General features: G+C 41.0%; 1 protein-coding gene across 1 annotated transcript; it reads left to right on the top strand.

Annotated features, from left to right (window-relative positions):
• Positions 1–65,441: 65,441 nt before the first annotated feature.
• Positions 65,442–141,712, top strand: LOC136874688 (uncharacterized). Its single transcript, XM_067148327.2, has 3 exons — positions 65,442–65,512; positions 124,386–124,599; positions 141,127–141,712. Exons 1-3 carry the CDS (start codon positions 65,448–65,450, stop codon positions 141,613–141,615), a joined length of 768 nt encoding a protein of 255 aa, XP_067004428.2. The 5' UTR covers positions 65,442–65,447; the 3' UTR covers positions 141,616–141,712.
• The last annotated feature ends 2,467 nt before the right edge of the window (positions 141,713–144,179 follow it).

The raw sequence follows: 144,179 nt of genomic DNA, 5'->3' as shown, positions 1-144,179 counted from the left end.
TTTCATGTTATCTCCCTTATTAATCCTCCCGTTGAACAATGCACATGAGAAAAAGAAATTAGAATTGGATTTCCAAACAGTTTGATCGATTTCCAGTCAGGTTGGTCTTGTACTTTATATATTGTGGGAGAGTAAAAAACACCATTTCGGTCCCCTATAAAATCCCAGTCCATTCCGGGAATTTGAAATGGTATAAACCTTAAAACCTACCCTTGGAGGGGTGGATGCTAAATATAAAGTTTGGTTCAAATATCTCAGTAGTTTTCAAGTTGTAAGAAATACGCTCTTTACGCGCACCCGCTCTTGCGTTAAGTCCGGTGGGACTTGTACCGAAAAACGGTCCGTTAATGATATCTCCGTTATTAATCCTGGTATCGAAATGATGCACATGAGAAAAAAAAAGGTTTAGAAATTAATTTCCATTAAGGCAGGTAGATTTCCATTAAGTTAAGTTGTGTATATTTTGAGGGAGTGCAAAATCACGGTTTCGGTTTTTTATAAACCCCGAATTAGTTCAGGGATTTAAAAAAATATTTGACCTAAAACCTACCCAAGGACAGGTGGATTCTAAATATGAAGTTTGGTGGAAATATATCGAGTAGTTTTCAAGTTATAGAAAGACAAACAGACCAACAGACAAACAAACAAAGAAACAAACAAACTAACTAACTGACACCAAGGAAATCTACCCTTGGACAGATGGATGCTATATATAAAGTTTAGTTCAAATATCTTCAGTAGTTTTCAAGTTGTAAGAAATACGCTTTACACGCACCCGCTCTTGCGTTAAGTCAGCTGGGATTTGTACCGAAAAACGGTCCGTTAATGATATCTTCCTTATTACATCCTGTTATCGAAATGATGCACATGAGAAAAAAAGGTTTAGACATTTCCATTAAGGCAGGCAGATTTCCATTAAGTTCGGTTGTGTATACTTTGAAGCAGTGCAAAATCACGGTTTCGGTTTCGTAAAAATCCCCACTCAGTTCAGGGATTTAGAAACGATATTTGCGCTAAAACCTACCCAAGGACAGGTGGATTCTAAATATGAAGTTTGGTGGAAATATATCCAGTAGTTTTCAAGTTATAGAAGGACAGACAAACAGACAAACAGACACCAAAGCTAAAAATGTTGCAGATGGTCATTATTACACCGAAACGGATAACTGTACGGAAATTTCGCCGAAATAATCAATGTACAGACACACGGTCGTTACGATTTTATTTATGTAGATAGATACATAGATAATAATCGCAAAATAATAATAATAATTATTCGAGCTCGATAATTGTGTTAGTTACCCATAGGTGAGAGAATATTGTTTTCTGTCATCGCACTTGCGTCAATGTTTAAAAGCGCTGTCGTTCTATCAGGTAATTATTTTCTTTATTTTCTTTAATTATTAACAAAATTATTAGGGGAAATACGCACAAAATGTTGTTCACCGCGGCTAACCGATTTGTATAGCGCCACAGCAAGTAGTGGGGACTTTGCATGTGCTGTGAGGAAAAGTAGCAGGGCTAATTTTTTTTGCCAACGTCATGGGCACTGAGGTATGATTCATCCACTTGCCCCGCGCATTCGTCAGTCTAGCAGTGTCTTCAGTGTCTGTTACTTTCTTAGTGTGTAGTCAAATACTTATATTTAATTGTAATAGATGTGTAATATTGTTCCTTTGGTGAATGTTTTATTAAATAGTATTGAATCAAAATCTCAAAAACAGTTATTACCGCACTTAAGTTGATAAAATCTTTACCTCTCTGTCGAAATTCCCTTAGAGAGCATGTGAAACTTACTATTTTGTAGATTTTGCTTTCAGTTTCCATGTATATACCCCGCCTGCCCTACCCCACCAATATCCTACAGACCCTCTTGGGCAAGGTATTGGTTATCCTCCCCATTTGTATCATTTGATCCAATGTCTCACGCTCCAGAACACTGCCCTTGAGGTGGTAGGGGTGCGATCCCTCGCTGAGTCCGAGGGAAAAATCAACCCTGGAGGGTAAAAGGCTTAAGAAGGAAAAAAAAGGAAGAAAGAGAGAAAGAAAGAAAGAAAGAAAGAAAGAAAGAAAGAAAGAAAGAAAAGTTGGTACAGACTATATATTTTTTTATGCTCGCTAGTGACGAAGTATAAATATTGAATTTGCATGTGATAGGGTGGATCACTGCCTGCTGTCATTTCTTGATGGAGACAGTACTTTTGCATCCATCTCTTGGCACAGGCCAGAGTAAAGTGTAGCTTCCACCGAAGTCCCAGTCAACATCCATGGCTGTGACAATATGGAAGTTGCTGGGGTATGGGTTAGGCTGAGTAATGACATTCAGAGCATGACTAGTGCATCTGAGTGTTATAAAAGGTGCTGCTCATAGGGTCAGTCGTGCTGTAATAGTACTTTCTGACCCAGTGAGGAAAGCAATGCCAAACTACCTCACTCCTCATCTTGCCTAGTACGCCTCATTTTGGTGCTGCCATTGGATTTTGGGGTTTCCTTCTAACCGCATAACCTTTGGTGGTGCTATTTGAGGATCCAACCAGCCTCTGGGCTGATGACCTAACAGACAGACAGGGTGGATCATGGGAGCCTACTAATTGGACTAGACAAAGGAGTGACTGAAATGGGTTGCTATATTTCTAGAAAATAGATATCATATTATTATTTATTATACAATCTTCCTGCAACAGCTGCAGGTTGCCCAAAGCAAAGAGTACCTTCACAACAATAATGGATGTGGATACAATAGATAATGTGATCGTATATAGGCAGTCGAGTGAGGCATATCAAACATTTATTTGTGGTCCGCAAGCATGGTTCTTGAAGATCATGATGGACTTCTTGAGTGTGGTAATGGCGATGTTATAGATAAAATCTCTATTTAGCCCAAAGGTATTGCAGAAGTTGACAAAAAATGTAGGTATTGTTCCTCGAGCACCTAACATCAAACCGATTACAGAAATGGATGAGAGCTTATACTTTCGCTTGTAGAAGTCCACCGTTTCTTCATAAATTCTTCTTTTTTCTGCATCGACCTCTTCCGGCTGGTTTTCGTTGCTTTCAAATCTAATTGTTGGATCAATGATGAAACCTTCTGAACGGGATGGCTTAAAAGCAATAATGTAATGCGTCGGTTGCTTCCTCTGTTGGAGAGACCGTGTACTTCTTCATAGACATTAACCTTGTCCTCTCAGAGCATTAGCTATCATTGATCTGGCTGCATTATGACGTGAGGTGCGTAGTAATTCTCCATGTGGACAGGCTCCCAGGACGTAAGAGTTTCGAACACTCTGTGGCAATGCCGACAGAGGCTGTTGCCCTGGGATCGGCCAGGTACAGTACGCACAGCAGAGACATCGGCACCGGGCGAGTTGGCCGTGCGCGTAGAGGCGCGTGGCTGTGAGCTTTCATCCGGGAGGTAGTAGGTTCGAATCCCACTATTGGCAGCCCTGAAGATGGTTTTCCGTGGTTTCCTATTTTCACACCAGGCAAATGCTGGGGCTGTACCTTAATTAAGGCCACGGCCGCTTCCTTCCAACTCCTAGGCCTTTCCTATCCCATCGTCGCCATAAGACCTATCTGTGTCGGTGCGACGTAAAGCCCCTAGCAAAAAAAAAAAAAGAAAAAAAAAAGAGAGACATTGGCGTTCATTTTTATTGCATCACGCCATTCACTGCAAGACAATCCTTCATGATCACGAATCCGTGTATTCGCTGGAGTAATTAAGAGGGGAATTCCTCAAGGCAGTATTATTGAACCTTTATGTTTTCTTATATATATAAATGATATGAGTAAGGGGAGGAATCTGAGGTAAGGCTTTTTGCGGATGATGTTATTCTGTATAGAGTAATAAATACGTTACAAGATTGTGAGCAACTGCAACGTGACCTCGATAATGTTGTGAGATGGACAGTAGGCAATGGTATGATGATAAACGGGGTTAAAAGTCAGGTTGTGATTTCACAAATAGGAAAAGTCCTCTGAGTTTTAATTACTACGTTGATGGGGTGAAAGTTCCTTTTGGGGATGATTGTATCTGGGTGTTAATACACTGACTGACAGAGCAAATGCAACACCAAGAAGGAGTGGTTCGAAAGGGATGAAAGTTGGGGAAAAAACAGAGACGGCACGGACGAATAATTGATGTTTATTTCAAACCGATATGCAGGTTACACAATGCGCACGGCATCGACTCAGTAGGATGTAGGACCACCGCGAGCGGCGATGCACGCAGAAACACGTCGAGTTACAGAGTCAATAAGAGTGCGGATGGTGTCCTGAGGGATGGTTCTCCATTCTCTGTCAACCATTTGCCACAGTTGGTCGTCCGTACGAGGCTGGGGCAGAGTTTGCAAACGGCGTCCAATGAGATCCCACACGTGTTCGATTGGTGAGAGATCCGGAGAGTACGCTGGCCACGGAAGCATCTGTACACCTCGTAGAGCCTGTTGGGAGATGCGAGCAGTGTGTGGGCGGGCATTATCCTGCTGAAACAGAGCATTGGGCAGCCCCTGAAGGTACGGGAGTGGCACCGGCCGCAGCACATGCTGCACGTAGCGGTGGGCATTTAACGTGCCTTGAATACGCACTAGAGGTGACGTGGAATCATACGCAATAGCGCCCCAAACCATGATGCCGCGTTGTCTAGCGGTAGGGCGCTCCACAGTTACTGCCGGATTTGACCTTTCTCCACGCCGACGCCACACTCGTCTGCGGTGACTATCATTGACAGAACAGAAGCGTGACTCATCGGAGAACACGACGTTCCGCCATTCCCTCATCCAAGTCGCTCTAGCCCGGCACCATGCCAGGCGTGCACGTCTATGCTGTGGAGTCAATGGTAGTCTTCTGAGCGGACGCCACGCCGGGAGTGCAGGCCTCCTTCAACCAATCGACGGGAAATTGTTCTGGTCGATATTGGAACAGCCAGGGTGTCTTGCACATGCTGAAGAATGGCGGTTGACGTGGCGTGCGGGGCTGCCACCGCTTGGCGGCGGATGCGCCGATCCTCGCGTGCTGACGTCACTCGGGCTGCGCCTGGACCCCTCGCACGTGCCACATGTCCCTGCGCCAACCATCTTCGCCACAGGCGCCGCACCGTGGACACATCCCTATGGGTATCGGCTGCGATTTGACGAAGCGACCAACCTGCCCTTCTCAGCCCGATCACCATACCCCTCGTAAAGTCGTCTGTCTGCTGGAAATGCCTCCGTTGACGGCGGCCTGGCATTCTTAGCTATACACGTGTCCTGTGGCACACGACAACACGTTCTACAATGACTGTCGGCTGAGAAATCACGGTACAAAGTGGGCCATTCGCCAACGCCGTGTCCCATTTATCGTTCGCTACGTGCGCAGCACAGCGGCGCATTTCACATCATGAGCATACCTCAGTGACGTCAGTCTACCCTGCAATTGGCATAAAGTTCTCTGACCACTCCTTCTTGGTGTTGCATTTGCTCTGTCAGTCAGTGTATACGGAAAGACCTTCATTGGGGTTATCACATAAATGGGATTGTAAATAAAGGGTACAGATCTCTACACATGGTTATGAGGGTGTTTTGGGGTTGTAGTAAGGATGTAAAGGAGAGGGCTTATAAGTCTCTGGTAAGACCCCAACTAGAGCATGGTTCTAGTGTATGGGATCCTCACCAGGATTACCTGATTCAAGAACTGGAGAAAATCCAAAGAAAAGTAGCTCGATTTGTTCTGGGTGATTTCCGACAAAAGAGTAGCGTTACAAGAATGTTACGAAGTTTGGGCTGGGAAGAACTGGGAGAAAGGAGACGAACTGCTCGACTGACTGGTATGTTCCGAGCTGTCATTGAAGAGATGGCGTGGAATGACATTAGTAGACGAATAAGTTTGAGTGGGGTCTTTAAAAGTGGAAAAGATCACAATATGAAGATAAAGTTGGAATACAAGAGGACAAATAGGGGCCGATATTCATTTATAGGAAGGGGAGTTAGGGATTGGAATAACTTACCAAGGGAGATGTTCAATAAATTTCCAATGTCATTGAAATCCTTTAAGAAAAGGCTAGGAAAACAACGGATAGAGAATCTGCCACCTGGGCGACTGCGGTAAATGCAGATCAGTAGTGATTGAATGATTGATATTATATGCCAGAAAACTGAATCTTAATCAGACTCATTATAGTTCTAGTTACATTATCAGAGTTCAAGATTTTCATTATCATACAACTGTTTGACCAATTATGTAAGGATAGTGTCGCATCTGCGCTCAACGCACTAACTTCACACTTGTTTCCAAAATCAAACATGTCTGACACATATTAATATCAATGCACCTTCCACAACCACTCGGCACATTCCCGCAAATTCACTTCACCAACTGTACAATAAACAATTTGTATTTTAAATAAAGCTAGGTTATGGTAACCTTCTATCAAAGCTTTGAAAACATATGACATTGTAAAGGTCTCTAATCCACTCACGGAAAATCGATAACCCAGCGCATGCGTTCTGCGCTCTGTTCAGTAAACTCAACTGTCAAACGACATCTCGACAGAAATTTATGAATATTTAAAAAAAAGAGTTATAATTATCGTCGAGCATAAACAGTCGTATGCGACTCGCCTACTTTCCGTTGTCTGTAAATGTTTTGACCCCGCCCACTTCTATTTCCCAATCGCCGCTACTCTGCTGTGTTGCCTCGGATACTAACTAGAGACCTGGGACTATAGGCAACATTACTGAAGAGGGTGCACGTCCCCAGCTGTGGACTATTCTATTGAATTCTAATTGAACTCGACATGACCTAATAGCTGAGTAAAATAATTAGTTCAATACAATGTTCGCTGCAGGTGAATGACGACGTTGTAAATTACACAGCTTATGCTGTCTCATCAGAAGGGAGCTGCAGAGAATGAAATATAGTCTCTGTGGAAGAGGGCTGTTTGTCGAGAGAAGTCATGGCCATTTAGAAGTTATTTGAAGCAATAAAGCTCGGAGGGGGCCGTGGCTGAGGTAATCCGCCACAAGCCGCCTGGCGGAGGGCTCTTATCCGCTTGTCGCTGCGGGACGCATTACCGCCACGCGGAGTCATGGACTCGGGTACATTTCCTTAACATATTGCCGTGCTGATTTATTCTGCGTCAACGATGCATTCAGCGACCTGAAACGGTTACGTGAACGGAAAGTATCCACGAAATTTCAATATAATTTTTGTCCTAAATGGAAGATAATAATTTATTTTGAGCAAATCGCGTGTAAAATTAGCGGTAAATGAATACATACCATTCCTACTACTATAATAATAATAATAATAATAATAATAATAATAATAATAATAATAATAATAATAATAATAATAATAATAATAATAATAATAATAATAATAATAATAATAATTGTACCGGGAGGTACACCCCAATCCCGCGCATTCAAATTCAGCGCCTAAATGAACTCCTCTATTGGTAAAACAGTGAAAATGGAACTACACCAACTTAGAACTTTACTCAGAATATGTCACCACAGAAATAGGATGTAATTTTGTTATTGTGCAGTTGCCTGAACTGACTTAATTTCTACTATTTTTCTTTTACATTCATCAAGAAGTTTGGACTTTCTTCCACAGATGACACTACTAAAATACTATGATTATGCACCCTGGTGCGAGTTGTAAGAACTTATAATTTAAAGAAGTTTTGTATTTCTAGGTTTTTGTAACTGAATAATGTTCATTTATTTTTGGGTTGGCAATATTTCCTTTTTCTTTCCGCCAGTTTTGAATCTAGCCAATCCCTAATTTCTGTAATTATTTTTCTACCTATCACAGGCTTCTTGTTCGATCCTGAAGTGTAACTTTGAATTTGATCAATTAAATTGAGAGGGTGTGGCTGGTTTAGACGTGAAAGATCTCGAACCTTCCCTGAGGGTTTATAAACTACGGCTTTTCACGGTTCTTGGACAATTGATCGTCATCTTACTGAGTGTGCGTGTCAAAGCAGGAGGCGGGCGGCCTCTTTCTCCGGTCAGCAGAACATCTACAAGGTAATGGCCACATAACTTATTTCTTTCTTGCTACCTCCGCAGTTTAACTCGAGGGAAAGGTCCGAATCTTTAACTATGTAATCAACTTTTCTAAAATGTAAATCATCTTTCGGCTAATTTAAAAACTTTAACTGTTAATCGGGGATAGAGAGTGAATTACCCTCTCGAGCTCCCCTTCATCTTGATTTGAGGTGACTACGTCTTTATAACGGTTTTTCATTCTATAATGTGGTAATTGTAATTTCTATACGAGACACCTCAGTAGTTTGGGAATAGTCTCTGTTTCATCGGCCTAGAGCCCTTTAGGTTTTTAGTGTTTATTATCTTGGAGTGCAGGATACGCCTCCATTCATTTTGTGTTTGGGCCAGTTATTTAACCTGTTCCTTTTCTATGAAGGCCCCCGTAGTTTGGGTATTAAATACCCCTGTTCAATCAGTTTTCATAGCGCAATTTGTGCCTTGAGAGGCCAGTGTTTGTAAGTTGAGATTGCCTTGAGTAGGCAGTAAGAAACTGAGAGCCTGTTAGCTCTTTTCCCAGTTTTTTTAACTGTAAGGTGTGCCTCTGGGAGGCTAGATATTGTGATTTAGGGAGCAAGTGCTCTTGAATTAGGGGATGTCTGCCCCTCATTAAATAATACCTCTTCCTTTCGTAAAATTGTAAAATTAGGGGCTTAAAGCCCAAAGTGTTAAGGTTCTGAATCTTGGATTTCCCCAATCTTGTTTAATGATTGCTACTTGTACCTGTATTATTGTGATAAAATATTAAGTTTGAAGTTCTGAAAATATAACCTTCAGTTTATGTTTTAAATTTAATTCTTGACATTGTAGTTAGACCCATTCACCCCGGCACCTTCTTTAACCTCTGCGTTCCACGGATACCCAGGAATAATAATAATAATAATAATAATAATAATAATAATAATAATAATAATAATAATAATAATAATCGTATGGCCTCAGCCACCGTGTGCAGACATTTCAAAATGACGCCATCTGGCTGTCTGCTCGTCAATTTCGACTTTCTATTTTACTCTAAGTCCACTAGATGACAGACCGATTAAACCTAAACTCTCTTCAGCGTCTATGGCTGATTAATTCCTTTTTGTCGGGTAAACACCAAATGTGCCACCAGCGATCTTTTACATGCCGACATAGTACGACATGGAATGTCGAATGGACTTTTTTCTGCCCTTCAGAAATCCGACCACCTCGGGTTTGAACCCGCTATCTTGGTTTCCGGAGGCCGATACTCTACCACTGATCCACACAGGTAGCTGTTACTGCTAGAGAAATATATACATACATACATACATACTTTGCTACATGACGAGTATGAATTCCACTGCGTCACAGCGCTTCAGTATGTCTTTTGTTCATCTAACACTTTTGTGTGTGAAGTATTTTCTCACTTAACATCTTTGAACTTCTTTGCTTTGCTTCGCTTTATATTACTTGGTGGGGTGATTTGTTGACTTGTGCCCATAACTTATTAACATAATTATTGCGCAGGGATCATGCTGTTTTCCTTTCAACAAAAATCATGTTTGTGTTACAGTATACATTTCACCTCCATTTTCCTATTTGAACTGCCCGCGGTAGTCATGATGCACAAATATATTGAGAATTCACCACACAGTGCTTCGTGACATAAAGGATCTTGGCAGTCGCTGAAACGCGAGATTTAGAGCCCCATAACCACATTAACATGAATACCTTCCTCAGTTCTAATTTTGAATAGCACTCCTATTCGCCAGTGCTAGCTAGCACTGGGTCTTAGGAAGGAAACGAAATATGGTACGATGAAGCGGAATGCCGAAGAAAGTAGTCGTGTTTACAGCGGAATAGTCGCTGTACAAATGTACATTTCTCTAGTAATAAAGGTATTTATTAATTTAGCGATAATTTTACTGTTGATTTGCGTGACAGCAATTATTATCCTCCATTTAGGACAAAATTACAATGCCATTTCATGGACACGGTTCGTTCACGTAAGCCTACCTACTATATTTCAGCCAGGTTATGTGAACGAATCTGATCCACGAAATGTCACGGTACTATTTGTCCCAAATGGAAGATAATAATTGCTTTTACTCAAATGAAGTCTAAAATCCGAGTTAAATTAAGAAATAATACGAAATATTTTATTTTTACAAAATAGATACTTTACTGCCTTACAACTACTATTTCTGCTAGGTCGCAGCGCTGTCTTTGCTCACTGAAGTTGTTTGAATTAATTAGGTGTTGTTTTCTTCATGTTGCTCATTCGTTTTGTGCCCTAAATCATTCATTATTATTGGTCCAGGGATCATGCTTCTTTCCTTTCAACATAACAGTAATATATTTATTAGTTCAGTGATCGTGCTTTTTTCCTTTCAACATAACAGTCATATATTTATTGGTCCAGGGATCGTGCTTTTTTCCTTTCAACATAACAGTCATATATTTATTGCTCCAGGGATCGTGCTTTTTTCCTTTCAACATAACAGTGATATATTTATTGGTCCAGGGATCGTGCTTTTTTCCTTTCAACATAACAGTAATATATTTATTAGTTCAGTGATCGTGCTTTTTTCCTTTCAACATAACAGTGATATATTTATCGGTCCAGGGATCGTGCTTTTTTCCTTTCAACATAACAGTAATATATTTATAGCTCCAGGGATCGTACTTTTTTCCTTTCAACATAACAGTAATCTTGGTCCAGTGATCATGCTATTTTGCTGTTTGAACTGCCCGCGCTAGTCATATGGATAAAGATATTGAGAATTCACAGATATAGCACTCCCATACGTTGATGCTAGCCCTGGACCTCAAGAAAGAAACAAAAGACGGCGCCAGCAGCGGAATGCAACATAATGGAATCCTTTCTACAGCCCGTAGGTACGTAGACATATTTCTCTAGTAACGATGGTATTTGTTAATTTACCTCAGATTTTAGATTTTATTTGAGTAAAAGCAATTATTATCTTCCATTTGGGACAAATATTATAGTGAGGATTCTTGAATCTTGTCTCTTGGCACAGGGTAGAGAGTAACCATGTAGCTTCCACTCAAGTCTCAGTTTGGCAGTGTGGGGTATGACATTCTGAGCACGACTGTTACATCTGGATATTGTGAAAGGTGCTACTCATAGAGTCTGTTGTATCTCGCTGGATGAGGAAAGCAATAGCAAGTTACCTCAATCTTCACTTTGCCTATCTTTTTAAGGATCCAACCATCCTCCAAGCTGATTCTTTTTCTGTGCCATTCCAGAACTTTTACTCGAATATAATTTCACAATCCCCCTCATATAATGTAATTAATTATATGCCTTACTGAGCGAATTGGCAGTACGTTTAGGGTCGCGTAGTTGCGAGCTTGCATTCGGGAGATGGTGGGTTCGAATCCACCGTCGGCAGCCCTTAAGATGGTTTTCCGTGGTTTTCCAGTTTCACACCAGACAAATGGTCGTTACGTCGCCGAAAACGTTCAATGTGTTCGAGCGACCTTAAACCACAAGCAAAATAAAAATTAAAATGAAGAAAAGTGTGGGAGAAAATCAGTTTGGCTTCAGAAGAAATGTAGGAACACGTGAAGCAATCTTGACTTTACGTCTCATCTTAGAGGATCGAATTAAGAAGGACAAACTCACGTGCATGGCATTCGCAGATTTAGAAAAGGCATTGGATAATGTTGATTGGACCAAGCTGCTTGACATCCTGAAGGTCATCGGGATTAGATACGGAGAAAGAAGAATCTAGCAGGGAGTGAGGCAAGGCTGTTGTTTATATACATCACATAGGCTTTTGGGCTTGTGCCGTATCAAGAAAATAAGGTGAAAATCTTTACGTTTCGCAGATAACTTTGCTCTGCTTCTTTAGAAGAAAATTTCGACTGTTCACGAGAAAGGCTCCTCAAACAATGAGGTTTGAATTTAGACGTCACCAGATGGCTCATCGGACTCCGTACAGCGCTAGCGTTCGAAGCGGAAGCTGACAAAACCATCGGAATCAGTCTGAGAGGGATCCACGTAACATAACAAGTGTACGCACATATGCGAGTCCCTCTCAGACTGATTCTGATGGTTTCATCAGCTTCCGCTTCGAACGCTAGCACTGTACCGCGTCCGTCGAGCCATCTGGTGACTTCTACTTATAATGTCTAAATTCAAACTTCATTGTTTGATTTCTCTTTACATGTTGCTTTCCGTCGCACCGACACAGACAAGTCTTATGGCGACGATGGGACAAGAAAGGGCTAAGATTGGGAAGGAAGCGGCCGTGGCCTAAATTAAGGTACAGCCCCAGCATTTGCCTGGTGTGAAAACGGGAAACCACGGAAAAATCTTCAGGGATACGGACAGTGGAGTTCGAACACACTATCTCCCGAATACTAGATACTGACCGCACTTAAGCGACTGCAGCTATCTAGCTCGGTTCCTCTGAGAAGCGCTTCTCTGAGCAGTCAAGATTTTCTCTTCCGAAGACGCAGAGCAATGTTCTATGCGAAACGTAAAGAATATGATCGTATTTTCTTGACACGGCAAAAGCCTATATCGTGTCTGTAACCAGTGAAAGCATCAGCGGCAAGGCTTTTGTTTGTTCCCTTTTGTTTTCATTGTTTATACAGAACAGGCGGAAATCAAAGAGGAATGTGAAAAGGAATCACAATTCAAGAACGGAAATAAAAAATCTGACATTTGCGGACGATAGTGTTATTTTATCTGAGTCCGCAGAAGATCTGGATAAATTGATGAACGGTATGAACACAGTAGAAGGTGAAAATAAACAAATCCAAAACAAAAGCAATGGAGTGTAGTCGAACGAAGTCAGAGGATGCAGGGAATATTATATAGGAAAGTAGCCTTAAAGGCGGTAATAATGTTAGGGGTGGTTCGGCTGCATGGCTAAGTGGTTGGCGTGATGACCTTTGGTCACAGAGGTCCCGGGTTTGAATGTTGTTACTTAGATAGTGGAATAACTAATGGTGACAGAAGTAAGGAGGACATAAAATGCAGACTAGCACAAACAAGGTAGGCATTTATTCTTCTTCTTAATCTGTATACCCTCCAGGGCTGGCTTTTCCCTCTGACTCAGCGAGGGATCCCACCTCTACCGCCTCAAGGGCAGTGTCCTGGAGCTTCAGACTCTGGGTCGGGGAATACAACGGGGGAGGATGACCAGTACCTCGCCCAGGCTGCCTCACCTGCTATGCTGAACAGGAGCCTTGCGGGAGGATGGGAAGATGAGAAGGGATAGACAAGGAAGAGGGAAGGAAGCGGCCGTGGCCTTAAGTTAGGTACCATCACGGCATTTGCCTGGGGGAGAAGTGGGAAACCACGGAAAACCACTTCCAGCATGGCTGAGGTGGGAATCGAACCCACCTCTACTCAGTTGATCTTCGGACGCTGAGTGGACCCCGTTCCAGCCCTCGTACCACTTTTTTCAAATTTCGTGGCAGAGTCGGGAATCGAACCCGGGCCTCCGGGGACGGCAGGTAATCACATTAACCACTACACCACAGAGGCGGATAAGGCATTTCTTAACAAAAGAAATTTGCTTTCTTCGAACATTTAATTTCGTGTGGCTATTTCTAGTCGAGTGCAGCCCTTGTAATGCAGACCCTCCGACGAGGGTGGGCGGCATCTGCCATGTGTAGGAACTGCATGTTATTGTGGTGGAGGTTAGTGTTATGTGTGGTGTGTGAGTTGCAGGGATGTTGGGGACTGTACAAACACCCAGCCCCCGGGCCAATGGAATTAACCAATGAAGGTTAAAATCCCCGACCCGGCCGGGAATCGAACCCGGGACTCTCTGTACCGAAGGCCAGTACGCTGCCCATTCAGCCAACGAGTTCTTCGAACATTGATACAGGAATTAGAAAGATCTGTTCGAAGTCTTTCGTCTGGAGCGTGGCATTGTATGGAAGTGGAATATTTACGATAACAAGCTCAGAGAGAAAGAGAATAGAAGCTTGTGGTGTTACAGAAGAATGCTGAAAGTGAGATGGGTGGATCGACTCATGAATAAAATGATACTAAATAGAATTGGTGAGAGGACAAAGAGTCCGCCTCTATGGTGTAGTCGTTAGAGTGATTAGCTGCCACCCCCCAGAGGCCCGGGTTCGATTCGCGGTTCTGCCACGAAATTTGAAAAGTGGTACGAGGGCTGGAACGGTGTGTCCACTTAGCATCGGATGTGAACTGAGTAGAGGCGGGTTCGATTCCCATCTCAGCCATCCTGGAAGTGGTTGTCCGTACTTTCCCACTTCTCCAGTTTCCCACTTCTCCAGGCAAATGCCGGGATGGTACCTAACTTAAGGCCACGGCCGCTTTCTTCCCACTTCCTTGTCTATCCCTTCCAATCTTCCCATCCCCCCGCAAGGCCCCTGTTCAGTATAGCAGGTGAGGCCCCCTGGGCGAGATACTGGTCATGCTTCTCAGTTGTATCCCCGACTCAGAGTCTGAAGGTCCAGGACACTGCCCATGAGGCGGTAGAGGTGCTATTCTCGCTGAGTCCGAGGAAAAAACCGACCCTGCAGCGTAAACACATGAAGAAGAAGAAGAGAGGAGAAAGATTTGGCGAAAATGGACCAAAGGAAGATATAGAATGATAAGAGGCATCTTAAGACACCCAGGCCTTGTCAGTTGGCTTTTGAGGGAAGTGTAGGCGGTAATAATGATAGGGGTGGTTCGGCTGTATGTCTAAATGGTGAGCGTGCTGGCCTTTGGTCACAGGGCTCCCGGGTTTGAGTCCCGACAGGTCGGGTATTTTAACCATCATTGGTTAATTTCTCTGGCAGGGGGGCTGGGCGTATGTGTCGTATTCATCATCATTTCATCCTCATTACGTCTGGCAGGTCCCCTCGGACACTCCCGGCACTAAAAGCCATACGCCATTTCATTTTTCATGCTAGGGATGGACCAAACTAAGGGTATGACAAACAGATTAGAGTGGATGTAGGTTGTAGTAGTTAAGTAGAAATGAAAAGGTTAGCACAGGATAGAGCTGCATCAAAGCAGCCAAACAACAACAGTTATAAAGTTCAACCGACAATGTTAATTTGCAACTCCATCGATGGAAACTCGTCGGTGCGTCGTGATGTGTTGTGTTACAGGTGCCGTTTTGCGGTGTCAAAGAATGGGCACTAAAGAATTTGTCAATGAATCAACTGGAGGCGTTTGAAAAAATTAAAATGAAAATGAAAATCCACAACCCGTTTTCCAGTCTTTGACCGGGTCAGGGATGTAATGACTGAACCATATATAGGCTATTAGTACAATGGTGTCGCCACTCCCAAGGTGATGTATTAACGAATGATAATCTATCTATCTTAATCTGTTTATCCACCAGGGTTGGTTTTCCCCTCGGATTCAGCGAGGGATCCAACCTCTACCACCTCAAGTTCAGTGTCCTGGAGCTTCAGACTTTGGGTCGGGGAATACAACTGGGGAGGATGACCAGTGCCTCGCCCAAACGGCCTCACCTGCTATAGTGAACAGGGGCCTTGTGGGGGATGGGAAGATTGGAAGGGATAGACAAAGAAGAGGGAAGGAAGCGGCCGTGGCCTTATGTTAGTTACCATCCCGGCATTCGCCTGGAGGAGAAGTGGGAAAGCACGGAAAACCACTTCGAGGATCGCTGGGGTGGGAAAGGAACCCCCTCTACTCAGTTGACCTCCCGAGGCTGAGTGGACCCCGTTCCAGCCCTCGTACCACTTTTTAAATTTCGTGGCAGAGCCGGGAATCGAACCCGGGCCTCCGGGGATGGCAGCTAATCACGTTAACCACTACACCATAGAGGCGGACAATGATTGATAAACGCTGGGAAATGAGAATGGAGAGTGTTGCTGGAATGACAGATGACAGCGAAAACCGGAGTACCCGGAGCAAAACCTGTCCTGCCTCCGCTTTGTCCAATACAACTCATGGAGTGACCGGGATTTGAACTACGGTATCCAGCGGTGACACGCCGGCGGGCTGCCGCCTGACCCACGGAGGCTAGGCTTTTGAAGAATGGATGAAACGCAGAATGTTCAATATTCCTAACCAACGAGGAGGTACTCCGGCGAGCTTGGAAATCATCCTCGCAAAACACGGAAAGCAGTCTATTTGGGCAACATCTTTCGAAATGGCAAATACGGTCTGATAAAACTGATTATAAAACAGCATAGAAAGGAAATGAGGACGTGATTGAAGATCCACGATGAGGCAACTGATACGAGAAAACAAATTGGGAAGACTTTCTCCAAGATGATCGCTTACCTTGTCTGCGAGTACACCACCAGAAGAAGAATCGATGGAAGGTGTTCCTTGGAGAATCGATTTAAATATGTTTGGACACAGATGTAAAGAACCGAGTAAGTTCGCTACGCGGTTTGTGTCAGGTAGCTCTGAGGTTGTACTCGGGAGTCCTGAAGGTGGTTTTCCGTGGTATCCCACTTTCCCACTTTAAGTTCACGCTGGACTCCTTTCCACTCCTAGTCCTGGGCTATCCCACCGTCATCATACAGTCTATCTGTGTGAAAGCGATGTAAAAGCAACGGCAGAACAATCGAATGTATAAATAATAATAATAATAATAGTAATAATAATAATAATAATAATAATAATAATAATAATAATAATAATAGTAATAATAATCATAATAAACACTATATGCATCTGAAACACTGACCATTGGAGATAGATAATTGATAAAATATGTAGAAAAGCAAGAAAGAAAAATCGTAAGGATTTTTTTCACCAGTCTGTACAAGAGGAATTTGGATGATAAGGAAATCTCATGACCTGTACCAACACTAAGAGAAAATCTCAGACACATTTAGGAAGAGACGTTTGAAATATTATGTACATAATGGATAATCAGAGATTGACCAAAATAATTCTGACCCTTGTCCTATCAATGAAAGTAAAAAACAATTGGCTACTCGAAGTTGGAAAAGATCTTCAGGAAATGGGCATCACAGATAACATCGTGTTAGACAGATCTAAGTTCAGAAACTTAGTCGACAATCATCGCTTCAAACATCATCCAAGCACTACCACCAACAAAACCTGGTCAGGAGATCGCAAGAAAAGACAGAGCAACAAGCAACGGCATCACCTAAATAAGTTTAATCGCGCTCCTTAATTGGGCATAGCGAAAATAATAATAATAATAATAATAATAATAATAATAATAATAATAATAATAATAATAATAATAATAATAATAATAATAATAATAATAATTGTACCGGGCGGTACATCTCCACGTCGCTAATTCAAACTTTGCGCCAGTCGAAACTCCCCTACTGGAGGAAGTCTGAACTTTATCTAAGGTGTTAATTTTCAATTTTCTCAGAAGATGTCACTACTTGGAAATTTTGAAGTTTCTGAACTGGGTCGTTTTCGATGTATTTTTGTTTTACCTGTAGTAAGAAGTGTGAACTTTCTCTTCTAGAGGACACTACTGAAGAACTACAATGGTGCACTCCAGTGCGAAGTGAAAGAACGGTTTTTTTGGAGAAATTTTTATTTCAAAAGTTTGTTCCTTGTTAAATTTCTTTCTGTTATTGTTTAAGTTGGCTGTATAACCCTTTCTTTCCCCTTGTTTTGAATTTAGCCAATCCCGAATTTCTTTAATTAATTTATGACCAATCAGGTGTATCTTCTCCAAAGGGGATATATTGCTTGACCCTAGCCAATAAAGTTCTTGTGGGAGGGTGTTTTCATTCCTGAAACGCCTCGAACTTTCCGCAAGAGTATATAAACTGCTGATTTCGGGTCTCCGGGCCACTTCAGTAACATCTTTCTGTGTGTAAAGTACGTTGCAGGGGGCGGGTAGCACCTCTTTCTTCGGGCAGCAGTTCATCCACAAGGTAATGGCCGTTTAATAACTTCTTTTCTTGCTAGCTCAGCAGTTTAACTCTCGGGGCGGGTCCGAAGCTTTTCCACTATGTAACTTTTCCCTAAAATGTAAAGACTCTTAGTATCTATTATCTTTTAAGCTACATATCGGGATAGAGAGTGCTTAACCCTCTCGAGCTCCCACTCATATTGTTTTGAGGTGAACTTATTTTTCACAACCGATTCTTCCTTAACGTAATGTAAATTGTTTCTTTCTAAAGTCACCTCTTTAGTACGGGATTAGCCCTTGCATTAGCGGCCTAGAGCCAGATTAGGTTTTAAACAAAATGTATTAGGAGTGCAGACCGCCTCCTCTCAAATTGGTATTTTAGAGGCCATGTAATTAACCTTTTCTCACTTAATAGGCCTCAGTAGGTTGGGTATTTTACCCCTGTGTTTATGTCCTTAGAGGACAACTTGAAGGTGGAGTTTGGTGTGGCCTTTTATAGGCTTGAACGTTGAGAGCGGTTTGCTCTTTTTGAAATTTGGTTCTGCGTGCCTCGAGGAGGCTTTACTGTGTAATTTGGAGCAAGTGCTCCTGGGCATGAATGGGGTTTTCTGCCCCTCTGTTGAAACTTGTTTTGGGGTAAAGCTGGGCTAATTGCTCAAGAATTGTGAGTTCGGGGCTCGAAGGCCAAATCCTGTAAATACTGTAATTGTACTTTTGTTGCCTTGCTACTCTGTACCTGCCATGCTTGTTATTTCTTGATTTTGCAAAGAAAATATAACCTTGTTAAATTTTAAATTAACTTTAATTTCGTAGCCTGAGACCTGTTCACCCCCGCACCTTCTTTCACCTCTGCTAATCCACCAAACCACGGTAACAAGTGGTAGCAGAGCATTCTCCCAGTTGATGGAATTTTTGATTTCTCCTTTTTCAAAACTGTTCTGTCATCATGCCCGGCCCTCGCGACGTTCTCCATCTTAACTATTTGCGCAAGGAGGAGTTGATCTATGAATTAACTATCAGAAATGTGCAATCTGGAGGCACGGTTGCGGTAGACACAAACAAGCTTAGAGAGTCCCTTGATTTGCCCATTTCCATCCCCACTTTGGGAGAGAAAGAAATTGACGACTCTCTGTCCACGATCACCGACAATACTACTGAGCTAGCATCTGTAGTTAGTTTTTTTGAAGAAAATGATCCTTCTCCTAATCAAATTAAGCGTGTGCAAGCCAGACTATTTCATTTTTCAAATAGAGTTAACGATCTGTTGTCTCTGAAGTTGAATGACGTTCAGAGGAAGGAAGCTGGTATGGTTCTTGAAAATCTTTCTGAATTGTCCAGTAAAGTTACCCAATTGTTAACTGGGGAAGTTCCTCCCAAAACTGATCCACCCACCACGGTGAATGTAGGTAGCGAGGAAGAGCCTCCTAAGGGAGACGTCAATAGGAAAACCGTTGGAGCTCAGACAACCTCTGCCCCATTGGACAACGAGTCTGAACGCCGTACCTCGTTGAATAATGTACGTTCTGAATTAACATCCTTGCCACTTAAACCTTTACCTATTATGTCACCGGGGTTCAGCAGCTTGCCTCATCCATTAGCAATGTTGCTCAGAGGTATCTCTAAATTTTCTGTTAACACTACCAGTGAAGTTATTTCATTCTTAAGGTTTTTAGTTGAGTTCCAGGATCATGCCCTTGTTTTTTCTCTTTCTCCGTGTCAGATTTTGCAAATCATCTATCCCTATGCAATTGGTATTCTCTCAGACAAAATAGTAAGAGCCATTGCCGAGCAATCATCTATTGAAGACTTCCACGCCCACTTGCTAGCTAACTTCATCCCGGCTAGGGCAAGGTCCTCCCTTATTCAGAAGTACTATTATCGTGTACAGCGCTTGGACGAAAACTTGGCAGACTTCATCCAAGATATTAAGTTCTATACTAGGGTGTTTGCTCTTCACTTTCCTGAGGATCAGACTGTACAAGCTATTGTGGAAGGTATCTCACCATCCTATAGGTCATATTTGTGTTTCGCGGCGTGCCCGCAAACTTTCTCTGAACTTGAAGCATTGGCAGTCTCAGCGGAAGGAGTTAGATACGCCGATTCCATGCGTGTCGCGAAGGAACCTCCTCCTTCTTTTGGTAATCCTCGGCCTCGACCTCGCCGACCAATCACACCCCGTAAATGTTATGCTTGCGGGTCGCCTGACCATCTTCGCAATAAATGTCCATTGGTCAAATCTAGTAGGGCAAATAATGGAGCTGGTTCATCACAAGGTTGTTTTAAATGTGGGGCTTTCTCACATATTGCCAAGAATTGCCCAAATTCAAATAGCACCCCCTCCTGCTCAACTTCTGGTGCAAATTCCACCAATGCCAATAATAAAAAATGACTAGTGGCTTCGGCTGAGTGGATTAGTCCCTCTTCCCGAGGCTCAGCCCCTGGTAAACAGGTCGTAAATTCAGGGAAAAATCAGTCCTCAAATTCATCTGTTGAATGCCCCAAAGAATGTCTTAGGATTGCGGCGGACACCCCCGCACCCGTACCTTTTCTCAAAATTGTGTTAAATAATGAGCCTATAACAGCTCTATTAGATTCAGGCAGTGTTTGTTCTATTATTTCGGCCGAATGGTATTCAAAATTGAAATCTGTTTGTAAGCTTCCTGACTACTGTTCGTCTTCTGTCCAATATGTTTCGGCTAATTCATCTCCATTAGAAATGCTAGGTTCTTTACAGGTCAAAAATCGTATTTTATAAATTTTCATGGAAAATCAAATTGTTTGTGGCTAAGCACTTGTCTTGCCCCATCATATTGGGAGCTGACTTCATTTCTCACACTGGTCTTGTGCTCGATCTTCAGAGTAAGTTGTGCGCATTCAAATTTGCTTCCAGTTGTAAAATCCCCTTGTTAAAATGTAATTCTGCATCATGTTCATCTATTTCGCCTACCCAGGATGAGATGTTGTTAGACCTTAGACATCTACCTGAGGAGCAGGCTGATAGTATTCGTAAGTTGTGTCAGTCGTTTCCAGAGGTGTTCTCTGATACTCTTGGTGTTACTGACCTTACTGAATACGAAATTGAGGTCACGGATTCGATTCCGGTCCGTTTTCCACCATATAGGCTGTCTCCACCTAAAATGAAGGCTCTGAAAGAAATCATCGATCAGATGTTGAAGGATGGTATTATTAGGCCCTCTAAGTCGGCGTATTCGCCTATTTTTCTAGTCCCGAAACCCCAAGGTGGCTTCAGGCCTGTCATTGATTATAGGGCTCTCAATCGGAAGGTGGTGGTACAATCTGTGCCCCTTCCTGACCTTCATTCTTGCTTTTCGTGGTTTCGTAAAGACAAATTCTTCACCATCTTGGACCTGAATCAGGCCTACAATCAAATTCCCCTTGCCGAAGAGTCTAAACATCTTACAGCGTTTGCCACGGATTGGAATTTGTATGAATACAACCGCGTGCCTTTCGGGCTCCCCACGGGAGCAGCTGTACTCACTAGACTGCTAGATAGGGTCTTCTCCGACATCAAATTTGAGTACTTGTATCACTACCTGGATGATGTCGTCGTATTTTCGGAGACCTTTGAAGAACATCTAGATCATCTGCGAGAAGTTCTCAATCGCCTTCGTAAGGCTGGGTTAACTGTGAAGTTGTTCAAGGTTGCCTTTGCTAAGCCCTCCATGTCATTCCGAGGGCATATTGTGTCACCTGATGGTGTTGCAGTCGATCATTCTAGAACGCAGGCCATCCGTGATTTTAAACCCTCCAAGGACATCAAAGGTATCGCCAGGTTCATTGGTATGGTGAATTTCTTCAGGACGTTTATTCCTAACTTCGCTAATAGAGCGGCGCCCTTAAACCTTCTTCGTAGGAAAGGCATCAAATTTGAGTGGGGTCCTTCTCAACAAGCCGCTTTTGAAGATCTTAAATTAGCTCTCTGTAATGCCCCTGTCCTTGCTATGCCTGATTTCTCCAAGAAATTCATCGCCCAAACCGACGCGTCGTCGTCGGCGGTAGATGCAGTCCTTCTTCAAGAGACTGAACTAGGGAGGCGACCCATCGTCTATGCATCTAGGACTTTGTCGGCTCAAGAAGCCAAGTATTCCATCTATGAGCTCAGAGGTTTGGCAGTCTTATTTGCCTTAGAAAAGTTCCGTCTCTATCTGGAACATGTCAAATTCGACCTGGAGACAGATAATCAAGCCTTAAGCTGGGTCTTAGGTAGGCCGCGTCGTACTGGTCGTATAGCCCGTTGGGCCATTCGTATTTCTGCCTTCCAATTCGATGTCAGGCATATCAGAGGTACCGAAAATGTTGTTGCTGATGGACTCAGCCGTATGTTTTCCAACGACGTTGAGACCCATGAACCGGTCGACAGTTCATCACCTCCCGAGTCCATACTATCTGATGTTAATGCCATCTTAACAGATGCTCCCATGCTCTTTAGGGATATCGAGAAATACCAACGTGAAGATCCGACGCTGGCTCCGATAATGGAAACCCTTTCTTCTGGGGAACATGTCGTCCCTTATGTACTGAGGAATGGTGTTTTATGTTGCCCTTCGAGGCATGATAAGATGACGAAAGTCGTCGTTCCAGCTGTTCTTGTACCTATGATCTTCAAGTACTATCATGAGACCCCATTAGGGGGGCATCTAGGCATCTTTAAAACTCGTGAGAAGATTCGTGAAATGTTCATCTGGAAGGGTATGGACGGTGAAATCCGTGAAGTAGTAAAGGCTTGTAAATCCTGCTTGCTTAGTAAACCCACCATTTCCACCAAGGTAGGCCTATTGTCTTCTCATCAAGCGTCGCGCCCTATGGAACGCCTGTATATTGATTATGTAGGACCCTTCCCCCAGTCAAAGGGAAATGCCAACAAGTTCATCTTTGTATGTGTAGATGGTTTTACAAGATTTTCCTGGTTATTTCCGACTAAGCTGGCTACCGCTCAGTCCACCATTACTTGTCTGAATTCTATCTTTGCTTCTTTTGGTCCGTGTCAATATATTGTATCTGATAATGCTAAGGCTTTTACATCTAATCTATTTCGTAAATTCTGCTTCGACCTGTCCATCTCTCATGTGACAACTTCTGCTTATTACCCTCAACCATCTCTGGCTGAACTGGTTAATCGTAATCTCAGGTCCGCGCTTATTGCCTATCATCATGAAGATCATTCTAGGTGGGACACGTCCCTGCATTGGTTAGCTTTTGCTTTGAATTCGGCGGTTCATGAATCTCATAAGTTTACGCCAGCTTCTTTGATGTTCAAGTTTGTTTCCAACACGCCGCTCTCTAACCTCTGGTCTCTGAGTGACATTCTACCTGAGACAATAGACCCAGATAACATTAAAGATCTTTGGAAGAAGGCTAAAGCCAACCTTAAAGTGTCTCATGAAAAGGTTAGGGAAAGATATGATCGTGGACGGAGTCCCACCCATTTGAAGCTAGGTGACCAGGTGATGGTCAAGAATTTTGTTCCCGCGGCAAACTTGCCCCCAGATTTCATGGGCCGTGTATCATTCTCGATTTCCTTACTCCCGTTACCTTATTGTTAAGCAATCCAGCCACCGAGAGGATATTTAGGGTTCACCTGTCACAGGTGAAACCGGTGTAATTTCTGTGTTAACTTGCTTCATATAATTTTGAAAGAAATAGGAAGGTTATATTTTTTTCTGAGGGGTTTCACTTTTAAGGCCTTCTGCTCTTGGAATCTGTTTCCTTTGTGTGTAATTATTTATTGTAAACCTTCCCCGCACAGTTAAACTGCCATCCTGTCCTTGCCACGGCCATTACCACGCTCCCGTCTCCTGCTCCACAACACACAGTGGCTTATAAATGCCATGAATATCTGCACGCCGCTGGCCCCTCAACCTCTCCACAAAGCCTGTGCCCTCAAAAAACGATGATGGTCCATCAAAATTCTGCCGCCTAGCTTCAATGTTTCAGTGCCCCCGCAGCAGCGCGGCGCCGTACCGCTCCTGAGGCAGGGTACGGGCCCGCCCTTCCCCAGTGAGGCCAACCTGTGTACGGCGAGCCGGAGTCCTCCTCCCGGCCAAGGCTGATGTGCGGCGCACAACCTGTAACTGGCCCGCGACCTGCATGTTCGCCGCGGGCGCGGCGTGCTTCAACTCCACTACTCCTCTCATAGTGCGGGCGAGCGGTATCTCAGGGTATTTGAGAGGTCCGAGCGGCCTCCCCTGAACTCAAGCAGCGGCGGCTGGTCTGGCCGTCAAACTTACCAACGTTTAAAGTACATATCCAGTTATATGGACATTCCAGTTCAACATTACTACCTTTCTTTTGGATTTTACTGCAATATCGGTTGGACTTAGAAAATTTTCCCCAACTTTAAAAACTAAAAGTTTCCTTCTGAATTCAACTTCTACAAACACAAAGACATTACGTCAAAAGTTACTACAAGAATTTTGAAACTGGATGCAATCATTTTAAGAAAATTTGTTGGTAAATACTTCCGCAATTAATCTCCATATCAACATCATAACTTGGACCTTGTTATCAAACAAATTTCATGTGTCACCCCTGGAGGGACTTTTGGGGGGGGGGGGAGGTCTGTACCGGGCGGTACACCTCCACGTCGCTAATTCAAACTTTGCGCCAGTCGAAACTCCCCTACTGGAGGAAGTCTGAACTTTATCTAAGGTGTTAATTTTCAATTTTCTCAGAAGATGTCACTACTTGGAAATTTTGAAGTTTCTGAACTAGGTCGTTTTCGATGTATTTTTGTTTTACCTGTAGTAAGAAGTGTGAACTTTCTCTTCTAGAGGACACTACTGAAGAACTACAATGGTGCACCCTAGTGCGAAGTGAAAGAACTGTTTTTTTGGAGAAATTTTTATTTCAAAAGTTTGTTCCTTGTTAAATTTCTTTCTGTTATTGTTTAAGTTGGCTGTATAACCCTTTCTTTCCCCTTGTTTGAATTTAGCCAATCCCGAATTTCTTTAATTAATTTATGACCAGTCAGGTGTATCTTCTCCAAAGGGGATATATTGCTTGACCCTAGCCAATAAAGTTCTTGTGGGAGGGTGTTTTCATTCCTGAAACGCCTCGAACTTTCCGCGAGAGTATATAAACTGCTGATTTTCGGGTCTCCGGGCCACTTCAGTAACATCTTTCTGTGTGTAAAGTACGTTGCAGGGGGCGGGTAGCGCCTCTTTCTTCGGGCAGCAGTTCATCCACAAGGTAATGGCCGTCTGGGTAATTTACTGGCACATAAACGAACTCCTGCGGGGAAAATATTCCGGCACCTTGGCATCTCAGAAAACCGTAAAAGTGGTTAGTGGGACGTAGAAACCAATAACAATATTATTATTATTATTATTATTATTATTATTATTATTATTATTATTATTATTATTATTATTATTATTATTATTATTATTATTATTATTATTATTATTATTATTATTATTATTATTATTATTATTAATAGAGGAAGTACAAGTAGGCAACCATCCCCTATTAACATTAATGAGATAGGAAATGTTGAAGGGATCCAGCACTTCAGAAATGAAGGTATAGGCCAAAGAAAGACCAGAGCCACGAAGGGCGTGAAAATGAAAGACTTCCTAGGCCTGGCGAATTTAATGCCGTTCGGGTCGGAAAAGAGCAAGAGTTGACCATGGGAGTTCGGATAGAATACGTGAAACTGAGGAGCCTGGAACCAGAAGGTACAAGCAATACCAGAACTCACTCTCCTAAATTAAGAGCCCTTTTTAGTCGCCTGTTACAACAGACCGTGGATGTCATTCTACCGATCCTACCCATAGGGGATCGAGCACGATCTTACCGCCTCGGCTAGGTTAAATGACAATTGCTACGTATAACATGGCAGTATACATTGATATCAATAGTCAATACCAGGGCTGGAGTTTTGATGACGTGTCATCTTCCAATTGGTTCACGACAGACATTGCTAACTTTTTATTTTAGGTCATTTTCTAAAATTATACGTCATTATTTGGTCATTTTATGGAATTTATTAGACTATTTTGTACTTTTTGAGTCATTTTCTTACATGTTTAAGGATATTGAAGCATTTAGGCGTGAGATATTGGACAGTATCGCAACTTTAAGTGATGATGAATACAGAGACTTGAGAATCTTCACAACGCTTTGTCAATCTTGGGACTAAAGGAACATTGCTCACCATTTACTTCTTGGAAATTTCCACATTCCAGGAGATACACCGCCAGTTGTAGAAAACGTCCTCGTGAAGAGTTGAGCTTTTCTTCTGAAGACGCAGAGCACAGTTCTCTGCGAAACGTAAAGAATTTCACCTTATTTTGTTGACACGGCATAAGCCCAGAAGATTATCATAATGTCTAAAACAGAAATATAGTCTATACCAACTATTCTTTCTTTCTTTCTTTCTTTCTTTCTTTCTTTCTTTCTTTCTTTCGTTCTTAATCCGTTTACACTCCAGGGTTGGTTTTTCCCTCGGACTCAGCAAGGGATCCCACCTCTACCGCCTCAAGGGCAGCGTCTTGGAGCTTCAGACTCTTGGTCGGGAGATACAACTGGGGTGGAGGACCAGTACCTCGCAGAGGTGGCTTTTATCTGCTGTGCCTTGTGGGGAGAGGGGTGGGAAAATCGCAATGGATAGACAGGAAAGAGGGAAGGAAGCGGCCATGGCCTTAAGTTAGTTACCATCCCAGCATTTGTCTGGAGTAGATGTGGGAAACCAAAGAAAACCACTTCGAGGATGGTTGAGGTGGGAATCGAACCCCCCTTTACTCAGTTGACCTCCCGAGGCTAAGTGGACCCCTTTCCAGCTCTCGCACCACTTTTAAAATTTTGTGGCAGAGCCAGGAATCGAATCCGGGCCTCCGGGGGTGGCAGCTAATCACACTAACCACTACACCAGACAGGCGGACCTATAAAACTCAATTAGTAAACTGGAATTGGATAATTTTATAGGATTTCTTTCGTCATTTTGGAGATCAATTTTTTTAAAACAATTTTTGGTCATCACAATCCCGGCCCTGATCTCATGATCGTAGCACCAGGGCCTCCAGTTTTAGGTGCAATTAGAACTTAAATCCACATAATGTATTGATCAGGAATTGAGTCGCACTTGTCTGTTAGATGTCCAAGCGTTGAGCATCTGGCTCTCTTGCTTTAGATAACTGTTATTCTCCCATATGTCAAGTTAATTGCTATTGTTTGTTGGATTGAGGATAGCACTTGACACGCCGCCAACCGAGCTACAAGCTAAATCTCTGTTCAACATACCATATTCATTTACGAGACAAGCGGAGAGTTGGCATATCTATTACGGTCAGTGTGCTAAACTAATGTGATATTAGAGAATCCTGGGATCTAATTATTTAGTTGTAGGGTTGTCCCAGCTTCCAACTTCTAGCACTATCTCGGAGTTAACAAGAAGTAAGCATAGTTGCCGAAAATTACACGTGGTGGTGATTATTGTTTTAAGAGGAAGTACAACTACGGAACCATCTTTACTGTAAATTGCTCAGAATAAAAACAGGCATTTATTTATTGGTCATGTCCACAGTAACACAGAAATGCACTTTTTAATTTTCCTTAATTTCTGTCTGTATGGGCATCACGAGAAGATGGCTGAAGAGAATTTCAGGAAAATCGGTATATAACGTCGGGGAATGAGGCACTACAATGTAGGCTATAAATACTTTTGTTCACGACTAGCTGGTACCCGCGGCTTAGCTCGCGTGGATTTCATAATTTGATTTTAAAAGTAATCGTTCCTCGGTACTGCACTAAGGCATTATCTAAAGAATAAAAAACTCACCGAAAAATCCAGTTTCTTTTCCCCCAGAACCTCTTTGTAAATCACGTTCGTGATGTTGCCTTTTAGAGTTAAGATGACCAAGTTAATGGCAGAGTTAACGCTGGAACATGCGACATAGACCTGTACATGGGAGAAACAGTCCTCTCTCATGTCGGGGAAGCATTTAAATGAGATTCCAAATATCTATTTCCTTGTCTGTAACATCTTCAGTTTTCAGCATAAGTATCCCCATAAAAGGAATTCAACCTCTTTATCTGTTTTAATCCGTGATTACCCCCCCCCCCCGTCCACCTAAGTGGATTTTCTGAAAACAAAAAATACGTATTTCTTTACTTTTAAAGATTCCAAATACCAATTTTCACGTATGTAATATTTTCAGTTTTTGAGATACAAGTATCCTAATACAAATATTCACTTCCTTTTTGACTTCTTTTTAACCCCATAAGTAGTTTTTCCGAAATGAAGAAATGCATGTTCTTTTATTTTTAAAGGAGATTCCAAATACCAATCTTCACGCTTGTAACATCTTCTGTCTTGAGATGTAAGTATCCTCATAAACGGATTTCAACTCCTTCGCTTATTTTCAACCCTCTCCCCCCAAGTCGATTTTCCGTAAACAAAAAAAATGTGTGTTTCATTACTTTTGAAGAATTTTCCAAATGGCAGTTTTCACGTCTGTAACATAGTAAGTTTATTAGATATAACTTTCGTTATATAGTATAGTAGTTTTAGACTGCAGAAACACCCATTTTTTGCATGTCATCCCCTCCCCAGAGAGTAAATCGTATGTGTACCAAGTTTAGCTGAGAGCTATGCTGGAACGTACATACTTTCATCCGTAATCTCGATCAATTTGGACATATTCTTTTCCTCCCCTTCTCACAGCCGTGCCAATGGGGCTGATCTTGGACTTAAATTATATCTGGACTATTCATCTCAGCGGCCTCAAAAGCTATGGCTTCTACATTAATACAGGTCGTTTTCTATTATTTGTATACTTTACCCCCTTTCCACCCCCGCCCAAAGGGGTCCTATGAGTGTCTTACACACAAGTATATTTTTTCCAGATAGTAACTCATATGTGTACCAAGTTTGGTTGGCAGCTATTCCCAAATGTACATGCATAATCTCGCTGCTGTAGTCCTGGAGCTGACGTTGTCATGATTACGGCACTTCCCTTCCATATCCGATTCCTAGAGCAGGGATATCTCCATAACGGTTGGTTTTAAGACCTGTTGGACTTACCGAGTTTTGTTCTTTGCGTCGAGGGGCTTAAAATGAGCTATGTATCGTCCTTGTATGTCAAATTAGACATTTCACCTACTATTTTTATATTCAGCCCCCTCCCCCGTTGCCCCTCCCCTAGAATTGTTTTGAAAATAAAATACAGCCCATGTCCCTCAGAGGTAATATATATTTACATTAGAAAAATAATTTTTATAATCGGACCAGTAGTTTCTGATATTAGCCATTACATACAAAATTTACCTCTTTATATACTATATACTATTGCAACCGTTAGGGCTTTAATCGACGCACCAAATTAAGTATGAACCAGCTCTGAACACAACAGGCGACAACATGAAACTGGCCCCGTTAGTTGGGCAACAAATGAGGCTTACTCTGGGTATAATTAGGGCAATATTATTTAACTTGGTTTCACAAACAGATGTACAGATGGAACATTTGTATGAGAACCGCCAGAAGTCACTTACCAGGCTTGAAGTCTCATCCTCCCTACTTTCATAAGATCACCGGCTGAATTCGTAGAGCAATATGGGTAATGGAATGTTCGATAAAGAAATAAAATAGGCACTATCTAAAATAATGAAAGTAGGATTCTATAATATGAGAGGAGTATGCTAATATTTGTTAAATGAGAAGAATCTCCGTTCAAGTATATATTCTAAACATTTTTATTTATACTGATGTGAACCACACAAATAATGTTCTAGCTCAACATATGAGCAAAGAAACAATTAAACTGACACAATTATATACATTGTATGCCTTCTTTTCTTGAAATTGTCCATGCATAATAATTCTTGGCGTACATCAATCAACTCGATCAGCATACACTGATAAATGAGTTTATTTATTTTTATAAAAATGGATATTGAATGGTATCCTTTATTTATTAAACTCTCGTCACAAATGGATATTAAATATGGTTCCGGTACCGGGGATCGAACTCGAGCCTCCTGGGTAAGAAACAAGTATCCTCTATTTGTTAGTCATGATTTGGATAGAGAGAAAAAAATTATAACACAATATAAGCACATCTGTTATACACACGAGTATCGAACATGTGATCCATTTGACCACGACAAATGTATATTTACATTGAACACTTACGATGAACATACACGCTGAACATATATGTGCGTATCCTGGGTTTATCTAACAAATGTCCGACTCGTTGGCTGAATGGTCAGCGTACTGGCCTTCGGTTCAGAGGGTCCCGGGTTCGACTCCCGGCCGGGTCGGGGATTTTAACCTTCATTGGTTAATTCCAATGGCCCGGGGGCTGGGTGTTTGTGCAGTCTCCAACATCCCTGCAACTCACACACCACACATAACACTATCCTCCACCACAATAACACGCAGTTACCTACATATGGCAGATGCCGCCCACCCTCATCGGAGGGTCTGCCTTACAAGGGCTGCACTCGGCTAGAAATAGCCACACGAAATTATTATTATTATCTAACAAATTATATATTTAAAGAAAATCAGTCAAAGCTGGAATCAAACCCATCACCATATCACTTTGAGAAATAATAAAACATACAGAAACATATATATAAAAATATCAAATATATTTACACAACACATCTTGAAGATACGGCTTAACCAAGCCATAATATCTGGTTAAATCTTCGCTCCAGCATCATTCGAACCAACAGGCTTCGGCTTCCAAGGTAAACATTTTTGAACTCCAATCAGAGGCTAAATTAATGCTTAGCATGAGAAGGGATCTATCCTTCACAAAATCCGGAAATTATCCGTGTTACTCGCAACGTATAATTAGAATAGGATTGAGACTACTTTGGTGAATGAAAAGAGCTTGGCCCACTAACATCGTTTTGCTGGAGACTGCAAAGTTTGCTCGGCCTACGGTCGACCAGCATATACCTGTCAATCACAATAACAGCTGTGACTAGTCCTGGGTTGTGGATACCATAAATCGTCCGTCACCCCTTCCTTTCATTTTCCTTACATATCATCTCGGCTTATTGTCAAATATGCACTCACTTGAAAGCCATTATTTCTTATTACTCCTTATCTGGCTATATATTCAGCCCAATTTAATATCTCACAACAGCTATAATTATTTATTCTTCCTTATCACTCCAACAACAAAACATGTTACAGCTTCGCCCTCTCATGTCTTGGCATGGTATCTCAATCCGTTCATTTAATTCACAGAGAAAACCCCATTATTTCAGGTTATTTTATTCTCACAATTTCATATATAATTATAAATTAATTACACCTCGGTTTGGATCAACTCCAATGATTATCTAATATTATCCGGGATTACAAATACCCGAATCTCAAACGTATCATTTATATTCAATCTACTCTGAAGATCTTTACCAGACGAAGAAATATAAATCTAGCTAACTTGCCGTTCTTTCCAAAGATAGTTCATATAAGCTAAGAACTTTGAAGTCTATATAATAATTCATGCGAATGAATTTTTGTTAAATATCAATGATTATCTTAAAAATCACTTGTTGATCCTAACTAATAGTAATAAATCTTTCCCAGTCATACGCGCATAATGTTCCCTACATATTTAATATTTAATTATGACATTATAATATTTACAAATATTATTATTACTGGCATGCATATCTCGTGTTTAGGGTATATAAAAGTATGTACTTAACACTTGGTGAGTAAGGCTTGCTGTCATCTAGGGTACATCTTAGATCTTTACACGAACATGATGAATATTCTTGTTCCTAGTAGTCCTTGGTTCTTCTTCATATGACGATCCATGACTCGAACTGCTGTTTTCTCAGTTGAATTTCGGGACGATCCTTGTAAAGCTGATTGCAGGCACTCAGGCGCGACTCTTGTAGGCTCCGAGTCTTAGGTTCGACGACCACTCACGAACATACAGAAAAATGGAGAATGAGTTATCAAATACTGTTTTATGCACTTTCAAAGGGGGGCCTACTTGTAACAAGATCCACTCTTAAGTTCAAACAGATTAACGCAAGTAGTGATAAGTTGTAAAATCACTGTTCATTCCCTGATCGTCACACAGACTATCACAACGAATGTCCCTGGTAGGATGCGAATATTAATTTTGTCAAGAACAGTTATTTAATTTTTGCTAAATGTCACTCGTTCTTAAATGCTCAGGAGCGGTGATAATTAGCCCCTGCATATATTAATTAACTGTCTCACCACGCTAAATAACCTGAAGCGTTTGCCCTCCGTTGGTGATTGCACCATAAGTCATAATTAACTATCTTCGACGATTGTGATGTTAAAATGCCAAATTAAGGCTTCTATTCGGCAATTATGTACATTAACTCGTACCACACGACTTATTCCGTAAATATATTTGCATCACATTGATGTGTTTCTTCAATGGCACAACACTTTGTACACTGATATCCAAATCACTGATATCCAAGTTCCACTTCTAATATGTTGGGTTGCCACTACACAGACGATAATGAGGTAACGTGTTACCACTGCCGGTACACGGATGAGAATGAGATACAGTGTCTGGGTCTTGGATATATTTATAGCCTACGGGCAAAATGGTCAGGGGGGAGGTGAATTATGTCCCTGTTGGAAATGACAGTCCGGTAGTCGGAGTCTTTGAACGACGTGATAACAATCGAATTAAAGCTTATAACCTCTACTTTCTACTGAACATATATGAAACCAAAGCGATCAGTAGGTTATTCATAATTTCCAAAGCGTCCTTTTGGAAGATTACGCGTCATGTTTCATCATGCAATATCTCCCACCTTTTTCCACATGTTGTCAGATTTCAGTAGTCGCCTTTGATCTGCATACTACATGATAGGCGTCATTATTGATCCATTAATAAAGTATTGTATTTATATGCATTGACAGTCAGCATAAAATACATTGGTTCGAATGGGACCCGTTTCATAAATTTAGTAAAATTATCTCATATAGAAGTATTCTTCTTCTTCCTCTTTTTCGTAAATTATGGTGAAGTGGTACTAATGAATGCGGTGTTGAATTTATAGTGGGCATTTATTTTTCAAAAGTTAACACACCTTAATTCGGCCCGGTCTCCAAAAACCTCCATCTCCGTGCGTAGCGTTATCTTCTCTTCTCGTTCGCTCGGAAAGAGAGCGCGGTTTCAAGGTTAGCAATACCGCGTTGCCCTCTTCTCATAACAGCGTAGGAAAAATGCTCCTTCCGGACTGGCGCGTCGCGGATCATACCCCGGTTTGACATACAGAATGCTAACTACTGCGTTATATGTCACAGGATGTTGTAGAAAACGGCATATATAATTAGCCAGACCTCCTAACATGTCCATAGCATGATGATGAACGGTCACACTATATACTGTATACTGTATACTATATACTAACTGACTGATTCATCATCGCCGAGCCAAAACTGCTGGACATAACGAAATGAAATTTTGAGGATACATTTATATTACAATGTAGGTGCTATTTAAGGGAGGACTTTGGATATTCCCTCGCTAAGAGGGTGAACAGGGGGTTGACGTTTTAAAATGAGTGTGTCTATATCTCAAAACTTTAAAAGTTTACACATGTAAAAATTGGTATTTAGAATCCCCTTTAAGAATAAAGAAACACACATTTTTTGTTTTCCAAAAATCCCAACAGGAAGGGTGAAAAAGGGTGAAGAAGGGGTTGAATGCCTTTAATGAGGATACTTATATCTCAGAAACTGGAGATATTACAGACCTGAAAATTGGTATTTGGAATCTTCTTTAAAAATAAATAAACACGTATTTTTGTTTTTGGAAAATCCAATTAATGGGGGGTTAAAGATTGACAAACTGGGGTGAATTTTTGTAAAGACTATATCTATAGTATATCTCACAAACTTAAAATGTTACAGACGTAAAAATTGGTATGTGGAATCTTCTGTAAAACTAAAGAAACTTAGGTGATTTATTTTTGGAAACTCCACTTAAGGGGAACTAAAAAGGGGGTGGTATTTTGAAATAGGCATTTCTACAGTATATCACAAAAACTTAACATGTTACAGAAGTGAAAATGGTAATTTTTATCTCTATTACAAATAAAGAAAGATGCATTTTTTCGGGTGGTTAATGCGACTGAAAATGTGGTTGAATTCTTTTAATTAGGACATTGATATCTCAAAAACTGAAGATGTTCCAGACGTGAAATTTGGTATTTGGAATCACCTTTAAAAATAAAGAAATATGTATTTTTTGTTTTCGGAAATCCACGTAAGTGGGGGGGGGGGGGGGGAATTGAACAATTAGTTTAATTGTTTGTATGATGACACTATTATCTCAAAAAAACGAAAGATTTTGCAGACGTGAAAATTGGTATTTGGAATCTGCTTGAAAAGTGAAGAATCATGTATTCTCGGAAAATCCAATGAAGAGGGGGGGGGGAGGTGTATGATTTGAAAAATTAATTGAATTTATTGTATACGGATATTTACATCTAATAAAAACTAAAGTTGTTACAGACGTGAAAATTGGTACTTGGATGTCCTTAAAAAACAAAAAACAAAAACGCGTTTTGGGGGGAAATCATCTTGGGGGGGTGGGGATGAATAGGAGTTGGATTCCTTTTATGAGGACACATATCTCAAAAACTGAAGATGTTAGAGTGGTGATATATTTAGAAGCTCTTTTACTATTAAAGACAAGTATTTTTTTTCGGAAAATTCATTTAAGGATGGGGCGGAAGTGTGGAAGGAAGTTAAAAAAATGGATTATATTTTGGGGGATACTTATATCTCAAAACTGAAGGTAACAGAAGTGAACATCGGTATTTGGAATCCCCTTTAAACATAAAAAACACGCCTTCCTTTTATGTGGGGGGAAGGGGGGTAAGTAACGGCGGTGGGGTGAAAAAGGAGTTGAGATCAATTGATTTTACTGTTCATAATGTCCTTATTCTGATCATAACCGATCATTTTTAATCTTTCCTGGTTTCGTTTTCAAGACCGGATTTTTTCCTTTGGAGAACTTAAAGTTAGATTACAGTAGATTCTCCTGGCATAGAAATACAAATTTAAACACATCTATATATATAAAATAAGAGTTTTGTCTGTACATTGCTCAGAATTTGAAAATAATGCTATTTCTGTATCGGTCATGTCCACAGTAACCAGGAAATGCACTTTTTACTTTTCCGTAATTTCTGTCTGTCTGTCTTTCTGTATGTATGTATGTACACGCATCACTAGAAAACGACCAAAGAGATTTTAATGAAAATCGGTATACAAAGTCGGGGAATAAGTCGCTACAATCTAGGCTGTAAACTTTTATTCACGCTGATAGAAATGGTAGTTTAGGGGAAGGCCTAAAATTTCATTTTCAAATATTTATGTTTTTAGTAGTCCTATCTTCATAAAAATTGGTACGCAAAGTCCAGGAATACGTCGCTACAATCTAGCCTATGAATAATTTTATTCATGCAGAGTGAAATGGTTGTTTAGGGGAAGGCCTAAATGGAATTCTCAAATATTTATATTATTAGTTGTTGTATCGATAAATACTACATAACCAAAGATATAGAGAATTAAATTTCCGACCATTTATGTCTTATACATTTTTACCGCACCGGCTAGGATAACACAGATATTCATGAATTTGTATTTTTGTTGGTAAGTCCATATTAACGCCGAGCCACGAGAAAAAGGGTTAACAGAATTTAATGAAAATCGGTATATAGAGTCGGGGAAAAGGAAGCTAAAGCTATAAACAACTTTATTCATCCTGGATGAAATCGTAGTTTAGGGGAAGGTGCCTAAAATGTAATTTTTAAATACCAATGTTATTGGTCCTATCGAAAAGTACTATCTAAAAAAGTTATAGAGAATACAATTTCGTATCATTTATCTCTTATTTAGTTTTACCGTACCGACTATGATAAGAGTGGTATTTCAGAGTCGGAAGAAAACCAAATGTGAAGGCCTATAATATCGAACAATGACATTACCTTGACCATTGTTTATTGTGATGTACTTTGTCTCTTATGCTGCCTCTCAACTCCGATAGATGCGATTACTGCTGCGTACCGAGTATAACAGCCTGACTGAATAATGGCGGGAAATAGCCGGGGAGTTAGAAAACTTTCTTCTTTAGCATGTCATTCCTCTGGTTCATACATTTTCTTATACAGTTGGTACGTAACAAGCTGGTCCATCATAGTATTTCAGCTATTCGATCCCTACTCTGACACGCTGTTTTGAATAAGCAGTGTGCATACTTAAGGCAGAGCCTCACTTAGTAGTAGTAGTAGTAGTAGTAGTAGTAGTAGTATGGCTTGGTCTAGAAGAACAATTTAGGCTTTTTCCAAATTATAGCACCACAATATTCACTAAATAACTCAAAATTCAACTCTGAAAAGAGCCGTTTCTTAAGAAAAGCTTCTTTCTCTTCACTTTTGAAGAGAGGGTTTCTCTTCTGGCTTGGAGAAAAAATTTGCCTTCAATTCAGATATATTTTTCCGCCGCCAGTGTAGTGAATTGATATTTACCGTCTCATCGGGTATTCCTAGGAAACAGAATAGTAATTGGGCATAGTTTTTGCTCTGGGAGCCTCCACTATTCGACCCTCTCCCCGCCGAAGAGTGTTCACGGACCACGGCTGTCTGCGGTTTGGTCATTCCAGGTCTGGAACTTTGGACTGTTAGATAGGCAGTGTAGTCCTGTTCGTTAAAAGTGAGAAAATGTGTGGTGTTTCATTTGAACGAGTATTTCGTAATATGAAATCATTGCTTTTAATCGCGCCATTCCTACTGACGTCATTGTATGTTCATTTCAGTTGGGAAAACCACTAAGACAGTCTTTCTGAGGACGTAAAAAGGCATTATAATGAAAACATCCCAACCTGATTGACTGATGGTATGAAATTGCGTCTACCATTACAGTGAAAATTCCGTCAGTCTTCATACTGTATGAGAAAATATGTTTGGTGACCTCCCGTTGCATTTCTAGGGTAACGTTAAGAGCTATACAATTTAAGACAATCTTGCTCACAATGTGTACACTACCTAACCTAGAATTCTGTATACAGTGTAGAATTCCGTAGCGAAGCACGGGTACATCAGCTAGTTTTAAATAAACGAAAGGAGTGATATTGACCGTGCAATTGTTCACCTCTATAATAAGGCATTTTATGTCTTATACAGCTTTAGCTGTATTGTTGGAACTGACGAGCTCTTTGTTACATGTTACTATTCTCCAGTAATTTTTCAACTCATATGTTTTTCTGGTTTTTGTTAAATTATCAAACTACTCTATTTGGATTTTAAGACTGGAAAGAAATAAAATTTCCAATTTTTATTACAGTAACCTTTATTCTAAACATTCACCCCACGCGCTTCCTCGGCACAATAAATCCCTGTAACAACAACATCAATTATTATTATTATTATTATTATTATTATTATTATTATTATTATTATTATTATTATTATTATTATTATTACAGAAGAATATCAATATAACACCCCGCGTTAAATCTTATCCGCGGTATGATGAAAGGATGCCTGTACAGTGCCACATAAGGGGGTGGAAGAAGAAGAAGAAGAAGAAGAAGAAGAAGAAGAAGAAGGAAACAGTACAACATACCACTCACGTGATAAACTTGCCATTGACTCCCCATTCATGATACAATCAATTTTTTTTTTAGTTAATCACTCAGTTACAGTGAACTCAGAATTCAACACCGTGCACGACAATACTGTACAACAGCCGACACTTGCTGGCAGGAAAGAGGAAGGTTCAGTAAGGGCTTTGTTAGCTGTTACTATCTGCGTCTGACGAGAAGTCGCGGCAGCTTGTAGGAACGGCACGAGTAACACATACTACACTCTTAGCTACAAACATCAGTCGTGACAGACAATGCGACCTTCTGCACATTCCTTATTAAACTGTTCATTACGCAGTACTTATTAATTACAGTAAATATGTAACTAAAGCACAATTGCACTACCACATTGAAACTTCACAACACCATCTCAATTCGCAAGAGTCACCGCGGTCGGAACTGGTCTTTATTGTCAGGCCTTGAGACTTGAGATATGCGCTTGCGCGGCAGGTATACTTACCCCTCTCACCTTTAACCACGAATCCACGCGACTTTTCGTCAGATGACTATAGTAGTCTTGGCAAGAATTCTCAGAAAAAGAATCGCTGTAAATAGCTGATGCAAGTGTAATGGACTAGAATAACTTGGAAACTATTCCCTTTTTTGCTAGTGGCTTAATGTCGCACAACACAGAGAGGTCTTATAGCGACGATGGGTTACGAATGCTCTAAGATGGGGAAGGAAGCGGCCGCGGTCTTAATTAGGGTACAGCCCAAGCATTTGCCTGGTGTAAAAATGGGAAACCATGGAAAACCATCTTCAGGGCTCCCGACAGTGGAATTTGAACCCACTATCTCCCGAATGCAAAACAATTCTGTAAACCCATGAGTACATGAATAGAAAATATCGAGCTCGATTAGTAGGTATTATTACTATTAAGTAGTATTTACGTAGTTATGTCTTCTCCTTCTTAATCTGCTTACCCTTCAGGGTTAGTTTCTTCCTCGGACTCAGCGAGGGATACCACCTCTACCGCCTCAACGGCAGTGTCCTGGAGCTTCAAACTCTGGGTCGGGGATAAAACTGGGGAGGTTGACCAGTACCTCACCTGCTATTCTGAAAAGGGGCCTTGGCGGGGGATAGGAAGTTTGGAAGGGATAGACAAGGAAGAGGGAAGGAAGCGGCCATGGTATTAAGTTAGGTACCATCCCGGAATTTCCCTGGAGGAGAAGTGGGAAACGACGGAAAACCACTTCGAGGATGGCTGATATAGGAATCGAACCCACCTCTAGTCAGTTGACCTCCCGAGGCTAAGTGGGCCCCGTTCCAGCCCTGGTACAACTTTTCAAATTTCGTAGCAGAGCCAGGAATCGAACCTGGGCCTCCGGGGGTGGCAGCTAATCACGCTAACCACTACACCACAGAGGCGGACTACGTAGTTATGTACGGACTTTATCTGGTATAAATCGTGGCCGTATAATTTATTATTTGTGTGTTGTATGATCTGAACAAAACATGTGAGGTTACGCCACGATACGTCTGTTGTATGTATGTTAGCAGTCCGGCCCCGCGGTGAAGGGGGAAACGCATCCTACTGTCACCCGGCGACCCCGGGTTCGATTACCGCCAGGGTCAGATGTTTTGATTGTAATGATTAATATCCCTGGCCTGGAGACTGGGTGTTTGTGACATTCTTAATCTTCCTTTCCTCACACACAACATTCCACACTACCGCCACTCCAATTACACGCAGGTTCATACAATATGGTGCCAGTAGGGGCAAAAGATCCATATGGGTCGACGCCCCGAACAAATAGCATAAAAAAGTATATTAGTAAGACTTTATTTAATGTAAGAACATGTAATTAATAGTATATCATTTATTATTACCTGTAAACATGATGTATAAATCCGATGTAACGTTGTGCAACACAGGGAACAACGCACCATTGTCACTAACGACTTTTATAGAATGTTCTATCCATTTTGTACATAGGTTATTGGAGACTCGAGAAGATACCAGAAAACATGTTGTGTCATACTTTTCTAGAAGCCTGGCCAGGCAAGGTATATAAAGGACCGTCTTGGGAGTTGAGTTCTTAAGGAGAGTGTGTGTAAAATCATGTTGTGATTTTGTGGTGTTGGTAGTGTTCTGTACTTGGTTGACATGCTAATTGGCAGTATTCTTCTTCTTCAATTCAGTTAGAGATGATAGTTCATTAATGTGTATAAAATTCGTAAATACAACAGTGTACACAATTGACAGCATCTCCTGTGTGCGTCTTTGTGAATACGATATAGCTCAGGAATTGTTTGTTTATGGTTGCTTCTGTGATATGAGAATATTGTCCTACATACCTCCTTGTTGGCTGCAGCCTTGAAAGAAAGCGTTAGCGTGATCATGTGTGGCTGGACCTTCGAGAATGTGCTGGCCATCTTGAAAATAGTATTCTGTGGTTTCCTATTTTTAAGGAGACTAATTTACAGATTTTGACAAGAATGTCTTTTAATAAATTAATACTGTATATGTTTTGGGTGTACATAACATTGACCGTATTAAATCCGAATTGGTGGTATATCAGACCGAGTTATACCGGACTTGTAGAGTAGTACAGTGAGTTTTTCTCATTGGTTGGCCGGTGGGTGAGGCCAGCTTATCTGCCACCCGTTGACTCATCACTTCCCGCTCCGCGGCATTACACCAAGGTCAGCACTTCGCTCGCTTTATCCATGCATGACATGAGATAATTAAAATTATGGTAAAAATTAATTAAGAAAATTAATATTTAAGAGTTAAGAAAATTATCTCATACGTTATGATAGGAGATGTTGGAACTGTTCTCCTCCTGCATCCACACATTTCTGGCATCGTCTTAGGAAACTGCGATTCACACACATAAATTCGTTTTCCGTAATGGAGGCTATTTTAACATTTTAGCATTTTCATAGCCAGCCATGCTTCTTGTCCAAGTCGTCTCAGCGTTTTTTGTAGGCACATGTTCTAATCTTTGTGCGATTTAATTTACTTTCTCCTCTTTAAGTACACGTTTTTTAACACCTCGCTTCTTATCGAGTAAAGAACCATTTCCTCTCAATTTGTTTTGTGAATTTCTGCACGGTCTCTCTATGTGGAGGACGTACACCTGGACATTGTGTTACAAATCGCCTAAGGACTTCTCTGCAATATTCTGTTTTCACATAATTATCGTACATAAATACCCTTTCCTCTAGCGTGTACACATGTGGAGACATTATGACAATTATACCCTAAAGTAACACTTCACAATTCGAGAACAGTTGGAGCGACAGATCAACACTTAATACACGTTCTAAGCACGGACCTGAACTGCGAAGTGCGGGCATTCCCGTGCTGTCGCTGCGCTGTGTAACGGGAAGTGATGAGTCAACGGGAGGCAGATAAGCTGGGTGCGCCTGGCGGCCAACCAAGGAGAGAAACTCACTGTATTATTAACATTGCGTACGCAAGTCTATAAGTACCTGCAATTTTGCTCTAATTGTCCTTCGATTGGCTGTATGGCGTTGTGTGCTCACCAGCCGCTAGATGGCACCATTGCCTAGGTCTATGTTATGTTTCAGCGTTATTTATTTATTATTATTTATTTGGCGTATGATGAATAATGACAACCTATAAACTATTTACACAACCAGTGAAAGATGAGTACAAAGTAAATACAAATTATCATATCTATACAGTCAAAGAAAGCAATTTACAAAGTTTGAAAATACAAGAAGAAAACACAATATATTTACATCGCTAATCACCTATCAACTCTGACAGTTCATATATACACACTGAGTGCGAGTGATGTACATGTCACTAAATGTGAATGTCCAAACCCGCCACCTACTTCACTGCTTCGGGTGTTGCTGTGTTGAGGTCTTCCATGGTGCCAGTGAAAACACGGAGTGGACATTCCTGCAATACAGGGTTCATTGTTTGTCGAACCTCCCCACAATCACAGTATGGAGAAACTGACCAGCCCCGGGTGTGTAAAGTAGATGCTGTTCTACCTACTCCACATCTCTTGCGGTTTAGTCTACTCCAGGTGCAACGTGGCAGATCAAAGCCTGCCAGCTTTGTGGATGGGTTATTAATATCCACTAGGCCTATTGCCCGAGCTGGGGATAAAGACCACTCTGTTAACCATTTAGAGGTGGGGTTGAATTCACTAGATGTTATCTTCACGGCTGTCTTCCAAGCAGGCTGGCGAGACTTCAGGCGTGTGCATTTCTGTCTGATATCCTCATGAACAGGTAGACGTTCATTCTTTAGCATTCTGGTCCATAGCTGAAAAAGGGCCTTCTGTCTCCTGATATGTGGAGGTAGTATATTGCTGAGAACCGGTAACCATTGGGTCGGTGTAGCACGAAGTGTACCAGTTATGATTCGCAGTATAGCTTGAGCTGTTGTGACGTAAATAAGGTCGCTCCACTCTATTTTTACACCAAGAAAGAATAGCGTTCCGCAATCCAATTTTTTGTGCTCTGAGGATGCACGAAGAGCGGAAATTCATAGGAGACTTTAAGCACAATACGGGGACAATTTTCTTCCACGGCGAAGTGTTTACCAGTGGAATGAACAGTTCGAAAGGGGTCACACGAGCGTGAAGGATGAGGAAAGATCCGGCCGTACATCTGCAACCATAACTGACGAACAAGTGCGTGATATGATCCTGAATAACAGACGAGTGACTATTCAATTAATTTCCACTCCTGGTACACCCTCAGAGCACAAAAAACGGATTACTCAACGCTGTTCTTGCTTGGTGCAAAGGTTGAGTGTGCCCATCCTTACGTCGCAACAGCGCAAGCTGTACTGATCTGATAACCCTGAAACCTACCACAGACGTAGGAAACAGTGTCTTCTAACGGCTGGTGTGCTCACAACGCCATAGAGCGAACCTAAAGACAATTAGAGCAAAATTGCAGATACATATTGACTCGCCTACGTATTATTATTAATCATCATCATCGCCTTACAGTAACCACTAGTGAGTAATCACCACCACTGTGTGTTTGACTCAGCGGCTACCTTAACATTGATTGAGTGCAACAGAAACGCATCACACTGCATTTTTTCATATGCCGCACCAAATAGGCTCAAATCTAATATGTTGTCGCCGGAAATATGTTCCTCTCCCCTCCTGACACATATCCTCTCCCCTATACGTACTCGGACCCTAACAAGAATTCCTCGACAGTGGAATGTGAGCAGTTGCTACGAGTAATTTTCTGAATGAATTGATTTTATGACGCAATCTGGAGGCATCTCTCTACTCACCCTTATTTCAATAATCCAGCAACAATAAACTAAAAATACTGCAGGGGGATGTTTTTAAAGCAAGGGGCAGGAGGGTGGGTGAAGTGAATATTGATGGTTAGCTACCCCAGTGGAAATTAGTTAACCCAATGCCACCCCAGCTGCGGTGAGGATAATAGTAGGGATTAAGGGCTGAAGGGATGACGACTGCTGCTTGCCTATATAGCGAGAGTTCCTCTTGCAGCAGTTACAAGGGACCAAGGTTTCAGACTCTTTCCAAACTTCAAACCATCCCAGATACAGTTCCGTTCTTATGAGCTTCGATTTGATATTTGAGCGCTGCATTTTCGCGGAGGCTACGTGACTTAATAATAAGCAGCGGATCGCTCCGATAGACCGCGTTAGACTTGAGTTCCGGTTACCAGTGTTGTCGATCTGTTGTTTATACTATAACCACGTACTATCAGCTGTGTGTTGTATTGTGCTCAGTTATTTTCGTGGTGTGTGTCAGTTCACTCGGTCATTCATGACAAAGCACCAACAATGACAGCTAGAAATGATCAATTGATTGAGTGGTTGAAAAAGCACAATATTTCGGTTCGTGATGACATGAAGAAGGGGTGGGGGTGGGGTTGGAACTCATGTATCTTGTGAAACAAAGCAAGCCCTAGTGCCCAGTTTACGTGGTGGGGGAAATAGCCAGGAGGCTCTCACCATACCCAGTGTTGCCAACTTAGCGGATTTGGCGGAATTGGAAGGCTGTCGGCGGACGAAAATATCATTTAGCGGACAGCGGATTTTTTGGTGAAATTCTATATTTATTATAGCGGAATTTAGTGTTTTATCAATTTTACGTTTTTTTTTTTAAATTTGTGCTCCAGGCTGTTTCCGAGCTATTCCGTATTTCTTATCAGGAGCTAGTAATCACATAAGGAAAACGTGTTATTTGGAGATCATGGTATCATAAAATTGTAATGAGTGGGGAAAGGGCACTTATCTCTTAGTTGGCGAATGACGACAGATAATGAAACTGTGAGAGAGTAGCATTTATATTTATGCTATGAAGGAAGACCGTTTAATGAACTGGTCTGTTTTGTGTGTGGCCGTTGAGGTAGGGGATTCACCTAGTTTGCACCCGGCACTAAAATGCCTACAAGTTTTAGCTCGCCGGCTCGCAGGCAGGCAGGCAGTGAAACTCACAGATCAGGTGAGTGCAGACATTTAATTTTATTATTATTATTATTATTATTGTGCCTCCGTGGCTCAGACGGCAGCGCGTCGGCCTCTCACCGCTGGATACCGTGGTTCAAATCCCGGTCACTCCATGTGAGATTTGTGCTGGACAAAGCGGAGGCGGGACAGGTTTTTCTCCGGGTACTCCGGTTTTCCCTGTCATCTTTCATTCCAGCAACACTCTCCATTCTCATTTCATTGCATCTATCATTCATTAATAAATCACTTTGGGAGTGGCGACCCCATCGTACTAACAGCCTATACATGCTTCATTCATTACATCTCTGACCCGGTCAATGACTGGAAAACAGGTTGTAGGTTTTCATTTTCATTATTATTATTATTATTATTATTATTATGCTCATTTTTATTGCTCATTATTTGAGATCGGATTTCTTGGCGGAATTTTAACGGATTTTTAGTAGTATTTAGCCGATCTTGAAAATATAAGTTGTCCATTTTAACGCCATAGAACTGATTTGGGCCCAAGTGAAGGATTATGTAGTTGCGAATAACCGACTCTTCACAGCTTCAGAAGTTGAAAGACTTCTTTGGGAAGCCGTAGGCCGTGTAAGTGCAGGTTGTGAGACACAATCCGAGATAAGTGAAGCTTGGGAGAGGGAAAATATCACAGACGATTATGTTGAAGACATTGTTATCTCGTTACGGTCAAGCGAGAGTTAAACCTCAACAGACGATGACAACGCCGATTGTGACTCGAAAATGATTGGTGTATTCCCTTTGTAGGATTCTTCTTTCTTTAGAAAATAGTTAGCAACGCGAGCTCTTCTAGATGTTGAGTAGAAATTTCATTTTCTCGCGTTTTATCTGTTCGAGCATTGATCTATTTTTTGATAACAATTGATTCTGGAATTCTATTCGAGTATATACGTTTCCTTTCGTGTTATGTGTCGTGAATCAGCTGTTTGTAATCGTAACAATTTGGCTCCAGTGTCTGACTTCCGGTTAACTGTAAGTCAAAACTCACAGAAAGGGAACTATAGTTATTTTTTCAACTGGATGTGGTTCATATTCAAGGGCGGTTCAATAATAAAATGGTAATAAAATCTCCCGTCCCGCGTATTTAAGCAACTTTTCAACATACAGTTACAACACATAATAATGGACTTGATGCATACCGTATTTTTTCTGGTACTATCTTATAAAGTATTCATCACCCGCCGTTGTATTGGATCCTGGAGGCGCTGATCGCGGCCTGATGCATGTAGAGGAGTGGTCAAAAGTTTAGACAACATAAAAAAATCATGAAATGTCATCTAGAACCTAAAATTGTGGTACTAGACCTCTGTATTTTCCCCCTGAGGTTTCGAATCTAATATGATATACGTCGCCTTATTTCATTGAGTTACGCCAAGTACAGTGGAACCTTGGATTGCGAGCATAATTCGTTCCGTCAACATGCTTGTAATCCAAAGCTCTCGTATATCAAAGCAAGTTTTCCCATAAGGAACAATTGAAACGCGGATGATTCGTCCACAACACAAAAATATGTATTCACATAGCATTTCTAAACCAAAATATAACGTAAAACAAATTAAAGTGCACTTTTCCTTACAAAAGAATCATTGTTGATGTGAGGGAGACGAGAGATGACATGAGATGAGTTACTGTATAGCACGAATTTCTAACGGAATCACTGTTATCTGTTGACTCACTGGAATTGTTTTCTTTTCATTCAGCTTTAACGAGGAACCTCTCCAATGACTGTTATTTTTGCCTCTTTTCGAGGATTTCACGAAAATGTGACATTGCATTGTCATTGAACTGATTCGTCGCTCGCACTGTTACAGCCTCATTCGGGTGGTGTTTTTCTACAATATTTTGCACCATTTCCCACATTTTTCACTGCTCCCGAATCTCAGTTGAAGTCAGAGATTCCATTGATTTTTCCTCCTCCTCTTCCCGGACGAGATCTCCATAACCTCCTCCTGTTCGCGATGCAGGTCCATCAGTTCGTTGGTAGTCAGTTCCTAGCTATGTTTTTCCACCAGCTCTTGAATATCCTTGTCATTCACCTCCAGCCCCATAGTCTTCCCTAAGGACACAATTTCATCGGCAGTCGGCGGCTCATTGTCACCAACAATCCCCTCAAAGTCACGTCCAAGAACACAAGCGGAAGTGAGAGTTCTCTTGGTGACTTCATCCCAGGCTTTATCGATGATCTTCAGGCAGTTCAAGATGGGGAAATGATTTCTCCCAATCTCTCGGAGGGTAAGGTTTGTTTCTTCGGTCACTTCGAAGCATCGCTGAAATGGTGCTTTGGTGTATAGCTTCATGAAGTTCGAAATGACTTGCTGATCCATTGGCTGGAGTAGTGGAGTAGTGATGGGAGGAAGGAACTTAACCTTAACGAACTTGAATTCCTCCAGTAAGTCGTCCTTAAGGCCTCAAGACCTGGAGGATGAGCAGGAGCATTGTCCATAATCAGCAAGACTTTGAGCGTCAGATTATTTTCTGAAAGATATGTCTTCACTACAGGACCAAAGATCTCGTTCATCCATTCAGAGGACGGGAACACATAGGCACACGTGACGCTCATATTGCGGAAACTCACTCGCTTATCAAGTCACAATTTATTTAAAATGTTTGCTCGTCTTGCAAAACACTCGTAGACCAAGTTACTCGCATTCCGAGGTTTCACTGTATTGTAGAAGTTATTCATTTTTAACTGTTGGAAGGTCACATCAGAAAGTCAACATTTTTGAAATGTTATGTGCTATGTACTCTAATTTGTTGCAAATATCGCAAGGAAGATTATTTTGTAGACCTGGCAATAGGTGGGGATCATTTTAGTATAAATATAAAAATTCCGAAAACACCGGCACCGATTTTTGTGGTTTTTTTCAAACCAGCGCTAAAGTGGTCAAATACTCCTTGTTTTTGTCATAGGTCTCAGTGTGAGCTATCGGCATCAGAAATGTGTTCTTGAATGCCAGCTGAAAATGAAAATCCACAGCCTGTTTCCAGTCATTCGACCGGGTCAGGAATGGAATGAATGAAGCCCCTCTAGCGGCGAGGATAGGAAATGTACCGGCTGCCGAAGCCTGCCGCACTTCTCCGGGGCAGTGATTAATGACTGACCATGAAACGAAGCGATACTGGAATGAAAAACGACAGGGAAAACCGGAGTACCCGGAGAAAAACCTGTCTCACCTCTGCTTTGTCCTGCACAAATCTCACACGGAGTGACCGGGATTTGAACCACGGTACCCAGCGGTAAGAGGCCGGCGCGATGCCGCCTGAGCCACGGAGACACTGGATGCCATCTACAGAATGCAAATGAAACTATCAGGGCAGATAAATCTGACGGCGATAGCTCGCCCCAAGACCTTGAGTCATACATGACAAAGAGAAAAAACTCATCAATCTTGGCGCTGCTTTGAAAAAAAAAAAAAAAGCTGTAGCGCATACTTAAGGAATTTTTATATTTGTACAAAAATGGTATCCACCTATTGCTCAGTCTACAAAAAAATCTCGTTGGTGATACTTGCAACTAATTCGAGTATACTGTACATTATATTACCAATTTTTTAAAATTTTTTATGTAACCTTCCAAGAGTTCTTCTTCATCTGTTTACCCTCCAGGGTCGGTTTTTCCCTGGGACTCAGAGAGGGATCCCACCTCTACAGCCTCAAGGGCAGTATCCCGGAACTTCATACTCTGGGTCAGGGGATACAGCTGGGGAGGATGACCAGTACCTCGCCCAGGTGGCCTCACCTGCTATGCTGAACAGGGGCCTTGTGAGGGGGGGGGGGCGATGGGAAGATTTGAAGGGATAGACAAGGAAGAGGAAAGGAAGTGACTGTGGCCTTAAGTTAGGTACCATCCCGGAATTTGCCTAGAGGAGATGTGCGAAACCACGGAAAACCACTTCCAGGATGGCTGAGGTGGGAATAGAACCCCCTCTACACAGTTGACCTCCCGAGGCTGAGTGGACTTCGTTCCAGCCCTCGGACATCTTTTCAAATTTCGTGGCAGAGCCGGGAATCGAACCCGGGCCTCCGGGGATGGCAGCTAATCACGCTAACCATTACACTACAGAGGCGGACATTATTACTATTATTATTATTATTATTATTATTATTATTAATATTATTATTCACATCTGAGAAAAGTAGACTATTTAATCTTTAGTTAAATGAATTGTTTTTATTCTTCGTTAAAAAAAGAATGGGGAGAGAATCCCAATAAAGAAACTCCAGAACGTAGCTGTAGACGAAGGAGATCGTAACTCAAATTACCAACATGTCTCTCTGGACTTATTTCTGGATGGATTTGGCGTAAGCAAGTGGGGAAAGAAATGTAAAAATTAAAGGTTGCCTTGTGTAGGGTTTGGGAGTGTTGTCTCCTTGGTATAATTATCGAGCATAGAGGCTCTGTTCTTGTAATGTAAGAGATATTTGTGTAAATATTGAGTTGTGCCTTTGGAAGGCAACCTGTAACCGTTGGAGCAAAGTGCTCTTGAAAATTGTGTTTTAAAAATCCTGTAAAAGAAATTCGGAGATTCGTCTCCTTGACTACCTGTCTAAACGCAATATTAGTGATGTAGGGACTTCTGTAAATAGGGAGCTCAAATTGTAACTAACCTTTTCTAGGTTTTTCTGTTTCTCTGTTTTGTACCAAACTAGCTCTGTACCTGAATTCTTGTTGTTTTGTTAAAAATTACTATCTGAAAAGAAAAAAACCTTAATTTTCATAGTTTTAATTAATCTTTTGACTGTCTTAGATTGACCCATTCAAACCAGCCTTCTTTCACCTCTCTGTTCCACGAAAACTCGGTAATAATAATAATAATAATAATAATAATAATAATAATAATAATAATAATAATAATAATAATACTGTCATCAAAGATCATATGGGATCACAAAGAACATTTTAACAAAAAGTGTCCATCTAAAAATATTAAAATAAGGCACTACAATGCAGTGGTGAAACGGGAATGCCTATATGCAAGTGAATGTCTGGTACTAAACTATAGATTAGATAGGGGTACTAGAAAGGAGAATCATGAGAAAAATCTTAGGCCCTGTGAAAACAACAGAAGTATGGAAATTATGATCTAATGATGAAATATACAGGAACATAGTAAACATAACAGAAACCACGATAAAAAGGAGATTGCAATTTTTTGGACATATTTACAGAATGGATGATTCCAGATTAACAAGAAGGATTTTCAAGTGACTTTGGGACAAACAAGCAACAACTAACTGAATTCAGGAAGTAAAGAAAGATTTAGAAAGAAATAATATAAGAGAAAAAGAAATTGTGGACAGAGAGTTTTTAGAAAGAGGGTAGTAAGTATGGAAGGATTCCAAGGAAGATTGAACCAGAAACCTGGTGCGAAGTGGTCCGAGGACAGAAAGAGCACAGTGAATAGGTGATGGAATATTAGAAGGAACGGAAGAGAATACAACAAAGTATGAAGAACTGAATTGAAATTGGCACTTGGTCCTTAGCAGGCCTCTTCGGGAAGAAGAAGAAGAAGAAGAAGAAGAAATACTGTCATCAGAACTGTTTACTAAGATGGCTTTGATATTTTATATTCCTCCATAGACATTCAGACACCTAATTGAGAGTGTCCCCAGCAGAGTTAAAGTCGTCATAAAGGCCAGTAATGAGGAATGTGACTCGGGTAAAGTCGAACTGCGATTTCAGAAAGGTGTCCGGTTACTTAGATCAGGTAGTGTACAGAACTATTTTCAGAGGACGACGCAACCACCCAGGAAGTCTTTAGAGAAGAACAAGCATTTATAAATGGATTACTCACTTCACTGAAATATGTTTAAACTTCCTTTAAACATGTTTCAATAAACCACTAGTATAACTTATTTTAACTTCCATTCCATACTAGGTATTATAAATAAGAAAAACTTCTACAGCTCTACTGGCGACTTGTATTTTTTTTTCCATTGACTGCCCTGCAGGTTGCCATCAGTTATTTATCGGAAAAGAAAATAATATTTGCAGATCAGTGTAAAATTTCTCCTAACTGCTCAATTTTTCAAACAGAACTTTGGTCCTTTATGTGTGCGGTGCAATGGTGCAAAACTAACAACAAAGGAGCACGAATCTTCAGTGATTCACAAGCTGCATTGAATTCAGTAAACGATAATTATGACTTAAATCCAATAGCTGTCAATATCAGAGCACTAGCTGAGGAGTGTTCTCGCATCTGTACATATTGCATTAGAGGTCACACTGGGTTTACTGGTCATGAAAAAGCAGACTCTTTAGCTAAGTAAGCTGCTACGTCTCTTTTGGATATTGTATACCATAAAAACAAAAAAAAAAACCAAACCCCATGGCACTACAGCCCTTGAAGGGCCTTGGCCTACCAAGCGACCGCTGCTCAGCCCGAAGGCCTGAAGATGACGAGGTGTCATGTGGTCAGCACGACGAATCCTCTCGGCCGTTATTCTTGGCTTTCTAGACCGGGGCCGCTATCTCACCGTCAGATAGCTTCTCAATTCTAATCACGTAGGCTGAGTGGACCTCGAACCAGCCCTCAGGTCCAGGTAAAAATCCCTGACCTTGCCGGGAATCGAACCCGGGGCCTCCGGGTAAGAGGCAGGGACGCTACCCCTACACCACGGGGGCCGGCATTGTATACCATAAATCTCCAATATGCTATGTTCAAAGACAAATCAGGCAATATATTTTACATCACTGGAATATTTTATGGACATGTAGTTTCAAAGGATCTGTTACGCGAGAAATCTTTTTTTTCGGGAAGTTCAAGATCGAATAATGTGTAAATCATTAGTGCCGAACTTTGTTTTAATTCAATTTTTAACTGGTCTGGAAAATTTAAATCGTATTTAAAAAGCTTTAAACGTAATGTTACAGACGGCTGCTTGTGCTTTTGTGGATCAATTCAGACAGTGCATCATTTGATATATGAGTGTCCAGTGTTTGAAATGAGAAGATATTTTTACAATGCCGCCTGAACGGTTGTAACTTGGAATTTTCTAAACCACTGTATCGTGTACTCAAGAGACAATGTTATGTGCAGTTTCTCACATTAATTAACAACATTTCTTGTAAACTAAATTTATAAGAACATCTCTTTGTTGTGGTTTCAAACTATAACCCTAATATACCTCTGGTAAAATAAAGTTTCTGTATTGTTTTTCGATATTAAATAATAATAATTTTATATCATCTTGATTTAGAACAACTGTTTTGCTCTCAAAAGTATTGCAAGTCTTAGAGACGGTATTAAGGAATCCTTTTAATTTTTCCTGAAGTATCTACTCGAGTGATAAATAAAACACGGTAACGCATATCTCTCTCATTGAGGGTGGCACAAACTTGTGACATTCTGCTAACGTTAATGTGCCTCTAAGGCATTTGTTAGATGGATCACAGAGGGATGAAACTTAGTCTTAAAATTTTGTGGTTAACCCAGACTGGTGCTGACTGTTTCATGGTGAGTACTGTATCAACCCGTCCGGGGGCCGCTCTATCGATCTCTAGAGCTGTGGGCCCGGACAACCACCGCCTCGACCCCCGGGCCGTGATGGAATGTTGGTTTACTCCATCTCCGAAATCTTCTCGAAATGACAGCTCTGCTCTTACAGTCTCGAAGGGCTGCTGAACGATGATTGTATAATGTTGGTAATCCTCATGTGTGATAACGAATAAGGGGCACTTTCCATACCGTACCACTTTCTTTGTCACGTTTATTTCAGGGTGCTTGTGTTATATGAGGTCTCTTAGTGACAGACAGTACGTCGTCTTCTTGACTTACCTTCCCCCAAACGTTGGAGGTCACACTGGCAAACGCTCTTCGATCTTGTGCCTGCCTGGGCATTGTGGGCGTCTATCTATTCCTCGAAGTCACTTAACCCCGACTTCCTTCTGCGTCCAACTCCACAACGACCTCCGATATTTCCTTGTAATTTAAGCTGTAAATCGGCTACGTGATTTGGGTCACGTGACCGTCAAATTACGTTCGGGAGATGGTGGGTTCGAACTACTGATGGGATAATCGAATATAAAATAACAACTTATTCCATTATATTTCCCATTTATTATTTTTCGATTATTCATTCGAATGAATCAGGCAATTAAATAGTGAATATTCTTTCCATTCGATTATTTTTTCGATTATTCATTCGGAACTTCATTTCACTGAATAGTGAATGCTTTCGAAATAATCGAACGAAAATTGATGTTATTAAGACAGTCAATTCACCCATTTAGTTCCAACATTTGGAGACATTTTTTAAAAAAGGGCGTATTTCTAATTTTTGAAAGAGTTTCAATCGATTATCCATCCGAAACTGGTTCATGACGCATGTGAATATTCTATGCGATACAACTAAACAAGTGAAACTCATTCGATTAATTTATTCGATTAATTTATTCGATTACTTATTCAATTATTTTAATAATCGGACGGAGGTTATTCGAATATTAAAAGTATTTGATTAACCCATCAGGAGTTCGAACCCCCTATCGGCAACCCTGAAGAAACTTTTCCGTGCTTCCCCACTTTCCAATCAGGCTAATTCTGGGGCTGTACCTCAGCTAACGGTCGCTTCCGGTCGCTTCCGTCCCACTCCAAGCCCTTTCCTATCCCATCGTCGATATAAGACCTATATGTGTCAGTGCGATTTCGGTTTCTAACATTTTATCAATTTGAATTACTTCAGTATTTGAAATGTTGTTTGGATTCATAGCATTCATAGTCTGTGACCTCACACATCCAAAGACTCAAGCCGGTTTATAGAGGAACCTTTCAGAGACCATGCCTCCATGCCACTTGTGAGTACCAACCAACAATAACTCCTAACTTTAGTTTGCCGTATCTTGTTTCTGTGGTCATTAAAACACGGAAGGTTTAAAAGTAGGTGCTCAAAATATCTCTATGAAACGAGCTCGTAGTGCGACAGTTTTCTTCTTCTGCTCCTCCCGGCCTTTCTTCTTCTTTCTATTCTTCTTTTTGTTCTTCTTCTTATTATAATATCATTCGTCACCACTGTGAGAGAGTACTCAGCGGTGGTTCGCTGCGTAGTTATCCTTAGCCCGATCCCCATTTTGTAATGTTTTCTTGCCCACAGTAAACACACGAAAACTGTAACATTCGTCAGTGTGATATATTTCTGGAATTTTACAAATTAATTTTAAATATTAGTAAGTTTGTCCATATATTATTATTATTTATATATATATTCGTTTAGCCCCTTAAGGAGCACGTGGAACCATTAAGTAGCAGCGGTATTCTTCATCTTCTTGTTCTTCTTATCTTCCCAAAACTTCCTCCTCCTTTCACTATGGGCCTGCCGTCTTTCTTGTGTCCATGAGTATTTGAGTTTCAAGCTTTTCTCAGATGGATTCTTGGGTGCAAATTTATGGCTGTTGATCTTTTGTCTGTATGTATTCCTTGTAGTTGCCGTTGGATCAACGTCGACTTCTGCGAGGTCCTTTTGTGCATCCACTAGCCAGCGAATTTTGGTTTGTCGGTTTCCATTGATAATAAGAAATATTTTCTTAGTCGGTCGTGAGTCATCCATTCGTGCTAAAAGTCCATAAAATTTCATACGCCGTTAGCGTGCGACTGAAGTGAATCGCTCAGTTAATGCATAGAGTTCTTCCGAGCTTTTTCGCATCCATTTACCCTCTTGAAACTTGGGCCCGAATATCTTCCTCAGTACCTGTCGTTCAATTTTCTCAATGTCCTTGATGTTAATGGTAAGTGCTGATGTCTCAGTTGCGTAGAAAGCCTCAGGGAGGACAACAGTGTGGTAGTGTCGGAGTTTGGCTTTTGTGGATATTGATTTCTTATTGTAGATGTCCCAGGTGATTAGGTATGCTTTACGTAGTTTTTCTGCGCGCATTTTGCTGGCTGCTTTTTCATTGTCTGAATCACCAATAATTTCAAACACCAGAGAATTGGCAAATCTTCTTCTTCTTCTTCTTATTATTATTATGTTAATTTTTCGTAAATGTTATATTATTGTACTTAGAAAGTAAAATGTTAATTTATATTATAATATATTTTTTATGTTCAGGATGATAGCATAGTAGTATAGTAATTTGTTTCAGTCTCTTTATTTGTTTATTCAGTATTTTATATTTTTATTTCGTGTTATTTATGTATTTCAGTGGTTAAGTGTAAGTCAGGGACACGTTTTCCCATGTCTATGTATCATTGTTGAACAGCGACATTATCTTCTTAAACATTGTCCCAGCGACTTTCACGTTCAGATTCCAAGTTTTCCGAAATAAGGTATTTAGAAGTATTAATTCCATCAATAGGTTGTCCATTTATATGTAATGATACGTACTGGTTCGATTGATGGCTGAAAATCATGGCATTCGTTTTTGTTGGTTTGCTGTTAAGTCTCCTGTTAATACCGGCACGGGTTGAGTAACTCAGACAGAAGAGCGCTGGCTTTCTGAATACAACATGGCAGGTTGAGTCGTAGCTCAGTCCGGTAGTATTTCAAGATACTCAATAGATATATTTATAGGCACGAAAAACAACTCTTGCGGGTCAAAATTCCGGATCCTCGGTGTCCTCGAAAATCGTGAAAGTAATTAGTGGAGGCGGAAAACCAATATCATTAACGATTAAATGGATTACATTTTGCTGGGTAATCACCAAATGTGTCATCCGAGTTGTTGTTTTATATGGCAGCATCGTACGCAGAACCTGTCTCTTCCATTTGGAAGTTTTATCGAACAACTTATACCCTTGTCTAGAAATGTTCGGACGTTTGCTAAATAATTTTTCAAGGGACATTTCATCCTATCTAATCTAAAATATACTATGTTAGAAACAATGCGGCAACAAATCAAAATTGCGTCACTGTTATTTACTTAGTTATTTTGAATTTTATTGTCAAAAGAGACAAATGTTTCCATTGCTTAAACATCTACAATGTTTTCTAAAGGGAGTAATCAGCTTCGTAGAAAATTCTAGTTCGCGCAAAAAAATGCTTGTTTCCTAATGTTAATTAACAATTAAAATCATTGTTATGCCAACTATTTCACAGCTAATCATAGTGTGTCCCTAAACTTACTGCCGAAACTGTATATGTCATCAACGTTGTTGCTTACAAGTATTGTCTCATTTGCGTACCCCGTTGACTTTAATACCCAGTTCTGAATTGTTGACAGATCCTTTGGATATTCTGTATTCTGTATGTTAAATAAGATATGAGGCAATAATAATAATAATAATAATAATAATAATAATAATAACAATAATAATAATAATAATAATAATAATAATAATAATAATAATAATACAGTAGAACCGCGATCTGGAGGTAATCCGAATTAAGGGAAATCCAGATTATTGAAAAATAACCAGGGAAATGCCATGATACTTATACAGGCTCATCGAAAAAATATCCTAGTAATCCTATTAAATGTCCCTCATATGGTCGGTTGGTGTGGGCATTTCAGAGGGCTTGGCAGACTAATATGACAGTATTATATGGCTTGGTGAGAAAAGTAACGGGAAACTACCCCATTTCTCATTTCCCTAGAATGTTTCTTCAGTTATGACTAACCTATAGATCATAGAGAATGGCAGAGCTTTTGAAGATCATACCAGCCTCCGGGCTGAATACTGAACAACACCTTTAGATGGTTATTGTTGTACCTCTCGAAATTTACACCAAGTGGCTCCCAATTGAGTGTCCCCTCTGTTTCTCGTGACTTCTATTTCTCAACTCTTGTTCTTCTCCAGCCCCAGCTATAAGGTTTACGAAACTAGAGATTATCTCTTTTTTCCGTCTTTCATGGTCCCTCCCTTCCTTTGCGGGCTCGTTATGAGCGTGGCGACATCCACGGCCATATTACTTGGCTTTCGTCACCGGATCGAATGCTTCTTATCCCAGCCAACTCCGCAATTGATCTAACGATTCTCAATCAACCAAGGTCCAGCCCTCAGTCCAGAATTAAAATCCTTGGACTGGTGGAGAATCTAAATAAATACATAAATAAATAAATAAATAAATAAATAAATAAATAAATAAATAAATAAATAAATAAATAAATAAATAAATTCACCTTGGGAAAATCAAATGATTATCTGTCTTTCAATAAAATGTGGAACGCGACGTTACCTAGAAACCGTGCAGGCTGTGGTGTAAAGTATTGATGGATGGCCATGACACACAGATCAACGGCCTCTACAGCTCTCAAGGTACTGTTGCTAGGTAACGTCGCGACACACATTTCCTTACATGACGCCATTTCGTTACCCACATTTTTTTGGGTGACCCCCAGCTCCACAGGAAGCCAGAACAAAATCATGGTTCATCAGCCCCGAAGGGTCATGGCCTACCAACTCGAAGACCTGGTGTCGTCTGGTCGGTATGACGAATCCTTGAGGATGTTATTTTTGGCTTTCTGGACTGGGACCTCTTCAGCTGTAATCACATAGGCTGAGTGGACCTCGAACCAGCACCCAGATCCAAGCAAGAATATCTCATCTGGCCGGGAATCGAACGCGGGCTTTCCGGGTAAGAGGCAGGCACGGTACCCCTACACCGCGAAACTGACCATCGATAACATCATCAGTTGTGATACATTCGAAAACGTAATTTAAGAATTCGAATTCCTGTTCATAACATAGAGTTAGAAGAGAAATTAAGACATACATAGTGCATTGTCCTTCAAGTAGACAACGAGGTAACTTATTCAAACAGACCAATTGGATGTGCGGTTTACTCACGCAGTTATCAGCTTGTGTTCGGGAGATAGTGAGTTCGAACCCCATTGTCGGCAGCCCTGAGCATGGTTTTCCGTGCTTTCCCTTTACCATACAGGCAAATGCTGGGGCTGTACCTCAGTTAAGACCACGGTCGTTTCTTTCCCACTGCTAACCCTTTCCTTTCTCATCATCGCCATAAGATCAATCTGTGTACGTTCGACGTAATGCAAATTCAGTATTCAGTATTCAGTCCCCCAGCAGGTACCGAATCGTACAGCTAGAAACAAATCTGCACATTCTACAAGAAGCACTGAACAGTTCAGGCTTTTAGGATGGCTTCGTGCTTATACGATGTCCTTGGATCCAAAATCATGTCGGACAGTTGGTGATCTAACGTTAATGTCCAGAGGACACATTAGATGTTACGAAATAAGAAGTGAAGAATAGAGGAGAATGTTGTTCGATAAGCCCGCTGCGGCAATACAGCTTATGGGAAAATCCAAGAATAGCAACAATAACGAGAGCGCTCCTTTTAGCCATCACCATCTGGCACTTATTATGTCGAATTGCATCACTTGAGGCGTATGTGTTTGAACACCACTCATGGCGCGTGTATGTCCACTTAATGGTGTCAGTGTTATCTCCTCGTGATTCTGAGAGCTATATTGTGTGCCCATTTCGAGCCTTGGTTCCAACTAACAAGACAATTCATCAAAGGGTTTTTCTAATTTGGAAAATTACAAATTTCAAAAATTACTTAAAAGGAAAATAAAATATTTATTAACACAAATAGAACCTAACGGATTGGATAAAGAGGCGAATAGAGCAAGAATTAGAAAACTAGAATTAGCTTACAGGTTAACCCAGAACGCATACAACAAAAGAGCAATATCTTACAAGGCAAAACTTAGACACTACAGCACAGTGGTAAAGCCAGAGGGTCTCTACGCTTCATGAGAGCCTGACAATGAATAAAAAGAGTGAGCTTCAAGATCTCGAAGGAAAGGAGAGGAGAATCGGAAGGAAAATTTTAGGACCACAGAAAAATGCTGATGGGGAGTGGAGGAATAGAAACAATGATGATCTCCACAAATACACCGAAAAAACCATTGACACCATGCGAAAGCGAAGGCTGAAATTCTATGGGCATCTAGAAAGAATGGATGAGAAACGGTGAAATAAAGACTGAAAGCTTCGACGAAGTGGGTCGAAGAGGTAAAAAGAGATGCAATAGAAAGTGGACCAAATTGGTCATATCTGAGAAAAAAAGGAAGATTAGAAGTGAAAGGATGAACAGGTTCTGGGAGGAGGAGCAGAAGAAAAAGAGAAAGCCTTAGGTTCAATGCCGTCCATTGGCGGCCAATTTCGGAAACAAGAAGAAGAACACGCATAATTTTTGCATAAATTACATGAGATACATTATCTTATTAAAAAAAATATTATTACTTTCAGTTTTTAAGACACCGGGTTGGTGAATGATACAAATAATATTAAAACAATATAATAAAGGACCATATTATATAAAATCAAACTAATTTTTCCGTATAGAGCTTCCGGACAAACAATATTAAGTGTTCTTCCATTTGGAGCTAATATGCTTAGTGTTTTTGCCCTTCCACGTACAGTTGACCCTGACAGAAGCCTCGTTTCCGAAGTCGAGTCCTACAACTTTAAGTGATTGCCCTTGTGGCTTGTTGATGCATATTGCGAAACTCAAACGAACGGGAACTGCAGACGTCTATATTGAAACGGTATATCCGAAGGGATGATTTTAATGCGAGAAATGAATACGGATGTCCTGTTATTATGGTGGCTTCAATAATATTCGACATCGGTTTCTTGACTGAGAGTCGTGTCACGTTGCAAAGGGAAGGAGAATTCATAATCCTGAGAAGGATTATCGATGGCACAATCATCTGCTCCAAGATGTTCCAGGGTACCGGAGGTGACTCCAATTGTAGTTGACAGCTTCATCTGTATTACGTGTCGTGGCGATAGACTTGTACATTTGTAGAACACCAGGTAATTCTTGTAACAGTTGATTGTTGATGACGTTGGCAGCTTCATTTCTTAGAGCAAGAATTGCTCTTTGACACAGTGATCGGTGGAATGTTGTGCCAAAAGTATGTTAAAAATTTCAGATCTCTGCGTGCCGTAGATTTGAATGGGCATCGCACACACACACACGCACACGCACACACTTCGTATTATTAATATAGATGAATAGATGGACTTACTAATTCTTGGTATTGTTCCCTTCAGATTACAGTTGTACATCTCATCCTCCATGTGATTCGATCTACTGAATCATCAGAGTGGAACCCACCATCTCACATGTCCTGTTGTAGACAGTTCAATCAGCGCTCTTTGGATCATTCATGGGGTCACCACCGTCTGTGTTGAACACAACTGCCCTTTGCGTCAGGTATTAGGTTGTCCCTTCAGCCCTACTTCTTACACTTGTTCGGTTTCGAGATGACTCCGAGGGCATTATGGGTGACGTCGTTCTTTAGATGATCCAATTGTTTAGCTCCCGATGGCCATCATATGAATATTAATAGTAAAATAGGAAGGAAATAAAACTATCCTCAGTTTCATGGCCGAATTAGGGACAATAAGTGAAATTATGGACAATTAAGGCTTTCGTTGCCTCAGGTCGAATAAATCACTGCAAATGAACTTTCTGGTTGATAGGCAATATGTTCCTATAAATTTAATTTCTGTTAAATTCCCCGTCGATGCAGAAAAATTGATAAAATCAAACTTGAAGAAAATGCTTCAGTTACAATCCGATCTACCAGATGGCATGATATACAGTCACAGAAAATTTAAGGGAGTTGGACTATTTTGTGCACAATGGGAGACTTTCCTACAGTAAATAAATGGTCTGTGGATTCTGAAGAGATATTGGAACCGCTACATCTTCAATACAAGAAACCTAGAAAAAGGAGAAAGGGACCTGGAATTTAATAAGTGGTGCGATCTCCGTCACACAGGGAAAGGAGTTATCCTATTTTTAAAGTACATCGGCCGGTGGATGCAAAGTGGGCCTCGGTCCACAAGTGGACACGACTGGTTCGTAGTCCGACAACTCTGCACCCCGACCGTCCAACTGAGCAGAGGAGGGGTTCTACCGTGGCTCTACGGCTCTGTATTCGGAAGAAGGTGAGGGGCTGGTCCCCACTGTCGGTTATTCTGAGAACGTTTTTCCATGGGTTTCCATTCTGCTTCACCAAGGCGAATACCGGGACAGTTCCTAGTATAGGTCAAGGCAGACAACCCTCTCACCTTCTCCGATACAAATCTCCTGGACTGAGAGACTGCGTCACCGTGTAGGGGACCCGCTTCCCCCTTCAGGGGAGAAATGAAAACATTTAGTAGTAGTAGTTCCAATAAATCGTTCAGCCACCACGAAGGATTATCGCACATCGAATGGAGAGAGGACCTCAAGATGACAGGGAATTGAGCAGGCGGGTAGGACCATGGGCAGTAACCGTCATAGACGATGCCTCACCGAGATTGAAACACTTGCTCGTGTCCTTGGTTCTTGCCAGCGAGGCGAGAAATCAAATAACGTCGCTGTTGTGCCAAAACCGCGAATGTGACAATGCTCTTCCTGTGTGTTATTTCCCTTAAGTCTGGTTACAACTTCTAGCCATATAGTGATATACAGTTCATCAGAACAATTTTCGCTGAATTTATTTTCCTATCCGCGTGTGTAAAGGAAAATTAAACTTACTGTACCGTACGGAAGAAATGTATTGTATAACATATTTACCCGCTCCAAGAGTTATGACGTACTGGAGGTTGATCTTCCTTTACACCTTAGCAGGGGCGGCCGTACCTTATGTGCTGAAGTGCTGCAGCACATTGTCTATTTGAAAAATCAATTATTTTAAAAATATTATCTACAATCAAATACAGTGCATTGAAAAAGATGACTGCTAAAGAATAGGAAATCATTCAGCTCCCCTCACAACCAGGTAACAAGCCGTGCGCTCCACGCCGGGTGCTGTGCAGATCACAGCTCAGCAAGAATTTCGAAGTTTTTCGCCAGGAAGCAGGAACTCTGCCTTTTGCGCAGGCGTGCCCAAACTTTCCGATGTGCTGTGAAAAGAACAGCCAACCTATCACTTCACAGTGACCACAGAGAGGTAGCACAGTTCACACTTGCGTTTCGTCCGAAATTAGAACGTGGCAGGTTGACACAGCGGTAGTATTTAAGAGAGTTCGCTCAAAGCAAACGGGAAAACAAAACACTGTAGTGGAAGCCATCAGCTGTTCCCGCCAGGTCTTTTAATACTCCCAACTTGCCTATTCCGTAGCCAAATTTGTAAATCGATGAACTATATAAACTGAACTTTTTGTGTTGTCAAAATACGGACATGATATTGTGATGTTCTTCCTTAATTACAAACGTCTAGTTTATAAATTTCGCTATAACAACGTAACTTGTAATTTTGCATTATGACGTTGCTGGTTTTATTTCAGTGGTTTTGGTAACATTGAGAAGTTCTGTTTTTGCGCGCTCACACCAAGTGTGAATGTTTTGTCATTGCAGGTGTTATTGTGCGTTGAATTAGTTTTTGTAGGAGGAATGTGTATATGTGTTGGAATTGTTTGCGTGCTTGTTCAGTATTAAAAACTCAGTGGAGAGCCTCTTGAAAACCGCATTTGTTTCTAAATATTTTTATTTTTTGGAGAGGGGATTAGTTACAGCACACAACTGATTTTCTGCACCAGCCGCCACTACATCTTAGTATAGATAAATGAACACACCAAAAATAATTGTTGTGATGGACTGGATATTAATATATGGTTGGGAGGCGCGACCAGTCTTAAGGGAAATAATGGATAGAAAGAGCATTGTCAGATTCGCGGTTTCGCCCCAGCAGCGACGATAAGAACCCCCGTCGCCCAGATCCTCAGAAGAACCGGATTCACACTCCACGAAGAGATCCATTGTTTGACAGAGAATTGAAGCACTATCAGGATCTATATAATTGCCAACATAGTCAACAATGTAGGCTTTATAATTGATCCAACCGTCCGCTTTAAATTCTGCGCGAGTCAACCTGAAGATGTTGATCGTGAGAAGAACCGAATATAGCAGCCCACAGTTCCATTCTACATGGAAGCATACAACCTAAAAGGGATCGAAATAGTAGGCTTGCTGATGGGAAGCAGGGGCACAATTCCTCCAAAATTAGTTGATTTCTTCAAGATATTCTTTCTTTGATTAGTAACATTTCACTTCCTGCCTTAAAAACGTTAAAGTATGTTAAGAAAGACTCTTCGGCGATTTCCTTTAAAATTTAACAGGTTGTTGTATTTATTTCTTAATAATTCACATTTAACTTGAATTAAAGTAACCTCTAACTAGAGAAAGTGTTACCGGGGGGAGGGGGGATGCGTCGAAATTCTCTGGAACGGGACCGCTACTAGACTCTTCTGCCAATATTATTTCGGCAGAAAATGGATCTGTTAAAGTATTTGTGATTATCGGTGCTAAATTTGGTTCTTGATTAATTGAATTTATTTGACTGTGGGGGGGGGGGGGGGTGATTTAATTAGCGAATGACAGAGAAAGACCTAAGGTGTGGTAGAAGAGTAGAGTATGAGGAAGAAAAGCATAACACGTTAAGATAGTGGAGGTATGCTTATTTTTGCAGCTTGAAGTCATTGTCAAATTTAAGTACAGAAGAACCTCATTAATCCGGACTAACTGATTGTCCGGATTAAACAAAATAACTTATGAAAAGAGCCAAGGTACTTATTTAAACACTCTGTTCAGTAAAAACAACGAGTACACTGCAATATTTTAAATTTAGAAATACGAAAGTGCAGTATAAAGATTTAATGCAGTATTGGGCCCTTCAAAATACACAATAATTAGGTCAGTACAGAATTAGAACATTACAATCAAGGCACACCTTCATTGACCACAATTTACTGGTTTGACGAACTCCTGATCTTTTGTTGTCTTCCTTTGACATTAATTTCTTTAATAATTAACTCACAGAGATGCTTCAAATGTTCGTAAAATACAGATATGTTTTCATCGTCGTTATCTTCAAGGTATTTAATGACAATGTTTAGATGGTCCTTAATTTCACTAAGTTTTGGCTTAGTGTTAATAACATCTCCTGCTCCATCCTGGCCATATTCGTCTGTTTCAAAGCTTTCTCCAGCGACCACATTATCAACGATCTCCTCCTGCATAGTTTACAACATTGCGGTCGTAACTCAGCTTTGTATTGTAATTGCATTTATGTGGCAGGGGAGTGATAACTGAAAATTTGAACTTCTACAATTCACCACTTATCACAAACAAACTTAAAAGGCAAACATAAATTAATAAGATATAGCTCCGCACAAAACTTACAGTTGATTACTTAATTGGTTGCAATGTTATTGACAAATACATTTTATTTTTATATGCTACATGAAAAATGTTCCTTACGTCAGAGTTTTCATTTTCTTGGACTATATTTTTGCAGACTTGTCAAAAATACTCATATATATTTCAGAACGACTCAGGTTTTTGTAGTCAGGCATAAGCTATTGGAGATATATTTTCTTTTCAATTTTTTATTATTTATTCATTCAATAGGTAAAAGTCTAGTTTCGTGCTATTTCAGGAGTAAAAAATATGAAGCTAATATTGAACTGATAATAAAATGCAGAACTGCTTTTAATTCCTGTTGGTATTCAAATATTTTCTGAAAATTTCAGATGAATCTGATAAGAACTCTGTCCCGAGGAGCATTTTATGCATGTCAAAGAGTTGAAAATGGTTTAAGGCGACACTCCGGAGATTAAAATATATACTTTGGTCATTTTGATGAAATTGTTTTAATCACTGAAATTGAAAGGACTGAGTTTCATTTTTCTTCTCATAAAGTTATTCCGCTGAATTCAAACAATTTATCACTGTAATAATGCTTTGTTTGCCGATTGTAATTTTACATTTAAATCCCATTCTTCTCCCATAATATTCTGCCAAATGTAACAAAATTTGTACGGTATAACTTATGTATCACAGCTATATTAAGAAAGCTGCGTATGGAATTTTTGATTGCAGAATTTTTTCAAGTAGTAGGGATTTTTAAGTCCAAAATTTTAGAACGTAAAAATTACACAAATTTTCGTACGATATATTTCCTTGTATACATTTTGTACAGCAAAATTGATACGTAGTGGTTTTAAAAGAAGTATTATCTATGTAATTACGAATTTAAATTAACATGTTAATTAAATTTCATGTAAAAAATGGAATTAAAGTTTCAAAAACAAACATTAATTTTGGAAAATCTATTAATATTATATGAAGGAAATGTTCGTGATATCTCTACTTTTATGTAGGTGACATTCCCAAAAAGTTTCATGAAAATCCATGCATTAGGTAAAAATATATTTTTATCTCCGGAGTGTCGGCTTAATGTGGATAAAAGCAGTTGAAAGTTTCAAGAAACATACTTGCAATGAGACCGCCCTGGACTGTAAATTGCTCCCAATGATGCCTTTCTAGTCTTACGCACAGCCTCGGCCTACTACAAAGTAGATACATTCCAGCGGGATTATTGAAATGGTAGTCCGAAGGAAACTTTGAAGCTATTTTTTTTTCTAACAGCATGAGTGAAAGGCGTGTGGGCTTGCTCGATATACTCCCTGCCACTACCCTTTACATCAGACATCTAGAGCTCTAAAAACGGCGTTAGGTAAAAACTGACAACGGGAGTTGAAAGAGGAAAAACTGGGAGATCTTTTAAGATTAAAATTAAAAATTCGATTTTTTCTAAAATTCGCATTGTTTCAGTCAGGACTGCCTTTAAATAGCTGTCGGGATTGATAAGGTTCTACTGTGGTAGTAATAATAATCGTGGAAAATTGATTCTTCTTCTTCTTTTCCTACTGCTTTCCCACAACTGTGGGGTCGGGGTGTGTGGATTTGGCCCTGTTTTACGGCCGGATGCCTTTCCTGACGCAAAACAGATCTGGAGGGATGTAATCACTATTGGACCATTCTGAGGTGGTTGGTAGTGTGGTATGTTGTCGAAATATGAAGAGGAGAGTGTTGGGACGGACATAAACACGCAGCCCGCGAGCCAGAAGAATTAATCAGAAGCGATTAAAATCCCCGACCCGGCCGGGAATTGACACCGGGACCATCTGAACCGAAGGCTATACGCTGACCATTCAGCCAACGAGTCGGACAATCGTGGATAATTGATTATTTATTATAATTTATTGTTTCAATGTTCTTTGTGGACGGCACAACGGCTCAGAGTAAGTTTCACTCCCTGATCGTCGTCCATCCAGATTACTTAGTGAATACAATGAGGAAATTACAATACCATGGACTAACTGACGGAATGCAAACATTAATAACGCTGTTCAGGGATATTAGTGATGTAGAGTGCAATTTGGAGTTGGAAAATAACACGGTTGAATTTTCCTTCTTACAATTTGCTCCGACACAAATAGGTCTTATGACGACGATGGGGCAGGAAACGGGTAGGACTGGGAAGGAAGCGGCCGTGGCCTTAATTAAGGTACATTCCCACTATTTGCCCGGTATGAAAATGGGAAACCAAGGAAAACCATATTAAGGGCTGCCGACAGTGGGGCTCGAGCCTGCTGTCTCCCGGACGCACGCTCACAGCTGCGCGCCCCGTAGCCCAAAGCTGAACCACTATTAGGCCACTAATCTTTTGACAGCACGCGTCCTACTATGACAGAAGAGGAAGTATGGGTTGAAATCTCACGATAAGGTGACGAGTACCAGACACGCTAGGTATATAAAGGTCCGTTATCAGCCGGCCATGACTAGTGAGCAACCAGATCAGTACTGTGTTATCTCGCAGAATATCGGCCATTGTATTCACAGGTGAGTCTACGTTGACATTATCACATGAATGTTGTTCACATTTCCATTGTCAGAATTTACCAAAATTCCACATTGAATGTATTACTAAGTGTTGCAGCGAATTAATTTCATTTGTTCTAGGATTAAAATTGACACTTTTAAACTATGGTATGTCGACTGACAAGTCTTGTAACAACTCGTTTTTTATATTCACTAAAATATAAGGAGCTAAGTGTTTCATTATCCACCATTTTTAGTCAAGAATTTGTAACAATTAGGTACGACTAAACTTTGGAACACATTCCTTACACACAGAAGAAGAAAATAGCCTATAGCATGAGTTTTCGCATCATCATCATCATCATCATCATTTCCCATTATCCAGCTGTTCCTCTCCACTTTGTTCGGTACTTCCACCACTCCTCCACCCTAATACTGCGCTGGATTGTGTCCTTCCATCTCAATCGTGGTCATCCGCGGCCTTTCCCTCCTTGCATTTTAATTTCCATCACCTTTTCTGGCGTTTCTTCATCACTCATTCACTTTATGTGCCCCAACCATCTTCGTCGGCTCTTCTCTATTCTATCATTCAATCATTCCACTCCACTTCAACTTCTTTCCGGATTTTCTCATTCCTTATTTTGTCTCTTCTACTCTTCTGTATCCATGCATCCAGCAAAAATATCATGTGCAAATACATAAAGGACATACCATCGTATAATAGAACACTATATCTAAAATATAAGCAATCTCCTGTGGATGGGAAACGCAGACGAAGAATACACTCACAGTATCCCCTGCCTGTCGTACGAGGCGACTAAAAGGGGCGACGAAGGGATGATCGAATTAGGACCATGAGACTGCTTGAATTACTACGATCACGCGGAGAACACCATGGGTCGCCTTTACTTGCGAGTAGTACCACTATGTTAGGTACACAACAGGTTTGTGATTAGTAGCAACAGTGTGTGAATCAGTATGCGTTGTACAGTACCCGTGATAAGTACCACTATATGCGGAACACCACGGGCTTACGTTGCCTGTAATTAGTACCATTATGTGAGAAACGCCACGGGTCTGGGCGTTGCCTGTGATTAGTACCACTATGTGGGTAACACCATGGGATGGTAAGAGTCCCTGTGATTAGTACACCTATGTCAGGACCATCATAGGTTTGCGTTCCCTGTAAGTGGCGCAGCAATGTGAGAAACACCATAGGTCTGTGTTACATGTGCGCATTACATTACCCTTGAGTGGTACCATAATGTGTGGAATACCGCGAGTCTACGCTACTTTTGATTAGAACCGCAACATGACAAATATCATGGTTCTACTTTACTAGCGATAAGCTACCGAGCTCGATAGCTGCAGTCGCTCAAGTGCGGCCAGTATCCAGTATTCGGGAGATAGTAGGTTCGAACTCCGCTGTCGGCAGCCCTGAAAATAGTTTTCCGTCGTTTCCTATTTTCACACCAGGCAAATGCTGGGTCTGTACCTTAATTAAGGCCACGGCCGCTTCCTTCCCACTCCTAGCCCTTCCCTGTCCCATCGTCGCTATAAGACCTATCTGTGTCGGTGCGAAGTAAAGCAACTAGCAAGAAAAAGTACTAGCGATAAGTACCAGTGTGAAGGGCTGATAACCTAGATTTTGGACCCCTTTGTACAACAAGCATAATCGATTCAGTATTGTGCTTTAGAAGCAGTCCCTTGATCAGTAATACAGTACTATTGTTTAACGCTAGTTTCTGGGAATGTGGGACATTGCGGAACGGATCCACTGATTGCTTTACATTCATATTCATCCATTCATTCTTCGTCATCACGTTTTGATTCTGGTCAGTGGATGATTTCTGACTTTTAAATTGTCATTATATTTCGTACCATTAGGGGCCGATGACCTAGATGATTGGCCACTTTAAACAACAAGCACCATCATCATCATAAAAATACAAGCAACAGATGAAATATCTCAATACAAAAGAAATACCATGCATTTTATTCACTTCACGGCATACGCAACAGAACCTTCGGCGATAAACGTCTCATTGAGATCTTCAGATCAGTCGTATGTAAAAATTGGGCAAGTGCTAGGTAAATGTTGGTATCAGGTCTTCTTAGTAAGCATATTAAACTGGTAGGGGGAGGCCCTGTTCGTAGGCCCGTTTTTCATATAAAACACGGTGTGCCTGTCATTATTTACTGCAGCCGAGAATGATGTGGTTAAGATCGGCAATTTCCTCTTCGTCTTTATTGCACATAGGAGAATCCACTACTCTAATTCTATGCAGATGATTTGTGTAGCAGCCATGGCCGAGACAGATGCGAATGATGGACGTAAGATGGCGCCTACTAAGACGTAATTTGTCAGTCCAGGGTCGTGTTGGTATGTGAGACTGGTGAGCAGCGCAGTGTCGTTCTTTAATGATTCTGGTTAAGAAATCGGGGATTTTGTTCTGGCAAATTATAGCGAATTGAAGCGATAAGGCCAGTTTAAAGCGTTATGTGTGAAATTGTAGCGAAATTAATGGAAATAAACAAGCTTGAAATCGTATTCCAATATCATGTGTGTGAAGGGAAACAGAAGACAGAATAAGGATATGAACTATGTATTCGTTTTAATATTCTGGAAGATCCCTTAATGGTATGGCGATATAGTGTTTCCCTCCGACTCGCTTCACGTTTTGTTTCGTTACACAGCCCACTTAGTTCAGTAATGTTTTATTTTACCTGGCAAGATTAAGGACTCCAGGCCTTCTCTTCCATCAAACCAGGCACTGAAATACACATACATTACATTGTGTTACTTTACAATAATTAGATGTAATAAAAATTAAATTAATAATGATACAAGAATGATGAGTGATGAGATTAAATTATGATGAAATAAATTAGATATAATAATATCCGACATGTAAAGAGGAGGTAGTACATAGCGTGACAGTAAGTAACCAATATGTTAACCGAAGATATCAACTATGGTCATGTGGGGTGGTGCTAGTCAAAACTGCATAAGGAATAACGAATCGTTATAAATGTATTTTTTCTATTTATATATCTCTTACATAAATAATTCACAGATCACACAATTGGGACTTTCATGATTAATTTCAGAAAATTGAAAATGAAAACCTACAACCTGTTTTCCAGTCATTGACCGGGTCAGGGATAGAATGAATTAAACCCCCATTGTTGAGTTGTAACGTGCAAATAATAACTACGTCTTTCTTACAACACTTTATTTACTACTACCTACAAAACAAAAGGGAATCTACAATCGTAAAACTCGACTTAGTTACAAGTCTGTCCGGTAGGTGTCGTTTGCTTGTACATTCAAACCTCAACATCCTCCCCACCCTGGTCGATTTCGAGAGGAATCACCAGTTGAACCGGTCGACTGATTCTTGAACCATCTGGCAGACGCAGGATGGCTGTCCTCACTCGGCCGTCTCTTCCCTGAAGGACTTTGTCGACTCTGGCTCTTTTCCACATATGGCTAGGCAGGACGTCTTCTTGTAAGAGGGCAACATCTCCTACTCGAAGTCTCGGATGTTTACCAGTTGGAGACTTGACCTCATGGTAGTTCCGCAGCTGAAGGAGGTATTCCCTTTTCCACCTTCGCCAAAAGTCTTCAACCATTTTCATCTTCGTGCGAAATTCCCTTGTAAGGTCTTTCTTATGTACTGGCTCAGATCCAACTGGAATGGTCGTGAGTTTCTCGCCGTTGAGGAAATGTGAGGGTGTCAACACTTCAGAGTTACTTTCATCTTGAACAATGGGACGTGAATTCAGGGCGGCTTCAATGCTGATCAGAACTGTGCGGAGACCCTCTTCATCGACCTGTGAGCGACCTAGAACCTTTCTAAGGCAGCGCTTAGTAGAGCCAATCATTCTCTCCCACCATCCTCCCCACCAAGCCGCCCGTGGAGCTATAAACTTCCACGTCACATTGTGATGTGCCATACATTCATGAGTCTTCGGACTGCTGAGCACGTCTGAGAGTTGGAGTTCTCTGTTCGCTGCTTGGAATGTTTGGGCATTGTCGGTGTATATAGTGTGTGTGGGACACCTCGTCGTCCTACGAAGCGTTGAAAAGCCATTAAGAATCTGTCGGTAGTTAAGTCCGTTGAGAGTTCCAGGTGTATAGCTCTCACAGTTGCACACGTGAACAGAACGATGTAAACCTTCTTGGTCGTGATCTCTGACTTGACATAGAGTGGGCCTGCGAAGTCGATTCCGGTCACAGTAAATGGTCGACTAGGACAAACGCGATCTAAAGGCAGTGGGGCTTCTACCTCCTCACACCTTTTCTTGTGGGATATTTTGCACGGCAGGCATCCATGCAACACCTTTTTGATGATTTGGCGGGCTCGTAGAATCCAAAATTCATTGCGAAGTTCAGTGAGTATTATGCGTACGCCCAAGTGATGGAGTCTGATATGGGTCTGCCGAATTAGCAGGTGCGTGAAAGTGTGCGATCCATTCAAAAGCACTGGGTGTTTCTCAGCATTTGTCAACTCTGCAAATTGTAGGCGGCCACCAAGGCGAATAATACCATCTTGTAAGAAGGGATCGAATCGCAAAATCTTGGATGATTTTGGCAACTGATTATTTTTCTTCAAGGCTGCCAGTTCAGCAGTGAAGCATTCTTCTTGAACCTGACGTACCCAATATACTCTGGCATTTTCGATATCTTGGGCAGTTAAATAAATTCCGCTGCCCTTTTCTTTCTTCTTCATACACGTAACAAAACGTAGGACCCATGCGGTAACGTGTAATAACTTCCAGTACGAACTGAAACGTGACGCGAGGAGCAATGGTTCTGGAGCTGTGGCTACTAGGACTTGAGACGTCTTCTTTTCTTCTGGCAGAGTCATGTCCGGGACAGTGACGTCACGGGGCCAGGAGTTTGGATGTTCGGCAAGCCAAGAAGGTCCTTGCCACCATGAATCCCTCGAAGCTAGATCTTGGACTGTAATTCCTCTGGAGAGGCAATCAGCAGGATTGTCGATGCCGGGGCAGTGTCTCCACTGACTGGACACGGTATGCGTCTGAATCTCTGTCACGCGGTTGCAGACAAAGGTCTTCCAGCGGTTTGGATTGTTGCGGATCCATCCTAATGTGACGGTTGAGTCACTCCATAAGGTGGCACAAGAGGACTCAACTCCAGTCTCTTGGCAAAAGTAGTGAAGAAGACGGGATCCAAGCAAGGCTGCAAGCAATTCCAGTCTGGGGAGTGTGACTTTCTTCACGGGCGATAATCGGTTTTTACTGCAAACCAGCGTGACGGAAGAAGTGTTTCTGGAAGTCACCCGAATGTACAGCGCAGCACCATATGCCCTTTCGGAAGCATCACAAAACACGTGCACGGATAAATCGTCGTTAAATTTAGATATACCAATCCATCTTGGAATGCGGATGGAAGACAAATACGGCAGGTTAGATGTCCAAGCTTGCCACCTCTGGCTTAGGACAGTTGGGAGAATTTCATCCCATTGCAGTCCTTTGCACCAAGTGTCTTGGAAGAGGATTTTTCCCACGATGGATACTGGAGAGAGGATGCCGAGAGGGTCGTAAAATCTGGATATAGTGTGAAGCACCTGTCTCTTGGTAGCGGGTTCGTCCTGCAGCCTGTCAGTGACATCGCGATGGTCGAAGAGCAGTGAGTCAAATTCAGTGTCCCAGCTGACGCCCAGAACTGTCGTTTCCCGTTTGATTTCCTGCCCTTCTGCCCTCCATATATCTTTGAGTGGCACGGAGTTTGTAGCCCACTTTGCCATTGGTAGGCGTATTTGCCGCAACAGCGCTGTCATCTCGTAGTACAAGGTTATAGCCTCGTTGTCGTCTTCGGAACTGGCGGCGAAGTCGTCCATGAACGTACTCTTGTCAAGCAGTTTCGCAGCCGTGGGAAATTGATCACTGAACATGGTAGCCAATTCACGCAGAGTAGCAGAGAGGAGGAAGGGACTACACGTGAGCCCGAATGGTAGGCGAGTGAATCTGTACGTGATTACGTCATCTGTCGTACACCAAGTTCCATTTTCGTCCTTCTCGACGCGAAACCAGAAGAACCTGGTTAAGTTCCTGTCACACTTGTCCAAAGACAATTGCAAAAATGCTTGAGTTCCGTCCCCGATGATCGCTCGTTGAAACATTCGGAAACGGATCAGGGTCGACAGTATTTCTGGCAAGAGATTAGGCCCTGCCTCCAGACAATCATTGAGGGATGGTGAATCCTTGTCGTGGGATGAAGCATCGAAGAGAATCCTCCATTTGGTTGTTTCGTGTTTCTCTTTCTTCACTGCGTGATGAGGAAGGTAGAATATGTCGTCCGTGGTGTCCTGAGTGTCGATCATCTCGACGTGTCCTCTCTCAATGTAGTCTATCATTAGAGAATGATACATTTCGCGGAACTCGGAATTGCCATTAAGTTTTCTTTGAAGTGTTTGGAAACGCTTTTCTGCATTGCGGCGGTTTGAAGACGGGTATGCGTCTTCCTTTCTAATCAAAGAAACCACTCTCCGTCCATCTTCTGTTCGGTAGGTGTCGTGAAAGTCTTGTAGAATGGCAGCGTCTTTCGTCGTTAGTGATCGCTCCTGCTGTTCCTTAATTCCCAAGGTCTCCAGGTCCCAGAAGCGGCGAATTTCGTGGTCCAATGCCGGAGGTTCATCGTTGAAGTGCACGTGATTCACAGCGACATGGTTTACAGTGATACCGGATTTTTTGCCACTTAAAACCCAACCAAATATCGATGGAAGGAGCACTGCGGAACTTGAAAGGCGAATCAGTTCATCATCTTTCATCACCTTCCAATACTGATCTCCACCTATTAGGATTTCAATAGGATGGTCATGTCCGTCATCATTGGGATCCGCAAGCTGCAGCTTTCTAATTCGTGGTAAGGCTTGAATATCGTGCGGGACAGCTGGATGTGGTGAGTACGTGTTTTCGCTTTCAAACGCTGAGAGGTTTACTGTAGCATTTGTCCAAACTCCGGTAATGCTGAACTGGATGAGACGACGATTTCTGGATGTAGAGTGAGGTGATTCGAAACCTGTAACGGTTATAGCCTTGTGTCCCACGACGCGTAGCTTCAATTGATTTACCAGTTCCATGCTGATGAAGCTGGATTGGCTTCCTGCGTCAAATAGGCAACGTGTACGTTTCCTTAACCCAGTCGGGCCCGTGATCCAAATACTGGCAGTCTGGAGATGCGTGAAGTGAGGCAATTCTACGTCGATCTTTCCTACTGAAACTTCCCGTTCTTCGTTGCAGATTGACACATGATGAGATTTCTTGCATTTTGAACAAGCTACCTTGCTTCTTTTGCTGCAGTCTTTTGTATTGTGTCCTCGCTTGAGACACAAGAAGCATCGATGAGCAGGTCGTAGCTTATCAGTTCGCTCCTTAATGTTGGACACCTTGGAACAGTCTTGTGCCCAGTGGTCTCGCGACTCGCAGAATACGCAGAATGCCGATGGTCCTTTCTTCGTTCTTCTGTCCACTGTTTTCGATTTCGCATTCACGTGAAGCGTAGCAGCTGTGGGTGTGAACGTGTCTGAAAAGGTACAGTCTCCTCTAATTTTGTATGAGGTCACGGCACCTTCCACTTCGTCATTCAGGAATTCCATAAGTTTCGTTATATGACTTTCTGCGATCTTTTCTCTCTTCGAATATATGATCCACCGGCGGACGATATCCTCCGGAAACGCGCGTAATATCTTGGGAGCTAGCATCCGTCCGTAGTCGTCAACCCTTTCCCCTAATGCTCGTAATGCCTGTATGCGTCTGTTACATTCAATGTAAGTGCTATTTAAGGCATCGGGAGAAGCGTGTGATATGGGTTTGAGAGCTTCGAGATAATCCAGATGAGCCTGGATTATACGATTCTTGTCTCCGTATCGTGAAACTAGGATCCGTTTTGTCTCCTCGTATGCGTCGCCGGTTATTGGTATTCCATCAACCAAATCCTTAGGCTCGTCCTCTAGGTACCCGCGGAGGAAGACATGTTTGTCGATATTAGAGATTGAAGGGTTGCTGTCTACTGATGAATGGAACTGCTCCCAGAAGCGGGACCACTTCTCTACGTCCCCAGAGAAGGGCTCTAATCTGATGACAGGGAGTTTCACGGTATGCGTAAAGGGTTGCGGTGTTTGTACTGCTGGAGAGACTGGAGTGAGGTTCAAACTGGCGACCGATGAGGAAAGTCTCTCTTCGATCGCGCGTTTTGCTTTAAGAATTGCTCTCTTGGCTGTGTCGATGTACTCTTCGCACTTAGCGGCATCAGTTTCATATTCTTCGTCGGATAAAAGATCGTGTATAGCAGAGTCCAGGGTGATGAGATTATCTAGTGTATCTTGAAGTCTTATGCTATTGTATTCGTAGTCAATTACTGTGTCCACAGTAGCCTCGTTAACTGCAGTGCTAAGTTTAGTTAGCAGCGCCCTGGAAGTCGTCCTTTTCCTTTTCAAATTCCTCAGTTGTAAATCAGGCTTGTCTTCTGTCATGGTGTGCTGGTCGGCTGAAATGTTTTAAGTAGTAAAGAAAGGGACCGGCTGGCTATAATCCCTTTCACTACCTGCTCGCTGGAAGAGGAGGGTAGTCGTGAGAGGGATGAAGCAACTGTGAGGGCTAGCAGCAGTGGTACTCTCAGTAGCCGTTAGATGGAGATCGTAGACTGAGATTACAGTACAGTGAATAGGTGATAGATGGCGCTAAATCTGCAACGTTCGTCTTGGAGTCGTCTTAGACGCTAGGATCGCGATGAAAATCAGCGTGCTTGTTAGTACATCTCACTGCTACTAGATATCGCTGGTATCATGCTTTGTTATTATGAATGTATGTCTTGTTGTGATGCATTATCTTTACGCATTAGCGATTTTTCTATTATATTTGCAATCATGCATTAGTTCCAAGTAATCTGTAAAGTATATGTCCCAAATATAAGTCCATGCGACTTAGCTCTGTGATGAAGTGTTCGTGGCGTCTGGAGTGGCTGGTTACACATTCGTCGTTTTCAACTCTTCTCTCGCTGCGTGGACGTCCAAATTCCTGGAGGTTGTCGTTCGTCTTCTCACACAGCCGTATCACGTATTGTAACAGTCACTCCCGGGTTTCGGCACCAATATGTTGAGTTGTAACGTGCAAATAATAACTACGTCTTTCTTACAACACTTTATTTAATACTACCTACAAAACAAAAGGGAATCTACGAGCGTAAAATTCCACTTAGTTACAAGTCTGTCTGGTAGGTGTCGTTTGCTTGTACATTCAAACCTCAACACCCATCTTGCGGCGAGGACAGGAAGTGTGCCGGCTGCCGAGGCCTGTCGTACTCCTCTGGGGCAATGATTAATGACTGACAGATGAAATGAAATAATAATGGAGAGTTTTTCTGGAATGAAAGACGACACGGAAAACCGGACTACCCGGAGAAAAACCTGTCCCGCCTACGCTTTGTCCAGCACAAATGGAATGACAGGGATTTGAATCACGGAACCCACAGGAATAGAACGTACCAGTACACCACATGAAGCTCTGTCTTACGTACAATTTTCAGTTCCCTCAGTTAGCAGTGATATATTGCAACCGTTAGGGCGTTAAAAAGAATGCAACCGTGCCATGGGCATTAGTCGTCGCACCAAATTGAGTATGAACCAGCTCTGAACACATCGGGCGACAAAATAAGGCTTACATTAGGTATATCAAGGCAATATTACTTAATTTGGTTTCACAAACAGACGTACAGATGGAACATTTCGATGAGAACCGCCAGAAGTCACTTACCAGCCTTGAAGTCTCATCCTCCCTACTTTCATAAGATCACCGGCTGAATTCGTAGAGCAATATGGGTAATGGAATGTCCGATAAAGAAATAAATAGGCACTATCTAAAATAATGAAAGTAGGATTCTATAATATGAGAGGAATATGCTAATATTTGTTAAATGAGAAGAATCTCCGTTCAATGCTTGCATTCTAAACATATTTATTATAATGATACGAACCACACAAATAATGTTGTATCTCAACATATGAATAAAAGAAACAATTAAACTGATAACATTATATACACTGTATGCCTTCTTTTGTTGAAAATGTCTTGGCATAATTAATTCTCGATGTACACCATTCGATCAACATACACTAATACATGATATTAAAAAAAATGGATACTGAATTTATTTGTTAAACTCTTGTCACAAATGGATATTAAATATGGTTCCGGTACCGAGGATCGAACTCGAGATTCCTGGGTGAGAACCAGATATCCTTCATATGTTAATCATAACTGGATATTAAATAGTGTCCTTTGTCTACCGTCATGATTTGGAGAAAAGAAGTTATAACACAATATAAGCACATCTGATATACACACGAGATTGCATTGCCGTGTATCGAACATGTGATCCATTTGACCACGACAAATGTATATTTACATTGAACACTACGATGAACATACACTCTGAACATATATGTGCGTATCCTGGGTTTACCTAACAAGTTAACATTTAAAGAAAATCAGTCAAAGCTGGAATCAAACCCATCACCATATCACTGGGAAATAATAAAACACACAGAAACATATATATATATATAAATATCAAATATATTTACACAACACATCTTGAAGATATGGCTTAACCAAGCCATAATATCTGGTTAAATCTTCGCTCCAGCATCATTCGAACCGACGGGCTTCGGATTCCAAGGTACAACTTTTTGGACTCCAATCAGAGGCTAAATTAATACTTAGTACGAGAAGGGATCTATCCTTCACAAAATCCGGAAATTATCCGTGTCACTTGCAACGTATAATTAGAATGGGATTGAGATTACTCTGGTAAATGAAAAGAGCTTGGCACATTAACATCGTTTGCTAGAGACTGCAGATTTCGCTTGGCGTACGGTCGGCCAGCATTTACCTTTTCATCACAGTAACAGCTGTGACTAGTCCTGGGTAAGATACCATAAATCAATCACCCATCACTCTCCCTTTCAATTCTCTTACATATCCTCTCGGCTCATTGTCAAGTATGCATTCACTTGAAGGCCATTATTTCTTATTACTCGTTATCTGGCTATATATTCAGCCCAATTTTATATCTCTCAACAGCTATAATTATTTATTCTTCCTTATCACTCCAACAACAAAACATGTTATAGCTTCGCCCTCTCATGTCTTGGCATCGTATCTCAATCCGTTCAATTAATTCACAGAGAAAACCCATTATTTCAGGTTAATTATTCTCACAATTTCATATATGATTATAAATTAATTACGCCTCGATTTGGATCAACTCCAATCATTATCTAATATTATCCGGGATTAAAACTACCCAAATCTCCAAGTATCATTTATATCCAAACTACTCTGAAGATCTTTACCAGACGAAGAAATATAAATCTAGCTAACTTGCCGTTCTTCCCAAAGATAATTCATATAAGCTAAGAACTTTGAAATCTATATAATAATTCATGCAAATGAATTTTGTTAAATATCAATGATTATCTTAAAAATCATTTGATGATCCTAACTAATAGTAATAAATCTTTCCCAATTATACGCGCATAATGTTCCCTACATATTTAATATTTCATTATGACATTCTAATATTTACAAATATTATACTTGTTGGCATGCATATCTCGTGTTTAGGGTATATTGAAGTATGTACTTAACATTTGGTGAGTAAGGCTTGCTGTCATCTGGGGTACATCTTAGATCTTTATACGAACATGATGAATATTATTGTTCCTAGTACTGCTTGGTTCTTCTCCATACGACGATCCATGATTCGAACTGCTGTTTTCTCAGTTGAATTTCGGGATGATCCTTGTAAAGCTGATTGCAGGCACTGAGGCGCGACTCTTGTAGGCTCCGAGTCTTGGGTTCGACGACCACTCACGAACACACAAGAAAATAGAGAATGAGTTATCAAATACTGTTTTATGCACTTTCAAAGGGGGCCTACTTGTAACAAGATCCACTCTTAAGTTCAAACAGATTAACATAAGTAGTGATACGTTTGTAAAAATCACTATTCATTCCCTGACCGTCAGACAGACTATCACAACGAATGTCCCTGGAGGATGCGAATATTAATGTTGTCAAGAACAGTTATTTAATTTTTGCTAAATGTCACTCGTTCTTAAATGCTCAGGAGCTATAATAATTAGCCCTTGCATATATTAGTTAACTGTCTCACCACGCTAAATAACCTGAAGTGTTTGCCTTCCGTAGGTGATTGCACCATAAGTCATAATTAACTAACTTCGACGATTGTGATGTTGAAAATGCCAAATTAAGGCTTCTATTCGGCAATTATGTACATTAACTTGTACCACACGGCTTATTCCGTAAAAATATTAAATCACATTGATGTGTTTCTTCAATGGCACAACACTTGATACACTGATATCCAAGTAACTGATATCCAAGTCCGCTTCTGATATGTTGAGCTGCCACTATACAGACGACAATTAAGTAACGTGTTACCACTGCAGCTACTCGGATGAGAATGAGATACAGTGTCTCGGTCCAGGCTATATTTATAACCTTCGGAAAAATGGTCAGGGGGGAAGTGAAATATGTCGCTGCTGAAAATATGGGTCCGGTAATCGAAGTTTTTGAACGACGTGATAATAATCGAATTAAAGCTCATGACCTCTACTTTCTACTGAACATCTGTGAAACCAAAGCGATCAGTAGGTTATTCATAATTTCCAAAGCGTCCTTTTGGAAAATCATGCGTCATGTTTCATCATGCAATATCTCCCACTTTTTTTCACATGTTGCCGGATTTCAGTAGTCGCCTCTGATCTGCGTACTACTGTATAATAGGCGTCATTACTGATCCATATTTAAAGTATTGTGTTTATATGCATTGACAGTCAGCATAAAATACACTGGTTCGAATAGGACCTGATTTATAAATTTAGGAAAATTATTTCATGTAAAAGTATTCTTCTTCTTCCTCTTTTTCGTAAATTATGGTGAAGTGATACTAATGAATGCGGTGTTGAATTTATAGTGGGCATTTATTTTTCAACGGTTAACACACCTTAATTCGGCCCGGTCTCAAAAAACCTCCATCTCCGTGCGTAGCGTCATCATCTCTCCTCACTCGCTCAGAAAGAGAGCGCGGTTTCAAGGTTAACCATACTGCGCTGTCTTCTTCTCGTCACAGCGTAGGGAAACTGCTCCCTCCGGACTGGCGCGTCGCGGATCATACCCCGGTTAAGCATACAGAATGCTAACTACTGCGTTATATGTCATAGGATGTTGCGGAAAACGGCATATATAATTAGCCAGACCTCCTAACATCTCCATGGCATGATGGTGAACGGTCACAATATATGTCAACCCGTATCAGCGTATCCATGTGTTCTCCTTACTCTCTGTAATTTGTGCAATGGCTGGCTGAAATTCTGTTCAGTATCTACACAAAACTATATACTCACCTAATTAGAAGGTTTAGTACCTGAGTTCACTGAGTTTATGCTCGTTGTTCTTCCGTTTAGCGGCTTTGAACATACTGATTACGGGCTTCCTGTATTTACTGTGAGTTTACAGTTTATGATATAATATTTATGTTCTTGTAATGGCTATAATGAATTGGGAGCTAAAATTGGTAAGGAAGCAGTTGTAGTCCTCGACAAAGACAAAATTACAGCTTATTTTGGACTTGTACGGGAAATATTATTGGACCCTTATGTTTTCTTACATACCAGGCGGCTCACGAGCGCCGTATTTTCTACTTATAAATGTCCCGCATGCACAAATGATGAATGGGGTGTCTACTAACTGATGTTCACAGGGGCACTACTGGCAGCAGGCAGGTTACATCAGAATATCAAGAGAGAACCGGACGGTCGCTCGGAGCATGTTCCTAAGCGCTACCCGTCTAATGCAACCCCTTGGATTAGTAAACCTCGGCGATAAACGTCTCATTGAGATCTTCAGATCAGTCATATGTAAAAATTGGGCAAGTGCTAGGTAAATGTTGGTATCAGGTCTTCTTAGTAAGCATATTAAACTGGTAGGGAGAGGGGCACGAACAGGGCCCGTTTTTCATATAAAACACGGTGTGCCTGTCGTTATTTACTGCAGCACTACTTTTGCTCTCTATATATCGGCAATGGTTAGTGTGTTCAGCAATGACGAATACAATACATCATTTTAATCTGTGCAGAATCTGGTGAGAATGCAGTCGAAACTCCAAACAGCCTTCTACACACGTATTCCGTTTCTGTTTCATACTGTCCCCGTTTCTACCACCAAGGTAATTTGCCCTAGAGTAGTCAGCCGATCCCAGGCGTGCTCAGTCCAAACTATGATAAAATAATGCCCTAAAATACATACACCCTGGATTTTGATGGGGAACATATAATTAAATACGGACACGGTGAGGTCAATTAATACTACAAATAAAGCAAGACGAAGCATGACGTCAGTTTTGGAGGAACATCTGTTTTAAAAAAATGATAAATATTTTAAATATAGCAAAAGTCTCAAATAATCCAGATTTTACATGACTTAGTGTGCCCTACAGGGCCCTATGGTTCCGGCCAGGCGAATACCGGTCTCGAACCAAGAGCACAGTAGTGAAAAAACTCCCACAATCGTGAGCTTGTGCACATAGTCTTACCTGAACACATATCCTCGCACAGCAACTCAGTCACGCACATCTCAGGGATACAAGGGAAAACAAAGGGCGAAATTACGGTAAACAACAGGATATGTGACATATCAGGTAAGGATAATCTAAAATAAAAATGGAAAAAAATACGAGAAACCAAGCTGCATTCATAAAATAACATGATGAATTTATTACAGAAATTTAAATCCAAAATCATATATACAAAGAGTTTGAATATCTGATATATTCCAATATGATATCACCGAGGATCTCCATGTCACAAAACCATCGGTCTGCCGGGCTGGAACAAGGGTGGAACAACAGAATAAGTCGACATAGGAAGATAAGAGAACTATCTGGACAAAAGGAAAAATCAAAAGGCAATCTCCCGTGCGTAAAAATGTTGCGTCACATTACCTCGAACCCATACTCTTCCGTAATCAAAGCTTTACAGTACAAGACCTGGACTGGATGAAAGCTCACAGTCCAACCTAACTAAGGTACACACACTTATCAATAAACCCATAAATATCCCCGCTCCAACAATACGTGGCGAAATAAACATGTGGCGAGATTAAGTAGACAAGAAAATATAAACCAAACAAACGAACTGCGGTCCTACCAGGCAGCTATCGTCAAGGTCACAAGCCGAGGGCGACTCCCCCTAAGCACTTGAAAAACAAAACAAACACGCAGACAGAGACAAAATCTTCCCGTCAATGACGTCACACTCGACTGCCCTGCCTCGCACAAGTCACATGGCTGAGTGTTCTTCCCTGCCATCCTACACTACGCACAGCTGTTCAACTACAGGGACCTCTTACCCCTTTACATAAACACACATCTAACCTTTTAGTGCTGAAATTATCTCATCATATCATATCTACCTTCATAGGGCTTGGACATACATATTACTCTCACATACATTGCCCCCATAGGGCTTTTCATCATGACACCTGGGTTCACCACGTCTCCCAAAATAAATCAGCACATACCAAAACCACAGGCTTCAACCCTTTACACACGCTGTTCAACAATCTACCCGAAGAAAGTCACATAAACGAGAAAATGCAGGCCTTTCAGATGTGAAACGCGTCCTCTTACTCAAAATCACACTAAATAAAATCTCATATCCTAAAGTTCCATAAAAACCGAAGAAATATGAAGGACGTCTTCCAACATTCGCTCGCATGAAAGAATCACGACCACGCTGGTCACGAATCAAAGCACCCGCGCTCAAAGTAAACATGAATAATAAAGGGGCCAACTCTGTAATAAATACGATAAACTGAAACTAAGAAATTGCCACATTGACAATCGATCATGTCTGAACATCGGAAAGTTACCGTAATATCTCAATCCTACATCGCGAGAAACTCGTATTGATAATAATAATAATAATAATAATAATAATAATAATAATAATAATAATAATAATAATAATAATTTAAAAAATTAATAATAATACATTTTGCAGAAATTTTATTCTAATATTCGGAACTCGAAATACGAAACAGCGTTCGTGGAACTCGTGAACCAATTACTAATTTACAACCTAGATATACAAAATAGTCGTGAAGATGACGCTAACAACTTCGTAGATCCACACTCCACCAACTTACACATTCTCACTCACACATCATGCAATAAATCCCAGAAAAGGTGACGGCATGTTTCCGTACACTTCGAGCTCCCATTAATAATACTTTGATCTAGTCCTTCCTGACTTAATCTGAATCCTTATTTGCATTTCCAGTTAAGTCCCGCGTCGTACACTGCGTCTCAAATCTCAAAGCATAACAAATCAAGTATATAAATGAGAAACCGACTCATAAAAGAAATGACGGTAACCACTCAGCTAAATAAATCAGAATAAAATGTAAGAAAGCAAGCTGCGACCTCATGCAAACGGTCCACATCTACATTACAATTATATTTACATTAACAAACTTCCTATCATTTACTTTAAATTGGACGTAGTCCTTCCAAACGAAGCTACATCTACTGAAATTAAAAATCAAAACTAACCTATCCCCTTTTGCAACATTAAACACGTTCATACTCACATAATTACATTGAAAACTCTGTACTCATCTGTTTCGTTGACTTATCGCCGCTCGTCTTCAGGAAACAGCCGACCCCATCTTGTTTTTATCCAGCCATATCGATGCTGATGCTGCTTTCAGAGAAGACTTGGATCTGTCCTTTTGTCTCCATCGAGGGGTAGAAAGGTGATGTCGCAATTTCCGTTGCTGCTTCTTTTCCGGATGTCGTCTAAAGCATCGCCTCGTTCACTATGTAGAAACTAGGTCAAGATCAACCTGCCGGTAACTAGAATACTACAGCCGGGGGTGATTTCCAATGACCGTGAAACCAGTTCCCATTCAGTAGCGGAACCGCTTCTCTTATCTAATCCCGTAACCAGGTCAAATATTTCCCATTTATAAAAGGCTGGACTGGAAATTGTAAAGTTTACGCCCTCGGAAAACTATTTACACAGGTAGGCATTTGAAATGATTGAATGGAAATGTTCTCCCCCTTTGGTAATCGTAAGTTAAATGCCATTCTCCCAGTATTAGAAAACTTGAATAGATTAAATGCAGACTGACCGTCTTCCAACAAAATTTTACAAGTCCGCACACGATCACTCGCGTAAATGACAACTTTTTCTTACGATGTTACCTGAACAGAATTTCGCCGAATAATAGGGTAACTAACTGAGACGGTCATCGTTTTTATTAACTCGTCCTCGAAGACGCCGTCGTATCCTCGATTGGGGCCATCTCTTCCCTAGACCAATGCCTAGCCATATCGACGGTGGCTCTATCGTTTCATTGGTTCAACACATCTCGTACTTGACGCTTACTTCAAACATCTCTCGTAGGCGACCCCAGCCTCTCGCCGGGCATCCGAAATGTTGTCCGTTGAAGTTCTATTGTTTTCCTGTTCTGCTTTGTGTACGTCATGTCGAAATTCCACCTTGCAAACTTAGCTGGCGAGCAAACAAACCCGATCTCCAAGCTCCCTGCAGAAATTGCGACATGTGCTGCTGAATATAATGTTTCCTGCCAGTTACTAGTACTTAATAAAATGAAATATTCTCTGTATATTTGAATAAATGACTGATTAATTAAATGGGCACTTCAATAAGGGCTCAATACAAACAACTCTTTTATACAGAGGAATGTCTACACGTGTATAAATTAATAAGTTATTGAATTTTATTTTCTGCACCTTTGGCGCATTTACAAATGCAACCTGTAATGGAACATGTGCAGTAAAGTGTCTGCTATCTGTTTCACCACATGCACAATCAGGGGCGTAGCCAGGGGGGGGTTACTGGGGGTTAGAACCCCCCCCATGGAACTTTCACAAAAAGAAAATAAATATAAACTGACAGTTAACAATAAACTAAATAAACATTGCTTAAAATAGATAGATAATAGATAATAGAAAATAGATAATAGAAAATAGATAATGTCTATTAACTGTTGGAATATGCAAAGTCAGTATGGAGGTGTCTGCATGACTGCCGCGCCGGCTCTTTGGTCGTAGTGTGTGTGTGTGTGTGTGTGTGTGTGTGTGTGTGTGTGTGTTTCGAAACACCGCCGGCTCAATCAGCTGTCTCGATGCCTCGACATCACAACGTTTCGTGTACCGTGTGTTGCGTGAACAGAAGCTCAGTCCTTCCGTACATGTCAGCTACATCGATGCTTTGAAACAGAAAAGATTTTTGAAACGTTGAGGGTGGTTTGTTTATCTTCTCGCCTCAATAGAAACACTCCGATTGACATTGTCCTGAAGTTGAACTGACACTCGTTAATAGACGCTTCATATTCCGCACCGCAAGTCAAGTTACTAAAAGAACAATGTACTCCGCATTGTAAGGTATTTGTTGTACATAGAAAAAGGACATTATTGTTCTCAAAGCAGGGTCATACTATGCTCCCATTTGTCAAGTGCAAACGTTTCGAAAATTATGTTTTTAAACTTCAAATTGAACTAGATTTTAAAGCTGGATTAGGCCAAATCTGTTACTGTACGACCAACCAGATGAAGTAGACAGAGAAAAGAAGTATATCTACCTGGCTACAGAGCCATATAACAACAATAAATACGAGCTTGACGACGTAGAAGTGAGGGGTCTCATGATCGGTGCAAGAGGGACAATCCCTAAGAAGACGAGTTTCAACATCAGTACCAAGGAGCACAAAGCGCTCAGGGGTTCTCTTCTGATACTCATTCAGACACCACTTATATTCGCCAGACAAAGATAATGGATTTATCATTTACAAAAAAAAAAAAAAAAATCCTTATATTTAACGAAGTTGTTATAGTGTATTCTTTGTCTTTACGCAGCCACCAAGTGGATTTTGAAAATAAAATAAAAATAATACCGATATTCGACTCTTCTTAGGTGAATTACTCATTTTATAATCATTCAAATTAGTTCACTTAGTTGTTAACTATCTTACCATGCTTTCGTAACTACATGGTTACATGTACGTAAAACCAAGCGAGTTGGCCGTACAGTTAGCTGTGATCTTGCATTCGGGAGATAGTGGGTTTGAACCCCACTGTCGGCAGCTCTGAAAATGGTTTTCCGTGGTTTCCCATTTTCACACCAGGCAAATACTGAGGCTGTACCTTAATTAAGGCCATGGTTGCTTCCCTGTCCCATCTACGTATCTACCTATCTACGTCGGTGCGACGAAAAGTAAATTGTAAGAACATGAAAAAGGAAATTGAAGACAACAGAAAGAAGATTATTCCTATTATAGAAACTATCATTTTGTGTGGCCGCCAAGGTTTACCCCTTAGAGGACATAGAGACGATGGACCCATTATATTGAATGATGAAGAGCCTACTGAAAATGATGGAAATTTTAGTACTTTCCTTCATTTTCGTGCAAGAAATTGGGATGAGGATTTAAAACCTCATTTGCTTACAAGCAGCCGCAATGCTATGTACATTAGCCCACAAACTCAAAACAAGATCATTCACGTATGCAATTACTTTATTGTTGAAAACATCGTGCGCAGAGTGAACAGATCACAGTGTTTCACTATAATGGCCGATGAGACAAGTGACATTTCTGGAGTGGAACAAATGTCACGTTGTGTTCGGTATGTCAACCCTGACTCTCAGACACTCAGGGAGGACTTTCTCCAGATTGTACCGATCACTGACGCCTCTGGAAGAGGTTTGGCTGCCAAAATAATTGATGTGCTTCAGAAGATAGGAGTCAACTTAAATTATATAAGAGGACAAGGATATGATGGAACTAACGCTATGAGTAGGCAGTTTAATGGCGTCCAAGCGATAATAAGGGAGACCTACCCGTTGGCTTTGTACGTGCACTGCAGTTCACATGTTCTCAATCTTGCTATAACCCATGCATGCTCAATCCAAGGAATCAGAAACTGTTTGGGTATTGTGGGGAATATTTGTTCATTTCTTAGTTTTCCTAAAAGGTTAAATGCATTTAAAGAATCGATAGATGCCACTGTTCCTGAAAGTGACAAAACGAGGCTTAAAGCATTGTGTCTAACAAGATGGGTGGAGCGCCATGACTCAATTGCAGTATTTCTAGAACTGTTTGATGCCGTCGTTGCAGTTCTTGAAAATATAGTACAATGGAATAATAAAGAAGCCTGCACTAATGCTCTACATATACTAAATCAAGTATTTAATGTAAGTGCTCTTCTTAGCAGATTTTTTCAAAGTGAAGAGTTGGACATTGCAAAAGCATTTTCATATGCTAATGTTGTGGAGGAGAGAATTATCAACATCAGAGGAAACGCAGAAGAGGAGTTCATAAACATATTTATGCAAGCAAGCAAGAAAGCTTCTCAATTGGACACACAAATTACCATTCCTCATATAGCAAAGCGCCAAAGGTAATGAAGGTATCGGCTAAAGGAACACAAGGGCCACGAAGGGCGTGAAAATGAAAGACTCCCTAGCCCTCGCAAACCTAATAGCGTTGGGGTCGGAAAAGAACAAGAGTTGACCAAGAGAGGTCGGATAGGATAGATGAAAGTGAGAAGCCTGGCACAAGTAAGTGGAAGCAATGCCAGGACTCAGCTAAGGGCCCCGTGGTCGCCAACCCACGCTCCAAAGTTCAGAGCCCTTGGGGCGTATCCTTATGACAGTCATACATGCGCGTACCAGACACGCACAAGCAGTTTCATTATATTATATCTTAATTTTGTAACTGTAACCCCCCCCCATTGGGCGATCCTGGCTACGCTACTGTGCACAATACAGCACGTTGTTGCATCCCATGCATCACTAGTGCATGTGGGACAATGCAAGTGGAAAGCACGGCACTCGCGAACCGCCTGGTATATAATGATGTGAGTTAAGATCTGCAATCACAGATAAAGACATTTGCGGTTGATGTTATAATGTATAGAGTAATAACTGAGTTGCGGGATTGTGAGCGACTGAAGGGGGAATTAATGTAGTGAAATGGACAACAGACAATGGTATGAATGTAAATGTAATGAAAAGTCAAGTTGCAAGTTTCACCAATAGGAAAGTCCTCTCAGTTTTTATTATTGCGTTGATAGGGTGAAAGTATCTCATGGGGAACAATGTCAGTACCTAGATATTAATATAAGGAATGATCTTTGTTCGGGAAAACATATTAACGAGGTAGTTAAGGAAGGTTACAGATCTCTTCATGGTTATGAGAGTATTTAGGGGTTCTAGTCTATCTATCTATCTATCTATCTATCTATCTATCTATCTATCTATCTATCTATCTATCTATCTATCTATCTATCTATATATATGAAAGGAAGTGTTTGTCTGTGTGTGCGCGATGCCCAGCAAAATCTACAGCACGTAGAGATCTGAAATTTTGAACATAGGTGGATGGGAAGGGCTCCGAATGCACCTCGAAGCCGGAATTTTCATTGTGACACCAATTATCCTTCTTAAGAATAAGAATCCTGCCCTCTGCAATGAACACGACTCTGAAACTGATGACTAATATTATTGAAGCCATTCTCATGATTGGACATGCCGCGAGCGAAGTAATATTCATTCCTCGGATTCGATTAATTTCTTGGGATATACAGTTTAAGTTTAGATCTCTGCAGTGTTCAAAATAAAATTTCTCTATGTAATAATAAAGCAAGCATAATCTTAATCTTCTTCTTCTTACTATATATAAAAATGAATGTATGCATGTATGTGTGTGTGTAAATGACACATCTCCTGCTAATCCACTGGAGCAATTTCATCCAAACTTGGTACACTTATGACTTACTATCTGGAGACGAGCACTGTGGGGGTAAGCCATCTGTAGCTCCTTTAGGTGTGGGGGGTCAGGGGGGGCAAGGTATAAAATAATCGAAAAAAGTGCCTAATCCACAGTTTTCGGGGTCGCTGAGATGTACAGTGACACTCCCCATTTTTCAAATGCCAAAGTTCAGCTCCCTTTTGCATGGGGGGCGAGGGGGGAGTGATATATAAAATATAATTTTTTTTTTTTGCTAGGGGCTTTACGTCGCACCGACACAGATAGGTCTTATGGCGACGATGGGATGGGGAAGGCCTAGGAGTTGGAAGGAAGCGGCCGTGGCCTTAATTAAGGTACAGCCCCAGCATTTGCCTGGTGTGAAAATGGGAAACCACGGAAAACCATCTTCAGGGCTGCCGATAGTGGGATTCGAACCTACTATCTCCCGGATGCAAGCTCACAGCCGCGCGCCTCTACGCGCACGGCCAACTCGCCCGGTAAAATATAAAATTAAACGAAAATAATGTCGAATACATAGTTTACGGGGGTCGCCGAAGTGAATTGTATACTCTGGATTTTTAGTATCAGGAGACAAACAACGTGGGGGTAAGAAAGCCCAGGAACCCTTAGGTGCGGGGGGGGGGGTGAGGGGGTGAGATAAACAAATTAACGAAAATACTGTCGAATCCATACTTTTTGGGGTCGCTGAGATGAATAGTGACACTCCGGATTTTTTTAAAAGTTCAAGTTCAACCCCCTTTGGGGTGGGGGTGAGGGGGAGTGATATATAGAATTAAACGAAAATAATGTCGAATGCACAGTTTTCGGGGTCGCCGAGGTGAATTGTACACTCCGGGTTTTTAGTATTAGGAGACAAACCACGTGGGGGTAAGACAGCCCCGGAACCCTTAGGAGCAGGGGGGGCGAGGGGCTGAGATATAAAAATAATCGAAAATAGTGTCGAATCCATACTTTTCGGGGTCGCTGTGATGAGCAGTGACACTCCGGAATTTTTTAAAGTCCAAGTTCAGTCCCATTCGTGGTGGGGGCGGCGATGGGAGAGTGACATATAGAAATAATAATGATATATATATAAATAATAGTGTCGAATACATAGTCGCTGAGGTGAATAGTGACACTCCGAATTTTTAGTATCAAGAGACAAACCACATGGGGGTAAAACACCCCAGGAACCCTTAGGGGCGGGGGGGGGGCAAGGGGACTGAGATATACAAATCATCGAAAGTAGTGTCGAATCCATACTTTTCGGGGTCGCTGAGATGAATAGTAACATTCCGGATTTTTAAAGTCTAACTTCAGCCCCCTTTGGCATAGGTGGTGAGAAAGGGTGAAAAAATAAATTGTCAGAAATGACCGAGATAATGGACGTGTGTATGTTCCAGTATGACTTTCAAGTATGACTTACTATCTGGAAAACGTACTGTGGGAGTAAGACGCCCCTGGAACCACTAGGGAAGCGGGTAAAATATTATCCACACTAATAAATGGAAGTCTGTTTGGCGCGATCTATATATACTGTACTATATATAAATTAAGGCATAAAAATGAAAACAGACGTAAATTAGTGAGACCATTCTAGGCATCTTAGAAATTTAAAACTTGGTACCAGACAACCTGATGACTTCAGGATCCCTAGAAAAATCTCAAATTCTCATTATTCTCTGAGGGGTACATGCTGGGAGTTTCAAACTTGCATAAGAACACAGTCGGTGATATTTATCCAGAACCTACAGGTTTTATGGGCTTAAAAGTTTCCTTAAAGTCCTGATCTTTAACCCACTCCCCCATATCAAGATCGCAGCACAATCTCCCAGACAAGTTAGAAAAATGAAATTTTGCAAAATTATAGGTTTTAGCATGTAACCGACAGAAAGTTTACACAAGATGTTTAAAAATTTTACTTCTTACCCCCGAAAAATATCGAAATACGGAGGAAATTTTAATGACGGTGCAGTCCTCCCTTTCGATGTATTTCGTGGCTAAACGGTAAGTCGTATCACAAAATGGATTGCACAATCTCCGTTCAATTTGGAGAATGAACTTCGGTTCTATGACCTTTTGTCGTATCTCTATGCCTTATACATTCAATTTTTCTCTATTTCTGGATTTACCTAAATTTTGCACTTTGTACACGTACAATTGATGGTTTGATTCACTTATAGGAAAGATGGGATCATCAAATTCTACACGAATATTGGCCCATCCAGTAGCCATATGTGAGCCAAATTCTATGTTTGAAGCTGTCTCATAAGTATCTGAAAAGTAATGCACTGTGTGAATATCTTACACTAATTTCACCCTATTCAACATTTCTAAAACATAATGAATTGTGGTAGACAAGTGCACCTGTCGTTATAATCACAACTCCACAACTCGCACTTTACATTGGAAATATCGTCTGCGGACCTCCCTATGCTTTTTCTCGGATAACGCCAATTTACATGCAATTTAAAATTTATTATTAACTTCATGTACAGTAATTTACTTCGATATCCGTATACAATCTGGAAAACCGTTGCGAAGCACGGGTACAATTGCTAGTGAGAATATAAAGGAGAAGGTGTATAAGTCTCTGGTAAGACCGCAGTAAGAGTATGGCTCCAATGTACGGAACAAATTCAAAGGAAAGCAAAACGATTTGTTCTGGGTGATTTCTGACTAGGAGTAGTGTTGCAAACTTTGGGCTGGGAAGACTTGGGAGTAAGGAGACGAGATTCTTGACTATGTGGTATGTTTCGAGCTGTCAGTGGAGAGATGGCGTGGAATTACATTAGTAGAAGAATAAGCTTGAGTGGAGCTTTGAATGGTAAGAAAGATCTTAATATGAAGATAAAGTTGGGATTCAAGCGGACAGAATGGGGAAAATATTCATTTATAGAACGAGTAATACGGGATTGGAATAAATTACTAAGGGAAATATTCGATAAAATTCGAAGTTCGTTGAAAATATTTAAGAAAAGTATGTAAGGAAATAAATGTAAATATGAGGTAAAAAAAATGATTGGGAATCTGACACCTGGGTGACTGCCTTAAGTGGAGATCGTTGATGACAGATTGATTGATTGATTGATTGATTGATTGATTGATTGATTGATTGATTGATTGATTGATTGATTGATTGATTGATTGATTGATTGAAAGCTACCGAAATCAAATAACCGAAACTGAACTTAGAACCTCCTGCCTTCTTAGTCCCTGGTGCATTAAAATTGTTGTCTTAAACTTTGACAGAACCAGCAATGGAATCAATCACAGTAACACCTCGAATACTGTGGGAGCTCAGTGTAACCCTAAATTATTTATGCTCTTTTTCTCTTTAAGATCCACATAAAACGCCCTCCACGATTTTCGGGAAACGTTCGCGACATGCGTAATTTTTAAGGGGTAATTTTTCATATTATAAATTATTATAGAATGGAGTACATGGTGAGGTGTTACACGCCGTTGAAAACTTCGCAAGCTGGCTTTAGAAAAACGTATGCCGTTCTTTTATGCGGTGAATTTCAACTTGTGATACGTTACCTGTGAGATGCAGTCTTTTACTTATATTTTCCACTTGTGATAGCAGGAGGATTACGCCTACCATTCTTATCATAAATGTAGATTTCTTCATTATCAGGAGAGCTGCTGTTCATATTTTCTACCCTAGAACATAGAGGACAGTTTCACAACAAATCCCAGACCTGAACTTTGAAAAGTTTAGTTCACAACATTACAATTCAGACCTACTGGAAATTATAATTTACGTCACATACCTTCAAACAATCCACTCGTATCTTCTAGCTCACACATTTCACTATCAGAGTTGTCTATATCACCTTCTGAACTAACAATTTCGACTACTTTGTCGTTTCTTAGCCTTTATTTCGCACCATCTTTACTATTGAAATTATAGATAATTCCATATATTCTTTCGTTTATCTGCACCACATATTATTTGATTCGTGAAAAATATAACGAAAACTGCTATATAGTGCCATATGGGGACAGAACGTTTTACTGCGTAGCACCATGAACATGTAAGCATAACCAAGTCTGTAAACATTGTGAGCACGAATTTTAAATTAAATATTATGCACGAGCCCATAGAAATTTCTGGCTTGGTCAATTTCGAAAGGACGGTAAAACGTGCAGTATGATCGCTAGTGAGTTGAACCCGTTAGACATTGAACTCACTGTTATGATTCTTATTTTTGATTCATTATGCCCACCTATTGAGTGCGTTTGATTAGATCTTTATTGTTTTTCTCTTTTTACCTTTCCAGTATCTCTTCATCCTCTCGGTGTGTTCCTTTCCACGTTGTTAATTCCATCCTGCATTTAGTGGGTTGGGCTTTACAGAAGAATTGTTTTTGTGAATTCAGATTCTGAATTTTATTCTATCTTGATGGTTTCTTCATTAATACCAATTTCATTTAGGTCTTCACTGATTTCTTTTAGCCAATTATTGTGAATTTTCGTTGATGCCTGTTGTTATCCATTCTATATAAGTGACCATAAAATTGCAATCGTCGTTTCCTGATGTTGTCTGTGATTTTTCCTGTAACTTGATAGATTTCATGTGATTTCTTTTTTTCATTCAAATTCCATTTTCGCATGTTGGTCCTAAGATTTTTCTGAAGACTTTCCTTTCTTGTTTTTCGATCATCTTTATTCGAGATTTGCCACCAATTATGATAGTTTCAGATGCAAAACGTGCTTCTGACTACTGTGTTATAATGTCGTAATTTTGCGTTTTTTTGTATACTTGTTTTATTGTATCTGTTCCAAGTCATTTTGTGTGCTCCTTGAAGTTTTGTAGTTCTTTCTTTGTTAGCTTGCTGATTTAACCCTGCTGGTTCAATAATTTCACCTACTGTAGATACTTACATTTATCTACATGAGCGATATTTCCATACTTGGTGATTCCAGGCAAATGCTGGGGCTGTACCTTAATTAAGGCCACGGCCGCTTCCTTCCCACTCCTAGCCCTTTCCTGTCCCATCGTCGCCATAAGACCTATCTGTGTCGGTGCGACGTAAAGCAACTAGCAAAAAAAACAAAAAAAAAAACATACTTGGTGATTAATGGTTGATTGTTGAAACCTGTTCTAGTACCTTACATATACTTTGTCCTTTCATAAGAAATTTGAAGTCCTGTTTTGCTGCTATATCATTTGATTATTATTATTATTATTATTATTATCATTGTTCCGAGGTGTCTGTGGAGCAGCAGAGGTGAAAGAAGGTGCGGGCTGGAATGGGTCTAAGTCCGAAAGATGAATTTAAAATGTAAATAAAAGTTATATTTTCAACAGACAACAAAGTTTAACAATTTTCACAAGGTGAAATAACAAGAATATAAGGTAGAATGTAATTTTATAAATTCTGGGCTACGAGCCCCAAAGTCTGAGCTCTCAGCTCATAACCACAAATTACCAAAGGGCAGAAAACCCTTAATTACATGGAGCATTAGCTCCCAACTTTACATCTTAAGCCTCTCTAAGGCACTTTTACCACAACACCATAAAGAGCTCACCCGCTCTCGATCTTTCAAGCCTATAAAGGCAATAACAGACTTTTACACAAACTGCCATCAAGGCATAATAAAGAAACAGGGGTATCTCGTACCCAATCTACTGGGCCTTAGTGTGCAAAAACTAGGTTAATTTAAATGGCCCAAAACAAAAAGGATGGAGGCGTGAATTTGCACTCCTAAATCTACATTTTAAAACCTAAGTGGCGCTAGGCCGATACACAGGAGCTAATCCCAAGCTAGGGAGGTGACTCGTATGGGAAAACTTTAATACATTAAGGAAGAGAAGAAACGGTTATGAAAACGTAGTCACCTCGATTTCAAATGAAGGGGAGCTCGAGAGGGTAAGGCACTCTCTATCCCCGAATTAAAGTTCAAAAAAAGAACTGAAGTTTACCAGGAAAAGGGTTTACATATTTAATAGTTTACATATTAAAGGTTTCGAACCCTCCCCGAGAGTTAAACTGCTGAGCTAGCAAGAAATAAAGACGTTAATAGGTCATTACCTTGTTGGAAATCTGTTGCCCGAAGAAAGAGGCGCTTCCCGCCCCCTGCTACATATCCACACACTAAGCTAGATGTTACTGAAGTGGCCCGGAGACAAGAAAATCAGCAGTTTTTATACCCTCGTGGAAAATTCGAGACCTTTCAGGAATGAGTAGACACACCCACTCAATTTTTATTGGTTGACTAAGAATTACACATGGAAATTTGAAGAAGAAAGCTATGATTGGAGGAAAATTAATTACAGAAATTACTGATTGGCTAAATTCAAAACAGGCGGAAAGAAAGGATTAATGTTGCCAACCCACAAACCACAGAACAAAATTTAGTAAAGACAAAACTTATGAATACAAAATTTCTTCAAGAGAGTTCATTCCATTGCACCAGAGTGTATTACCACAGTTTTTGGTAGAGACATCTGTTAGAGAATGTCCACACTTCTTGATCAATGAAAACAAAAGCAAATCAAAAACACTCAGTGACATCTTCTGATAAACCGTAGAGTTGGTTCAGTTGTTAAAGATCCGGGTTTCTCCAGTAGAGAAGTTTCAATTAGCGCAAGATTTGAACTTTATTATTATTATTATTATTATTATTATTATTATTATTATTATTATTATTATTATTATTATTATTATTATCTGAGTGGCTCAGATGGTGGAAGTGCTGGCCTTCTGACCCCAATTTTGGCAGGTTGGATCCTGGCTCCGTCTGGTGGTATTTGAAGGTGTTCAAATACGTCAGCCTCGTTTCGGTAGATTTACGGGTCAAATTACCGGAACTTCTGCGTCTCCAGAAACTGTAAACGTTAGTTAGGTCTGTTTTTTCAAGCATTTTCCATGGCGACACCTTCTGAACTCTACTTTTACAACTTCTTCTTCAGCCCATCTCTCCTGATGTCAACTTGCCCCTCAGCTCCTGTCTGCCGACACTGCACTTGGTGGTTCTCAGACGGTTCGCTTCATGATCTCCGCTGTCTGCCTTTTCTAATACAAGCTAAATAGTGGCCAAGGTAAACACGGTGATCGACTGCTTCGAGGGCTTGATTGTGCACTTCCATTCAACGACGTCCGGACTTAGTATCTTTCTTTTCTTTAGATTCATCTTCTTAATGATTCTCGTTGACGCTTCATGGAGTTGCTCGAGCTTGGTCCTCAGTTCCTTTGGATCGTTGTTGATCGGCAGACGTCGTCAACGAACCTCAAGTGGTTGGAAATGTTGCCATCGATGCTGACCTCCTTCCGCTCCAGGAAAACATCTTGAATATGTCCTCCAAGGCGAAGATAAACCGTTTATGAGAGATGGTGTCCATCGTTCTCTCTATATGGGGCTTCTCTCCGTTGCCATGTCATCCGAGATTTTCAACCGGAACGTGGCGTTGATATGAATGTTCTGGATGAGTTCGGAGTACTGAGAATCCATTCTTGCCTTATCCATCGCCGAGAGCTCCGTCCACGTCTCGACACTGTCGAACGCCTTTTTGATAGACGACGAAGGTCAACTGGAGTGGGATGCCTTCTCAATAAGCGAATGCATGATCTAGAACTACTTACCTCAAATGAAAGGTATCCCACCGTAGCCTCTTTATGCACCCTTCATAAGGTTAAACAAACACACACATTCTCAGTATAATTTACATTTTATATGAACTAAAATATCCCGTGAAGATGTGGGGTCCACGATAAGTCTACATCTACCCTTCCACTTCATCCGGTCGATAGCATCAGCAGGTCGTATGCCGACATGCCGCATATCCTCACGTAAACAGTCCATTCAGCGTTTTCTTGGCCTTCCTCTTGATCTTCGTCCGCCAGAGTTTAAGTGGGAGAGCTTTCCGCGCAATGGATGTTGTATCAAGTATGATCACGTGCCCAAACCAGCGAAAAGACTTGTCCCTCGCATCTTGTTTTGTATCGGGGTGATTTTGAAAGAGGCCCGGACTGCTTCATTCCTTATGCGATCAAGCCGCGTAACTCCCGGTGACATCTTAGCATCTTAATTCCCATGGTATGAAGCATCTGCTCGTGTCTTGTAGTCGAAGGCTAACACTCTACCCCATAAAGAGCTACTGGACTGACAATTGTGCAGTATATCTTTGACATCAGATGCTGAGACATCTTCTTGTCACAGAGGGCGCCTGTATTCTGCCACCATTTAAGGAAGACAGCGTTTACTAGAGCTTGAGAATTCTGGAGCGTGCTACCATCTGCTGACAGACGAGAACAAAGATATCTGAACTCGACTGTCCAGAACGGATCATCAGTTTGGGGAGCATCTGTCCATACCAAACTAGTGGGTACAGCTCTCAACGAGTCCACCCGTATTGTCACTGGGTGTTTAAGACCTACTCCAGTGGAGAAGATCTACCCTCTCGCTGGTAATGCGCCTCCAGCTATTCAACGTGAGGTGGCAGCTGAGAAAGACACACACAGGATAGAGTCAGATCCCAGACATCCAATGTATAACCACAAGGTGACTACATCTCGCCTAAGATCCAGGAAGAGATTTATGAAGAGAACAGTACTCCTTTCTACCAAACCAGAAATTCGACGTATATCACTCTGGAAACAAGTACTCCTAAAGAAGAACTGAGTAGTGGAAGCCATTTGTCCTCGGGTACATCACCTGGAGGTCATTAAACCGGATGATAACAGGTGTGTCCAAGTGACGTAGTAATCTTGTGGAATGGGATTATGCGGAAGATCCAAGATGTGACTGTGGAGATATCCAGACTGCACAACACCTACTCATATGTTCAGAGATGAATGACTTCTGTACCCAGGAAGATGTTATGCTTGCCACAGATCGAGGGACAAGAGCTGCAGAGTTCTGGAGAGAAATAATTCAACTTAATGCGTCTCCCGCACACGGAAAGTAAAGTAAGTAGTTTGGCCAGAATTATTGTGCCATCTGTCTGAAACCCACACTCTACGTATACAGTCTTAGAAAAATTAAGCCGCAGTCCGAATCCATCTTGCCTTTATTTCCATTGGCTGATAAATTGTTCAATTTTGTTCAGGGAATCACTAGCCAGCATAAAATCGTAAGTATAAAGCAGAGACTATGGCAGAGGTATTAGTGTATACTATCTGCAGTTACAGAGTCCATGCGGAGAATGAATAGCAACGCCCACTCGAATGCTAAACGGCTGAACGATACCGACAGAGCAGCGAACGAACTGGTGGTGGTGTTATAAATGAGTTGTACGCAGCGAACACAGCCTCAGGAACACCACCGAAACGAAGTGAATTCCAGTTCAGTTCGGGTGGAATCTGGTCGAATGCCTTTACTAACAGGAGAAATAGAAACTTTTATCACCGTTAATTTTAGTCGTTTAGTGGCTCACATTTGCCTGGCGAATGTTATAATTTTACTTTGTGTTTTGATGAATATGGGGTGAATTTACTCACATATCTTCAACCACCATATTATTTAAAATGCCATTTCCACTGTTTTGATGTTTTTCTTCATATAAAATCCTACTTCGCAAGAAGATGTGGTCGAAAACTGCAAGAATACCACAAGAGCTTGTTTAGCCAGGTGCGGAAATCTAGAATGTGTCCAAATCGTCCACTTTCCGAGTCCAAACTGCTAAGGGTTAACAACTAAACTCGTGTCCTCATCCCGAGGCGGTGCAGCTCTTTTCTGGTACACTCCCAATGGAGGTGAGCTGCGTGTACCATTTCAACCACATACCAACACTCCTGTCATTCTTAAATTCCTGGCAGGACTAGAAATCGAACCCGGGCCCCCGAGGAGGTAGCTAATACCACTGCTATGGCGGCGGACTGCGAAGGCGTGAACAGCCACTTTTTCTTCATTCTCGGAGTGTCGCCCATCACGGGAGAGCAGAAACAATGTATGCATATAAATACATATCAGACAGTTCGTGAAAACCTACAGACCTTCAGGAGCACCCATTTGGGAAAGCTCTGAGTAGTTATTATATAGTTCGTTTACTCGCAGTTACATAATCAAATGTATACAGATGTTTTCTATCCCAATCGAATACCCCTTCTAAAATATAACACGTGATTAAATAACTGGTTTGACCACCGACTTCTCAATTACAGAACAGCACTCACTCATGCGGGTAATTTAGACGCATGTGCCTGTCACGAACACACAGAACTACCACCCCAGTTGCTGTGACAGCACCTCTTTCCTGCATTACACGAACAGAAATCGATGTTACCCAACAACGGAGTAAAATATATACTTTCCAACCTCAACACTTCAACATTACGCTGGCTGGAAGTAGCATTTAACAATACCCATAGAGTAGAGTAGGGAGTGCACCAGCCTTTGAGATAAAAGACATGGCGTATGGCTTTTAGTGCCGGGAGTGTCCGAGGACAAGTTCGGCTCGCCAGATGCAGGTCTTTCCATCTGACTCCCGTAGGCGACGTGCGCGTCGTGATGAGGATGACATGATGATGAAGACGACACGAAATTTACCAATTTAGGTTAAAATTCCCGACCCTGCCGGGAATAGAACCCGGGACCCCTGTGACCAAATGCTAGCACGCTAACCATTTAGCCATGGAGCCGGACTGCCTTTCAGATGAAAGGTCTCTTCCTTATCCCTCCCCCGCCCCCCCCACCTCCCTATCTTCGGTATGATTTTCAATTCATCCAAGAATTTAAAGCCCGCTTTAAAGGCTCGAACTCGGTTAAAACATCCTCCTAAGGTCAACTCATGGGCTGTCCGGTATGAGACAGTAAACATTATCAAGGAACAGCGTGCAGCTCAATCTACTGAGTTATGATGATGATGCTTGTTGTTTAAAGGGGCCTAACATCTAGGTCATCGGCCCCAATGTACTGAGTTAAGGTATTGGAATAATTTATGTATAAGTTGCTGTGCTGGCTGTATAGTTTAGGGGTGTCCGACTCGTTGGCTGAACGGTCAGCGTACTGGCCTTCGGTTCAGAGGGTCCCGGGTTCGATTCCCGGCTGGGTCGGCGATTTTAACCTTAATTGGTTAATTCCAATGGTACGGGGGCTGGGCGTATGTGTTGTCTTCATCATCATATCATCCTCATCACGATGCGCAGGTTGCCTACGGGTGTCAAATAGAAAGACCTGCACCTGGCGAGCCGAACCCGTCCTGGGATATCCTGGCACTAAAAGCCATACGACATTTCACTTTAGGGGTAGCAAGCCTGCCTCTTGCTCGAGTGACACGACTTCAATTCTCGGCCAGATTGGGATTCTTATCTTGATTTCAAGGTTGCTTCGAGGTCCGTGAGAACAACTGTTTGCTGTTGTTTAAAGGGGCCTAACATCTAGCTCATTGGCCCGTAACGATACGAGGTGCAACGAAATAACACGATGGATAAAACTTAAAAATGTTTCCACTGACTAGAATCTAAAAGGAATGAGGTGAAAAAATGACCGTGAGTTCAAAACAATCAGTGGATCTCATTCACAATGCCTTATTTTCTGAGATGTCCGGCTCCATGACTATATGGTTAGTGTGCTGGCCTTTGGTCACAGGGGTCCCGGGTTCGATTCACTGCAGGGTCGGGAATTTTAACGATCTTTCTTTAATATCTCTAGCACGGGGGCTGGGTGTACGTGTCGTCTTCATCATTATTTCATCCTCATCATGACGCGCAGGTCGCCTACGGGAGTCAAATGGAAATACCTGCACCTCCAAAACTCCCGACACTAAAAGCCATACGCTATTTCATTTCATTTTCGGAGATGATGGTTGTATTCCAAAAGGGTTCAAAATCCAGGTCACCGGCCCTTCACAATGGTACTGATCACTGGTAAAGCAGAACCATGGTGTTCCTCTTAGCTAACGCAGAGCCATTCTGGACACAGTGGAACCAACACATTGGAGCGGAGCGCTCGGCACCTTCTCGTGCTTGATACTTGGCTGGGAATCGAACCCGTGATCTCCGGTTAAGAGTTGGGGCGCTATTATTATTATTATTATTATTATTATTATTATTATTATTATTATTATTATTATTATTATTATTATTATTATTATTAATTGTAGCCATGAAGTTTGTGGTACAAATACACGGTAAATGAACATTTTTATTTCTAGTTTTTTATCATTGTGGTGGTCGACACTTTTGAATATTTTAGAGTTGGTCTAGAAAAGGTAGAGTGATTCTACATTTTTAAAAATCATGCAGATGTAACGATTGATTAATTAACTACTACTTAATCGATTGAATTAATTTAATACAAACTGGCACATAAATGAACTGTAAGTGAATTAAGTATTCCGTTGGGATCCTCTTTTATGTAGCTACACTTTGTAGTAAAGTAATCTTTCCTTTCTTCTTCTTCTTCTTCTTCTTCTTCTTCTTCTTCTACTTTATCTATTTACCCTCCAGGGTCGGTTTTTCTCTCGGACTCACACAAGGATCCCACCTCCACCGCCTCATGGGTAGTGTCCTGGAGTTTCAGACTCTTGGTAGGGGATATAACTGGGGAGGATGACCAGTACCTTGCCCAGGCGTCCTCACCTGCCATGCTCAGAAGGGGCCTTGTGGGGGGGGGGATAGGAAGATTGGACGGGATAGACAAGGAAGAGGGAAGGAAGCGGCCGTGGCCTTAAGTTAGGTACCATTCCCGCATTTGCCTGGAGGAGAAGTGGGAAACCACGGAAAACCACTTGCAGGAGGACTGACGTGGAAATCGAAGCCATTTCTTCTCAGTTGACCTCCCGAAGCTGAGTGGACCCCTTTCCATCCCTCGTACCACTTTTTAAATTTCGTGGCATAGCCGGGAAACGAACCCGGGGCCTCCGGGGGTTGCAGCTAATCAAACTAACCACCACACCACAGAGGCGGACGTAATATTTCCCTATTAGAAGAAATGGGAGAAAGATATAAACATCAAAATTAATAAAGTATTCAGTTATCCATATTCAATTTCAGGAAATCTTGCAGTAATGAAAGCTATACAATTGTAATATCTGAACTGAAATACTCTTCAGCTTTCATTCACGAAAGAACCAATCCTAATTATTGCCAGAGTTGTTTCCCTTCGAAATGAGTAAAAGTTGTAAAAAATCACATCCGAGAATAATCACTTTAAAATGTACCGTAGTATTCTGATGGCGTATCACATGCGTAACCTCTTACAGTTTAGAACTTTCAGTAACCAAACAAGATGAACATATAGGCTAAAACTTCAGAAAGAGCAGAAAATGAAGATTTCTCTAATATTATGTTTTTCATACATTGACGAGTTGGCTGCGTGGTTTGAGCCGTGTAGCTATTAGCTTTGAATCGGGAGATAGTAGGTTCGAACCTGGTTATCGGCAGCTCTGAAGATCCTTTTCTTTGTTTCTCATTTTCACACCGCGATAATGCATCTGCCATGTGTAGGTAACTGCGTGTTATTGTGGTGGAGGATAGTGTTGTGTGTGGTGTGTGACTTGGAGGGATGTTGAGGACAGCACAAACACCCAGTGCCCGAGCCTAGGGAATTAACCATTTAAGGTTAAAGTCGCCCACCCGACCGGAAATCGAACGCGGGACCCTGTGAAGCAAAGGCCAGATCGCTAACCATTTAGCCATGGAGCTGGATGTAGCTGAAGTAAGACCACGGCAGCTTTTTTCACAGTCCTTGAACTATCCTGTTCCATAAAATTTCTCAGTCAGTGCGACGTAAAACAAATAGGAAATATATATATATATATATATATATATATATACTTGGTGTGCCTCTGTGGTGTATTGGTTAGTGTGATTAGCTGCCACCCCCGGAGACTCGGGTTTGATTTCTGGTTCTGCCACGAAATTTGAAAAGTGGTATGAGGGCTGGAACTGGGTTTACTCATTCTCGGGAGGTCAACTGAGTAGAGGTGGGTTCCATTCCTACCTCAGCCATCCTGGAATTGGTTTTCCGTGCTTTCTCACTTTTCCTCCAGGAAAATATTCGTTGGATGAACGGTGAGCGTACTGACCTTCTGTTCAGAGGGGCCCGGGTTCGATTCCCGGCCGGGTCGGGGATTTTAACCTTAATTGGTTGATTACAATGGCCCGGGGGCTGGGTATATGTGTTGTCTTCATCATTATTTCATCCTCATAACGATGGGCAGGTCGCCTACAGGAGTCAAATAGAAATACCTGCACCTGGCGAGCCGAACCCGTCCTGGGATATCCCGGCAGTAAAAGCCATACGACATTTCATTTCCAGGAAAATGCCGGGATGGTACCTAACTTAAGGCCACGGCCGCTTCCTTCTCTCTTCCTTGTCTATCTCTTCCTATCTTCCCATCCCCCACCAAGGCCCCTGTTCAGCATAGCAGGTGAGGCCGCCTGGGCAAGGTACTGAACATTCTCCCCAGTTGTATCCCCCGGCCCAATGTCTCACGCTGAAGGACATTGCCCTTGAAGCGGTAGAGGTGGGATCCCTCGCTGAGTCCGAGGGAAAAACCAAACCTGGAGGGGAAGCAGAATAAGAAAGAAAGAAAGAATATACTGGACCTACGGTTCCAAATCTATCAAAATCAAACATAGGTTTGTTTGTTCGTTATAGAGATCTGCACACCTCCACTGATCAGTACCGAAATTTGCAACAAATCTCATGAGGTAGTTATATTGTCAAAGATTAGTGAAATAAAATTAGTCATAATATGCGATGTAGAGGTCTTTGATACAAGCTAGGTAAGGGTTATTCTGCCCGAAGGCAGGTCCAAACCTCCGCAGAGGTGTTCCTGAGCCGGAGTTTACGTGCGGTAGGGTGGACAGCTCCTTTCCGCTCCTCCAGCGCGTGGCAACCCATCCAACTCCTGACCACGCCCAGTGTTGCTTAACTTCGGAGATCTCACGAGATCCGGTGTTTCAACACGGCTACGGCCGTTGGCTTTGATACAACATGGAACTTAAACTAGTAAGGCCGGGCTGATTGGCTCAGACGTTTGAGGCGCTGGCCTTCTGACCCCAACTTCGCAGGTTCGATTCTGACCCGGTACTCAAATACGTCAGCGTCATGTCGGTAGATTTACTGGCACGTAAAAGAACTCCTGCGGGACAAAATTCCGGAACTTGTTGTCTCCGAAAGCCATAAAAGTAGTTAGTAGCACGTAAAATCAAGAGAAAGAAACATTTCATTATTTTCATTGAAATAGTAAAGGATAGGCCTATCTATTATGAAATCTGGCGCGTTATTCTCTGCAAAATTAACCTCACTTCCATGGAATGATTGCTTTCAGGTGCGGATTACTTTCACCTAGTTTTGCAGTCATCTTCGTTTCTTGATTCTTAAACCATGACTTTAATACGTATTTTCTTGACTCAGTTTCGTTTAGCCTGTAGAGACTTCGTTTTACTCGTAGATTGGAAAATCTGCACTGAATGTTTCATCTCCTGTTTCAGCTCCTGTTTGATGAGATTGTACTACATCAAAATACGTGAAACGTAATGTACTTTATGCTCGACGATGCCGAAATATAAATATCATATGCCAGAAAACTGAATCTCAATGAGGCTCATTATAGTTCAAGTTTCATTATGATACAGGTTCTCCACCAATCAGAGTTCAGATTTTCATTATGGTACAACTGTTTGACCAGTTAGGTAGGGATAACAAAATCAAACACGTATTAACATCAATGCACCTTCTACTTCCAATATCCCACAACCACACGGCAAATTCACTTCACCAACTGTACAATAAGCAATTTGTATTTGAAATAAAGCTAGATTATGATAACCTTCTATCAACGATTTGAAAACATATGACATTGTCAAGGTCTCTGATCCACTCACGGAAAATCATTAACCCAGCGCATGCGCTCTGTTCAGTAAACTCAACTGTCAAGCGACATCTCGACAGAAATGTATGAATATTTAAAAAATAGAGTTATAATTATCGTCGAGCATAAACAGTCGTATGCAACTCGCCTATAATGATAATTAAGATACTCGTATCGAAATTATAAATCTCGCTTCGCTCGTTTTTTAAACATACTCGTGTCTTAATTATTGCCATGTAAGTTTGTAGCATAATTTACTATTATCCTACGGCACTGGATTAATTATTTCCCGGTTAAGAAAGATGTACAAACTTAACGAATCCATATCAATAATTCGCAATAACTTCAGAATGTTACCAAACTGCAGAAACATATGTAGTACAAGTTCTATTTGTGATGTGTTTTCAAGTGTTTGTTCTATTACCACAACAGTTTATGTGTATTATTTCATTATGCCGAAACTTCGCAAGTACATCCGTGGCGACATAAACAAACAATAAGATACACTGCGGACGAAGGATGCGGTGAAATCTTAGTTCACCACGATAATAACAGTTAGTACCTTAATGAAAATCGCTTCAAACAGGGGCGTCTCGTGTTCAGGATCACACGGGCACGTGCACACCCTGTTAATGCCAAACAGTTGAAACTTACACGATATTGTATGATAAGAACGTATTTACGAAGTTCTAAGTGCCGATTCACTTTCCGTTTTCATGCGAATCGCGCGCTTCGCCAGCTGGTCACACCCCCGTTTTGAACTACAAAGTTGGGCGTATAGCATATCTAGAGTTTGAAGGGGCAATGCTGTGGGTACAACTAATATGAGCACAATTTCTTGTGCGATCACTGCCCGCTCGCTGGTCCGCTTCCAGTGCCTTCTCTTAAGGTTCTTATCATATTTTCATACTGTGGTAAAATAATTGGTGAAATCCATCTCAAATATAATATATTGCAATTCCTAAAATTGGCTTTAAAAGTCCTTTAAAATAGCGATTTCTAACCCTTTGTCTGTGAAATACAGGAGGTCTGAGTGCACCAACTGCATACAACAGCACTAAACCTCTCCCAGAATGTGGTATGGCCAGGTGCCTTTCATTGGTCAGAGTTTCTAACAAACTTCATGCAGTCTTGAAACGAAATCAAGGTTATTCAAGCTCAAAGCAACAAAGAAGACTTTGTCATAAAATATGGAGGTGTTTAAAACAATACTAGCAGTTTCCCACTGGCTCCGCCCGCAATGTACAAAGTATGGTGTAGTTCGTTAGTATCCTCACGGATGTATTTGCAAAGTTTCGAGTTAATGAAATAAAGCACATGATCTGCTGTGGTAACAGAATGTAATATTATGTCAACAAAACACTTGAAAATACACCACACAAAGAAATTGAATTAAACGTTCCTTGGAACTGTTAAAAAGTCCTTCAAAGATCTTCGTCATGGAGACAAATGAACTCATAACTTCTTTCAGAATCTACCAATTTAAGTAGTTACTACCTCAAAAGAAAGCGTTTGATCCACTGAGTGATTTAGACCAAAATGAACTGCGTACCTCAATTAGAACCAAAGATATGATTGCTTCAAAGAGACAAAAAATTGAAAAAATCAAATAATTTGAGGAAGGCGGAAGTTAAGTGATTTATAGTACCTGATGACAAATCTGTGCATGAATACCTTGCACTTAAAAAAAAGAATGAAGGAAATTGACCGGATACAATGGCCGGACTGACTGACTTTAGTTTTCATAATGTTTTTATATAGATGACTGTCTCATATCGTAACCATATGTCATAATAAAAGGAATATACGAACTTTGATGTCAATTTAATGCATTAATTCTATTACATATTTAATTACATATTTTATGAATATTACATATTTTGTGAATATTACATAAGTGCGGCCAGTATCCAGTATTCGGGAGGTAGTGGGTTCGAACCCCACTGTCGGCAGTCCTGAAGATAGTTTTCCGTGGTTTTCCATTTTCACATCAGACAAATGCTGGGGCTGTACCTTAATTAATGCAACGACCGCTTCCTTCCCACTCTTAGCCCTTTTCTGTCCCATCGTCGCCATACGACCTATCTGTGACGGTGCGACGTAAAGCAACTTGTGGGGAAAAAAGAATATTTCTATTTAATTACATATTTCACTGATATTTACTGCATTTTATGTACATATTTCGCAATTTGAAATTATCAAAAAATCCGGGCCCTATCATTACCATGAGCTGAGAGAATGATATGTATTTATTTCCTATAAAAGTTTCCAAAGAGGAGTTCATTTACACATTTAGAGTATTCTCCTGTATCTAGAGTCTAGACTTGATTCGCTGCGAGTTTACGATGTAAATCACTAGTTTATAGCGAGGAACTCTGAGAGCTATCAATCTTGGGCCTACCTCAGCGTGTGCACCATCTGTTGCTAAGCTTCCGCCGCCGCCCAACCCAATCACACTCGCTCAGTTCGATCCTCTCTAAAAAGGAGGAAAGTTTTGATTAAAACTGCGTGCCTCAAGCTCCCGCTATGTCGATGGTTCGAGTTCTGATTACCCACGGTGTGGAGCGAGCCCCCTTGCCGAGCAACAATACCGCTCCTGGCATAGCTAACATGCTTCATGCAGCGCAAATCAAAGAGAGTCGACAGCTAATGTGTGGCCTCCGGCGGTGCTAAACAACTGCAAGATCGATAGTTCACAGATCGGGACGAAAGTACCGCCTTGCCACCGCTGGAAGTGGGAACACGGCGTCGTCCGACAGCATAGGCGCAGTCTCAAAATATCCGAACATGGAATTGACATAAAACAGTATTAAAATATCCGCAAGAAATATCGAAGCGAAATAAATAAGGTAATGAGTCTCAAGATATCCGAGAAGTGTAAGTAGTCGCATAGGAGACAGGGACATTCAAAGCAAACAATCTATGTATTAAAAGGGTTTCCCAAAAACAGTTTTGGCAAATCCGTCCGTCCATTCTACTGGACTGATTTTCTTAATCTTGGTTTTATTCTCTCTGGAATTACCTGCCGATCAATCTTGAGACATTGACAGGTCTCTAAGTTCAGCCATCTTTGAGTAATCATAAAATCAAGTGATTAAATTATCACTCCAATAATTGCAGGTGAAGGCTCACCCTAACCCGCAATATATTCTGTGCTTAGCACGTTGTTAAGAGACTAACTCTTTCATTATTATTATTATTATTATTATTATTATTATTATTATTATTATTATTATATCGCACAATGTGTGCATTAATTAAAGACAATCAGACGTACAGAACTCAATGAGCGACTTAGTATTTTGCAGTTAACAACGTGATAGCGATCACAATGACTATCGCAGAGTTCACACAAGCGCATGTTAAAGCGAAGTGTTTACCAGTGGATTGAACAGTTTTAAAAGTGATCGCAAGGAGCGTAAAGGATGAGGAAAGATCCGGGCGTGCATCTGCAGCCGTAATTGATCCCAATATTGAACAAGTGCCTGATATGATCCTGAATAACAGACGAGTGACTGTTGATGACGTAACAAACAATATGCACATTAGCCATGGTTCTGTATATGAAATCACGCAGAACAGGCTTAATTTTCACGAAGTCTGGTCGAGATAGGTTCCAAAACAACTCAATGAAGAGCAGACGCGCAATCGTGGGAGAATCCGTCAGCACCTACTGGAGAGTCATGCAAACGAAGGTGAAACGTTTCTAAAACAGATGAAACATGGGTTCACCACTTTGAACTAGAGAGGAAACGTCAGAGCATGGAATGGAAGCATCTTCTGTGGCAAAACATTGTCCCCGTACTGTGCTGAAAGTCTTCTATGAATTTCCGCTCCTGGTGCACCCTCAGACCACACAAAGCTGATTACGGAACGCTGTTCTTCCTTGGTGCAAACAGAGAGTGGCGCGGTCTCCTTTACGTCGCAACAGCGCAAGCTGTACTGATGTGATAACGCTGAAACCTACCACAGACGTAGACAACGGTGTCATCTAGCGGCTGATGAGCACACAACGACACAGAGCCAACTAGATACGCATTGACTTGTCCTCGTGATATTTCAAAATGCGTTGGGGATGGGGTGATAGTAGATTACATCTACCGTATCGTAATAGGTGATTAACAGGGGACGAGACTTTCAACTTGAGCTTGTACCCACAAGGCACTTGTCCACTTACTTGTCTCAGGCTCTTCACTTTTGTCTTTTCTATCCGACCTCCCTTGGTCATCTCTTGTCCTCTTCCGTCCTCAAAGAAGTTAGCTTTGCGAAGCCTACAGTGTCGTTCGTTATTATGCCCTTGTGAAGTTACCCTTTTGTAACTGATACCTTCAATTTTGGAGGGTCGGAACTGTTCCATTTTTCATCTGAATAGTGTTAATAGACGATGGTTGTCCACTCGTACAGGAATCACCTCTATCACAACAACCAACATCTTAAGTGAAAAGAAAAGAGCACCGAGCAGAGAGAGTTCGACTTATCGGCTAGCCTTGCAGCTCTAGTTTCGGGAGGCGGGGAGGCTGTCTGTCCTCTCCTGTCCAGTCCGTGGTTTCCCATTCTTGCACTGAGGGGAATGTCGGAACAGATCCTTTTGTAGGACACGGCCGCCATCCACCTCACCTCCCCAGCACCTCAAATCACTATTTCAAATTTTTACCGTCAGAATGTTGGCCGGCAGGGACGGAGAGGTGATGGTACACAATTTCGAATAACATTGTTTCTGTCCCATCAACTACGTAACTTTGACGGTTTTTGGATACTCTGAGGTGTCGGAACTTAGTTCTGTAGGAATCATTTTACGTGCCAGTAAATCTTCCGATACGAGGCTGACGTATATGAGCACCTTCAAATAGCACCGGACTGAGCCAGGATCGAACCTACCAAGTTGGGGTCAGAAGGCCAGCGCCTCAACCGTCTGAGCCACTCAGCCTGGCTATACAATAGCCTGCCCAAAAGCCTAGTTTCAGTTCCAAATCTGACGCTGTTGATGGTGATTCGTCCGTCGGATGGGGATGTTATGACTTGAGCAAGCCCCTTGATGCTATTCGACAGGAGTAGGCTAGGTGCCGGGACCGGATTTCGCCCTCTCCCTACTATCATCACGTCATTCATTTCATCCCATTAACTCTTCTGATGATGTTGACGTCAGGAAGGCCATCCGGTCGTACAAACCCGCCCCCGTACAGTAACGACACGAAGTTGGAAGAGCATACATTACGAAAGGGAATTCCAAATTTATGGCGTGATATGTTTTCTGGATTTTGTAAAATAGTAAAATCTCTACTGTTGTAAATTTGCTCATATCCCTTCGTTTCTGCAAGACAATATATTACGCTCGCGTTCTCTGCGTGTACCGCGATATTTGTAATCAATATCCTGCTTTCCTTCAAAGGGTTGCTCTGGTTTTGCAGCCCGCCACAACTGACAGGGCTGTTACCCGAGGCTCCTAGGTACAGATTCGTCATTACGCCATATTATGGCCCATTCTGCGAGATATATGTAAGTATTCTGTATTCCAATGTGGTACACATACCTTTAAGAACATTCCCAACTTTAACAACCAGTCCGGATATCAAAGAGGAAGGCTGACTGTAACCAGACCAAGGATTATTATGCTCTAAAATATGTCCTTTAGGCGAATAAAATAAGCTTTTTTCGTACCTCATTTACATAGGTATTTATTGCAATAATTAATTCCAACGAGCCAAAGGCTCATACAGAGGAATTGTAGAATAATTAACATATTCAATGCCGCATCTACAAACTCTGATACTTACAATGATAAAGTCAGGTGACCTAAACAGTAGAAATAAAATACATTCTATGGTTTCCTTAATTATGCTAAGATACTTAAAATATTTAGTACTAAAAGTGAGTAACAATGCACAGGATGATTGACAGAGGGGGAGGTTGTTTTAAACATTACCTATTTATATACACTGACCTACGATGTATCTATTCCATAAATTTTCCTTTGCCTTTCGTTTGAAAGCTACTAAAGTAGGGGCAATTTTTACATCAGCAGGAAGTTTGTTGTATGCTTGAATTGGTGAAAATTTACAACCTTTCTTCCCATATTTTGAAGAGTAGATGTGGTACAAGGCCAAATCATCAGCATGTCTCGTTTGATACCTGTGAATGCCTGAATTAGTTATTAAAGTAGTGTTGTGAAATATTATGTTTCTTTTTATTTTATACATTAGTAGGACAGAATTAAGCTCTGTAATTATGCTGAGAGGTAGAATTTTGGTCTGAATGTACAGGTCTATTACTGGGATGTATAATGGTAAGTTAAGTACGTTCCTTATTGCCCTGTTTTGTATCACCATTAGCTCATTCAAGGAAGACATTATAAAAAGTGACCAAATTACACATAAGTATTGCAAGTAGCTATGTACTAGTCTATATAAATAAAATTGTAGGGGGTCCGCTGTCTGTAATTTATTTTGTTTTGCCAATTTTTCAGATATTTATTCGTTTTAGGTCAACTCAAGACCGAATCGGTGGTTCCTACGTTTCGTGTCTGTTTGTTCGTCTGTTTGTCTGTTTGTCTGTTCCACCATCACGTCGAAACGGCTGGATAGATCTCAACCAAACTTCATATTTAGAGTATACTCATCCCGGGGAAGGTTTCGATATGCATATTATTTTAAAATCTTTGCATACACGGGTATTTATAGGAAAACCAGAATGGTTTTTCCACCATCACGTCGAAACGGCTGGATAGATCTCAATCAAACTTCATATGTAGAGTACACTCATCCCGGGGAAGGTTTCTATATGCATATCATTTTAAAATCTTTGAATAGACGGGGGTTTATAGGAAAACCAGAATGGTTCTTCCACCATCACGTCGAAACGGCTGGATAGATCTCAACCAAACTTCATATTTAGAGTATACTCATCCCGGGGAAGGTTTCGATATATATATATATATATATATATATATATATATATATATATATATATCATTATATCATATATATCATTTTAAAATGTTTGAATAGAGGGGGTTTATAGGAAAACAAGAATGGTTTTTCCACCATCACGTCGAAACGGCTGGATAGATCTCAACCAAACTTCATATTTAGAGTATACTCATCCCGGGGAAGGTTTCTATATGCACATCATTTTAAAATCTTTGAATAGACGGGGGGTTTATAGGAAAACCAGAATGGTTTTTCCACCATCACGTCGAAACGGCTGGATAGATCTCAACCAAGCTTTATATTTAGAGTATACTCATCCCGGGGAAGGTTTCGATATGCATATCATTTTAAAATCTTTTGATTTTCTGTAAACTTCGTTTACCGTACGTGAAACGTCTCTTCATTATAAACAACTTTCGTTATGTTCATAATTTACATTACTCTTCACATGACGGAGAAATTTACAATTTTCCGCTGGTATCATGCTCTGCAGTGAGTGATCGACAGACCGACAACGAACCTACATGTTACCATGGCAACGTCTCTGACTGCATGCCAGCAGGGAAGTAACGTATTGCCAATTTCCTCATCATGCTTTTAAATTCGTGGTTGTTCCTTGGGTAGAAGGCAAGAGAGGCGTCAATCGGCCCATCTGCGGGATATTGACGGAATATCGTTGGATGTTATAACCGCCCTCGAATAGATTAAGTAATAACACCATTAGTCATCTTCTTATTATTTGTTTACCTAAGAATCACTGGACCTAAATTTCTCCTCTGTTACCGCTTTATTATATCCATAACTCACACTAGCATAATTTATTGAGGGGCATTTGATTTTCCAATACTTTCACTTGGCATTTACATATTTGTCGTTATCCGGCTGTCCTCAGTTATAATCTATTTTCTGCTACTTTCAACTTCCTTAACTGTATTATTTTCTTCCTTAATTACGCCGTATGTACGCGAGTGCTACAAACTACTGGATGTATTTCCACCGAGACTCATATTTAGAATACACCTGTCCTTGATAGGTTTGAGGGCAAATATTGTTTCTAAATCCTTGAACTGGGGGTTTATACGAAACCGAAACAATGATTTTGCACTTCCACAAAATATACACAACCAAACTTAATGGAAATCTACCTACCTTGGTAGAAATTAATTGCTAAACCTTTTTTCTCATGTGCATCATTTCGATACGAGGATTAATAAGGGAGTTATCATTAACGGACCGTTTTTCTGTACAAGTCCCATCGGACTTGACTCACGAGCGGGTGCGTGTAAAGCGTATTCCTTACAACTTGAAAACTACTGAAGACATTCGAACCAAAATTTATATTTAGCATCCACCTGTCCAAAGGTAGGTTTTAAACGTAAATAACATTTCATGTTCTGGAATGGACTGGCGGTTTATATGGAACCGAAATGGTGATTTTACCTTTCCACAATATATACAGAACAAGACCAACCCGACTGGAAATCGAACAAACGTGATGGAATTCCACCTCTAAACCTTTTTTTCATGTGCATTTTTTCGTCAGGAGGATTAATAAGGGAGATATCATGAATGGTCAGTTTTGCAGGTTAAGTCCAGCGGACATAGCTCAAAAGGTGTTTTACATGGAGCAGATTCCTTATCTATGTAAATCAAATCGTAACGACTGTGTGCCTCTACACTGACTATTTTGGCGAAATTTTCGTACAGCTTTCCGTTTAAGGGGTAATAATGACCATCTGCATAATTTTTGGTTTAGTTTCCTGAAAGTCCTAATTTTTACCCGCCTCGCCCAAAATCCAGATTGCGGCATAATCTGCCAGAAGAAAAAGAAGATAATTGAAATTTGACAAAATTATACGTTTTAGCCTGTAACGAACTGAAAACATCCAAGGTCATTAAATGTTTCACTTTTTATCCCCGAAGAATATCGAAATATGCAGGCAATTTTAATGATGGTGCAGACCTTCGGAAATTCCTATCACAAAACAGATTGCACAATCTCCGTTCAATTTGGAATGATCTACAACCTTGGTTTTATGACTTTTTGCCGTATCTGTATCCCTTTTACGTTTGGTTTTTCTCTATCAATCGGTGTTAAGTCAATTTGGAATTTTCACATGCATAATTCATACTTTCAATTATATGAAATACAGAATCATCAAACTCTTCACGAAAATTGGCCCACCCATGTAGCCATATATGCGCCAAATGCTATGTATGTAGCTGTCACATAATTATCCGAAAAGTAATGTAATGTGAGATAATCTTACAAGAACGTTACCCTGTTCCACGTTTCTAACTCAATCTGACCCAAGAATAGATGACATATCATAGGACCAGCCATTTAGGCCACTAAATCCGGCGTGTCTTATGGTATAATCCTTTGTCGATATGACGTACGTTTAGTAGCAGTTAATCTGTAAATGAAGGTCTTCAATATTGTAAACACGCATATACTTTCGTATGTCGATCTATATATATTCACTGATGTCGATTTTTAGCGATCGAGAAATGGTGGGTCTGCTATTGTAATCAGTACTCCCCACACCGACTTTGACTGGCAGTAGGAAAGGGTTCCTTCTCCAACTCCTGTGTAACTGTCATTAGTAAGGAAGGCCTACAATTGTAATGAATAGTTCACTTCTCGATTTGACTTGCAGAAGGCAAGTGAGCATGCAGTTTCGTTTAAAACTCCCCTACCCGATTGTGTTTGGCAGTACGCAAGGGTTCCAGCCATTATAAAGAAATGGCCTCATCTAAAATGTGACTGACATTAGGCATAGTGGCCTGCTGTTTTGATGGAAACTCACCAACTTGATGTGACTGGCAGTAAGCTGGCTGTCAGTAGGAAAATGGGCCTGGCAGTATAATGATAACTGCACAACTCAATTTCGAGTGATAGTACGGTAATTGCCTGCCATTATAATAAAAACTCCTCAACTGTAATCTGTCTGGAAGTAGGAAAGGGGGCTGCCATTTTAACGAAAACTCCCCAAATCGATTCTGTTCGCGTAGTAGGCAATGTGGCCTGCAATTATAATGTAAACTTCCCAACTCGATTGCGAATGGCAGTAGGCAAGTGAGCCTTCCGTTATATCACAAATCCGTAACAAACACTTTACATTGGAAACAACGTACGGGGACCTCCCCATGCTCTTTCTCGGATAACGCTAAGAGACATGCAATTTTAAAACAATCTTATTTACTGCATGTACACTATTTACTTCGATATTCGAATACAATGTAGAATACCGTAGCGAAGCACGGGTACATTCGCTAGTGAATAATAAATTTGTAGGAGGAGGTGTTTAGGGATTAAATACCTAAGTCCTTTTAGCAACCCAGCAACTGGGGCGGTTTTCTTAGTTATGTATTCAACATGATCCTTCCAGATCATGTTCTCATCAATAATTAATCCACGATATTACACTTTATATACTTTTTCTATGTCCGTATCTTTTATGAGTAATTTATCACTATTTGACTGAAGTATTTTCTGTTTCAAAATAATTATGTATTTAGTTTTCTGAGATGGATCGTCAATTTGTTACACTGGTACCAGTATAAGAGAGTGAGTATGTCCTGCTGCATGTTTACTAAGTCTGTGTACTTATAAAATAGGCCCTAAAATTACAAGACTTGAATAAAATTCTCATTTTAGAATTTTATAGGCATAATACTCAAAATTATGTTGCCATTTTCTCATTACAACGCATACAGTAGAAGTCCAGTATAGCGAGTACGGCATGTAGTGAGAACTCCATTGTAACGACAGAGTAAGACGAAAGAAAAGAATTAGTTAAAGCCTAAAATCTGGGCTCTAGTCATAATAGAATGCATTTTACGAGGACAGCTGTGAGGTTTCTGAAATAAGGAATTATGAAAATCATGAAGGACATGAAAAAACTATAGAAATATTAGTACGTTTATAAATGAACAAATTTACTGGCAAAGGCAAACCAACATTATACCTATATACCGGGTATCTCAAAGATTTGTCAGGTGTCTTTTCTCTCGTGCTTTGGAAGACATTTTCATTTTGTTTTTGTAATGTATAGGTAGAGTCAACCCAAATAAAGACCGCTCATCAGGTACATCAACCGGGTGAGTTGGCTGTGCGGTTAGGGTCGCGCTGCTGTGAGCTTTGATTAGTGAGATAGTGGGTTCGAACCCCACCGTCGGCAGCCCTGAATATGGTTTTTCGTGGTTCCCCATCTTCACACCAGGCAAATATCCGGTTCCGTGGCTAAATGGTTAGCGTGCTCGCCTTCGGTCACAGGGATCCCAGGTTGGATTCCCGGCAAGGTAGGGAATTTTAGACATAACTGGTTAATTGCGCTGACACGAGAGATGGGTGTATGTATCGTCTTCATCACCATTTCATTCTCATCACGACGTGCAGGTCGCCTACTGGCGTCAAATAGAAAGACCTGCACCTGGCGAGCCGAACTTGTCCTCCGACGCTCCCGGCACTAAAAGCCATACGCCATTTCATTTCATTACCAGGCTGTACGGTAATTAAGGCCATGGCCGCTTACCTCCCACTGCTAGGCCTTCCTGTCCCATCGTCTCCATAAGACCTATATGTGTCGGTGTGACGTAAATCAAATTTAAAATATATCAGGTGCATCAACGCGGCATTCATTTGAACGGAAAACGTCGTTTAGTTTCTCGCTGGCTGAAAAGTTAAAAGGGTAATGTTACGTGCCCAATCCATAGAGCAGCTTGAAATTAGTCTAGTACGATATTATGTTCAAGATGTTCGGGCAACAGGTCATATCTCACAATGTTCTTCCCATCCACTTTTTTCCTTAAGAGAGGTCACGACTCCCAGCCACATATGGACGTGCCGTCCATCAGAACAATTTTCTTTGTATTCATTATCGTATGCTAATGTGTAAAGGAGAATGAACCTTAAGGACATTATACTGTAGGGGTGCTTAAATAAGTCATGCAAACATACATCCCTACAGTGTGGTACGGTAAGGTTCCTTTTCCTTTACACATACAGATAGGAAAATGAACACAACGAATATTGTTCTGATGGACTGCATATCAATATGTGGCTCGGAGGCGTGATCAGTTTTAAGGCAAATAATGGATACGAAAAGCATTGTGAGACATGACCTTTTGCGACGATTTATTGGAAAAATCACAAAACAGAAAAAATCTAGAGTTCATTTTCAAATTTTAAGAAAAGCTGTCAATAAATAATAATCGTATGGCCTCAGCTACCGTGTGCAGACATTTCGTTTTCACGCCATCTGGCTGTCTGCTCGTCAATTTCGATGTTCCGTTTTACCCTAGGCCCACTTGATGGCAGAACGAGTAAACCGAAACTCTCTTGGACGTATATGGCTGAGATTTAATGTGTCACCAGAGATGTTTCACATTCCGATATCGTACGACATGGAGTGTCGAATGGACTTTTTTCCGCCCTTCAAAAATCCGACTACCTCTGCCGGGTTTGAACCCGCTATCTTGGGATACGGAGGCCGACACTCTACCACGGATCCACAGAGGCAGAGAAGCTGTCAAAAGGGGGTTTGTCCAATCCTATTCTACCACGCTCTGCTACCACTTGTTCCGGGTGACAGTACAGCTTCCCTGGTCGCACAGCTTCGCGGCGTGCCGTGCTGTCTTCACACTACTGTCATTCAGCAGCGTCACTCAGACGCTACTGAAAACACTAACTATTCCTCTTGTTGTGCTGTCACTGTCAATAAATACCCTTGAACGGAATGCCATAACAAACTAACTTGAGGCTGCTCTATCGATTGGGTACATAAAATTACACTTTGATAACCATTTTGCTTGCTGTGAGAACCTAAGCGTCCTTTTCCATTGACGCTGGATGTCGAATGATGTACTTGACGAACCTGCACATCACAAAAACCAAATTTATCTTCCGAAACACCGGAGATCTCCCTTAGGTGAGACACCCAGCTAGAGTTGCAGACTACAGGAAAAAGTACTTGAGAGTCCAGACTGTGTTTATCTAAAAAATAAACTTCCTCAAAGGTACTTAAAATGACATGTATATCGTGATGGGATAATCGAATACTTTTAATATTCGAATAACCTCCCTTCGATTGTTTAAATAATCGAATAAGATAATCGAATGAGTTTCAAATATCATTCAGTTGTATCGCATATAATAACAGTTGTATCAATTTTTCGGTTTAATGAAAAATAGAAATACGCCTTGTTCCAAACCTATCTCCAATTGTTGAAACTAAATGAGTGAATTAATTGTCTTCATAACATAATCTTTTATTCTATTACTTCGAACGTATTCACTATTCTATTGTCTCATTCATTCGAATGCAGTTCTGAATGAATAATCGAAAAAATAATCGAATGTAAATATTCACTATTCGATTACCTCATTGATTCTAATAGAGAATGGGATGGATAATAAAAACCCGAAAAATGATCGAATAGAAAACATATTCACTAATCGATTGCCTCATTTATTCGAATGGATAATCGAAAAAGCAATGAATTGTTTCAAATGTACACGCCGTAGTTGGCTTCGCAATAAATTACTAAAACCTTTTGTGAAATTGTCTAGAGAATAAGCATGTCACTTACCTGCCAATCTTCAATCTTCACTTTCGGCAGATGTTGAACTGGAATTTTGCAATTAACTACGCGTGGATGTCAGGGAGGCTGAACATTTGACCACCGGTGCTACAGATACTCGCGTACAGATTGGCATTGTGTACAGAGGCTGTTAAATGTGAAGGGTCATTTAATCGTCAAAGAAGGGCCAATGGCAGGAAACTTATTTTTGACGCAAATCAACCTCCTAACGTTTGAACAACATCGGTGATCCCATACACGTTACCAACGTGAAACAAGATACACATTCCACTGTACAACGTCCACAGTGTTGCCATTCGAGGACAATACTGATTTTTGCAGGCATTTCAAATGCTTCGAAGAAGACAGCGATCCTTTTTTAAAGCTGTGAATTTTGCATTTTATTGTACAAAGTAGGTAATTTTAACTTAAAATAGGAAAACGTAGGCATTCATTTTGAAATAAGCCGTTTTAGGGTCTATAAAATTACCAGTTCCAAGTTTAATTACGCTCGAAATGTTTGTAAACACATTCCTTTGATTCTTGCCCAGTGAGGTGAGAAACTACGTCACTTATCATCATTAATTACTTGCACGCATCTTTGTGGTGCCACCATCAGCTCTTCTGGTTTCCTTATAACTCCACAAACTTTGGTGTTTCAATTTGAGGATCCAACAAGCATTGCGTTGAAGATTTAATAGAAAGATATACTATGACAAACAAGGTGAATGATTATGAAATATTTACTTCGATCTTAATTAAAAAAGGAAAATAAGTGCTTAAGGTTTTTACGTAAAAATCTACTTCATAGGCTTCCCCAGGGATTCAAAACCAGGGAGACGTCTGTGATAATCACGCCATCACAGCTGATTCCGAGTTATGCCACCTTTGGCCACCCCTTAAGGAGTCTTTAATTTTCCCAGGTCCTTCCCCTTACTTCGGCCGATAATAGCATTCTTGCCCACTATTCTTTAAAATGAGAGACTAACAATAATCCTCGTTGCAGCCAATGTCTATTATAATGATAAACCATCAAACTTAAATAAATACCTTAAAAACATGTCATGTCCGCCTCTGCGGTGTAGTGGTTAGTGTAATTAGCTGCCACCTCGAGAGGTCCGGGTTCGATTCCCGGTTCTGCCACGAAATTTAAAAAAATGGTGAGAGGGCTGGGACGGTCTCCATTCAGCCTCGGGAGCTCAACTGAGTAAAGGAGGGTTGCATTCCTACCTCAGCCATCCTCGAAGTGGTTTTTCCGTGGTTTCCCACTTATCCTCCAGGCGAATGCCGGGATGGTACCTAACTTAAGGCCACGGCCGCCTCCTTCCCTCTTCCTTGTCTATCCTTCCCATCCCCTTACAATGCCGCTGTTCACCATAGCAGGTGAGGAAGCCTGGGCGAGGTACTGGTCCTTCCCCCAAGTTGTATCCACCCGACACACAGTCTCACTCTCCAGGACACTGTCCTTGAGACAGTAGAGGTGGGATCGCTCACTGAGTCTGAGGGAAAAACCAACCCTGCAGGGTAAACAGATTAAAAAAAGAAAGAAAGAAAGGAAAAACATTTCATATGTGATTGATACTATTCACGCCATTCAATCAGTCACTACTGATCTGCATTTAGGGCAGTCTCCCTATCTGTTGTTTTCGTAGCCTTTTCTTAAATTATTGCATGGAAATTGGAAATTTATTGAACATCTCTCTTGGTAAGTTATTCCAATCCCTAACTTCCCTTCCCACAAATGAATATTTGCCCCAATTTGTCCTCTTGAATACCAACTTTTCACACGCTAGGGAATCATATCTATCGCATGGTTTCTCACACCACTCACATTTGCAGTCTGGCGTCGGCTCGTGAAATTTCTTGTTTGTGCATACGTTATAGTGAAAGCCAAGAAATCGAACGTGTAACTGTGTGTCTTTGCTCGTAGTTCGTGCATTTCCATTCATTGGATGTCATAGACTCGGTGGCGTAGGAATATAAAGATATTTCTTTTTCTTTCCCCGTGTCTTCTGCAGCTGTGCGTTGCTTCGGGTTGTAAATGAATGCAACATCTGGAACCGTATCTCAAATTTTACATGAAAACGGGCTCTCTTGCCATCTCATTTATCAACCTTGATGGCGAATATTTTGATATACATAGCTCAGTTTTCAAATAGGTGGGCTTTACTTGTTTTAGCTCCTGCGTGTCACTCTTGAGTTAAATGTCTCATGTGAGTTCTAGACCATATGCAACTACTGGAACAATTAGAGTATTTTTCCCCACACCTTAAGGTGGGAGGATGTTGCGATTTCGAGCTAAACATGTGTTCAAGTCAAAGGTGGTAATAGTTAGAGCCCTGCGCGGATATACAAATTAATATCCTCATCTGCTCTGCATCCGCATTTCTTCGACCCGCATCCGCATCCGGAAAATGGTTATCCGCAGATATAGTGAATATTTAACTACAGCATATAACATCCAAGGTATTGTTTACACAATACAATAGCTCCGACACCTGGCACCGGAACCCCTACAATCACAGGTTTATGAGGGATTTTTCTCTTGCGACCACTACCGACGTATTGTCCGACTCGTTGGCTGAATGGTCAGCGTTCTGGCCTTCGGTTCAGAGGGTCCCGGGTTCGATTCCCGGCCGGGTCGGGGATTTTAACCTTAATTGGTTAATTCCAATGGCTCGGGGGCTGGGTGTTTGTGCTGTCTCCAACATCCCTGCAACTCACACACCACACATAACACTATCCTCCACCACAATAACACGCAGTTACCTACAAATGGCAGATGCCGCCCACCCTCATCGGAGGGTCTGCCTTACAAGGGCTGCACTCGGCTAGAAATAGCCACACGAAATTAAAAAAACCCGACGTATTGAATTTTGCTCCGTCTTTCCATTAATTGCGGGAAGGAGCCAATAAGGCTTAGGTCAGAATTACGGCTTTGTGGTCTCACGGCTCCTTATATGTCACCATTCCCCCATACCTTTGCCATAGGTCACCCAACCACAAGTAAAAACAAGAGTATACCTGAGTGAAAATCAATGAACTTCATTATTTAGAAATTATCAGCAAAATTATCCGGAGTGCAATACAGTTTCTGTCCACCAGGACACTAATTTCGCGGTTATCCGCGGATTTATCAGTGCAGGTCTCCAGTAATAGTAACAGTGCATCTGTAATCTTTCGTTCTCTTTTTTTCAGTCCGTTTTTTCTTAAGGTAGGCTACTGACTTAGGATTGACAAAAGAAGTACCACGACTTTTATGTTAAGTAAAACTAACGCTAGAATTAAAGTTACGTTGACTTGTCCGAATATAACTCTTTCATTTTAATGGAACTTGATATTCCAGTGTCTGCCTCTGTGGTGTAGTGGTTAGCGTGATTAGCTGCCACCCCCGGAGGCCCGGGTTCGATTCCCGGCTCTGCCACGAAATTTGAAAAGTGGTACGAGGGCTGGAACGGGATCCACTCAGCCTCGGGAGATCAACTGAGTAGAGGTGGGTTCGATTCTCACCTCAGCCATCCTGGAAGTGGTTTTCCGTGTGGTTTCCCACTTCTCCTCCAGGCGAATGCCGGGATGGTACCTAACTTAAGGCCACGGCCGCTTCCTTCCCTCTTCCTTGCCTATCCCTTCCAATCTTCCCATCCCTCCACAAGGCCCCTGTTCAGCATAGCAGGTGAGGCTGCCTGGGCGAGGTACTGGTCATTCTCCCCAGTTGTATCCCCGAAACAAGAGTCTGAAGCTCCAGGGCACTGCCCTTGAGGCGGTAGAGGTGGGATCCCTCGCTGAGTCTGAGGGAGAAACCGAACCTGGAGGGTAAACAGATGATGATGATGATGATGATGATATTCCAGTGGGCATATGCAATGCAAAAATAATAATGTTATTCGTTTTACGTCCCATGTTCACCGTTTACGATTTTCAAAGAGGCCGATGTGCCAGAATTTTGTCCCACGGGAGATTTTTGGTGCCGAAATATCTGCTGAGGCGGGCTGTATTTCAGCACCTTCAAATACCGCCGAACTGAGCCAGGTTCGAACCTGCCAACTTGCAATCAGAAAGGCGGCGCCTTGACCGTTTAAGCCGCTCAACCCGACTGGTGTAACAATAAGTTAGGTATGGACAAACTTTCAGGCACATTCCTCACACGATGGTAAGAAAAATATGGCATAGGGACATGGGCCGAGAAACGTTTTATATCCATGTCAGAATTCATTTCCTATAATTCTACATAGTACGAGAGCAGGTCAATAAGTGTCTGCAATTTTGCTCTAATTGTCTATAGTTTGGTTCAGTGGCGTTGTGTGCTCACGAGCCGCTAGATGACACCGTAGTCGACGTCTGTGGTAGGTTTAAGTGTTATCAGATCAGTACAGCTTGCGCTGTTGCGACGTAAAGATGGCCGCACCAAGAATGAACAGCATTTCGTAATCCGTTTTACGTGATGCGAGGGTGTACCAGTAGTGTAAATTCATAGAACAGTCTGTCGTCTGTTATTCAGGATCACATCGTGCACTTATTCAATACTGGCATAAGTTACGGCTGCAGATGGACGCCCGGATCTTTCCTCAACCTTCACGCTCGTGTGACCCCTTTTGAACTGTTCAGTCCACTAGTAAACACTTCGTTGTGGCAAAACGTTGTCCCACCGGGCGAGTTAGGAGCGCGCAGCTGTGAACTCGCATCCGGGAGATAGTGGGTTCGAATCCCACTGTCGGCAGCCCTGAAGATGGTTTTCCGTGGTTTCCCATTTTCACAGCAGGCTGTACCTTAATTAAGGCCACGGCCGCTTCCTTCCTTTCCTATTCCATCGTCGCCGTAAGACCTATGTGTGTCGGTGCGACGTAAAGCAAATAGCAACAAAAAACATTGTCCCCGTATTGTGCCGAAAGTCTTCTGTGAATATCTGCTCCTGGTACACCCTCAGACCGCAAAAAATACCGCATTACGGAACGCTGTTCTTGCTTGGCGCTGCCATCTTTACGTCGCAACAGCGCAAGCTATACTTGAATTCTTTGAAATACCACTTCCACAATATACTTTCACAATCGTCACTGCTATCTGTAGTACTATACAACCTCGTCCATGGCTATTTCCATAGCACCATCGTACCTCCCGTATTCCCTTCCAGTTCTTTCACCTTTCTGCAGTACCCCTCCCAATCTGCGGCAGATACTAAATGGAATGCCCCAATGGTCAATCGTCGTCATTTAACTGCTGGCATGTCTCCCGTAATATTGCGTCGTTTGAATTCGCGTTCTATTTGTGCCCATGCCAATTCAATGGCGTTCAGGTGACAGTTGTATGGGGGAAGACGAAATACGACGTTATCTGTTTCACCAGCCATGACGTCAACAGGATAAATTTTATTAGCAGGCCTATTTCCTTCTTTTCCAACCAAGTTTGATCCCTGCTCATGGCATTCAAATTCGACTCCTCCTTGGCTTTCGTTTCCAACTTACTAAATAGCTTCTGTGGGATAAAGTTCCCATACCCCGGCTTCTCTTAGCAACCATAGCATTACAAATTATTATTATTATTATTATTATTATTATTATTATTATTATTATTATTATTATTATTATTATTATTGTGTTCGATTGTTTTGGCGACTATGGACCACGGAGTAGCAACTACGGCACCGTTCATCATCTTTTCCCTCCTCTGGTTTTGATCTTCTGCCATTACAGCTTCATTCGTTGGCTTATCTGCTTCCTTCTTTCTTCTGAAAAAAATCACTTTTGAAGATTTCTCTTCTCCTCCTTCTTCGAAGCCTTTGAACTCTGAAACTAATTGTAGAAAGTGGTTCCTATGTTGGATGCCTTCATGACTAATGCCCATTCTCTCCATATCAGCATGTATCTCCATAAACCACCTGGGAACAATTTTTTCCCCTTCGAAATGTGTAACGAGTTTTCGAGTCAGCCTTTCTTGATTCATACGTAGGAGATGTCCATAACATAGTATTAGTCTCTTCTTCATCGGCTCTATAATTCCCTCACTCCCTTTATATAACTATGTTCTAGGTCTCAATCTTCTTTGTCCACCAATATATATAGGTCCTGGAATCTTCTTTAGGATCTTCCTTTCTTTCTTCTCCAGTTGTCCCAGCAATCCTTTGCTTCTTAAGTCCAAGGTCTCAGCAGTGTATAGTCCTTCTGGTGTGATCACTGTGTTATAGTGCCTTAGTTTTGTTCTCAGACTGAATGATTTCTTGTTGTACACATCTTTCTTCAACAGGTACGCGAATTCCTTTTTCCTGATTCTTGTCTTGATTGCCTCCTGTTCTAAGCCATTATACAGGATTATCTCTCCAGGATATTTGAAGCTCTTGACTTTTTCTACCTTCCCTCCTGTTGTGTTCATGTTGTTTTAGCTGATTGATGTTTGTCATAAATTTTGTTTTTTTCAAAAGAGATTGCAAGCCTATCTTCATAGCAGTTTCACAAAGAATACTGATTCTTCTACTTGCTGATTCGACACTATACGCAAAGATAGCCAGATCATTTGCAAAGGCAAGGCAATTGAAGTTCACCCCTTTATTCTGTGCCCCAACCCTGAATTGTTCTTTCTCTCCCTCTAAGGCTCTTAGTTGTTATTATTATTATTAATAATTATTGTTATTATTATTATTATTATTATTATTATTATTAATCAGAACCTTCTTTCTATGGTCACTATGGTCAAAGTGGTGGTCTATGTTCCAGAGGGCCACAGGTTCGATTCACGCTCGAGGGAGGGATTTTAGCAAGGCCAAGTTAATTTCTCTGCCTCAGGGACTGGGTCACATCACGCTGCCGAGTACCACAGAAACACGCAATGGTGAAGGCATTCCTTCACATATCATTGGTGGCAGGCAAAGCATTCCGGCCGGACTGAATGGTTGAGACGGTTAATGCGCTGAGTTTCTGAGCTGAACTATTAATAACCTTGACCATAGTGGTCGGTATTGGATCCGTATTATTTCGAGAATATATATACATTCTCTTCTTCAGTTAGTGAATTAAAATTCCAGTATACCATAAGACCTAATTCACTAGCTGAAGAAGAGAATGTATAACTATTCTCGAAACATGTACTAGACGTAATGTTGAGGTGAAGGTAAATAAAAATCAATATATAGTATTGACTAGGCGGATCATTTACCAATATATTTGTTGTTTCTGAGCTGAAGTTGGCAGTTCGATCCTGGCTCGGTCCGGTGGTGTTTGAGAGTGCTTACATACATCAGAATATTCCCTTACCTCAACGTCTTCGAACATCGTAAAAATACTTATTGGGACAGAAAACCAATATCGTTATTAAAAATCCATCCGACCGTAAAACTGTGCTTAATGTATATATAGTGCCGACCCGAACTAGTTGGGAAAAAGCCTGGAAGGAGACGATGAAGAGGAAGAAAATTATTTCACGATTGAAAAAGCCTAAGGTCTTAATTTTTTTAACATTTGGAATCGATGAAATTAAATTATGGTTTCCTTCTAGGAAACTTATTTTTGATAAGAATATTATTATTTTATAATTTCTTCTCCTGTTCTGACCGAGAATTTTTGAACTCGAGTTTGTTGTAGATACACACTTTGTGTTGAATGTTCGCATCTTATTGAGGTTTCGTACATATTTCGTCACTCCTTTGATTCATTCCTGGTCTGTTGAAATCGGACCGGTATGTTTTATGAAGCTGAAAGCTTATCAGCTTATTCTCGTGTTGGTGTGGTTTCAGGGAGAAGATGATGATTGTCAAGACAGTGTGCCTGTTGAGCCTCGTTCTGCTGGTATCGGGCGCTACCATTCCCAGCGACCCTCAGCCTAAGAAGGAGAAGAACACCACCTCAGTTTCTTCAGTGCCAACAAAACACATGATAACTCGAATGTGCTCTGACCTCTGTGTTTCTGGACTTGGAGGAGTGCCTTGTGGTCGCGTCTGTGATAATCTGGTGAGTCATATTTTATGCTGAAATGTAAATCATTATCATCATCATCATCATTTCGTAATGGGTATGCCTTGTCGCTGCAGTCATTGATCTCTTCTCTCTGCAGTTCGTTTCATATATGCATAACCTTGGCACCACATGATCTCCACTACTTCCTGCATGGTTTCCCTTTGCCCTTTTTTACCCAGTAAATATATTCTGCAGAAAGTTGTAGTGCCGGAGAATATAGCCAAATACCGATGATTTTCTCTTCTTTACCGTTGCCAGAAGACGCCTTCGAGTGTTTATTTCTTTAAGCACTTCATCATTGGTTTACCTGACCGACTCGTTGGCTGAACGGTCAGCGTACTGGCCTTCGGTTCAGAGGGTCCCGGGTTCGATTCCTGGCAGGGTCGGGGATTTTAACCTTAATTGGTTAATTCCAATGGCACGGGGGCTGGGTGTATGTGTTGTCTTCATCATCATTTCATTCTCATCACGACGCGCTAGTCGCCTACGGGTGTCAAATAGAAAGACCTGCAACTGGCGAGCCGAACCCGTCCTGCCATACGACATTCCAGTTTGTTCGTTTTCCAGCTCATTCTCGTTATCCTCCTCCACAGCCACATTTCTACCTCCTGCAGCCTCCTTCAAGAGAGTCCAGCTTTCACAGCCGTAGAGTAGCATAGTCCACATCAATTCCTTAATCAACGTTATCTTTTGTTCAGCGCTCAGTGATTTATTCACTGTGAGCTGTTTCCTGTCTTGAAAGGCCTTTTTACTTAATGCTACCGTTTTTACTTCTGCAGTACATCTGTTGCCATCCGTTATAACAGACCCGAAGTAGCAGAACTTACGAACTTGAGCTGTATTTTTTATTTTTATTTTACAACTTTGAGATGCATTGTTGCCTTTTATTTACATTTACCTACAACCATAACATTAGTTTCTTTCACAGTCATATTCAGTTTACATTTCTTAAAGATTCTTGTTAGTTTATTCAGCATAATCTGCATATTCTTTTTGCTGTCTGCCGAAAGTACACTATCATGAGCAAATCTTATACAACGCATAGTTGCTCCATTTAGTTTTATTCCAGGTGTTTGCGACTTAAACATTATAATGGCAGATTAAATGTATAGATTAAACAGGAATGGTGATAAGTAGAGCCCGGATTTCCATGCGCTATCAAATCTCAAAATATTCACAATAAACTGGAAAATATGCATTATACAAATTCAGTTCCTTTCGAAACACTGTACAACAACTACCGTAATTTCTCCAAACTGTCTTGATTTAAGTTCATCCGTTTGTGTGTCAGCACATTCTTAAGCATAGAAAATATCCTTTCTACGCCACAAGAAGTGACAGGTGCATACTTAAATCAAGACATTTGGGACAAAGTGAGGTCAAACTTTACGACTTTGCATTTTCACCACAATACGCCTTTTATGATCTTGACGAATTCAAAGTCAGGATTTGAACGGATCACATTGTTCAACCTTTCTCTAGCTGTTGATTGCAGACGATGATGTCTTCAATAACTTCTAAAGATTGAAGCTGCGATAACAAAAACGTGTGATGAGTGAGAGTTCCGAGTAGAAAATTGCAGGATAACAACGAAAGAGTGTTCAGCACAAAACCAAGGTTTCTAAATCGCTTTCTCATTATTGGGGTGTCACAGAAGTGCGGTACAGTTTTGTTTTACTCGTCTAACATAGAAGAAAAAATGAGCCGTGAATGAGTAATGCACAAGTTAGGGTTTAATTTATAGCAATTTATGACTGGGACACATTATTCCTAAGAATTACAGAGATCGACGTGGGGACTTCCGGCTTATGTCAATATTTACTTAACCCTTGTCTAGTCGCGCAAAAATTATTACGTTACTAGTCGCGCACGGAGGTAAAATCCGGGGTTAAAAATGCGCGTCATTTTCGTCCTTTGAGATGTTGTTTTGGCATGTTCGTTTGCAGTATTCTTTAGTATAATTAAAAGAACCACTTTTAAGTACTTGTAGATTATTTTTACACAGTTTGTTTGATCTAAAAGCAGAATACTGTAGACCTTAATGTGTCGAATGATCTTATGATATTAAACTCGTGAGACTCGCAATTACCTACGACGATCACATCATATGAAATAATATTTTTATAAAATAAGTTTAGAAGAACAAAACAATAAGGTCATCGACCTCCACAATCAAAAATTATGCACTAAAATAATCGCACACGGAGGAAACGTCCAGGCGATTTTTTTTGCTTTCTTGCTTTACGTCGCACCGACACAGATAGGTCTTCTGGCGACGATGGGACGGGAAAGGCCTAGGAATGGGAAGGAAGCGACCGTGGCCTTAATCAAGGTACAGCTCCAGCATTTGCCTGGTGTGAAAATGGGAAACCACGGAAAAACATCTTCAGGGCTGCCGACAGTGGGATTCGAACCCACTATCTCCCGGATGCGAGCTCACAACTGCGCGCTTCTAACCGCACGGCTCACTCGCCCGGTTCCAGGCGATTTCACTTATCACAACAATGATCTCACACTCGCACACAGGATGCACGATCGCGCCGAAATGCTCACAGGACGAATCCAAATGAACAAGGAGAAAGGTATAGGGATGGGGAGACCCACAGTTCAACTGGGAAGTTCCAGACCATGCAAAATTGAATCGGCCTGGAGGAAATCTCCGTGTGCGACTAATTAAAGGTTAAGCAACAGATAAGAAAATGCTATGTTAATTGGATTATAGGACCTTTGCCGTATGTGCTAACTTTGGTTGTAACAGAGGATGCCATGAATACATTCTCTCCGTCTCTCAGTAATAGACATACTGTTCAACGTGGAAAAATGGTCCCAAATTCTGCACACCAACATTCATAAAAGGCATGATCATGCAAGTTAACATTATATATGCAATATTAAACGTCTAAATGCAGGGAAAAGAACGGTTATTTGGAATCGTTAAGCCATAAAACTAATATTTGCAAAGTTTGAGAACTGTAGCTAGCGTATTTAAAAACATGTATTTGCATGGAAATCCGGTCTCTTGTGATAAGGAACGTACAACCCCACTAAAATTCCTTCCAGAACTTCTATTCCAAATCAACTTCTGGCAACGTGTTATAATAGCATAATAGATGTCCAAGTAGGAAATTCAATATATAATAATAATAATAATAATAATAATAATAATAATAATAATAATAATAATAATAATAATAATAATAATAATAATATGCTATCGTCCGCACGCATTTAGGCTGCATGGGGGCCAATTCCGACGTTCCGTTTTTGACTACAATATGGTAAAGGAACCAAAGAGCTATTTTTGAGCGACCTCTGGCAGAGTTTTAGGTACTTTTTCCGGTTAAAAGAGCTGCCTGGATGAGCCGGTAAAGGCATGCTCGTTTCACCCGGAAGCACGTAGTTTCGATTCTCCGTCAGGAAGAAGGAAATTTAGGAAATGGTGTTTTATCTTCCGAAGGTGCACTTAACCCTGAGTTTGTCAGCCTACACCTAAAATGAGCACCAGGTTAATAGCGGTGAGTTACATATAAGCGTACTTTGCGAGTAAAAGATAGCAAGTAAGTTATGTTTGTTTCCCTTTCGCGAGAGAATAAAGACGCGCTGTGTCATATCGTTATTGTTAAGTAGAAATGGAGTTCAGGCAGCATACAAACATTGCGTTATCGTTACGAAGGAGCCGCCCAGTCATACATAGATACAATGCAACTGTTAATATCTTCAAAAATATCTACATTGAGTAGGACCTTGGCCCCATTTTAAAATGTCCCTTCCTCCACGACATTTAATTTCCATGCCATATCTCTTGTTCTTGTTTCATAGCGCTCATTTAAAAAAATCTTTACGTCGCACCGACACAGTTAGGTCTTACGGCAACGATGCGATAGGAAATGCCTAATAGCGGGAAGGAAGCGGCAGTGGCCTTAAATACGGCACAGCCCCAGCATTTGCCTGGTGTGAAAATGTAAAACCATCTTCAGGCCTGGCGACAGCGGGGTTCGAACCCCTAACCGCACGGATCACTTCACACAACCTGTTCACTGTCCGCCTTCTTAGCGTAATGGTTAATACTATTATCTGCCGCCTTCGGTGCCCTGGGTTCGATTCCTGGTACTGCCAGATTTTAATGATTGGCGGGAGGGCTGGTATGTGGGTATATGAAGCGAATGCCCACTGGGGATATGCCTGAAACTTGATGCACCATCTCGACATGAGGACATGAATTTACTTATTACCTATTAATTGGCTCGTATTTGTGGAGCGGTCCTTTCAGCTTCGCGCGTAGATTGCATATAATCGTTTTTTCCTGTACAAGGTTGGCTCGTTTTTACAATGCTGACATGGAAGTAGCAAGCAGCACAATATCGACTTGAGGTGCTATCACTGTTAGATGAGTTGCATATCTTTATGAATTCAAGGGGCTGGTGGATGGCTCTATACGGGCTGCTGCTCCTGAAGGAATCACAGGCGTTCTATTATTAGAAGCACGAATTTTCTGCCTTCTCTGCTATTGCACATAACTCTATCACCTCTCTCCGTGGCAGCTGAAGCACAGTGAAGCTGCAGTGCTGCAATATCACAATATAATCAGTTGAAGGCTTCTGGCTTAGATGAGGGCCTGGAACTAACTGCTCTATCCCACTAACCCTTACCACTCCTCTGTCGGGAGAGGCCCGACATGACATTGTATCACCCACCGCTTGTCTGCCGTCTCTTAGCCGAGGAAATACACGATGCCATAGGCCTACTCTAGTGCCATCCTTTGGTTCAGCGTAGAACTCTGTAAAATCCAGATACTATTTGGCAGTCAGTCAAGAATCTATTATTTAGATGGCAGTGTAGTCATCAGCTGTGTCCAGGCTACTCACGCGCGCGAAAGATCCAGTAAACAAACATGGTCGCCATGTACTCTCCTAGTCATATACAGTGTACTGTTCAATGTTGTATGTGTCAGATAATTGTACAAAACCCCAGTATTTTCGCACCTCTACTCCTTCCTTCTGCCCTAAAGAATATATCTAATAGCATTTGACGACACCTACAAGTGACGTGGCGATGGTTGGATTGTGTACCGTAACCCAAGAGGTAGCTGATGCTGTCGGCTGACGCAATTACAAATCAACAGATCCCAATTTCAAGAAATCGTCGTTTACGGCTACAAACTACCGCGAGGTACGAAACCAGGGACTGAATTAATTTGTCTTAAATTTCACATATTGCTTTTATTTGCTTCAGTATAGCTTGCTGTAAAAGTGTATAGCCTAAATACGTAGATGGATCAAAAGGTTAGTTGCACTAACGCGCCGCAGCAGCGCGCTGTGTGTCGCAAACGTGGGCACAGCGGAGAAAGGGACAGACTCTGTTAGGCAGGTCGCTGTGGTGTCTCGTCTAGTATTGCGTGAATAGCGGTCAAATGCAATGGCGCGTCAACTGGACGTTCACTCCAAATATGAGGCGCGTGCGACAATCCGATTCCTATAGGCCAAAAGGAAGAACTGCACGGACTTTAATCGTGAAATTAGTGCTGTGTATGAGGAGCGGGCCATTTCCCGGCAAGGTATCGTAAAGTGGTGTCAGCAATTCGAAGCCGGACGCACAGATATCACGAACAACCATCGCGAAGGCAGGCCCGCAACATCCAGGACCCTTGCAAAGGTCAACAGTGTTAATGTGATCATTAGACAGAACCTGCGCATTAAACTGCAAGAAATCGCGACGCAGCTGAACATGTCGTATGGCAATGTGTTCGCCATTGTTCACGAGGACCTTGGATATCGTAAGCTGTGTCAAAGATGGGTCCCACGTTTTCTCACCGATGAGCACAAGGGACAACGTTTCCAATCCTCCCTGGCATTTTTTCAATGCTATGCCGCAGACGGCAAGGGTTTTCTGCGGCGAATCGTCACAGGCGACGAAACGTGGGTCCACCACTTCACCCCCGAAACGAAGAGAACATCAATGGAATGGGTTCACCCCTCATCACCACAACGAAAGAAGGCAAAGGTTCAACCTTCAGCCGGTAAGGTTATGGCGACAGTGTTCTTTGACATGGAGGGTTTGCTGCACGTGGAATTCATGCCGAAAGGAACGACGATTAACGCGGCGTCGTATTGTCAAACGTTGCACCGGTTGCGTAAAGCGATTAAAGAGAAGCGCCGGGGGAAATTGAGCGCCGGTGTGATTTTGTTGCACGATAACGCAACACCTCACTAGGCCCGCCAAACGAGAGAACTGCTGCAGCGTTTCAAGTGGGAGGTCTGGCAATATCCACCCTACAGTGACTTCCATCTGTTCGGTAAGCTCAAAACGGAGCTCGGTGGTCGACGTTTCCAGACCGATGAGGAGGTGAAGGCCGCTGTCTCCGAGTGGTTGCAGAACGCTGGAGGAAATTTCTATGCATCCGGCATCGACAAGTTGGTTGTGCGTTCGCAGAAATGTTTGGAGTTTCTTGGAAACTATGTGGAAAAGTGACGTTACAGTGTATCTCGTTATAGTCGTGTTGCTGTTTTATAGGTGGTGTAATAAATGGCCATAACTGGGAAGTGTAACTTACTTTCTGATCTGCCCTCGTACATCATTTAAACGCAAGTGCTATCTCCAAAATTTTGAAAGATGAAATTAGGTCATATAAGATGGAAAATTACATTTAAAATACGAGTAGTAGAGACAAAACAGAGAACTTTAATTCGAAGGGTAACTCTATCCCACTAATATAGTTTTAAACTTCCCTCAACTCCTCAAGGGATTACAATGGCTATTAATGGAGTTAGCTTCTTGATAACGAACATCTTGTTTCTAAACTAATGGAGCTTAAACTTAGAAAACCTACCACACTGTAACTCCTAACTTAGGAGCGTGGGTAACAACCCAATGTGAAAGAGCAATCTTTCCATTCTTTTTTGGCAGGCTTCTTACTTTAATCTTTCCTGTCTGTCCTCTTGTGGTCATTTCTTCTTGACTTCCAACCCTGATTTCAGGCTTAAGAATCTTTTGGGGCCTCTTATATCCACGCCACACGTGGTACTTTCCTTTCTTAGGCTGATACCTTCAGTTTTCCAAAGATCGCATCTCTTCGTCCTTCACTATTGCTTAGCGTTAAGACCGAGCGAGTTGGCCGTCTGGTTAGGGCTGCGTAACTGTGAGCTTGTAATCAGGACATGGTAGGTTCGAATCCCACCGCCAGCAGCCCTGAAAATTGTTTTCCGTGGTTTCCTATTTTCACACCGGGCAAATGGGACCTTAATCAAGGCCACGGTCGCTACCTTCCCAATCCTTCTGTCACCAAAAATCTTTTATGTCTTAGTGCAACTTTAAACCCCTAATAAAATAATTAGCATTAAGAGAGGATGGTTGTGTTGACGTACCTCCCTTTACAGGAATAATCACCACCTACCACACGATAATCATGAAGACAATCTCATGAACATGACTTTCCTTCTAATACGAATGGATATTACCGTACAAATTATTCCCTAACAGTGAAATTATTAATATCAGATGTGAAATGCATGAAACCATATTTTATAACGTCACCTCGCTAAAATGTCAAGAATTTAACGAAGGCTTTTTAAAAGTCAGTATTAAACAGTCTAAATAAAATTTGATTTAGGCGGCATTCTTTGGAATTAATAATCACCAGCGTGCAGATCTGAGAGAAATTTTAATTTAAGACGGGAAAGACCTGTCACAAGTCAGAAAAGTAATCAAGTGCTTGAATACCCACACTTTTCCTTCAGCCGTCAGAACTACGAGAAATATTGGAAAGTACACTTTTAGACGAATGTCGTTTCCCTCTATTAATTAAATCAGACAGTTACTGAGGACGATAAAGACAGATTACGCAGCATGTGATCCGGGACTTGTAACCAATTCAATTTCAAAAACTGGCAAATTTTATCTCAAATTTAGGACCTACTACTAAATAATGTAACATGCAGTCAGATATAAAACACTGACCTTACCACTCAATGGCTTGTAAGTAGGGTGATCAGATATTCAGAGACAAAAAGCGGGACCTGGTCGTAAATATAATCTAGCAGCGAACTTGATCGCCGATTTTTCTCGGTCCTTTTAAGCGATACAAAGCGTAAAAAGCATACAAAGAATCGTACGTTATTACTCACTACAGCATGATAAAACTTAAAAACACTCTGATTTTTAGATGCTAAAGAGGAAGTAATGTATTCCAATAACAAAATTTACCAAATTTTATTAACCTACTGACCTATTATGCTATTATATTTGTTTACATTACAACACAGAGTGTTGCAGTGTGAAGTCACCGTGACAGGCTGTCGTACTTTTCACTGGAATGAATTGTCTTCAACAACTTTAAGTTTCCACGCACTATGTCATAAAACTCTACGCAGTTATAATCCTAGTTGCACCTAGTGATTACCATGTGTTTTACATTTTCAGGCTTGAGCCTGAATTTTTCGTTTGTCCATTTGTCCAAAGATTGTTTATTAATGAAAATATCCGTTCTGTAGGATCATTTGTAGCAGGCAAGCTTAACACAAATTCTACAATATCACCTATATTCCTGAAGCCAATATTACTATCTTCGAAATTAGTGAATATTTCCACCCCCCTGAAATGAGTTGCTGTACGAGCCGAATTCCATTCTTTTTCTTTAGTAACTTTGACATATTCCCTGACATTAACAATCTCATCAAAAAGCATTGTATCACATATGTCTTTCCCAGTGTACTTAAGTACAAAATCTAATGACCTTTCTACATCACCCCATTCGAACACAGAATTAAGATCTGCCCAAATTAACACACGGAGTTCAGAAAAGGCCTAAGATTGGGAAGTAGCAGCCGTGTCCTTAAGTAAAGTACAGTCCCAGCATTTACCTGACGTGTAAATAGGAAACCACGGAAAAATAATCTTCAGGGCTGCCGACGATGCGATTCAAACTCACCATCTTCCTAAGTGCACGGCCAACTCGGCCCATGCAGTTAGATAATAATAATAATAATAATAATAATAATAATAATAATAATAATAATAATAAAATACCTACATGTTGACATTTGCCCATCGGTTTTTGAACCCAGTACTGTACGTGCAACTGATACAGTAATAATTAAGGAAAGATTTTCTTTGTAGTGTTATTATTTTCTTTAATAATCTTAGTGAAGATAGAAAGGATCAATTGAAAATTGTCGTTTTCTGTTCAAGTTAATGATGTTTAAAATAGCATAATATGTCAAATATATTTTATGACAACAAACCATCTTCAAATTATAAAAAAACCATTAATACGTAATGTTATAAAACTTGTATCGCTACAGCTCCTTTGGAAAAAGTAATATCTTCGTATGACCGTTGTTTCTTCTCTTCCGTGAAGTTTTGATACAGATGATTGTTCTTTGAACGCCTCGTTCCGATATTGGTGGCGTGACCTATTAACGAGAACAGAACGTCGAAGTTAGACGCTCAAGCTGCACTCATCATTCAACTCGACATGGTACTAAAACAGGAGGTCCGTTTGGGATGAAAATATTTGCAACAAGTTTTAGTTTGTCCGGTTTAAGTTGAGGTCTTGTAGAGAAGAGAGCACAACAAGAACTGATCAATTGTTATTCCGTTTTCAACCCTTTATTAATCCATTATCAACGAAGAAACGTTTGCAAATGAGCATAAAGTTGTAATTTTCATGTTTACAACACATACGAGCAGTGGCGTACTCTGAAGGCTACCAAATCTCAATTCAGAATGATGGAAATCTAAAGCACATTATAATGTAAGCATCTGACACATTGTTCAATTTACAAAACTTGAAAGTAGTCGGGGAAAACGTCTGAGCTAGGCATCGGAGACTGATATCGCAGCCCAGACCCTCGTCCCTCTGCCCTTGACCCACCCCATGCGGCTTGCTAACGTATGTCCGATGGGTGCTGGGACCGGGGGGGGGGGGGGCACACTTCCTCACCTCATACTTCTGAATTAATTATATAGATAACAGAGCGCTGGTATTTCACTCCCGTTTACTTCCTCATCCTTGTAGGAAGACACTGCTGGGCTGCTGTTATAGGAATAATATAGTTTATTTTATAGGTAGACCTGCTAAAATGAAATGCATTCTTTCAGGTTTAGTGTTCTCTTTTGTTGGTTGGACTAGAACCCGTGATCATGGGTCGTACACCAGCACTGATCTCCCGAGGAAGCTAATTAACCAGTGAACGATGGGTACGACCGCTATAAAATTCTACATGTTTATTTAATATAATAATAACAGTAATAATGGTGCATGGCATCTGTAGATATAGGCTTGGTGGTGACCTAATGAGATAAAATGAATAGCGAAGATATCATAAACACGCAGTCCCCTAGCCAGGTGTATTAACAGTATGAGGGGGTTGATTCTGAAAATTGAACCGAGGCTATCGGACCAAAGGCAAACATTCTATCCATATAGCCATTTAGCCAGAAATGACCTTAATTGGGGTAATCACATAAATATGATTGTTAATAAAGGGTACAGATCTCTGCACATGGTTATGAGGGTATTTAGGGGTTGTAGCACGGATGTAAAGGAGACGGCATATAAGTCTCTGGTAAGATCCCAACTAGAGTATGGTTCCAGTGTATGCGACCCTCAACAGGATTACTTGATCCAAGAATCCAAAGAATCCAAAGAAAAGCAGCTCGATTTGTTCTGGGCGATTTCCGAGTAGCGTTACAAAAATGTGTTGCAAAGTTTGGGCTGGGAAGACTTGGGAAAAAGAAGACGAGCTGTTCGACTAAGTGGTATGTTCCGAGTTGTCAATGGAGAGAAGGCGTGGAATGACATCAGTAGACGAATAATTTTGAGTTGTGTCTTTAAAAGTAGGAAAGATCACAATATGAAGATGAAGTTGGAATTCAAGAGGACAAATTGGGGCAAATATTCGTTTATAGGAAGGGGAGTTAGGGATTGGAATAACTTACCAAGGGAGATGTTCAACAATTTTCCAATTTCTTTGCGTTCATTTAAGAAAATGCTAGGAAAACAACAGATGGGGAATCTGCCACCTGGGCGACTGCCCTAAATACAGATCAGTAGTGATTGATTTAATTTGCTAAACCTTAGGCTACCATCTCGACTGATCAGGTGTTGAGTATTGGCAGTTTCAGAGGGCAGGGCAGTAGCTTGTTTAGCATCCTAGACAACACAACAGGCTTCTTCGTTGGCTATTGGCTGCAGCTCTAAACGCTGTAGACTTCACGTTCACTAAACCAACTATCGAAAAGGGGTAACCTAAGTCTAGTGGTAGCACACGTCTTGATCCCAGCATACGCCACTGATACGAGTATAGTAACTGAATATGCCGGTAGAAATAGAGCATGGAGGTGAAAACGATAGGAATGAAGCTTGAACATGACTCTTCTCCATATTTCTCAGGTATATGAGTGACATCCTCCTCTCCGACTACCACATTGTACAGGAATAGTAAACAGGGAAACGTCAGGCAGAAGGGGTAATTATTTTTTGTATTACCTTCATACTATTAATTACAGGGGAGAAGCAATGAAAAATCTTAGAAATAAATATTTAGAAATTTGGATATATCGTAACGAGAGAGTGGCTGCGCGGTTAGGTCACGTAGCTGTTAATTTGTACTCGGGATATAGTTGGTTCGAACCCCACTGTCGGCAGCGCTGGTGATGGTTTTCTGTAGTTTCCTATTTTCACACCAGGCAAATGTTAGGGTTCTACCGTAATTAAGGCCACGGCCATTTTCTTCCGACTCCTAGCTCTTTCCTCTTCTATTGTAGTAAGACCTATATGTGTCGGTGCGACTTAAACGAAATAAAAGAAAGGAATGTCTCGCCAAGGTTCCGTCCGTTGATAGTACTGTTACTGTTACCACGAAGGCTTTAATGAACACCCTCTATGTGGCAGCACTGTAAAGTCAAGCAAACACCATCACAGTACCTGTACGACTCCTTCACTTCAGACATGCTCGAAATAAGAACAGGAGTCCGTTGTTCGGTTTCTGAGTGAAAACTAATGAAATTTATCGGTGAGTGATGATTCAGTATAGGGATGAATGTTTATCACAAAAGTAACGTAGCAATGCTCGGCCCCGTATTGCCCCCTGCAACACTTCTGTCGTCCAAGGCCTGCATTTTTAGTGTCTATCACATCCTCCATATTTACCAGACTTCGCCCCTAAAATTGTTTCGTTGGAATGAACATGAAGAATGAATGCGGTGCACGAGTGGCTGAAATACTTCTTTCTACAGCGTTCCTTGCGCTTTGTAAGCGCTGGAGGACTTGCATTCAACGTACTGGAGACTGAGTAGAAAAACAACAGAGCTTTGTTCCACTTCCCTCAATAAAATAAATTGAAAACAATATTTAATGTTTCAACTGCCTCCGTGGTTCAGACGGCAGCACGTCGGCCTCTCACCCCTGGATACCGTGGTTCAAATCCCGGTGACTCCATGTGAGATTTGTGCTGGACAAAGCGGAGCCGGGGCAGGTTTTTCTCCGGGTACTCCGGTTTTCCCTGTCATCTTTCATTCCAGCAACACTCTCCATTATCATTTCATAGCATATATCACTCATTAATACATCACCTTGGGAGTGGCGACCCCATTGTAATAACAGCCTATATGTGTTTCATTCATTACATCCCTGACCCGGTCAATGACTGGAAAATAGGTTGTAGGTTTTCATTTTCATTTAATGTTTTACCTAGTACATGTGTATTTATCACATAACATATGGGCATGTATATAAGTAACATTTGCTCTTTGTAGTAAATAATGAAAAAAGTATGCCTAATTCTTTCCTAAACATTAAAAAAAGACTTGTCATAGAAATGCCTACATCAATATAAGTTATACTGAGAACATAATTTCAATACATAATATTTCGCATTCTCATATTTACTCTCATCTCCTGCAGAATAATTTCAAGATTCAAAGTTCAATTTGCGTTATCAAATGGAACTACACTATTTCTAAAAATAGCTACAAACATTACAAATTCAGCACCGTGATTATTTTGAAAATCGGGCAAGTACTTCTCGAGAAAATATTATGTATTCAAACGTGCTTCATTTGCCAGCTGGGTACTGCCCCGTTCGATTCGCGCTACATATGAACTTGATCCGTATGATGTTCGCTCTAAACCCGTTACTTCAGGAGATAGTTAACAAAATTCGACGAAAAATCGCAACTTTAGCAACGTTTTAATAAAAAATACTCTACTTGAGCTAAAGAGCAGAAAATTTACTCCACTTTGTTTTTAGAATGAATTGTTTTATTGTTTTTTTTGGTACCTCGGCCGTTTAGGGGATATTTTGAAAAATATAAATAAAGAAAAGTAATGTTTTTCCAATTCCTAATGCGCGCGGTAGCGTGCCAAGGTCGAAAACTTGGATTTAACATTATTGGCTCAACAGGGACAAGATATCAAAAAGTCTAAACTAGCCGACCTTTTGGATACCAAAATGTAAAATTTTACTGGACTACAAGAAATGGAAGATAAATTGAGTTGATAGAGTGTTAAGCAAAGAAAATTTGTGTCGAAAATTTCTCATTCTCCTTCTTTTTCTACCGCTTTTCCCATTTCTGTGGGGTCGCAGGTGCGGTCTGTGTTACGCATGTGGATTGGGCCCCATTTTATGGTCGGATGCCCTTCCTGACGCCAGCCGTATATGGAGGGATTAAGGAGTATTGCGTATTTCTGTGGTGGTTGGTAGTGTGGTATGTTGTTTGAATATGAAGAGGAAAGAGTTGGGACAAACACAAATACCCAAACCCGAGCCAGAAGAATTAATCAAAGGCGATTAAAATACACGACTCGGCCGGGAATTGAACCCGGGACCCTCTGAACCGAAGGTCTCAACACTGACCATTCAGCCAATGCTTCGGACATGGGAAATTTCTTAGTAACATTATTGTTATCATTGTTATTAATACACTCTCCTCTTCATATTCAGACAACACACCACAGAAACACGCAAAAGTGAATACATCCCTCCATATAGGGTTGGCGTTAGGAAGGGCATCCGGTAGTAAAACAAGGCCAAATCTACATGTGTGATACAGTTCTCACCCGCGACCCCACAGGTGTGGGAAAAGCGGTAGAAAAAGAAGAAGAAGAAGAAGGTTGTTATTATTATAATTGTACATACATCTTCATTATAAATTGTTATGCCTTTCGGATTCAGTCTGCAAGTCTCCGTGAAATTCCTATTTTTTACAATTGACTTTACGTCCCACCGACACGGATAGGTATTACGGCGACGATGGGATAAGAGAGGCCTGGAAGTGTGAAGGAAGCGGCCGTGGCTTTAGTTAAGGCCAGGTTTGAAAATGGGAAACCACGGATAACCATCTTCAGGCCTGCCGACAGTTGGGTTTGAACCCGCTATCTCCCGAATGCAAGCTGATAATTTCCCAAACTCCTTCACAATCCTCTAGTTGTACCTAGCTCTCTGGCCGCATCAGTTCTATACCTCTTATTCTTAGATCAGTGGAAACTAAGTCGTCTTCGTCTTCGTCTGCCTCTACTTCTCTTACCTTCCACGATCGAGTCCGTTATTATCGTAGGTAACCTCTCCTCAATTCGCCTCACTGTACCCCACCATCGAAGCTGGTTTTTGCTTACTGCTTCATCAGTCGAGTTAATTCTTAAATTAGCCGTTATCTCCTCAGTCTATGGTACCCACTGCCATTGTTCCCACCTGCTTGTACCAGCGAACATTTCCGCCACTTCCATGTCTCTTTCTTCTAACTTATGAATAAGATATCCTGAGTCCAGCAAGCTGTCATTCCCGTACAGCAAAATTGATCTGGAAACGGACTTGTGTAAAGATAATTTCGTCCGGGAGCTAACTGCTGATCGCAACTGCGACCTCTCTTCATTAGCTTTACTGCACTTTGATACAATCTCACTTACTATACCACCATCCTGGGAGAATATAACATCTTAAATACTTGAAATTATTTGCCTGTTCCAGATTTGTATTCCCAACCTGATTTCAATTCTCTTAGATTCTTTCGCTACAGACATAACTGTATTATTATTATTATTATTATTATTATTATTATTATTATTATTATTATTATTATTATTATTATTTCTCCATGGCTAAATGGTTAGCGTGCTGAACTTTGGTCACAGGGGTCCCGGGTTAGATTCTCGGCAGGGTCGAGAATTTTAACCATCATTGGTTAATTTCATTGGCTCGAGAGCTGGGTGTATGTGTCATCTTCGTCATCATTTCATCCTCATCACGGCGCGCAGGTCACCTACAGAAGTCAAATCAAAAGACACGCAACTGGCAAGCCGAACATGTCCTCGGACAGTCCTGGCACTAAAAGTCACACACCTTTTCATTATTATGATGATGATGATGATGATGATTATTATTATTATTATTATTATTATTATTATTATTATTATTATTATTATTTTCGGCTTTTTCAGTATTAAAGTCCAGCTCTACGTGTATATTGATCCCAGTTTTACAAGCGGATGACCTATCCGATGCCAATCCTAAACTTGTGTAAAATAAGGTATTTTTAATTGAATTCAGGTTGACGGATGGAGGGATGCATTCACTCTTGTATATATCTGTGATGACTGAACATGTAGTGTGTTGTGTGTAAATAAAAAGGAATACCAATACCCAGTCCCCGAGCCAGAACAATTAACCAGATGCGACTGAATTCCCCGGTTTGGCGGGGAATCGAACCCGGTGCCCTTAAACTGATTGTCACTGCACTGACAATTCTACCAAGAAGCCAGATATTATTTATTTATTTATTTATTTATTTATTTATTTATTTATTTATTTATTTATTTATTTATTTATTTATTTATTTATTTATTTATTTATTTATAATTCTCGATACTTTCATATTTGTTACTTCTCACTTTTGAATAAGATATCCTGAGTCTAGTGATGGGATAATCGAACCCAACATAATCGCTTATTCGATTATTTTCTTTTATTCGATTATTCGATTATATTTCTCATTTGATTATTCATTCGAATGAATGAGGCAATCGAATATTGAATATTTTTCCATCCGAATATGTTTTCGATTATTCATTCGAAACTCCATTCGAAATAATGAGACAATCGAATAGTGAATATTTTTCCATCCGAATATTTTTTCGATTATTCATTCGAAACTCCATTCGAAATACTGAGACAATCGAACAGTGAAAATTTTTCCATCCGAATATTTTTTCGCATAAGATTATTTTTCGATTATTTTTTATTATCCATCCGAAACTCCATTCGAATCATGAGACAATCGAATAGTGACTTTCCTAATCGTTCTTTTTTCTATTATTCATTAGGAACTGGATTCGAATGATTCGATTATCTAAATAATCGGATGGAGGTTATTCGATTAATAAAACATTCGATTATCCCATCACTCACCCCAATCCAGCCGTGGCTCGATCCGTCAAACTGAATTCAATTAAAAATACCTTATTTTACACAAGTTTATCCGTCGATATTTTGTAGCAATCATAGACTAATTTCCAACTCTTTTCCCCAGAATGTGAACTTCAAGGAGCTGAAGAAGGCGGCCGCAGCGGTCTCTAACGGCACGCTCGTGAAGAAGCAAGGCTCTCCCCGGCGCAACGTCTGCCCTCTGTTGTGCGCCTACGCACTAGGAGACCCGCTGTGCGAGTGCGACTCGTACGAAATCGACCGGCGGTTTTTGGTAACTCCCATCAACTGGAACAATATCTGCGTCATGTTCTGCGAGATGGAAGGCCTCACCGTCTATGGCTGCCGTAAATGTGACGAGAAGTTTTATGCCAAATCCGGGAAGAACATTAAGAAATACTTGGCCCCAGCCTCCAGGAAAAATCCACAGTCTCCATCCGACAAGGAAGCTGAGGAAGATGCAGCAAAGAACACTGTTGTAGGAGCACTTAGGGAAGGTGGTAGTAATGAAATACCCGACTGGCCGGCAGTGTGCCATGATCTATGCCTCAATGGAGAAGGAGGTCTCGCCTGCAACTGTGATCTTAACCCCTAGTTCCCAGTAGTGTTTATCAAATATGGCGAGGTTGAAACCTGTCATAATGTGACTAATAACATGCCAAATTAAATAAAGTCTTAACATGTTCTATTTATCCTCTTCTTCCTATTCATGGTGTTTCCCTGTCTGAAATTAAAGAAATTTATCGGCATTGTGTTCTCCATAATTTCCTTGACCGTTCTGCACGTCGTCTTTCCGTAGGGTGGTAAAATAGTACGTGCCAAGTTATTGAGGGAAAGTATATCTTCAATTATTATCCCACATATTCCCTCTGTGAAATCAGTTTGTCACACATGTGAGGCAATCGCGAGGCTTCAGATATTGACTGATCCATATTTGTTGGTCGCTCTCCATGGCCGAGTTTGTAAGCTACATTTGTCTGATTTTACTACTCTACTTCTAAAAATGCACGTGCAAATGCAAATGTTATAAAATGTGACAGCCACGTTGAAGTTGAGAAGAAAGGAATTATAAGTATTTTTCCTTCACCATAATAATTCAGTAGGCTACCTTAAACACTAATGGCCTTAATTAAATCCACGGCCGCTTCCTTCTCACTCCTAGGCCTTTCCTATCCCATCGTCGCCATAGGACATATCTGTGTCGGTGCAAAGTAAAGCAAATTATTTAAAGAAATAGTAAATTCATGGAGGCTTGCAGACTGAATCTGAAAGGCATAATCTATAATGAAGATGTATGTATAATTATAACAATGATAATAATAATTTTAATAAGACATTTTCCACAATAAAGTAGATTTCTTTACACTAATTTTCTTTTCTTAACTTTCTATCAACTCATTTTATCTACCATTTCTTGTAGTCCGGTGATATTATACACTTTGGTATGCAAGAAGTCGGGTCGTTTAGATTTTGTGATATGTTGTCCCTGTTGAGCCTGTAATGTTAAATCCAAGTTTTCGACCTTGGCCCGCCACTTGGCATTGGGAAAATATCAATTTCCTTCATATGTTTCAAAGTAGCCAAGTGCATCAACTTTGTTTAAGATTCAGCTAACCAGTGTGTACGTAAACATGTTTTAAATTTAAAGATTGGTTACAAGGAATCGTGAAGCACGTTGAGTTGGCAGTAGAATCAAACACTAGCGTGAAGTTTTGCTCGAAAATGGAGAACAATGAACACCTATGGTGATTTCATATTTCTTGTGTTAGTTGGAAAAATACCCATTTCCTCATTTCTGAAAGTACTTATTAGCAAATTCTGGAGATGGTGTGTTCGAACCCCACTTGTCGGCAGCCCTGAAGATGGTTTTCTGTAGTTTCCCATTTTCACACCGCGCAAATGCTGTACCATAATTAAGGCCACGAATGTTTCCACCTACTCCTAGCCCTTTCCTATCCCATCGTCGCAAGAAGACCTATTTGAATCGGTGCGACATAAAGAACCCTTATTAGCAACACGATAGAACAAACGAGGAAAAAAAGAAATGTCGTCAAATTTCTCCCATTTTCAAATCGATATCGTAGAAGGAGGGTCAGCAGAGCAATGCATTCTACCAAAGTGCAAGAAAACTAGTTTGGAGCAAAGAAGTACCAAGGAAAAGTACTAGGATAATGTGCAAAATGTACTCATACTGATTTAAGCAGGTGAGACTTTGACTTTGACTAGCAGGCAAGAGAGTGGAATTCAAGTCAGTGAGATGAAATCCTAGGAAGTATGATAGGAAAGACAAGGAAAGACAGAGTGAGAAATGAAGTTGTTTAGAAGGAATTTGGGATAGGAAGGATAAATGAGAGAATTAAAAATTATAAAGTACGGTGGTTTGGACATATAAAGAGGATGGAGGAGAATAGAAATTCCAGACATATGCCGGAGGCAAAGTGCTAGGGCAAGTGAGCAAGAAGAAGACCTAGAACATGGGGGATTGAATCAATGAAGAGCGGCATAAGAAGACGAAATTTAGACTGGGACAAGATCGTGGAAGACGAATGGTGGAAGGAAAGAGGAAGGTAGAGAAGTGCCATAAATACACCTCGACGCGGCAGGAACTGGATAAAGGGAAATGATGATGATGATTGTAGCAGAATTAGTTGTCACGCACAAAGACGTCATTGAAAATAAAAAAAAAGACAGATGGAGTCACCATAAAGCAGAAAGAAGAAACTTGGAAGAAAATCGCTGGAGAAATCAAATCTATTGATAACAGAAACGGATGATTTCCCTGCGTTGGAAATTGTAGGATAGTTTGCACCGTTTCCTGAAGAAATGATGCAGATTTTTTAATAGATAAACGAAATCTCTCCACTAATTTTCCAATTTTTCTTCAAAACAATTGACTGATTATTGTGGGTTAAAGTTAAACAGTCAAGAATCCTAAACGCTGATTACGGCAAACAAGGTTCGTGCATTTAGCCATTAATCCTCCTTCAAAGCACAAATAACAAATTACTCGGAGTGGCACCAGTGAAGGCCTCCATCGTGTTCTATTGCTACTCTGTGAGTGTCTGAAGTCTGGGCTTGCTACGTAACAGTAAATTCAGTCGTCAGCTTATTCCATAAAAAGCGGTGGGGCAACATTACCGTGCTGCTTCCAACCAAATC

This window comes from Anabrus simplex, chromosome 5 (assembly GCF_040414725.1).
Source record: "Anabrus simplex isolate iqAnaSimp1 chromosome 5, ASM4041472v1, whole genome shotgun sequence".
NCBI classification, from domain to species: domain Eukaryota; kingdom Metazoa; phylum Arthropoda; class Insecta; order Orthoptera; family Tettigoniidae; genus Anabrus; species Anabrus simplex.
This window is presented reverse-complemented; position numbering and strand designations above follow the sequence as displayed.

Excerpts from the sequence above, each read along its gene's own strand:
- LOC136874688 (XM_067148327.2), top strand. The coding sequence starts at position 65,448 with ATGACTAGTGAGCAACCAGATCAGTACTGTGTTATCTCGCAGAATATC. Across the intron at positions 65,513-124,385 it reads ATCGGCCATTGTATTCACAG|GGAGAAGATGATGATTGTCA; the intron begins GTGAGTCTACGT and ends GTGTGGTTTCAG. Across the intron at positions 124,600-141,126 it reads GTCGCGTCTGTGATAATCTG|AATGTGAACTTCAAGGAGCT; the intron begins GTGAGTCATATT and ends TCTTTTCCCCAG.